At 41.3% G+C, this 123,227-nt stretch overlaps 3 protein-coding genes and 1 long non-coding RNA gene across 7 annotated transcripts in view; 3 read left to right on the top strand and 1 right to left on the bottom strand.

The window, feature by feature from the left end:
* The window catches only part of DOCK8 (dedicator of cytokinesis 8), a 201,974-nt gene extending 196,440 nt beyond the window's left edge, over nucleotides 1-5,534 (bottom strand). For both annotated transcript variants that reach the window (XM_059411918.1, XM_059411919.1), the window contains exon 1: nucleotides 5,436-5,534. In XM_059411918.1, coding sequence (XP_059267901.1) covers nucleotides 5,436-5,488 — 53 coding nt within the window. In that variant the 5' untranslated portion in view covers nucleotides 5,489-5,534. The remainder of the gene's footprint in view (nucleotides 1-5,435) is intronic.
* Nucleotides 5,535-10,788: 5,254 nt separating this feature from the next.
* Nucleotides 10,789-13,222, top strand: LOC132025186 (uncharacterized). Of its 2 annotated transcripts, XR_009406455.1 has the most exons (3): nucleotides 10,808-11,143; nucleotides 11,239-11,848; nucleotides 11,942-13,222. It is a non-coding gene; the product is annotated as an uncharacterized LOC132025186 (long non-coding RNA). The 2 variants fall into 2 exon arrangements; XR_009406456.1 differs by having other exon boundaries at nucleotides 10,789-11,848.
* A 21,360-nt stretch (nucleotides 13,223-34,582) lies between these two features.
* On the top strand, nucleotides 34,583-95,766 carry LOC132024840 (zinc-regulated GTPase metalloprotein activator 1A). 2 transcript variants are annotated; one of them, XM_059411917.1, is made up of 16 exons: nucleotides 34,886-34,968; nucleotides 35,438-35,549; nucleotides 38,999-39,085; nucleotides 41,170-41,266; nucleotides 42,692-42,783; nucleotides 64,075-64,134; nucleotides 65,685-65,722; nucleotides 71,044-71,090; nucleotides 73,262-73,348; nucleotides 76,243-76,287; nucleotides 82,198-82,254; nucleotides 85,877-85,928; nucleotides 91,554-91,622; nucleotides 91,724-91,789; nucleotides 94,981-95,110; nucleotides 95,471-95,766. In XM_059411917.1, exons 5-16 carry the CDS (start codon nucleotides 42,723-42,725, stop codon nucleotides 95,575-95,577), a joined length of 819 nt encoding a protein of 272 aa, XP_059267900.1. In that variant the 5' UTR covers nucleotides 34,886-34,968; nucleotides 35,438-35,549; nucleotides 38,999-39,085; nucleotides 41,170-41,266; nucleotides 42,692-42,722; the 3' UTR covers nucleotides 95,578-95,766. The 2 variants fall into 2 exon arrangements, with proteins under 2 accessions (XP_059267899.1, XP_059267900.1); XM_059411916.1 differs by lacking the exons at nucleotides 34,886-34,968; nucleotides 35,438-35,549 and adding an exon at nucleotides 34,583-34,848.
* A 10,151-nt stretch (nucleotides 95,767-105,917) lies between these two features.
* LOC132025185 (forkhead box protein D4-like 6) lies at nucleotides 105,918-107,109 on the top strand. The gene is given in 2 exon segments (XM_059412327.1): nucleotides 105,918-106,817; nucleotides 106,819-107,109. Coding segments are annotated over 2 exon segments (1,167 nt in total). The 3' UTR covers nucleotides 107,086-107,109.
* Nucleotides 107,110-123,227: the final 16,118 nt, after the last annotated feature.

The raw sequence follows: 123,227 nt of genomic DNA, 5'->3' as shown, positions 1-123,227 counted from the left end.
AAAAAAAAAAAAAAAAAAAAAAAAAAAAAATGGGAGGATATACATGCAAAGGTTAGCAGCTGTGATTTATGGGTGGTCGACATTTTTGCTTACTTGTTTCCTATTTCTGATGTTGAACATGGATGAAAAGAACAGAGGGCAGGGGAAGCTCTGTTTCTGCCACCCCTAATCCTGCTTTTTTGGTCCTGTGTCTGATCTGAATGCACTAAGACACAACATCCTATGCCAACTTTATCAATTTGTTTGATTTCACCAAACACAGGCGTACAGATGCCTTTATATGTACTTTCAGAAATTTCAGCCTGTTTTTAGTCTGTGTGTCCCCAAGTTGTCCAAACAGCCAACTGTACCACTACAGAGCAAACTCCAGAAGCAGAAGGACCACACTTGCCACAACTGTATAAACGTGTGCATTTCCCTAGACCCTAGAGAACACTCGTGGCTGCCGGTTACTAATAAATTAGACTAGACACTTGTGGGAACCAGCAAAGTACATTCTGTTGCAAAACATAATAAGCTCCTGATCGTTTGCTACTGAAAAGAACTAAGGGCTCCCATTTCTTAGCCTTCTTTGGCAAGAAGTCTGAGCATCACATCCCTGCCTCCTCGCAATCCCTGTTAAACAAGAGGACAGGAAGACGGGGAGCTCGTCACGTGTCCCCATTCCAGCACTAGCTCTGTCTGGGGCACTGAGATGGGAGACCCGGGTCCCTGGAGCTCTACCTCTTCCCCCAGGTGATGCAATTATATTTGCTTTCCACAGGTAACCACATGATGTAATTATACATCTATGTTCCATGGAGAAGTAAACGGTTGCTCGGCAAATGCATGTGAACTGTCAGAACTAAGAGAACTCCAAAGGAAGGACATGTCACCCTGGCAGAAGGTTCTTTCATTTGCCCTTGACGCCCAAAGTTCAAGGAGCTGTCCCAAGAATGGAAGAAAGCAATTCGGAAAATGAGGACCAGAATCCTGAGTTTGATTGCCTAAAGCCTCGTGTGTTGGCCATTGGTCTAGAACGTGTCTGACAAATCAAGCAGTTCCAGAAAACACCAAGACCCCCACTCTGTCCTCATTACTAACGAACAGCACTGCTTCCCTGTTGATGTGCATTTAAACATAGATTTCTACGCCTAGGCTATCTTCACAGACGAAAAGGCCTACATATAATTCTCAGGGAGATCTCTATACCTTCATCTTGTTCTGGTCCTTATGCCCAAAATCACTGGGATTCTTGAATGCAATGTTTTCCCGGTTCCTTGTTTTTATCTTCCATTAAATAATGGCAATTATTTTGTCCCTTTTCTACAACAGTGCAATGTAGATGGATGAAGTTATTAGCACAATGCTTGGCACATAGCAAGCAGTGAGTAAACATTTCTTATTCTATTATTATCTTACAATAAAATGGAGATGACAGCATGGGATAGAGATTAAAGGAGAGGATTTTGAAGCCAGGCTGCTGCATTTGAGCCCCAGCTCTGCCCTTCATTAGCTATTTTGTGACTTTGGACAATTTTTAGGACTTCTCTGTACTCAGTTTCTCCGTGCGTAAAATGGAGGTAAGAATTATTCACAATTCATGGGGTCAATGAATCATAACGTGCCAAGATTTAAGTTGCCATACAGTAGCCATGTCGTAAGTATAAGCTGTTATTATTTCATCCTTTCCATCCCGAGTGTCCAGGAGATCCTTTATGTTAAGGATTTTATTTATTTATTTGACAGACAGAGGTCACGAGTAGGCAGAGAGGCAGGCAGAGAGAGAGAAGGAAGCAGGCTCTCCTTGGAGCAGAGAGCCCGATGCGGGGCTCGATCCCAGGACCCTGGGATCATGACCTGAGCTGAAGGCAGAGGCTTTAACCCACTGAGCCACCCAGGTGCCCCTTATTTTGCTTTAATACATGCCAGATTCTATTATCTCTTCTGTGTGTGAAAGAAAACCAGATTTCACTTAATGAATTTTCAAAATATTCATAATAATTTTTATAATCTATGGAAGCACTAAATGCCAGGAAAGAAGAAGGGTAGTTGATAAGACTTGGTGCTCATACATGGACTGTATTATGACATTTAAGGCAGCAGTGTTTGAAATCCCAAATACAAACATTACCGTGAATTTCTTAACTCAACCGAGTCCTTCTTTTGGGCACAGGAATTTAGCCACAATTATATAGAAAGGAAGATGAGCATGTGACACTTATGCAAAATTAAATTTTACTTCCCCAGCTCAGATCTTTTCCCTGTATCTCCCTGAGACACGGGTTCTAGAGAAACGTTTAACTGTAACGAGTTATACGATTGCATCATACAATTTTACTCTGTACTCAAAACAAAACAGAAAGACCTATAGGATGGGACTCTCTACTAACATGTGGATTTCCAAAATATGGGAATTTAGGCTTCATCAGAGCCTGGGAGAGCCACAGCAATCGTGGTGATTGGGGACTAGTGGGCGTTCCCAGGTTCCTACTTTGCTTTGGCCCTGCCCCTAAACTGAGCAATGTAGCTTACAGGAAACCACAGAATTTGGGAGCAGTGGGGGACACTCGTTTCCCACTGGGAGTTAGTCTGCTCACTCTTTCCTGAGGTTGGTGCAGGCAAAACTGAGCTCTTTACAGATAAAAATTTTAATACATCAGATTTGAATATTTCCATAACAAGGAGCATGCTGATTTTATTCCCCTCCCCAACAAACATTTTTCAAGGGATAGTTCATCTCATTCTGAATAGAAAGGTGAAAAAATAGGGACTTCTAATAGGAACCCATGCTAAATGTAGTGAGGGCCATATTTCAACACTGAGGAGGCATGCAAGCGAAAACATTCTCTTTTCCAACTGCAAAATTGCAAAATGTCACATTGGTGGTTTAAAAAACCGATCAGAGCACAGAAAAGTTTGTCAGGGCTGCTAACGAGATGCCAGTTATTTTAAAAAAGTAATTCCCTGCTTGGTTTTATGGGGAATTATCACGGCTCATGCATCCAGATAGCACATGTGCCCGATTAAGAGCACAGTTTCTGGAGTAGTTGGTAATCTCTACTACTGTTGCCTGGGTGGCCTTGACCAAGTCACATGGCTTTTTGCAAACTGCCTCTCCAGGCTTCATTGTCCTCCTATATGAGCTTTCATGTGCATCTCCCAGAATTTTTGTAAGGATTTAGTGGCATAATCCATGAAGCACATCACAGTGTCTGGGACAGAGTAAGGGATCAATAAAGGGAGAGTTTTTATATGATACTAATACTAGGTATGTCCTTACCAACCCTCTCCTTTGCACAATACTTTCTGCTAAGCTCCTTAGTATAACTCACCTGATACTCAAATGCTTCAAAAGGCAAAGCAGACCCTCCCCACCCCCCAAGGAATATCCAATTCTTTTCCTTGCCTGAGGATTAGGGAACCTTCTCTACTTCACTTGAATGGGGCTCTTCTTGTTCAAATTGTATCACACACCCTGTTCCACTGGGTGTGTCCGGTGAGCTCAGCACCGGGATGGAAGTCATATGAGGGAAAACACCCACCCCAGCAGCTCCAACCTGTCACTGGCAACGGCAGACCCAGCCCAAAGTGCTCTCCAACGCCAGCTTCCTCTCCTACCCTTCTCCCCTCGGCTTTCAAAAATGACAATGTTAGAGACATTGATGAAGTTGATGACAATGTCAATGGTGACAACTGACATTTAACACTTACTCTGAGCCACGCACTACAGACACTGTGTAGACATTATTTCACTCAACCTTCCCAACGGTCATAAGAAGTAGGTCCTATGATTATCCCCTTTGACATATAAAGAAACCAAAGTTTAGACACATTAAATAACGGGCCCAGGGTCACACGGTGTATAGCAGGAGGCAACTCTGCAAGCAGGCCTGAGACGAGCTGAGACCTTTATTCTTAACCCCGAGGCCATGTCCAACCCCATGGCTGCATTCAAGTGTGTATAGCATTAGCGCAGGCCCTGCTGTTCCGCCCAGATCAGCTCCACCAAACCCCACAGTTTCCAACATCTTTCTGTTCCAGCCACGCCTCCCGACCTAAAATTCACAGGACAGAGGAGCTACAGCTGTGCAAGTGGGCCACCCATTACTAACTACTTGGGTTTCCATACTCACCAAATGAATTCATCGCCCTTTGTGGTTTGCAACAGCCATGAACCGTAATGCAAAAACAAAACAAAACAAAAACAAACAAACAAACAAACATCCCCATAGGCAGAGATTCCTGAGGACTTCATGCCTCTTAACTAGTACCTTTAGTACTCTAACATTAATATACGAGGCACATTAATAATTAAATTCATTTTAAAGATGAAGAAATATGCACCAAGAATGCTTTGCCCACAGCCACCCAGCAGGTGGACATCCACCAGCAATGAAGCCCAATGGGCCCTGGGGAGGTCCTTACTGCCTATTGGGGGCGTCTAATGCCTTGTGGCTGCAACTTCCCCACACGCACTTCTTAAACACGTACTGTCCAACTACCCTCTCGCCGGCTCAGCTAAAAGAGGAATAACAAGTCCTAGAGCCCTCAGGGCACCGTACAATAATAAGTTGACCCTTCAGGTCCTTGGTTCATGTTATCTTTTCACCGGACAGTCTCAATTTCTCAGGGCAAGACAAAAAGGTCCCCCAATACTTGTCAGCAGTTCTCAGCTGAGGGACTGCAGCTGCGCCACCTCGGCGAGAACTTGGAGCTGCAAACGTGCTCGCATTGAGTGGCGCGACTTGGATTATGCCTCGGACGCGGAGCGGATTCACTGTCCTTCGCTCTTTGCCAGAGTGCTGGAAATGCACAAAATGCCAGCCACAGGCCATTCCTTTTTGTTTATTTAAATGGAGAATTTTAAAAAAATCACTTTTTTCCACTTCACGGCTCCTTTGGACCAGGGCATAAAAATAGCGAAGTCAACAGGAGCCAAACTTCTTCGGGGCGGGGGGGGGGGGGGGGGGGGGGGCGGGGGTGGTGGTGAAAAGCCCGGCTGAGAACAGCCGAAGTCCTCCAGCCGCTGCCTGGAAACTCAACTCTCATTGCAACCGCTTCTCCACTTGCCCCATCTCCCAGCGGCCTCCAAGGCCGGCGCAGTTGAACAGCGCCGAGCCCAGCAACAGCTCACCCCGCGCCCTTCACCCTGCCCGGAGCGGCCACCTGTGCGAGGCGGGGTCGGCGAGGGAGGTGGCCCCGAGGGCTCGCTCAGGGAAGGGACGCTGGTGGCCGGGACACCCGGGAGGGCTGGAATCGTCCGGGAGGCGCGCGGGCGGGGGGCGGCGCGCGCGGAGACTGTCGCGCGCTCAGCGGCCCCAGCGCGGCCGCCTCGCCGGGGGGACAGGGGGCGCTCCGGGGGGTCTCAGGTGCAGCCCACCTTAGCGTCCCCGGGACTCGGTCCCCGCTCGGTCCGCCGGGGCGGCGCGGCGGCGCAGCGGGGCGCGTCTTACCTGTTGATCTTGAGCGCGAACGCGCGCCGCTCTGCGCCCGGCAGCGTGGCCATGGCCCGCGCGCGGCTGGTCGGCCTCTAGGGGCGCGGGGCGCGGACGGCGGGGGCCCGGCGCGCCGCGGAGCCGCTGCAGCGCACGCCGAGCGGGACGCGAGCCTCATCTGTCAGTCGGCGCTGGAAACTTCCGCATTTCCACCTTCGGCGCTGCGGTCACCGCGGGGGGGAGGGCCCAGCCTCGGAGCGGCGGCCGCGAGCCCGGCCAGCCCCCCGGCGCCCGGCCCGGCACGCAACGAGCGGCGGGCGAGAGGGTGTGGACACGCCGCGGGACTGCCCTCCGGATGCTCCGACCGACGACGGCGCGCTCCGGCCGGGGCCCTGACCTCGGGCAGAAGCGAGCGCGGGCGGAGGGCCCCGCGACCCCGGGCCAGGCCGGAAACTCCACCTGCCCGGAGCCGCCGGACCGCCAGCGCGGGTGGGCACGAGGGGCAACATGCTGGGCGCCCGCCCCGCGCCCTCGGCCCGGCTGCCGGCTCGGGAGGCCAGCTCTGCGCGTCTCGGGGCTGGGCCTTCGGAAGGGTCCGCTCCAAGCCTGGGGGGCGCGGGGGGGGGGGTCGGGGCTGGGGGAAGAGGCAGATTCGAAAACAAAAACCAACCAACCAACCAGCCTACAAATCAACTTCTCCAAAAGATGGGTCCCGCAACCTTCCTGGGGCACTTGATGTAAATATAATGAATCCAGCCAAGGAATAAACATTTTAAGTCATTCCCTAACACCCCCTTCAATTTTTTTTTCTTTTTTCTTTCTTTCTTCTTTTTTTCTTATCTTTTTCTTCTTCTTCTTCTTCTTTTTTTTTTTCCCCCAACAGAAGGATAAATGCCTTTCTCTGGGAAAACCCTGCACGCCTCTTTCCTGTGGTTCAAGAATATGCTGCGGCCCTGTTTATTCCGCTTTCAGACTGAGAAGTCTGCTAAGAGGCCAGACCCAACGCAAGAAAAATCAGAAAAGTCCCAGTGCTCACCAGAGTGGGAAAGTACATGTTTATTTCAAGTTACTGGTTTGCTATAATAGAGCACTCTCTAAATTCTGCCTCTGTTTGGCAACTTGCCCTTTTTAAAAAATACTAAAGCAAGATATTTTTGGTTCAGAGCTACACTGCTGCCCAGGGTGACTGGTGACCATTGGAACAGATGGTTCGTCTGAATTCAGGTGTACTATGTAAAATGCACGTCAGATTTTGAAGACAGTGTAGAAAAAATAATGCAAAAATATCCTGTTAGTGATTTTTTTTACATTAATTGAATGTTCAAATAATAGTTTTGATATTAGGCAAACAAAATATTAAAATTATTTTCACCTGTTTGTTTTTCCTTCTTTAAAATGTGGCTTGCATGAAAGAATGTTTAAATTACACGTGTAGCTCACATATGACAGTCACACGTATGTGTGTGGTTGTCGTTGGCAACCTAATATATTAGTAAAACACCTGAGGACTGAATTGAGTCTCTTCTTGATCACCTTCCTTTTCTCCAGTTTTGGATGACTCTGATAGATTAGTAATTCCTCAGAGCAGGTCAGGTGACATTTCCCTGTAAATATCAATGCCTGTGGGGCACCTGGGTGGCTCAGTCAGTGATGTAAGCATCTGCCTTGGGATCAGGTCCTGATCTCAGGGTCCTGGGATCAAGCCGGGCATCAGGCTCCCTGCTCAGTGGAGAGCCTGCTTCTCCCTCCCCCTGCCACTCTGCCTACTTGTGCTCTCCCTCTCTCTCTTTTCTCTGTCAAATAAATAAAATCTTTTTAAAATGTTTAAAAAAAATAAATGCCTTTAAGCACATAAGACAGAGTTCTTCAGTCCCATGTTATTATATAGGCTATGAAAAAAGATCCAAAGAAAAGAAAGCTTTTTGTAATGTGGAGTTTCTGGCTTTCAAAAATTCTGAGCTTATTTACTGCACTGGGAGCTGTAAGCCAACATTTAGATCTAGAGATGCTGAGAGAACAATTCTGTGATGACTTCTCCAACTGGGAGCAAATGGGTGGCCAATTCTTCACACCAGAATCTTGAGTCTGCTGTGTACCAGGTTGGCCTTTCATATGGTTTCTCGGAGTTTCTAAATGTTCGTGACACAGGCGTGCCTACACAGCCAAAATATTCTGGTTTCCACATAAACACAAATAAAATGTAATGAGAGTATCTCAAGTTTTCAGAATTTGCAATCAAGGAAAACTTTTTCTGGAGGGGGTAGGTAGGTAAGGGGGAAGGAACCATAAAACCTTCCACCTTACACGCATCAGACTCCATACAACTTGGGATTGGATACCTAATTAGGTTAGGCCAGGGGCGCCTGGCTGGCTCAGTGGGTTAAAGCCTCTGCCGTTGGCTCAGGTCCCTTGCTCTCTCTCTCTGCCTGCCTCTCTGCCTACTTGTGATCTCTGTCTATCAAATAAGTAAAATCTTTAAAAAAAAAAAAAGAAGAAAGAAAGAAAAAGAAAGAAAGATAGATCAGGCCAGCATTACACTCCATGCTGTCCATTCTCGGATGGTTAGAAATGACTCCAAATTTCCTCAATAGCCTTTTAACAATTCACTGTGAGTATGTTTTCCACTAATTTAGTCAGATGCCTATTTTAACAATGTATCTGCTCTGGGATACATTCACAGATCACAGATCACTAGCTAAAGCCCTGGCTTCTCACTATTTCTTTAGTTCCCTGTCGTTGGGTGTCTCTCTTGGCATCCCCCTGTCCAAAATGCACTCCAGAAAGCCGCCTTCTTTCCACAAGTAGGACCTCTCATGGCCTTCCTCTTCCTCTGCATCTCTATGTCATCGCTTTTGTTTTCATCTTCATAAAATTCCTCCCTTGACATTTTTTTTTTTTTTTTTAAGAGAGAAAGAGAGCGAGCTCTGGGTGGGAAGGCACAGAGGGTGAAGAAGAGAAAGAATCTTAAGAAGACTCACACCCAGCACAGAGCTGATTCAGGCTCCATCTCACCACCCTGAGATCATGACCTAAGCTGAAATCCAAAGCTGAATGCTTAACCAACTGAGCCAGCCAGGCATCTACCTCCCTTGACTATACCAGATGTAATGTCCATCACGGTAAATTCTCCTCTCGCTTTCCCTATGTCTTCTTCTTACCTCTCCAGAAAGCCAACCTCTTTCTTGGGCATCTTGCATATTTTATTTAACAAACAAATAAGATTTACCTTGTACGAGAGCCTGTTGTGAGCCCTTATAAATACTAATTAATTAATTAGTTAATTACAAGCATTAAGTGAGAACATTATGCCTACTTTGCAACCAGGAGAACTGAAGCTCAGAGAGGTTAAGTGATTTGCCCAAGATCACAAACTAGTAAGGGACTGAGTCATTTCCAATCCTAAATTGATGCCTTTCTCCCAAATACGTCCACTTAACTATCCTAAAACTAACCCTCTCCATCTCCTCTACCCGTTTATTTGTAACCTGGCTATTTCTTTGTGATCACTCATTTCTGCTGATGGCCCTCTTTCTCCATTTGCCAGTTCGAGAAGTTTGGAGTCATCTAGGGTGGGAAAAGCAGGAAACCTGCATTCTGGCTTCAGCTTTTCACAAACCGTGTGACCCAGAGCCAGTCACCCCCCGCTGGGCTGACGCCATCTGCTTGCCTCCCTCTGAACTCTGAACGCGTCAGCTCGAACTCCTTCCTCTTCTTTACCCTTTGGGTCTCATCATCCACCAAGCCCTGTTATTTATACTTCAGAAACCTCATTCCTACTTACTGTTCCTGTCATTCCTCCTTCCCCTTTGGCCTCAGCAATCAACGTCCGGTAACAGCACAAAGAAAAATTTTTAATCGCCTCCCTGCCTGTTGCTTCTTTTTATTCTGATTGAAGCAAACTCTACCGTTGTATGAATTTTACTAAGACACTTGTTTCATCATCTTCTTTCCCTGCTTAGTTAACTTTAGTGACTTCCCATAGCGCTACAACCAAGTGGGTTCTCTGCAACTGGTTTGTGTATAGGCCCACCCTATGTAACTAATTCTGACCCTCACCTCTCTGTAGAAGCAAAGAAGATCTGGCCTGGGGCCTTCCTTGCTGGTGTCATTTTTCCTGTCTTCCTCATGGCTGAAGTCCTAGCCAGTCTCTCCTGATCCTTCAAAGTTTGAATGGAGTTTATACCTCCGCCTCTACCTGAAGGAGCCTGTCTTTCAATGCGACAGCACCTTGAACTAGCTAGAAAGGGTAGGTCATCGCCAAAGAACACACCCTAGTGGAATTTAAGGTCCACAGGACTGCAGAGCAAAGTGTGATCATTTGCACAACTCCTTCTTTATTCCCTGAGCCTTTTAAGATTGTGTTCATCTGTCACCTTCTGAGAGCATCTGTTTAACACTGGAATGCCCCTTTCTCAGCTCTGATACTTCTAACTCCATCTCCAATTTTGTTTTTCTCTATAGGACTTTCTCACTATCTGACATACTCTAAGACTTATTAATTTATGTTTATTATCCCTCATGCTTCTAGAATATGATTCCATAAGTGCAGAGAATTTTGTTTTACCCACTGCTCTACCTCCATTGCCGAGAACAATGCTTGACACATAGTAAGTGTTTGACAAGTACTCATTGAATAAATAAATGCACACTTGACTCAGTATTGAGCACAGACCACACACTCAGTATTTGTTAAAGTGAACTTGGATGGGAGTGATCGAGTTTCCTGTGTCTTTCGGAAGAAAGTAAGACTCTTTTCTTATTCTCTTGAGTTTTTCAGCTGTGCCTTTGTCTGAAATCTCTGTATTTCTCTCTTGGGTGGAGAAATGAAACCAGCAGGTAGATTATTACAAGAAAGTATATATTTGTATTACTGTTTTGTCATTGACAACAGATACAGAGAGATTCGCGTGCTGGCATTTAAATCCAGCCATAACTCAAACATGAGAATTGGAATTTCTATTTTTCTCCACTTTATTCCTTGTACTGTCACAAGAAATCTGTAAGTATGAAAAGAATATAGAATAAGAAACTTTCCCTTAATGATCATGGTGATAAACACACATGTATGAGCATAATGTATATATTTTATATGTACACTTTTTATATTATTTTTTAATTTAGGATTTAGCCCATATTCCAATGTGCAACGTTATTTCAATAGTAATATTCGTCCCATAGCATTTTATAACTAGAAAGACCTTGGATTAATTCACTAATTCATTAACTCACTATTTTATTATCATCTGTATGCTTTTTCTTCATTCCCCAGACATTACTGAGTGGTGACCATGCATGTGTCAGGCTCTGTGCTAAGGGATACTACGGGCAAAACAATGAACAATACTTGCTCCCGGACTTCGCAGAACTCAGGGTCTAGGAACGCAAAAGCGTTACAAAGGAAAGAAGCAGCTTGGGTTCCTGTGACAAGGCAGGGAAGTTTTGTTTCCCAAAACTCTGGTGAATGCGGAAACACAGAGGGGAAGTGATTTATTCTAGTGGAAAGGGTGTTGGCAGAGGGTCGGACGCTGAGGAAGAGTGACTTAACTCACGCAGTGACACGGGGACTGGGTCTTAAACAACAAGGAAGCATTCGCCGGGCAGAGAAGGGCGTTCAGACGTCGCAGGCACAAGGAGCACTGCGTGCCAAAGCGGAGGGACCCAGACCCGCCATGGTCCATACCAGGAATGAAAAGTACAAGAGGAGCTGCCCGGCACAGAGGCAAGCGGTGAGAAAGGAGGTGGGCGGGGCCTGAATAGGACCATCCTGTCGAAGAGTTGAGACTTTCTTCTACCAGGTGGTGGTTGCTGTTTCTGTATCTAGGTCATCGTCTCCTGGGGGTTGATGCCTCTTGCTACCTGGAGGTGCGTGGTGGGGACCATCCAGTAGAGGACAGACCCAGCGTGGTGAGGATGAGGCCTCCTAGATCCGGCGCTGTCACCCCCATCTTTCGCACCCTGCGCACACGCACTGGACACGAATGAAGACCTACACAGTTCTCTACAGAAGGATTTAGGCAGGTTTCCAAGAGTCACATCGGATAGGGAGAGAAGTCAGGCGTGGTGCTCTGGTCTGGTTCCTTCCGCCTCTTACTGGAGTGCCTCACTGGGGTACAGTCATTGCCTCATTCCTGACCTCAGCTCTCTCACTGACTTCCCTTAGGCCACCCCCACTGATCCACTTCCCCATCAGTCTGTTTTCTTCTCCCTAAAGAAAAAAATCATACCTGGAGACGAGTGGGTGATCGTGGTTGGCTTAGAAGAGCTCCGACTCATTCTCCTGAGCTACCGAAGGAGAAGAGGGACAAAGGGGAGGGTAGCTGGTGTAGACAGTGAAGACAACCCACCATATTCACACTGTTGAGAAGTTGAGTAAGATGATGCCCATGAAGGACAGAGCATACTGCTGGACAGTCGCTATCGTCTCAGGGCATGTGAGCTGTGATTTTATTATTATTCAACATTTGTGCTTCTTGAAAGCCATATAAACTGTCTTTTACATGTTTACTATTATTTTCTCCTTGCAGATTCCGAGAACTGGAATTTATTGGGTCAAAAATTATAGACTCCTGCCAAAAAATGCATAAATCTAATCATGAGGAGACAGTAGAAGAACTTAAATTAAGGACATTCTACTAACAGGGCAGTCTCTAAAAAATGTCAGCGTCATGAAAGACAAGGAAAGTCTGAGGAACAGGTTCAGATGCAAAGAGACTACAGAGGGGCACCTGGGTGGCACAGTCGGTTAAGCATCGGGCTCTTGATTTCGGCTCAGGTCATGATCTCAGGGTGGCGAGATCAAACCCCATGTCCAGCCGCACGTTGGGCCCCACGCTCAGTGGGGAGTCTGCTTGAGATTCTCTCCCTCTGGCCCCACCCCCTCCAATAAATAAATAAATCTTAAAACAAAAAAGAGAGAGAGAGAGTGCAGAGACAGAGCAAGTAAAGGCAATGAGGGATGATGCTAGATTGGACCTCAAATCAAGAAAAATAATTACCCTAACGAATATCACTGGGGAGGGGGAGATGAACCGTGAGAGACTGTGGACTCTGAGAAACAAACTGAAGGTTTTGGAGGGGAAGGGGATGAGGGGATGGGTGAGCCTGGTGGTGGGTATTAAGGAGGGCACGTATTGCATGGAACACTGGGTGTGGTGCATAAACAGTGAATCTTGGAACACTGAAAAAACAAAATAAAATTTTTAAAAAATCAGGAAAAAAAGAATATCACTGGGGCAATTGGCAAAATCTGCATATTGACTATGTATTTGATAACAAAATATTATATCAAAGTTATATTTTCTAAATTTGATACTTATACTGTGGTTGCATAAGAGACTATCCTTATTCATAGGGGATACATACTCGAGTTTTTAGGATAAAACAGCAGAAAGGTATAATGTCTGCAATGTATGTTCAGATGCTCACCCTTGATGATGACGATAACGATGATATTGATAACATTAAGAGTATTTTTTTTAAGATTTTATTTACTTATTTGACAGACAGAGATCACAGGTAGGCAGAGAGGCAGGCAGAGAGAGAGGAGGAAGCAGGCTCCTGGCTGAGCAGAGAGCCGGATGCGGGGCTCAATCCCAGGACCCTGAGATCATGACCTGAGCCAAAGGCAGAGGCTTAACCCACTGAGCCACCCAGGTGCCCCTGATATTGATAACATTAAAATAAGATAATAAACAACACAAATAAAGCAGTTGGCCAACCTAGCTGAAGATTATGTAAAAGTTCCTGCTCTATACATTTGAAAAATTTTCAAAAGATAAAAAATAAAATTGACTTTTGCTAGCTCATGCCAATTTCTAATCCATGTTTAAAATAAAAGACTTTCATTTTACCCTCATTTATGCTAGCATTTATCTGCAGTTTTGCAAGTTGACTAGCCTAAAAATACATTTGGAAGTGTTTTAATTAGGCACATATTGGTTAGATGAGCTGACTATTTTTCCACATTATCTTAGGACATGGTTGTGTTTTGTGGGGATGTGTCCATTTATGTTTTGTCCCACTTGTCCATTAAAATCTTAGCATTTTTCTTATTAATTGTATTTGCCCTTTAACTAATACATTAACAATGTGGAGTATTTCTCTTTGAATAACTATGATCTTCCTAAATGTCTTGAGCCATTTGGGGAAGGACTACCCAGACAGGTTTAAAGAATCTTTAGGAATTTTGGTGGCCCGTGCTGAGTGTCAGCGTAGGACCAAAGTTTATATGAAATTTTTATATGAAATTTCTCCCATTTCAGTATTCTCCAATATATTCCCAGTCATTTCACTCTAAACTGTGCCCTCCTCCCAAATCCCATATTGCCATAACCATTTAGGTACCATGACAAGCCCTGGGACATCTTCAGAAGAGGGGAAAGCAAGCTGTGTGGTGGTTCTTTGGACAGATTTGCTTGACTCAGGCTTCTTGAGCCCTACACACTACTGCTCGCACAAAGTCGCAGGCAGTATCACGGCACAATTTGATTGCGTGATCACTGCAATTCTTAAAACAGCGTAATTACATGGTACTAAGACTTAGAAAGTGGATGTTAGATCCAGGTGACATGACTGTCATGTCTACAAACCTATGTCCCATTCAGGAGCAAGCTGTGTCTTTAAGACAGAAGTTCTCATACTTTGCAAGTGTGGGAATTACCTAGAGAGCTAATAGTAAACAGAGTCCCAGACTCATTGAAGTAGGATGGAGAAAGCAGAGACCCCTCTACATCGGTCAATTTCTCCAAGTGATTCTGTTACATATCATTGTTAGAGAACCATTGTTTGAGAGCTGCCAAATAAAATGAAACTATTCCTAAAAGCGTAAGGTTAAAAACGTTTATCTGCCGGAGGTTTAGCTTAGATGAAGAATTGAGAGGGACCACTGGAAGCAATGACCGATAAAATAGATAATCTATACGGGCAGGTGTATTTGGAATTTAGGATCCTGAAATGATTCTCTTTCTAGAACTAACTCATGGTTCAGCTTCTTTTTCTTTTTTAAAGATTTTATTTATTCATTTGACAAAAAGAGAGGGAAAGAAAGCACAAACAGGGGGAGCATCAGGCAGAGGGAGAAGGAGAGGGAGAATCAGGTTCCCAGCCAAATAAGGAGCCCAACGACACGGGGCTCAATCCCAGGGTCCTAGGATCAAGACCCAAGCAGAAGGCAGATGCTTATCATCTGAGCCACCCAGGTGCCCCCACCAATCAGCCGCTTAAAAAACACTTAAGTAAAACCCATGTAACACATAAGGTGAATGTATGACTTATTGATGGAACCAAAACACATCTTTTCTTATGGGTACACACTGCATTCAGTGGGGATAATCCTTGACAATCCCATATGGGAATGTGGGCGGGTCTCATGACTTTTCCCTTACTCTAGGGTACAATTTAGCTGCAAATATAGCTTGAGGTCTGAGATCAGAAAAAAAACTCCACCTTATCTTTAATGACAGATTTCCCTCCAGCTGGCTGCCGCTGCAAAGAAGGGGAAGGATGCATGGCTGGCTCCTCTCTTCACTTTGCGCCACACCTCTTTTCTTCTTTCACTCCGACTGGCTAGCCAGTTTCTGACCTCTTGAGGTTGAATGAATGGTGAGATATAAGAAAGCTCCAGTAATTCCACTACTGAGTATTTACCCAAAGAAAACAAAAACACTAACTGGAAAAGATACGCATATTCTTTTGTTTACTGCAGTATTATTTACCAATACTATTTACAAAAATATAGAAGCAAACCAAGTGTCCATCCAGAGATCAAGAAGATAGGATATAAGCTCTCTGTATGCGTGACGCACGTACAATGGAATATTACTCAACCATAAAAAGAATGAGATCTTGTCATTTGTGACAGCATGGATAGACCTAGAATGTACAATGCTAAGTGAATTAAGTCAGACAGAGAAAGAAAAATATCCTGATTTCACTTATATGTGGAATGTAAAAAAAGAATAAAACAAATGAACAAAGAATCCAACGGACTCTTAGACGTAGACTCTTAAACAATGGCAGCCAGAGGGAAGATGGACAGGGGATGGCCAGAACAGATAAAGGGGATTAAGAGATACAAACTTCGAATTAAAAAAGACTGAGTCACAGAGATGAAAAGTACAGCATAGGGAACACAGTTAGCAATAGGGTAATAATGTTGCATGGTGACAGACGGTGACTACACTGATGGCCCTGAGCATTGAGTAATGTACAGAATTGCCAGATCCATATGCTGTGCACCTGAAATGAATATAACATTGTATGTCAACTATGCCAATAAGTTTTTGGGAAGAAAGAACTCTAGAACTGATACCGCTATGAGCTAGCTTCGAATTTTCTGTGCCTGATAGATATGCAAAGCTGAGTCCTTACTTTCTTAGGTCTTTTGGAAGACTGCTTTCCTGGAGATTTCTCTCTGGTAGGTTATTTCACTTATCTCATGCACCTGTGCTCATAGTGTTCACTGGTTCTTTTACAGCTACTTCCGGTTTCCTACAGCTACGGTCCTCTGCTTTCTAAGGGATCCTACTTGACAAGACCCCAAATGACCCTTAGTTGAATCTCACCCCTGTGGTCCTGACCCACTGAAAAGGCTCATGAAAAGTCCTGCTTGATCCTAACACAGCCTCTACCTTGGTGCCCCAGGCTGCTTGAACATCCGTGGTCCGGAGTCGGGCTACCTCTTTGCATCTCCCAGCTCAGGAGAATTGTCATTTCCAATTCTCGGAACGGTGTTCTGCAAGCCATGGAAGGAAGGGGTAGCCCTTCCTCATTTACCACCCCCTTTCCCCAAAATGGAAGCTCTCCTTGGAAATATCTTCTCCAAAAAAAAAAAATCTCTTCAAAAGTCCTGTGAGATTGAAGAGTCATGGAAATAGTTCTCAGTTCCCTTGGTAAATGTTGCCTGTGTAACCTAGTTTTGAAATATCTGTATTTGTTGTATTTGATTATCCTAGTGAAAATTACATTTTGATTTTACATCATTGTAGTGTTAGGTGCCCTACCATACCATTAAGCCACATTTAGGGGGGCCATACTTCAGGGCAATTTTTTCCCTAGGTTTGAAGTTCTTGGAGACAGAAATAGATTACTAGAAAATGATATAGTTAAGGTTTTACTTTAGTAGAAATTATTTTGCCATGTAAAATACACATGGAGATGAGTATACAGTCTCATCAGATGAGTAAGCATACAGCTAGATGAACTTAACAAAGTAAACACACCCATGTCATGGGCACTGAGACCAAGACAGAGAACATCACCAACTTCCAGAAGTCCCCACGATACCCTTTCTCCGTTGGGTTCCCCAGGGTAATTAATATCATGACTATTAACACTATAGGTCCATTTTCCCCCTGATATTTTTTAAAGATTTTATTTATTTATTTGACAGAGATCACAAGTAGGCGGAGAAGCAGGCAGAGAGAGAGGAGGAAGCAGGCTCCCCGCTGAGCAGGGAGCCCGATGTGGAGCTCGATCCCAGGACCCTGAGATCATGACCTGAGCGGAAGGCAGAGGCTTAACCTTCTGAGGCACCCAGGGGCCCCTTTCCCCCTGAGTCATCCATATTTCCACACTTAGCAGGAGATGATTCACCTCATTTCTGTGTGCCCAAGGTACGAATACACCAAAACAGTTACTATCTGATTAGTAACTCTCTTTGTGAAGGGTAGCGGACCCTTGGCTTGGGCTCCCCTGACCTTCTCTGATTCCAACTTGAATTCACAGAAGGACTCTCAAGTCACTTTAATGACCTGCCGTGGGTTTCAGGAAGAGCAATTAAAAAAAAAAAAAAAAAAAAAAAAACCTAAAAAATAAAAAATTTAAAAAAAAAAAAAAACCTCCCATGATTAAAAAAAAAACTATGTTCAATGTTAGGCTCCTTCAGGAAGAAGTCTATTATTTCTCCCTATTCTTTTTATTTTATCCCATCAATCTGCTCTTTTAGTTTGGCTTATTTAGAATCATAGAATGTTTGAGCCGGAAAAAAAAACAACACATCTCCTGGGAAACATTTTGCATAAATTCTGATAAGTAATATGAGTTCCTATTTCCTTAGGAATTATGATAAGAAGTTTTATCACATAGCCCCAAGAAAAACTGCAACAGCCTATTCACAATCACAAGTGAAGACCAGAAATACTTCTCTGAATATTTCTTGCATTGTACTTTGTAATTATGTGGTAGACGTTATTTCGATTAAAATGAAAGGCTTCAGGGAATGATAGATTTTTATCAAGAGTAAGATGGCTTTTTAGTTTATTTCAATAACATTCACATTTTAAAATTTCCACAGTGAAATTCAATATGTGTTTTGAAAACTTATCAGAGTTTACTTTATAGATTAACAGCAACACCTCAGTTTAAAAATGTTGACATTAAAATAGGATCTACACTCTTATTAATAAGTGAAAAGCACTAAAGACTTGGGTTTTCATGAAATTCTGTTTAACAAACATTAGAGTATCATTAGAACATCATTTTATTTTAGTTTAGTTTATTATGTTAAAGATTTTTTGAGATTATTAGAGAGAGGGAGAGAGAGAAGCAAGTGGTGGGCAGGGAGGGGAGAAGAATATTCCTCACTCAACAGGGAGCCTGATTTGGGGCTCGAACCCAGGACCCCGGGATGGCGACCTGAAATGAAGGCAGATTCTTAACTAACTGAGCCACCTAGGCACCCATAGAACACCATTTCAAATTAGAAAATCTTTTCATGGGGTGCGTGGGTGGCTCAGTGGGTTAAAGCCTCTGCCTTCAGCTCAGGTCATGATCCCAGGGTCCTGGGATGGAGCCCCGTGTTGGGCTCTCTGCTCAGCAGGGAGCCTGCTTCCTCCTCTCTCTCTGCCTGCTTCTCTGCCTACTTATGAGCTCTGTCTGTCAAATAAATAAAATCTTTTTAAAAAGAGATTAAAAAAAGAAAATCTTTTCATTCAAACTGAGATATATATATATACATATATGTTATAATATATACATATATATAAATAAATTCATTTATCATTCATTCAACAAAGTATTTGAGGAGCATCCGCTTTGCACCAGGCATTGCATTAGGCTAGAGACAAGTCGCATGAATTTGGTTAATATTGTTGTTGTCCTCAGGAACCTATAGTTTAGCATAGTTGAGAGATAAATACGTAAAGAGATAGTTTCTAGACAGGATAATCACTGCTTCTATATGTGCTGTAGGATTCTGCGTATGTTATAGGAGCACATAAAAGGCACCGAAAGCATCCTAGGATGGCCATGGACTCTTTCCCCAAGCAAGTGATACCTCAGGTGGGTGGCCAAATATAGGTTAGGCAGGAGAGTGGTGTAGACATTCACAAAGGCTAAAGCAACTGGATGCCATCACCAGACATAGGGCATATAGTATAAAAGCTGGATTGGAAAAGAAGAGGAGAACATAATTAAATGAGCTGGGGACCTAAAAATAAAGACTCAAAAAGCTCAGAAAGAAATAATCTGTAAGACAGGTTAGTAGAGTAAACGTGGGTCAGGAGTTGAGCCAACTTCGATTCAAACCTTAGCTTCACCATCTGACAGATGTGTGAGATTAAACAGATCCTTTAACTTTAACTTTCAGAGCCTCAGTTTCCCCACTGTATAAAAAGGGGACAACAACGTGGACATTATAGGGGTGTAGGGAAGACTGCAAGATTCAGTGGGATAATGCATATAAAAGTGCCTAGTCCTTACTGAAAGCTCAAAAATTGGAGGCTTTGTTATTTTGGAAGAAAATCAGGAGTGAGGGTTGGGGGGGAGGATGAGTATTCAAAGACCAAAGCCAGGGACGCCTGGGTGGCTCAGTTAGTTAAGTGATTGCCTTCGGCTCAGGTCATGATCCTGGAGTCCCAGAATGGAGTCCCACATAGGGCTCCCTGGTTAGAGGGGAGTCCGCTTCTCCCTCTGACCCTCCCCCTTCTCATGTTCTTTCTCTCATATTCTCTCTCTCTCTCTCTCTCTCTCTCTCATAAATAAATAAATAAATCTTTAAAAAACAAAAAACAAACCCAGGAAGATAAAAAGAGTTTTACAAGATGCCTTTGGCTAGAGTTAAAGCTACTAGCAATTAGCTTCCTTTGCAATTGACAAGTGAACCATAAAAGTGAATGAACTTGTGGTTACTCAGATAAAAGCACCAGTCAGAGTAATAATTTATGTTCGGGGGACCTAGTTGTTTACCGGACATGCCCAGGGAAGGGATGGCCAGCAGCAGAATTATAAAGCAGATCTGTTTGTTTTCAAACACTCCTGAGCTAGATTTTAGTTCCCTTGTGAAAATTCAAAATGGACTTCTGGGTAGGGTGATCGATTGGATATTTGCATTTACTTCGGTTTTCTTCTGAAACCTAGTGTAATGATAGTAAAGGAATTATTATTTTAAGGCAGAAACCCACAGTGCAGATGAGATTAGGAGGGAAAATAAAACAAACTTTAGAAAATTAGAAGCCATCTTATTTATTAGATCTGAGAAAGGTGATCCCGAAACTTGCCTCCAGAAGGCTAGGGAAGGCCTGATTGCATCGCCGACCTCCCTAAAGTTGTGGGAATGTCAGTACTTCTGGAAATGGGGACCAAGTGGGGCTAAACAGAGGAGTATTGTTTCGTAAGTCTGTTTAAGAAGCAATGAGATCTCTTTAGATACCCTAGCTAACATAGAGCCAGATTACTGCCCTCTCCCAGCCTGGCAGAGGCTGAATAAGATAAATAGAGAGCATCACATTCTGGAGAACGTTTGGCACATTTGGGGATGGATTCAATGCAGTGAACAGAGGGAGGTGGTTTCCGTGAACACTTACGGAAACATTTGTAACCAAATAAAAGCCAAGGTCTTTTACGTCCATTCTGATTCCAGACCTGGAGATTGGAATGTCTGGGGTGTTTGACCAAGTGGAGAGGAAGGACATAAAGATATTGACATCATGAGTGCCCCAATTATTTCTTCTAGGGGAAGAGAGGGGAAAATAAAATAAGATGAAATCAGAGAGGGATATAAACCATGAGAGGCTCTTAAGCATAAGAAACAAACTGAGGGTTGCTGAGGGGAGGTGGGAGGGGCGATGGGGTAACGGGGTGATGGGAGTTAAGGAGGGCACGTAATGTGATGAGAACTGGGTGTTGTATGCAACGATGAATCACTGAACTCTACCTCTGAAACTCATAATGCACTATATGTTAATTAGTTGACTTTAAATAAAATAAAGAAATTTTTAAAAAGAATGTCCCAATTCAGTGGCCCAGCCAGAGTACCAGAAACTGAAGCCATCAGTTCATGAGACTCCCAGCACCCTCCCCCGCACCCCCACCCCCACGCCCGTGGGACCAGAATTTCCCAGAGGCTTTTTTAGTACTTCCCTCCTAAACTCCCTAGGTAACCACAAATTATCAGACATTTAAGGAAAAGCACCAACATGAAAGTGTTGACGTAAACCAATCTTTTAGAATCTCTAACAAGAGGGGCGCCTGGGTGGCTCAGTGGGTTAAGCCGCTGCCTTCGGCTCAGGTCATGATCTCAGGGTCCTGGGATCGAGTCCCGCATCGGGCTCTCTGCTCAGCAGGGAGCTTGCTTCCCTCTCTCTCTCTCTACCTGCCTCTCCATCTACTTGTGATCTCTCTCTGTCAAATAAATAAATAAAATCTTAAAAAAAAAAAAAAAAAAGAATCTCTAACAAGAAACAAAGTTTCACATGAGACCAAGTTAGGACAACTGCTCTGGAAACATGCTCTTCATAGGGAAGAAAGTAGTACGAGAGTGAATGAGATTGAAAGGTTTTACAGGGTTAGACACATTTTTACATTTTGTAAAATGCTCAAAAGATTGTAGGCAGGAATCACAAGTATTAACATCAAGGAATACAGAGATTACTGCTTGATATCTCAAGAACAAGAAGCTTTTTCCCCTGGGCTTCTCCTCTGTAAGGTAGACCTACCAGGTAACCATGGAGTACCCTAGACCAGGCTTTTGGTTCAAACCAAGTTTATGTACAGTCCTACTAACTCAGAAAGAAATCTAAAATGCCTTCCCCCTTTTTTTTTTTTTTTTAAGATTTTATTTATTTTGACAGATAGAAATCACAGGGAGGCAGAGAGGCAGAGAGGCAGAGAGAGAGGAAAGGAAGCAGGCTCCCTGCTGAGCAGAGAGCCCCATGCGGGGCTCGATTCCTGGACCCCGGGATCATGACCTGAGCCGAAGGCAGAGGCTTTAACCCACTGAGCCACCCAGGTGCCCCTGCCTTCCCTTTTATATCAGACCTTTAGAGAGGTTTTTTTTTTTTTTTTCCTGTCTCTCTTATCAAAAGGTAGACACCAAACAAACAAAAAAAGCAACTCGCAAGAAAACAAAACTATAATGGGATCAGAAAACTATTATTAATATGTACAGAAGGATCAGAGGTGATATCATACGCACAAATTAGAATATTATGTAATTTTAAAATATTATTCAAGGAATTAAGGGGGCTTTGGGAAATTAAAAAGATATATGATAACAGAATAAAAAATTCAGAGAAAGGGCACATCATCGAGTTGAGCAAATCTCCCAGAAAATAAATCAAAAAGAAAGAAGGAAAATAGTTGAAAAAAAGAAAAGACAATTAGAGGACCAAAATAGGAAGTTTAATAGCTGCTTAAGAGGAACTTCATAAAGAGAGACAGACAAAACCAAAGGAAGGAAATCACCAACAAAATGATTCCAGAAAATTCAAGGAAAGGACATGAGTTTGCAGATTGGAAGAGCTACTGAGTGTCCAGATACTAGATGAAATTAGACCCACTCCAAGACACGTCATTGTGCAATTTCCAAACACTATGCTATGTTTGCTAGGGCTGGTATACGAAATAACACAGAGTGCATGGTTTAAATAACAGAAATCCATCATCTTGGTTTTAAAGCCTGGAAGTTCACGATCAAGGTGTTATAGACCCCAAAATAGAATTTTTTTTTTTTTTTGAGGATGTAAAACTAAAGGAACACCTAACCCATTTGAATGTATGAAAAGGACATTTCAGACAAGTGTGTAAGAGTTTAAGGTGAATTAGTGATAAGTACACAATAGTAAATAAGCAAAACTAGAAACACAAAAACAAGAAAAACATTAATGTCAGGGAAAATAACAATTGAGTAGGAAACAAATGTAGGCTCAAGTGTAAATATAATTTTCACAGTCCCAGTAATGTTCAAATAAATATTAATATCACCAAGACAAACACACACGTGGGGAGTGTGGGGAGACAGAGTGGTGGGTACCGGGTGTACGTGTAGGTGAGAAATGAGAGAGAGAGTTACATTTTCCTATGTACAAATCTGTGGTTACATTAAAAAAATCATTCATCTGCACACTTAGGATTGGTAAGCTTTATCTATTGTTTATGGTTCAATTAAAATAAAAAAACACCAACTATTGCTCAGGTTTCAACTTAGGATCGCAAACACAAATGCCCAGTGGGGCTGGGCAAGGAGCTTGACCAGGTGAAGCAATCTTGATAAAATGGGATGGGGAGGGGCGCCTGGGTGGCTCAGTGGGTTAAAGCCTCTGCCTTTGGCTCAGGTCATGATCTCAGGGCCCTGGGCTCGAGCCCAACATCAGGCTCTCTGCTCAGCGGGGAGCCTGCTAACCCACCCCCCTCTGCCTGCCTCTCTGCCTGCTTGTGATTTGTCAAATAAATAAATAAAATCTTAAAAAAATATATATGGGAAGGGGTATCGGTATGGACACAATAAACCAAAGAAGACGTGCTCTGTTCCTCAAGTGGGCTGTCCCTATTTAGCTGCAGTTTTAAAAACATGTATCACAAAATTTAAGGACTTTTTGAGAGAAGACATATCTGTAAGTTTTTACAAATGAAAAATGTCCTGATTTTTAAACCATTGCTTTATGAAAAAAACATAGCTGGGGGAGAGAGTTGGCCCATAATCTACCAGTTAAAGCAATGAAGCTTTGTCATCCTCTCCTGGATGTGGGGGAGACCTAATATCTCTGAAATTATATTGCATTGGGTTAGTGAAGTTGGCTGTGGATGAAAGTAATTTTAAACAGCAAACCAAGGAGCAATGACCTATAAAACTAACAAGCCAGAGCAAAACAAAACAAAGAAACAAAAACCTCTGGACCAGAACATTTTTCCAAGGCGTGCTGATGTGATAAAATCGGAATTGCTTAATGCTTATAAAATATCAAAGATTATGCCTTTGACTTCCCCATATTCAGAGAGAGAATTTAATTGGGATAACGTCTACAAATTAACTGAAGATCTAAAGCAAGAGAATCACTGAGATCCTGCTAATCTATAGACTATCCGAAGTCCATTTTTAGTCTGAGGTCAAAGTCTGAATGACTCAACATTTCTCTTGACTTCAGGCTTATCAGTGTCCTGTGTCAAATAGCAAACAATGTGTTAGATTTAAGTCTTCTCATTCCTGAAGTGTCTATGTCTGTTATTGTGCACATGAACAAGGGTGAAAAGTAAAGGAAACAAATGAGAAAAATTACAGTATTGTATAAATAAAGATAGAAAGTAGATCAATGTTTGCCTGGGACCCAGGGTAGAGAGAAGACTGTCCACAGACAGTTTTGGAGGATGATGGAAGTGTATGAAAATTAGATTGTAATCACTGCTGCACAACTGTATAAATGAATTAAAACTCTTGAATTGTACACTTAAAATTGGTGAATTTTATGCTAGGTCAATTACACTTTAATAAAGCTGTAACTTTACTTTTATTTCTTTTTAAGGGTTTATTTATTTATTTCAGGGAGAGAGCAAGAGAGAGAGCACTGGCTGGGGGAGGATGAGAGGGAGAGAGAGAAGCAGACTCCCCACGGAGCAGGGAGCCCTATGTGGGACTTGATCCTAGGACCCTGGGATCATGACCTGAGCATAAGGAGATGCTTAACCAACAGAGCCACCCAGGAACCACAACTGTAATTTAAAAAAAAAAAAAGAATAATGGATGATAAAATTAGTGGGCTAAAATGTGATAAGAAATAAGATATTTACATAGTCTCAGATTATCTCCTCCTTAGATATTTATTAACTATAATAGGGAGGCTGCCTGGGTGGCTCAGTCACTTAAGCATCTGCCTTCTGCTCAGGTCATGATCCCTGGGTCATAGAATCGAGTCCCAGATCAGGCTCCCTGCTTGGCAAGAAGTCTACTTCTCCCTCTAATCCTCCCCTTCTCATGCTCTCTCTCTCTAATAAATAAATTAAATCTTAAAAAAAACCCTATAATGGGGAAAATAGTGACTTTATGGTGGAGAAACCTAGCAGATACCATTTTAACCAAGTGATCACAGGTAATGTCACCAGTAAAGGGATGTATGGACATCATGTACCCTCTGAAGTGATGCACAGAGATATAACATCAACTTGTGAATTCCAGCCCAAAATGCACAACCTGAATTTAATCCTGAGTAAGCATAGAATAAACCTGAGTTGAGGGACAGTCCACGAAATAACTGACCAAGTACTATTTCAAAGTATGAAAGAGATTGAACAATGCCCCAGAATAAATAGATTAAAGAGATTTGGTAACTAAGTGTAATGTAAGATCCTCTATTGGATCCTGGCCCAGAAAATGGATGTTAGTGGGACAATCAGCAACATTTGCAAGATGTCTGCAGATTGGTTAATAGTATTGTGTTCATGTTAATCTCCTGCTTTTGCTAATTGCACTATGATTGTGTGAGATATTAAAATTAGGGGAGGCAGAATTAAGAGTATGTAAGAATCTCTGTGTTATTTCTGTAACTCTTTTTTAAAGCTTTATCTATTTATCTGAGAGAGAGATAGCTTAAGAGAACATGCGTGAAGGGGGGAGGGACAGAAGGCGAGGGAAAAGCAGACTTGCACTGAGCAGGGAGCCTGACGCAGGGCTTAATCCCGGGACCCAGGGATCAGGACCCGAGCTGAAGGCAGGTGCTTAACCAACTAAGCCACCCAGGTAGCCCTATTTCTGTAACTTCTGTAAGCTATTTAGAAATAGTTTTAAATGAAATATTAAAAAGTTAAAATGATAAAATGGATGTGGAGAAAGGGGAACCCTATTACACTGTTGGTGGGAATGCAAGTTGGTGCAGCCTCTTTGGAGAACAGTGTGGAGATTCCTCAAGAAATTAAAAATAGAGCTTCCCTATGACCCTGCCATTGCACTCCTGGGTATTTACCCCAAAGATACAGATGTCGTGAAAAGAAGGGCCATCTCTACCCCAATGTTTATAGCAGCAATGGCCACGGTCGCCAGACTATGGAAAGAACCAAGATGCCCTTCAACAGACTAATGGATAATGATGATGTGGTCCATATACACTGTGGAGTATTATGCCTCCATCAGAAAGGATGAATACCCAACTTTTGTAGCAACATGGACAGGACTGGAAGAGATTATGCTGAGTGAAATAAGTCAAGCAAAGAGAGTCAATTATCATATGGTTTCACTTATTTGTGGAGCATAACAAATAGCATGGAGGACAGGGGGTGTTAGAGAGGAGAAGGGAGTTGGGGTAAATTGGATGGGGAGGTGAACCATGAGAGACTATGGACTCTGAAAAACAATCTGAGGGGTTTGAAGGGGCGGGGGGGGGGAGGTTGGGGTACCAGGTGGTGGGTATTATAGAGGGCACAGATTGCATGGAGCACTGGGTGTGGTGAAAAAAATAATGAATACTGTTTTTCTGAAAATAAATAAACTAATTTAATAATAAAAAAAAGTTAAAATAAAGTTTTACTTTTCAGCTTGGAAAATGGCAGTGGATTGATAAGAAATGAATGGTGAAGTGATCAGCCAAATTCTACCAAATTCTAATGTTAAGAAAGCAATAACTAAGAAAATAAGTCAATGCAGAGATGTTCTTAAATGAAGTACTAAAAATAAATATTATATTAACAATTCTTTCCTTCTTATTCCTCCCCTCCCTAAAGAGCCCTACTATACACAGTATTCTGCATTTTTTTTCTGTTTAACAATATATCCTTTTAGTGACTCTCGCATTAGTCAAAGAAAGCATTATTTTTTTAATTTTAAAATCTTTAAAACCCGAAATCATGACCTGAGCCTAAGTCAGGTGCTTAACTAACTGAGCCACCCAGGCGCCCCTGAAAGTTAAAGTTCTTAAAGTAAATAAGATACATATCAACAACCATTTTATGAAAGACAAATTATAAATATATATCGAAATATTAATTGCAGAGGCGTCTGGGTGGCTCAGTGGATTAAGCTGCTGCCTTCGGCTTGGATCATGGTCTCGGGATCCTGGGATGGAGCCCCGCTTTGGGCTCTCTGCTCGGCGGGGAGCCTGCTTCCCCCTGACTCTCTGCCTACTTGTGGTCTCTCTCTCTGTCAAATAAATAAGTAAACTCTTTAAAAAAATATTAATTGCATATACCTTTTTTTTTTTTTAGCATATGCTTTTTGACCTAGAATTTCTATAGAAAGCAATTGTTCTAAAGGGAAGATGTTGGAAACGCCCTAACTACCCGCCCGTAGGGGTATTGCTAAATGAATTTGGTCCATTCATATGTTGGAATAATATGGTCGGGTAAGGCTTTACATTTTATTTACATATTAAACTGCTAGAAGCACCTTTATTTTGAACGGCCTCCAAGAAAAAGTTGGACAAAGAAGGGTGAAAGGAGCATTCTGATTAATAAGAGACACTCCACTAAAATGTTGGTAGAGGGGCGCCTGGGTGGCTCAGTGGGTTAAAGCCTCTGCCTTTGGCTCAGGTCATGATCCCAGCGTCCTGGGATCGAGCCCCACATTGAGCCCTGCATCGGGCTCTCTGCTCTGCGGGGAGCCTGCTTCCTCCTCTCTCTCTGCCTGCCTCTCTGCCTAATTGTGATCTCTGTCTGTCAAATAAATAAAAAAAAAAAATCTTTAAAAAAAATAAAATAAAATGATGGTAGATTTTTTTTTATTAATCACAAGTGGGGTAAATTCATATGCAGCTTCATTGAAAACATTGAATTCCCTGTAATACCCATATCCTATAGATTAACTATCCCATAAATTAAACAATTGTGATTTCCTTCAACAACCATGTTGATGAGGTCATGACATGCTTTAAAGTTAAAGGTTACATTCCAGGAGATTAAGTAACTTCCAAGTTAACAATCAACTCACCTGGAGAGCTACTTGCTCTTTCCCTGTACACATTGATGAAAAAATTAATACAACAGCAACAGAGCACAAGTATGATAAATATATCATAACAGCAACAGCCATACTCAGACCTTTGCCCTACCAATGCTCTTTTGCCTTGGGCTTCTGTGGTCATCAGAATGTAAACATTCGCTTTATTAGCTTTACTGAGCAACATAATAACTAGCACAGTACTTTCACTTCTAAAACCTCTGGGGTGGATAAGATTCTGCCTTGCCAAGTTTTGCATGAAATATCGTTGTGACCCATAACCTGTCTTTTATATTAAGTAAAGCAGAATCACGATTTTAGGTTTAAAATACTTTATTTGAGGGGCACCTGGGTGGCTCAGTTTGTAAAGCGTCTGTCTTTGGCTCAGGTCATGATCCCAGGGGCCTGGGATTGAGCCCCGCTTCGGGCTCTCCCCTCAGCAAGGAGCCTGCTTCTCCCTCTGCCTGCTGCTCCCCCTGCTTGTGCTCTCTCTCTCTCTGTGTCAAATAAATAAAATTTTTTAAAAAAAATCGGGATCCTGCTATTATTAAAACAGGGGATGGGGAGGGTATTGGGTAATACACATACTTAATTCAGGGAAGTTCAGATTATTCTACACATAAATTTGGAGGGGTCACTAAAATTCAGGTAGACTGTAGAGGTATTAAGTGCACTGGAAAATGCTGACCCACTATGTGGTTGAGATGGAATGGCTCAGTGGCTTGAGGAGAGGGGTTGCCATGTACTTGGAGTAGTTGACTCTGGGACCCCAGGCCAGAACAGACACAGGAAAATCATAAGAGGAAAATAAATCCGTCTGAAAAGGATTCATGAATCTTTCCTCCTAGTGAAAGCATGGTGCTCACGGAGAGACAGAGCTACGGGACTCAGAAGACACTCGCTTGAAACTGGGAAGACCTGGTTTTCCTGATCGCACAATATTTTTGTAGTAAGTGCAACTAAACACTCTTCAAGAGAATTTGAAGGACTAGGAAGAAGAAGGAAGAATGAAGGCATTTTGTTTTTGTTTCTGTGTCTTTTACTTACATTGAAGAAATCATGCGTAGGTGCCCGTGGATTTTGCCACTTCTCTAAAAGTATAAAAGTTAGAAAGTAAAACTTAAAGCCACAAATGTCACTTGTAAATATTCCCTCACAAGAGAAGAGGATGTTACTTAGACAGTCTCCTAAACTATTACAACAAGATCATTGCACAACTTTCTTTTTTTTAGTTTTGCTCAATGTCCAGTCCTTGCCTGATAGTGTATTTTGGAGACAACAATGCACCACTCAGATGGTCAGCTTACAAGCTTTTAATGGTGTTTTCTGTTGTGTGTGTGGTGGGGGTGGGGTGGGCGGTGGTGAAACTGATCTAGGAGTGACTGCACTGTAAGTTAAGCCTAATTAACAGAATGCTTTAATAGCCCGAGACTATGAATTAGCATACTACTACTTAGAGCCTTTGAAATGAAAGTCACACTCTCCAAAAACACTGAAATGTACCTATTTCACCTGCCAGCCACCATCAGAATTCAGGGGAGTGGGGTGGAGAATATTATTTCATGTCCTTACAGTGGCTTTACATCATAACAAAGGGCATATGATATTTGAATATTGATATTCTATCCTGATGGAAGTGATCACAAAAAGCCTTTGGCTTCCACCTTTCAGGGATGTTCCTATTAAGTTCATGGGCTCCTAGTGAAAAGCAGCAAATAAATGGATAAATATCGAGGGTTTAAGAGATGCTGTGTTTGTTTTTTGTTTACTGACCACAGCTAGGTAAGAGGAACTGGGTTAATTCTGAAACCCTCAGTTTCCTTTCCTCTAAACCAGGAGCCACTGCAGGCCACTAATATGTTCTTTCCTTTGTAGGAAGTTGCAAAATGAGAGAAGAAAAAACACACTGAAACAAAAAAAGCAAAACCAAACTGGCAGTATCTTTAGCTTTCCTCTGATTTGGATATAGCTGGAGTCCTGACTTTCTCCCCTGGCAGCCCATGTCATATGTGTCCAAAGGAGTAAAATGAGGCAAAGGGGAGGAGGCAGGGAATTGTGCCAAAGGACTTAGGGCAAGATTGTTGTCTTGAAGCTGGGCTGCAGGAATCCAGACAACCAGAGTGCTTTTCTGCTGGGCTCCAGTGCAGGGAAGCTCCTCCCATTAGGAAGACTCAGATGCAGCCTAAATCGGGTCCCTTGAAGACCAGGTATCAGTGTTCTTGGAGAAATAGTTTAGTTGTCTTTAGTTGTTTCCTTTGATCTGCAGAAGCTTTCTATCTTGATGAAGTCCCAAAAGTTCATTTTCGCTTTTGTTTCCCTTGCCTCTGGAGACATGTCTTGAAAGAAGTTGCTGTGGCCGATGTTGAAGAGATTGCTGCCTATGTTCTCCTCTAGGATTGTGATAGATTTCGGTCTCCCTTTGAGATCTTTCATTCATTTAGAGTTTATCTTTGTGTGTGGTATAAGCGAAGGGTCAAGTTTCATTCTTCTGTATATAGCTGTCCAATTTTCCCAGCACCATTTCTTGAAGAGACTATCTTTTTTTCCATTGGATATTTTTTCCTGCTTTGTCAAAGATTAGTTGACCATAGAGTTGAGGGTCCATCAGAAAGTATTCATCCCTTCTGCATTGACATGGGTGGGACTGGAGGAGATTATGCTGAGTGAAACAAGTCAGGCAGAGAGAGTCAATTATCGTACAGTTTCACTTATATGTGGAACATAAGGAACAGCATGGAGGACATTTAGAGAAAAAAGGGGGAAATGAAGGGGAGGGAATCAGAAGGGGAGACAAACCATGAAAGACTACGGACTATGGGAAACAAACTGAGGGTCTCAGAGGGAAGGGGGTTTGGGGGCTGGTGTGAGCCTGGTGATGGGTATTAAGGAGGACCTGTATTGCATGGAGCGCTGGGTGATATACGAAAACCATGAATCATGGAGCACTACATCAATAACTAATGACAGACTCTATGGTACTAACATAACATTAAAAAAAATAGCTTAAGCTTCTCAGCTTCAGACCTTCCTCTGAATATTTATATGGTGGTAACTGTGGTGCCTAACCTTTGGAGGCCAAGGGGTTGTTGCAAGGGTGAAGGATTTACAAACTAAGCTTAAAATAGCAAGGATGCTACCGAAAAAAAAATAATAGTAGTAAATAAACAAAAAATAGCAAAGATGATCTATTTTTGCAAAATTTCATTTAATACAGCATAACAAGGCAGAGCATGTTAGCTTAGATCTGCAGCTTGTGGGCTGTGGCTTATCACCTCTACTGCCTGCAAGCTAAGAATGAAAAGAACAATATTTCATGACAGATGAAAATCACATCAAATCCAATTTCAAAATTTGCAGAAATTTGTTCTCTCTTAGGTTGTAGGTACCTACATAATATCCTTGAATTTGGCTGTTGACCTGTGAAACATAAAAAAAATTTACTACCTGACCCTTTACAGAAAAAGTTTTTTTTTTTTTTTTAAGATTTTATTTATTTATTTGATAGAGAGTGAGAGAGAAAATGACAGGGGAGAGGGTCAGAGGGAGAAGCAGACTCCTCATGGAGCTCGGAGCCCGATGTGGGACTCGATCCCTGGGATTGTGACCTGAGCTGAAGGCAGTCGCTTAACCAACTGAGCCACCCAGGTGCTCCAGAAAAAGTTTAAAGATCCCTGGTTGAAAAGAGCATGGGATCCTGTCAGGTAAATCTGGAATGAGCTCCAGGGCTGCCATTTGCTAACTGTATGACCTTGAGCAAGCTATTTACCTTCTCAAGGTTTAGTTTCTCTGTCTATAAAATGGGCATACGAATAATATTTATCTTGCCAGTTCAATAAGATAATGCATTTGATGTGCTTAACACAAGGCCTATCAGATGGCAAGGGGTCCACACATTATCATTATTGTTGTGGTGGTTGTTTTGCCCCAAAGCTACTGAAACTAAACAAAATGTCAAAACTGAGGGAATTTTAGTTACCTTAGAAAACGCAATAGAGGGACACCTGGGTGGCTTAGTGGGTTAAAGCCTCTGCCTTTGGCTCAGGTCAAGATCCCGGTGTCGTGGGATCGAGCCCCATATCCTGTTCTCTGCTCAGCGGGGAGCCTGCTTCTTCCTCTCTCTCTCTCTGCCTGCCTCTCTGCCTACTTGTGATCTCTGTCAAATAAATAAATAAAAAAGAAAAAAAGAAAATGCAATAGATTTTGCAATATATGATTATGATTCTTTTTACTTATTTAAAATGACATTTGGGATTAAACAACAACAACAAAACCTTCCTCAAAATAGGATGGATAGAAGTGGTAAGTCCTGTGTTAAGATAGAAGTGAAAACAGTCACACAAGTAGGGAGAGACGAGATCGCAAGCCATTTATCTGAATATATCAAAAACCTCTCCTCTTTAGACACACAGATGTTAAATTTTGGGGGGAAAAGTTAATACACGTCAGAAAAGAAAATGGCAAAACACAGAATTCATGGATAGATACATTACTGAAGAGTCTTACAGAAATAGACAAGAGACATTTATGAAGCAGCAATCTTTGTAGCCATGCCTACGTGTGGCTGAGCTGAAGAATCACTGCAGATAGGTTCAGACTTACCTGCTCAGAAGGCCAGGGCTTGAAAGGGCTGGGAGAAGACCTTGAAGGCAGTGTTTCTCTGCCGATGCACATGGGTACCCCCCACGTTTTAACACACAGTGCAACGTTTAACACTTTTGAAAAATAGCAGCTCTGACTGGGTGTGGTGCATAAACAATGAATCTTGGAACACTGAAAAAATAAAATTAAATTTAAAAAAAAATAGCAGCTCTGAGGGTACCTGGGTGGCTCAGTGGGTTAAGCTTCTGCCTTCAGCTCAGGCCATGATCTCAGGGTCCGGGGATTGAGCCGCATGTCGGGCTTTCTGTTCAGTGGGGAGCCCGCTTCTCCCTCTCCCACTACCCTGTTTGTGTTCCCTCTCTCACTGTCCCACTGTCTTACTGTCTCTCTCTCTGTCTCTGTTAAACAAACAAACAAACAAACAAAACCTGGAGTGTCTGACTCTGGGTTTCAGTTCAGGTCATGATCTCATGGGCCATGAAATTGAGCCCTGCGTGGCAAGGCGGGTGGGGTGTCATCTGCACTCAACAAGGATTCTGCTTGAAGATCCTTTCCCTCTGCTCCTCCCCCATGCTCTCTTTCTCTCAGATAAATAAATAAATCTTTAAAAAAATATACATTTCCGTGGTTTTTTGTATTTTCACACAGTTGCACTACTATCAACACAATCACTTTTAGAATATTTTTATCACCCCCAAAATGCACAGGTGATCAGTCACGCCTTTCAACGCCCCGTCTCTGGTGACAACTGATCTACTTTCTGTTTCATTGGATTTGCCTACAGTGCACATTTCATGTAAATGGAACCATACAACATGTGTTTCACGTAAATGGAATCATACAACGTGTGGTGTTTTGTGAATGCCTCCTTTCCCTTCATAATGCTTTTGAGGGCCAGTCATGTTACAGCAGCTACTTCATTCCTGTTTGTTGTGAGATAATTTTTCATTGTATGGATGTACCACATTTTGTTTATTCCTTCATTGGGTGGTGAACGTTTGGAGTGCCTTTAACTTTTGACCACTGCGGTGTGTAAAAACTCTTTTTGCTCTGACCAAGGCTATATACTGTTACAACAATATTTGTCAGTCACCTTGACTGAGCTGGCCTTTTGGGCACAGGTTGCTCTCAGTGAGATAAGAGATGTTTGTGTAACATTCTGTCAGAGACATGTAAGGGAATCTGCAAGAATGTGTCTGAGAATTGTGTAAGGGAATGTGGTCTGGGCTGTCACAGCTTCTGCTCGGGCAGTAATTTGGTGCTGAAGGGTCACTGAATGCTGTCCATGAAGCAAAACTGGGAAATAATTGACAGGAAATGAGTGAAGAAATTGCTGTACAGTCACACAGCAGAACAGAATACAACAGAGGAGCTGAAAATGTAGATAACCCCAGAAGATTACATACTGTGTGATACTCTTTTTATGAAGTTCAAAGACAAGCAAAATTAAACAACATGTTGTCTATTCACATATATATTTGATAACACTAAAAAGAAAGGAGCGCGGGTGCCTGGGTGGCTCAGTGGGTTAAGCATCTGCCTGCAGCCGGGTTGTAATCCCGGAGTCATGGGATCCAGCCCCACACTGGGCTCTCTGCTCTGCGGGGAGCCTGCTTCCTCCTCTCTCTCTCTCTCTCTGCCTGCCTCTCTGCCTACTTGTGATCTCTGTCTGTCAAATAAATAAAATTAAAAAAAAAAAAAAAAAGCAAATGAGCAGTCACCTGAAATCAATTCAGGATAATGGTTACTATGTTAGGGGAGAGGCAGAGGCAGAAGGTTGGAACAGGGTACTGGCTCCACACAGATAGGTATAGCTTATTGGTAATGTCTGTGGGCAAGGAATGAGGTCAAAGGAGTTTATTATAAACATAAATATAAAGGAGGGCTTTCCATGATTAACGATGAAAGTGTCATGAACCAAAGAATATGATAAATGAACACAGGTTACCTGAGTCCGAATAAATGAGAAAGAAAAATAAATAAGAGTAATTCATATACATTGTAAAAATTTGGATATACATGTAAAATATACAGTTATTAGAAAGAAAAAAGTTTCGCTGGTTATTCCTTCAGGGATAAAAAATACAATTAACATAGTAGTGTTACAGCTTCCCATTCTTCCCCCTATGAATTAAAAAAAGTTTTTTAATGATACTAAAAAAAATGTCAGATTGATGGAGTCTGTTCTCTACCGGGACTGTTGAGGTCAGGCTACCCGTTCCAGGATCCCACCACCCGGGTCTCAGTTGGTGCACACACGGACAGCACGGAGGCTGGCACCGTAAGAACTCCGCCCAGCTCCGCTCAGGTTTAGAGAACACGCCCCGGGGGTGTGGTCAACTTCTCTGGGGGCGTGGCTAAGAGGCGAGGCGGTTCTCCGCCGGAGCCCAGGTAATCCGGGCGGGACCGGGAGGTGCCGCGCGTCGCGGCGTGATGACGTCAAGAACGCGCCCGGCGTGGCGCTTGCGGCGTGCGCAGCTGCGCCTCGGCGTTTTGGTTGTGTCGGCTGAGGGGAGGTGGAGGCGTAGTGTGTGCACTTGGCCGGGATGTTCCCGGCTGTGGGTGTTGTGGGCGAGGAAGAGGAACTGGCGGAAGAGGACTGTCCTGAATTGGTCCCCATTGAGACGAAGCTGAGAGAGGAGGAGGAGAAGGCTGGTCCCGACGCTAAGATCCCAGTCACAATTATCACCGGGTATTTAGGTAACTAACCATCCCGGTCAGAAAATGCCGTGAACGCTGGTATCCTGGGATTTTGGGGGCTGCCGGCGCCTCTTTACCTCAGGCATCCGGCCCTTCTGGCCGACAGCACGTGTCTCTGAGGTAGGGGCTGGGTCCCTCCCTCCCCGTTGGGGTTGCTCCTCATCTCGTGGCTCGAGGACGCCCCGATCCCTTTGCGTTACCTGCCCGTTGATCAAGGGAACCAGTTAACCTCGCATTTTGAAAAACGAGTTCTGGCTTTGCCCCTAGAGGCTTGGGCCCGCCCCCTCGTGACCCACGTGGCCGCTCGCCGGTCGTGCTCCGTGCCTGAAGCTCGCGAACCTGACTGGAGAGCGGAAGTAATCTGGGTCACCCGTTTGGGTTTGCTTTCTTACCTGCTCGTCGGGGCAGGAAGCACCCAGCCTTATGTCTGTCACCTTTACAGGGTGCCCTGTCTGTGCCCGACCCACGAGGGGGGGCGGGTCTTTGGTAGCTTCCCCTTCCCCCACGGGCCAGCCCCTTCCAGCTGTTCGGGGAGAGGATTCCTTGCAAAGGTGGGTTTTTGTTTGTTTGTTTGTTTTTTGTTTTTGAGGTTTGTTGGCAGAGCGCCCTAGGAGAAAGTAAGGATCAAATCTCTCCCCTCCCAGATGCTCTTTCTCACGCCGGCGACGTTCAGGAGTGCACACGGGCACTTGAACTCGTAGGTGTGTAACCGTGCAGTTCCCTGAAGGCCAGTGTGGGGGCTTGCGCGGGAGGAGCTCGGACGACTCTGAGGAGCAGGAGTCTAAAGCCTTACAGTTCACGGGAAGGGCTCGAAGCAATGCAGGACCGCATTGCGAGCCGGCGGGAAGTTAAGAAATGTAAATAAAGTGAGAGGATTTGGGGTCGGTGATACCATTCCTACATGGTGCCGGAGACAGCCACAAACTTGGTGCAAAAATAGGAGTTAAATCTCTGGTGGTGTCTTTTTTTAGCTGCTGCTTCTCCTTTTTCTTCTGGACTAATTTTATAAGGGGATTTCTTTTTGATGTGTCCCCACTGTTATGCAGAGGCTGCTCCACTAAGCAGTTGAGCAGATTCCTTGTCTGAGACACAGTGGCTCAGCCTCGCCCCTCTGGCCTTGACCATTTTTCTCATTCCTCGGTCACTAGAGCATTGGAGGTAACGGTCTAAAGCTCAGGAAGAGGACTTTTGCCGACCACCTTGTTGCTGATTATAGGGGATCTAGTTTCACTACTTATTCTTGGCTATTTTCTCTTTTTTGAAATATTGTTGTATCAGCTTCCATCACATTTTTCTTATGAAATTTCCACGTACTTCTCTGGCTTTTGTTTTGTTTTTTGTTTTTTGTTTTTATTTTCTCCCACCTCTGTTCATCCTTTTCACTTCACACTCAGATAGTTTCTATTTTGATGTCTCACAGACATCTCCAACGTAGCAGGTCCAAAACTTCATGTTATTTTATGGTCCAGTTCTCCTGCTCCCCTGATTCCAACAACCTGGAATATTCTAAAATTTTTCTAACTAGCTTTGTGTCATGTTTCCCTTTAATATATTCTCTGTATTTTAGCCTTAATGATCTTCGTAAATGTCAACTGTGTCGCACCCTTCAGGGATTTCCATTTGGGTTGCTGTTCAAATTCCTAAACATGAATCGACTGGTTCTGTATGATCTGGCTCTTGACGGTCTTTCTAGCCGACCAAACTGTGGTCCAGGCACATTGGAGCTTTTACTTTTAAACAATGCCAAGTATTTTAACCCCTGGAATCTTTTTCTTTTTTGTTACTCCTCTGCCTAGACCTCCCTTTTAGGTGCTGCCTAACATCTTGTCTATCTCCTGTCCACTCTATAATTCCGTGGCATCCTTGCCTGTCTGTCCGTCTGAACTACCTTCCATTTCCCACTTTCTTAGCCTTTCTAAGCATTGTAAAAGTAGAGGCAGGTTGTCTCTGTTCTGTGCACTTGCCACCAAGGCCCAGCATGAGATCTGCCCCATAGTAGACTTTTGAATGAATAAACTGTGCCTCAAGTCTTCTGCTTCATAATGTGGTTAATTATTAAGTCCTAGTAATTTTCTTAGAAGGTCTCCGATATCCACCTCTGTTTTCCCATTTTCACTGCCACTGCCTAGTGCTGCCCTCATGTTCAGGGTCTCTGTCTCACATTTGGACTGGTTCTAAGAATTTCCTCATTGCCCTGTCTCCTTAAGCTCTGTCCCTTTCATTCTATACCTCACACTTACATGATGTTGAGGTTTTTAAAGCTCTCTAAACATAAACTTTTAATCCCTTCAACAGCTTTTAAAGGAATAAGACTTAAAAATGTGAAGATATTAATACCCTAATGATCATTAAATCCCTTCTAGTTAGAGGCTAAAAGTCTCCTAAATGTACTTCAGAAGTTGTGTACAGGCTTACATGTAATAGTTCTTAGCAGCACTGTTTGGGAAAATAAAACACTGGAGATAACCCAAATATCCACCAACAGAAAAGTAAATGAATGATACACTCATACAACTGAACTACACTACTATAAAGTTTTTTTTTTTCTTTGAACTTTGGTGTGTATAGTTTTTCACAAGGTAAATGTTTTTCTTTTTCTTGAGCTGAACATACTAGGTTTAACATGCCACCTACTGGATAAAGTTAGTGTAGCTTTATGAATTTTTCTAAGTACTGAATATTCTGTATATTGTTAACATTTTTTACATCATTTCTCCCATTTTTTGTGTGTGTTTTATAGAAAGGTAGTCAGATACAGTTGACCCTTGAACAGTGTGGGGGCTAGGGGTGCTGACTTCCTGCATGGTAATTTTGTACTGCCCCAAAACCCAGGTAATAGTCTACTGTTGACCAGAATCTTTACTGGTGATATAAACAGTTGATTAGCACATATTTTGTATGTTATATATATTAAATATTGTACTCTTTTTTTTTTTTAAAGATTTTATTTATTTATTTGACAGACAGAGATCACGAGTAGGCAGAGAGGCAGGCAGAGAGAGAGAGAGGAGGAAGCAGACTCCCTGCTGAGCAGAGAGCCCGATGCGGGACTCGATCCCAAGACCCTGAGATCATGACCTGAGCCGAAGGCAGCGGCTTAACCTACTGAGCCACCCAGGCGCCCCTAAATATTGTACTCTTAACAATAAAGTAAGCTAGAGAAAAGGAAATGTTATGAATAAAATCATAAGGGGGAAAAATACAGTAATGTACTATATTTACAGAAAAAAAGCCATGTTAAGTGGACCTACAACCCACACAGTTGTTTGAGTGTCAGCTGTATATATACACATATTTTCTTATAGGTTACTTTAAGCACTAAAAGTAGCCCTATAGTCTGTTTGAATTTGTGTGGTTAATGATGGATATTGAAATAAAAGATAGGCTTTATATGTAAATTTTTGGGAAGTAAAGCATACATTCTTGGCTAAGAAACATTGTCATCATGTGAAGGTGTCTAAATATTTTAAATAAAGTACATTAGTAATTTAAAGTTTAAATTTTAAACTTAAATTTAAACTTAAATGTAAAGTAAATTTAATTTACATTTAAATACAGTAAATTAAGTACATGAGTACTTTATTCGCTGGAAGCCATTATTTCAATAATTCCTTACTTAATAGAAATTTTAGATGTCTTTATATTAATTATATTATAAATTGTATAGAAGGCATATTTTTGTTGTATGAGGTTGAAGAAAACTGTGATCCAAGTTGAAGGCATATTTATAAATATTTACAAAGTTTCATTTCTACATAAAGCTTTTTTAATAGTTTGCAAAGGATACTCTAATCTTTCCTTTAGAATCTTCTATGCCATAGTTAAATAATATTTTAAAAATAGCACACAAATTTTAAAAACATTGGGACTCTATTTTTGTGTCTATGCCTTTAAAATTAGCCTTTGAATGTTTTTAAAACAAGTATTTTTTTTTTTTAAGATTTTATTTTTTATTTTTTTTGACAGAGAGAGACACAGCAAGAGAGGGAACAGAAGCAGGGGGAGTGGGAGAGGGAGAAGCAGGCCTCCCACCGAGCAGGGAGCCCGATGCGGGCCTCGATCCCAGGACCCTGGGATCATGACCTGAGCCGAAGGCAGACGCCTAACGACTGAGCTACCCAGGCACCTCTAAGACAAGTATGTTTTACAGGTGCTGGGAAGACGACACTTCTGAACTATATTTTGACAGAGCAACATAGTAAAAGAGTAGCAGTTATTTTAAACGAATTTGGGGAAGGTAAGTAAAGTTCAGTGAATGTGATGCTATAAGAATTTATAGGTAGCTTATGGTAAATTTTGATATTCCATACATAGAAATGAAAATACAAGGTATCGTAATGTGAATACATTGATGCAGATAGTTTTGGGAAAATTAATTTCAGTTCGGCTTTCTTTTGTACAGATTTGAGGTACTGAAATTAGATCGTTTTTATAAAATTTTATAAAACTTCAGAATTCATAATAACAGAATTAAATTAAGTTTTTATATGAAATAACTCCAGAAGTAAAAAGCTAAACATAATGAAAGAAAGTTCTTTAAGGCTTTTCTATGTACTTTTATACTGACTGTATTGTTCACTTGTAACTTTTGAAAAATTCTTTAAAATGTTCCAGTTTTCATAAGTTTATGTTGTTGGGTGTTTATTGTTTACAAAGCATTTAAAAAATAAGTTAAATATATGGTTTCTATCTCAAAATCTGCAGTTGTCTGTGGAAATATATGCACTTAAAATTCCATTTTTTAATTTTAATATTGAACTGTGCTTTTAAAAATACATATACAGCAGTGTTAGACACAATTTTTTGATTCCTTGTAGAAGTTTTTCTTCTTAAGTGTGAATTTTAATTATAGCTCACTTTTAGCCAAAAAATGTATCTTATGTTGAGCTATTTCTTAAAGTATACTATTTTCTCTGTTGTAAATGAATAAAGGAGCTAGGTTTTATGAACAAGAAGGGAGAACTGTTAAACTTGATTTCTCATTTTTTTTTTTTAAAGATTTTATTTATTTGACAGAGACACAGCTAGAGAGGGAACACAAGCAGGGAGCGTGGGAGAGGGAAAAGCAGGCTTCCTGCTGAGCAAGGAGCCTGATGCGGGGCTCTATCCTAGGACCCTGGGTCATGACCTGAGCCCACGGTAGACTTTCAGCTATTGAGCCACCCAGGCGCCTCTTGATTTCTCATTTTTTTTTTTGATTTCTCATTTTAATAAGCTATTATAAGACTAGTAGACTTAATAAGCTATTATAAGACTAGCTTCTTAACTGATCTGTTGGACACTGATCATTACATTTATTATTGTTACTATTTTTCTTTATTCCTTCTGGATTGTTTATATAATTTTATATAAACTATTTATTTGCAATACTTTCCTTTGCATTTTATTCATATCCCCTATACCTTGAATTCTGTAGCAGTCCCTTTCAAAGCTCGTTATCCTTGCCTAACTAAAATATAAACAAAAAATATATGCATAAAAAATTACTGAATTTTCTTTTGTGGCCATTCACTTTACTGGATATTTAGAACTCTTCCTTGGCTTTGGTATATTTCTTTATTGGAGGAAAAGTAAGATATTTAAAATCATTCTTGTATGGTAACAAGCATCTCAGAATTTCACATATATATTACTCTTTCTTAAGTAAGCATTGCTAGGAAATTGAGTTTAAAATTTTAATTTTTAAATGGGCCAAGCAAACTTCCTCAAAAAGAACTAGGGTTTTTACTCCTACCGGGAATATTGGGTAGTCTGTCTAATAGAAACAAAAACAATTTTTAGAAGAGGAATGGGAAGAAAAAAAGATAAGGCAGTCTTTTTTTAAAAAATTAAATTAATTTATTTATTTTCAGAAAAACAGTATTCATTATTTTTTCACCACACCCAGTGCTCCATGCAATCCGTGCCCTCTCTAATACCCACCACCTGGTACCCCAACCTCCCACCAAGGCAGTCTTTAAAGAGGGGTAAGGGCATATAAAAACCACTATATTAAACATACTGGTTGGCCATGGCCAAGGAGTACTTTTGAAATAGCTGCTTTATTAGGATATAGGAGTGGGCAAGTGAGAGGACCAAAGAAGTAGGTATGAGTCAATTTTGGATTTGTCTTGTTAGGGACTTAAATCCTCTTTAAAAAGTAAAAGCCTAAATAATCTAGAGTAGTATAGTTTAAAACATTGAGGCTACATAAGCAATGAAAGAATGAAAGTTATAAAAGATGTTTGTATCAAATGATTTGAAATCTGTGTTATTGATATCCTCATCTTTGCTTTTGCTAGTGAACATAATCTAAAGAGTGCTTCTTGTTAATTATTCCAGGAAGTGCAGTGGAGAAATCCTTAGCTGTCAGCCAAGGTGGAGAGCTTTATGAAGAATGGCTGGAACTTAGAAACGGTTGCCTCTGCTGTTCAGTAAAGTGAGGAATGTGTTTATTGTGTGCTTGTTGGTTTGTTACAAATGTTTATTGATTATCTTTCCAGCTTTGGTTTTCTCGTGTAATGTAACAGACTTATGTAGTCTACTTCATTGTATTTCCATATAGAAAATAACTTATTAGGATGTATTTTCTTAAAGTGTTTCTTGCTATCCTATTTATTTTTTTGTCTGCTCTAATGCATTGAGTTTCTTTTTATTGTCTTTTGATGTCAGTGTTTAATTATTAATTTCTGTTTTACATGAAAGTCACATTTCATGTGTAAAAATTATTATTTTACATTAAATGAGTCATTGGTCCTATTTCCAAGGATTTACCTTCTATAAACAAAATAAATGACCATCAAAGGTGAAAAAGCTCACATTGTGTTCCACTAGTGGTAGTTGCTTCCAAGGACAGTATCTGGGTTTGTTTTTTGGGTTTTTTCTTTTGTTTTTTTAAGATTTTATTTATGTATTTGACAGAGAGACAGTGAGAAAGGGACCACAGGCAGGGGGAGTGGGAGAGAGAGAGAAGCAGGCTTCCCACTGAGCAGGGAGCCCGATGTGGGGCTCTATTTCAGGACCCTAAGATCATGACCCAAGTCTAAGGGAGATGCCCAACAACTGAGCCACCCAGGTGCCCCGACAGTATCTATTTTTTTCACTAATAGACCATAGATCTTAGAAAAGGACCTGACATACCTATTCACTCAAATATTTTGTTGAGTGAATAAGGAAAATTAATACCTGTACTGTTGACTTTGTATATTCTAGTGAACTAAATTTTTTCTACATTGTTTTGCCAAGAATTTCGTGCTCCGTGCAGCAAGTCAGAGTAGGGAGGGGTTTCATAGGTCTGGTGTCTTAGGTATTTGACTTTGAGTCAAATATATTAACAAATCTAAAATCCTGACATTTTCTTGAAAACCATAATGAAATCCAGTAAATATTTTCTTGGGCTGTGGATGTTCTAAGAGAAAAGGGAAATTAAAGTCTGGTACCCTTACTCAGAACAGAATTGAAAAGTAGTGATTGTGTCCCTTTAGATGTTATATTAAACCATGGTAATTCATAGATTTTATCATTGTTTTGGATGTTGAGTTTTTTCTTTCGTGATGCTATAAAAATAGCAGATTTTAACTTATCGGGGTTATTAAAGTTTCCTCTCCTTTTAATTTTAATAAAGTTAAAATATTAACTCCTCATGTATCTGATTTATTTCACTTATCAGTATATATGCCTCTGTTTTTCTCCACCATTTGTAAATATTGATGGATGTTGTATTAGCAGTTTGGGAATGAGTTAAATTTTTACATGCCTAAAGGTATTTTTGTCTCAGGTTGCTAAATATATTTTAAAATGTTTATAATGATCACTTTAAAATATTGAGATAATCAACTATATTTTATATTTTGGTATTCTCCAGGGACAATGGCCTTAGAGCTATTGAGAATTTGATGGAGAAGAAGGGGAAATTTGATTACATACTATTAGAGACAACTGGGTTAGCAGATCCTGGTAAGAAATGACGTTATTAATAACCGGAATATAGTTCTTAAACATTTTTAAGGTATTGAGAAATATGTAAAGTAAGCATTAAACCTGTATTCTAGACTAAAAATACTGGATTGTCATGTTTCTTTTGCAGATAAATCATAATCAAAGTACTTGGTACTTTTAACTTGATAATAGGATTGAAGTTCAATTGATTGATTTAAGACTACTGGTAGGAACAGGAGGTGTTAAAAGTATGGAAATTGGGGAAAAATAAAGACATTCCACTTCTGCGTTTTACTTTTATATCTGATTGATTATACTCTACAGAGATCTCACTTCTGATTACTTTTTTTTTTTTTTAAGATTTTATTTATTTATTTCACAGACAGAGATCACAAGTAGGCAGAGAAGCAGGCAGAGAGAGAGGAGGTAGCAGGCTCCCTGCTGAGCAGAGTCCGATTCGGGGCTTTAACCCCTCCGATGGAGGCTTTAACCCACTGAGCCACCCAGGTGCCCCCTGATTACTTTCTAATCCAGCTGTCTTGGAGGTCATTTAAAGATACTTAAGGACTTTTAGACTCTAATCTCATTATTACTTAATTGTCTTTCAGTTAATTATTAGCAGTTTGTTTTTCTGCTGAAGTTGAAATAATTTTATTTGTAAATACTGTCCTTAGGTACAGAGTTAAAATAAGGCTAATGGACCTTTTTCCTGGTGTGGAATTAATGATTACCCATGAAATTTTTATCTCTAAATAGAATTACATGTAAATTTCTCTTTTGAAAGCTACACAAAGTTGAACTATTTTAACAGTTTCTCTTTCCTTCTTACCAAACATTTTTTAGGTAACACCTTTATTCCTAGTTTGCAGAACATTTTGTGTTCATTGTATAAGTCTGACCATACCTTTTTCTTTTTTTTTAATTTGAGTTAATGGTATTGGGCCATAAAGCAATATAAAAGACTATATAAAAGTACTGTTTAGGAATAATTTATTAGGGGTCGTAACTGTTTAAAACAGATACTGAAGTATGCTGAAGGGCCAAATGTAAACAGCAGTTATTGTACTTACAATTGTTGCATAATAACATTGTCCTTCTGTTTTAAAATTAGTGTTGAGTTGGGCTGTTTTGGTTCTGTAGTAAACCATACTATGTGTATTTTCATACATTTCCAGTAGATTTGACTGATGATAGAACTTGGACTATTATATTGATACTAAATATTAAACCTGGTAAGATGGGAAAATATATGCCTTCTTTTTGAAATTGCAAATATCAATTTCTTTCATGGTAGCCACTTCGTAGAGAAGAAACTCTTCTCTATGAGAAACTCTTGTAACTTTGATTTGAGAGTAGGTGAGTTTTAAAACATGGTTCAGCTTTTCAGAGGGAGAAGGAAGGTTAAATAATGATCTCAGAGAAGGCTTTTGTACAAATTGTAGGTATAAATAGGTTAATGTTTGTAGCTTCTACCTTTCTTTAGAATGAAGATTTTATTGTTTGAGTAAAAATGGAACATTTGTTATAAAAAAAAATTTACCCGATATCTAAGAAAATGCAAAGAAGAAAATTAAATCACACTGTATCTCACTACCATGAAATGCAAGTAGATACGTTTTATTCCAGGGATTTTTCTGTGACAATGCTACTTGCTGAATGACAGCATCAGTGTCTGAAACTTGTGAAAAATGCAGATTCTTGGGCCCCATCCCAGATCTACTAAATCGGAATCTACTGGGTGAGCCCAGCAGTCTATTTTAATAAGCCCTCCAGTGGATTCTTATACATTTCATGAATTTGGGAAGCCCTGTCCTATGTGCTTCTGAAAGCTGTATAACAGACAGTTTTTAAAAATGTGATTGCATTCTTTGTGCTGGTCTTAGTAATTATTAATTTAGTTTTACTTGAATCTAAAAGGAGAGAACTTGAAGGCAGTTCAAGATGGCAGCTTAGGAACACCTTGAACTCTCTCTTTCTGTAGACACACTAGATCTGCAGTTACTTATGGAATAATTCCTGCTCAGAAAGAACTGAAAACTAGTAGAACAGCTCTTTCTACAACAAGGAAATCAGGGCCACATTGAAATGGATAGGAGAGGTGGAGACATAGTTTTGCCAAGAATTTCGTGCTCCGTGCAGCAAGTCAGAGTAGGGAGGGGTTTCATAGGTCTGGTGTCTTTACCTGAGGAGGGATGGGTTTATAACCCACTTAGGGTATGCCAACCCTTGGAACCTGCACTGGAAAGATGAGGCTCCCCAAATGGATTTGGAAACCAAGGGGGCTTGTGTATAGTGAACCTGAGGGGCTGAGGGGAATCTGAGATACTCCTTTTGAGGGGCTTACGCACAAGCACACTCATCTTGGGACCCAGTGCAAAGGCAGCAATTTGAAAGTGTCTGAATTATATGGGAAGGAGATTCATTTGCTAATTCTAAAGTGTTTGCTGGAGTAGCTGGGACCAGTTGGTATTTTCTTTGGGTCCAGAGGTGCTTGTGAGTGCCATTTTTGCATTCTCCTTTCACTTGGCTAGTGCAGTCAGTCGCCATGGACACAGACAGCTCCCTAAAGCCATGCGTGTGCCTTGTCCCAGCCATCTCCGTGCCTCACTAAAGCCTTGGGTATATCCTGCCCACGTTGTTCTCCTGCATCCCTAAAGACATGGATGTGCTCCACCCTCAGTACTCCTGCAACCTTGCTGAAGTCTGCCTTTAAGTGCGGTCCACAGAGGGAATGTCTGTTGATCACTTGTCCCTGGTGGCTGGAAAAGCTTGAATTTCTGCACCCTATGGGATTATAATAGGAAGGTAGTTTGGGGAGGGCTACCATACCCAAGGTACTGCATAGACAGCCTGCTGAAACACACTACTAGTCTGCCTATGAGGAAGGCCCATCCACTTGTCCTGGAGCCAGCCTAAGGGACAGGCTTCAAAGATCCTCTCAAAATGTAGCCAGGGAGACACCACCTTTGATCTCTCCTTCGGCCTCAGTGTAGCTTGGTGGTGCCTTCGGAAAGTTTGTGTGCTTGTCTGAAGCCCTGATTTTTGCAGGTTGAGTTCAGGAGACACCTCCAGATCTCTTGGGCTGGAGGTTAGCTGGGTTTACAGTTGTAGTGCCACAGGGCTGTATATTTGTATACTCCAAAAGCCCCTTCCTGTGGGTCTTTTTTCCAATGGATCTATCTTCCAGTCAGTCTGAAACCAGGTACTGAGATCATTCCTTTTGGAACACTGGCAGGTCTTGACACACTCTCAACAATGTGGGATCTACCAAGAATAATTCAAGCTAATTAGTTAACATAAAGCTTCAGAGAGATAGCCAAAAGCTAGAGCAACGTTGAATTATAAGGTTTATCTCCTATACAAGGCCACTCCTTCAAGACTGGGAGAAGTAACTGTTTTGCTTAATAATTAGAAACAGAGAGTCAAGCAAAATGAGGAGACAGGAATATTTTCCAAACAAAAGAAGGACACAAAACCTCAGAAAAAAGACCTTAATGAAGTGGTGATGACTAACCAACCCGATAAAAAGTTCAAGGTAATGGTTAGAAAGATGTTTACCAGAGTTAGAAGAATGGTTTAGATTGCAACAAAGTAAGGTAGAAAATACGAGGAAGTACCAAATGCAAGTCACGGAGCTGAAGAGTACAGTAACTGAACCGAAAAATATACTAGAAGGTTTCAGCATCAGAAAAAGTGAAGAATGGATCAGTGACCTGGAAGACAGGGCAGTGGAACTCAGCCAAACAAAGCTACAACAACAACAAAATTAATGAAGATAGCTTCAGAAACCAATGGGACAATATCAAGTGAAATAACATTCATATTATAGGGATCTCAGAAGGAAAAGAGAGAATGAAAGAGACAGAAAACTTCCCTAACCCAGGGAAGGAGACAGACATCCAGGTCCCAGAAGCACAGAGAGTGCCAAATAAGATGAACTCAAAGACATCCACATCAAGAGACATCATAATTACAATGTCAAAAATTAAAGAGAGGGTCTTAAAAGCAACAAGAGAAAAACAACTTGTTAAGTACAAGGGAATTCCCAAAACCCCATCAGCTGATATTTCAAATGAACCTTTGCAGGACAGAAGGGAGTGGCATGATAGATTCCAAGTGCTGAAAGGAAAAAATTTTCAGCCAAGAATATTCTACCTGCCACAATTGCCATTCACAGTTGGAGGAGAGTTTTCTAAATGAACAAAACTTAAAGGAGTTCACCACTAAATTAGTCTTATAAGACATGTTAAAGGGACTTCTTTAAGCCAAAAAGGAAAGGTACTACTAACGAGAAAACATGGGAAAGTAAAAATCTCTCTTGTATGTGCAAATATGTAGTAAAGGTTGTAAATTAACCATTTATAAAACTACTATGTGGGTTAAAAGACAAAAGTGAACTTAAGTATAACTATAAAAATTAAGAGATACACAAAGAAGATGTAAAATATGACATCAAAAACAAATGTGGAGGGAAGAGCAGAAATTAGAGTTTTTATAATACATTCAAATTTATGGTACTTTCAACTTGAAATAGGCTTTTATTTATATATAAGTATATGTAAATATAAAATCTATAAGCATATGAGACAAACAAGTATATAAACAAATATGTATATATATAAGCTGCATGTATATATAAGCATATTTTGTATGTATATGTAGTCTGCAAGGGAAGTGAATGAGAGAAAAAACAGGAACTACAGAAATAGCCAGAAAATAATTGAGAAAATGGCAAGAAGTACATATCTATCAATAATTACTTAAAATGTAAATGGACATACTCTCCATGTATGTATGTAAATGGATATACTCTTTTAAAATAATTTTTATTTTTTTATTTTTTATTTTGTACATCTTCAAAGATGTCTATTAGTTGAACAGATTAAAAATAGACTCATCTCATCTATATATTGCCTATAAGAGATCCCCTTCAGATCTAATGATGCACAGACTGAAAGTGAAGGGGTGGAAAAGATATTCCATGCAAATGTAAATGAAAGAAAGCTGATGTGGCTCTACTTATATCAAACCAAATAGACTTTACAACAAAGTCTGTGATACAAGATAAAGGGCATTGCACAATGACAAAGCGTCAAGCCAACAAGAAGATATAACGTTTGAAAATTTTTATTCACTCAACATAGGAATTCCTAAATATATAAAGCAAATGTTAACAGACTTAAGGGAGAAATGGACAGCAATACTATTAGAAGACTATAGTACTCCATTTACATCAATGGATAGGTTATCCAGACAGAAAGCCAATAAGAAAATAACAGCCTTAACATATGAAATTAGATGGACTTAATAGTGTACAGTTAACCCTTGAACAACATGGGTTTGACCTGGATAGGTCCACTTACAATGCAGATTTTTTACAGTACGATACTGTAAATGTATTTTCTGTTTCATATGATTTTCTCAATAATATTTTCTTTTTTCTTGTAAAAATATACAAGATTGTATCATATTTGTAATATCTTACATAATTGTAAGAATATGATAGTAAGAATTGTAAGAATATGATACAAAGTACAACCTATAAAATATGTACTGATTATTTATACTATCATATGATAGTATAAGTAATATATACTATCATATGATATGATATGTAAGAATTGTAAGAATATGATACAAAATACAACCTACAAAATATGTACTAACCGATTATTTATACTATCAGTAAGGCTGTAGGCTATTAGTAGTTAAGTTTTTAGGGAATCAGAAGTTATATTTGGGCCATCTGGGTGGCTCAGTCAGTTAAGCCTCTGCCTTTGGCTCAGGTCATGATCCCAGGGTCCTAGGATCAAGCCTGTCATTGGGCTCCCTGCTCATCGGGGAGCTTGGTTCTCCCTCTTCCCCTCCCCCTGATTGTGTGCATTTGTGCACTCTTCTGTCCCTCTCTGTCAAATAAATAAATCTTTTTAAAAAAGTTATACGTGGATTTTTGACTGCATAGGAGGTCAGCGTCCCAACTCCATTGTTCAGGTGTTAATTGTATACAATTCATATCATCCAAAAGCAGCAGAATATACATTCTTCTCTGCATATGGAACATTCTCCTATTAGATCACATACTAGACTACAGAACAAGTCTCAGTCAATTTAAGAAGATTGAAGTCGTGTCCGATATCTTCTTCAATGATAGTGGTATGAGACAAAGGCAATTATAAAAAGAAAACTGGAAAAATCATAAATATGTGGAAATTAAGTAGCATGCAACTGTTATAATCAATGGGTCAATGAAGAAGTCAGGAGAAATAAAAAATACCTCGACACATGAAAATGGAAAGACAACAATCTAAAATCTATAGGATGCAGCAAAAGCAGTTCTGAGAGCAAGGTTCATAAAGACAATTCTACCTAAAGGAACTAGAAAAAGAACAAATGAATCCCATAGGTAATAGAAGGAAAGAAATAATAAAGATTCAGAGAAGAAATAAATGACATAGAGACTAAAAAAAAAAAAAAAAAAAGAAAAGAAAAAGAACAATGAAAGTAACCTGTTTTTTGAAAAAGATAAAATCAGAAATGAAAGAGAAGTTACCATACCACAGAAATCGAGGATCAAAAGAGACTACTGTGATAATGAAATGGGTTAATTCCTAGTAACACATAATCTCTCAAGACTTCCAGACTTCCATGAAGAAATAGAAAATCTGAATAGATGCATTGCTAGTAAGAAGATTGAATCTGTAATAAAAAAAAACGTAGCAAGCAAGTTCAGGACCAGATGTTTTCATTGGAGAATTCTACCAAAAATATAAAAAAGATGTAATATCTATTCTCAAACTCTTCCAAACTATTGAAGAGAAGGGAAAGCTTCTAAACTCATTATAAGGTCAACATTACCCTGATATCAAATAAGAAGGACACCACCAAAAAAATAAAATAAAATAAAAATTATAGGGAGTGCCTGAGGTGGCTCAGTGGGTTGAGCCTCTGTCTTCGGTTCAGGTCATGATCTCACGTCCTGGGATCGAGCCCCGCATCATGCTCTCTGCTTGGCGGGGAGCCTGCTTCCCCCTCTCTCTCTGCCTGTCTCTCTTCCTACTTGTGATCCCTCTCTGTCTGTGTCAAATAAATAAATAAAATCTTTTAAAGAAAAATTTATAGGCTCATACCCATAATGAACATAGATGTAAAAATCCTCAACAAAATATTAGCAAACGGAATTCAACAATATATTTAAAGGATCATACACCACGATCAATGGAATTTATTCCAGGAATGCAAGGATGCTTTAACATCTGCAAATCTGTCAGTGATACACCACTTAACGAAGTGTGACAATCATGTGCTCATCTCAGTAAATGGAGAGGAAATCTTTGATAAATTTCAGTGTCCATTAATGATAAAAAACTCTTAAGGTGGGTATAGAGGGAATGTACTTAAATATAATAAAGGCCATACATGACAAACTATACTCAATGGTGTAAAGCTGAAGGCTTTTCCTCAGCTTGGGAACAAAATAAGGATGCCCATTCTTGCCTGTTTTATTTGATATAGTATTGGAAGTCCTACCCACAACAATAACACAAGAAAAAGAGATAAAAGCATCCAAATTGGAAAGAAAGAAAACAATCACTTTTTGCAGATGACATAATTCTATATATAGAACACCCTAAAGACTCTACCAAAAAACCAAAATAAGTGAACTTAGTAATTTGCTGTATACAAAATCAGTATATACTTATCTGTTGTGTTTCTATGTAATGAACTGTCAGAGAAATGAAGGAAACAATCCTTGCAACAAGCCTAACAAAACAATTTGCATCAAAAAGAAAATACCTAGGAATAAACATAACTAAGGAAGTGAAAGATCTGTACGTGGAAAACTGTAGGACATTGATGAAAGAAATTAACTCACAAAAATAGAAAGTTACTCCATGCTCTTTTTTTAAAGACCTAATACTGTTAAATGTCCATACTACCCAAAGCAATATATTCGTTGTCAACTCTTTCAGAATTTTAATGCCATTTCTCACAAAGCTATAAAAATATTTTAAGTAATCTCTACACACACACCCCAACATAGGGCTTGAATGCATAACTGTGAGCTCAAGAGTTGTGTGCTCAACTGACTGAAGCTGCCAGGTGCCCCACAACAAATAATTCTAAGGTTTGTGGGGAATCACAGAAGACCCTGAATAGCCAAAGCAGCTTTTTTTTTTTTTTTAAAGATTTTATTTATTTATTTGACAGAGCACAACCTGGAGGGAGGGAGCTGTAGGCAGAGGGAAAGGGTGAAGTAGGCTCCCCACTGAGAAGAGGACAAGATACAGGGCTTAATCCCCAGACCTGGGATCATGATCTGACCCGAAGGCAGATGCTTAACCACCTGAGCCACCCAGGTGCCCCATAGCCAAAGCAGGCTTGAGAAAGAAGAGCAAATGGGGGGCACCTGGGTGGCTCAGTGGGTTAAGCCGCTGCCTTCGGCTCAGGTCATGGTCTCGGGGTCCCGGGATCGAGTCCCGCATCGGGCTCTCTGCTCAGCGGGGAGCCTGCTTCCTCCTCTCTCTCTCTCTCTCTGCCTGCCTCTCTGCCTACTTGTGATCTCTCTCTGTCAAATAAATAAATGAGATCTTTTTTAAAAAAAAAAAAAGAGAGAGAAAGAAGAGCAAATGGGAAATGTCACAGTCCCAGACTTCAAACTGTACTTCAAAGCTGTAATATGAAAACAGTATGGTATTGACATAAAAACAGATCAATGAAACAATAGAGAACCCATATATAAACCCATGCTTTTCTGGCCAATTAAACTATGACAAAGGAGGCAAGAATATACAATGAGCAGAAAAGATTCTTCAATAAATGGTGATGGAAAAACTGGACAGCTACATGAATGAAACTAGACTACTGTCTTACATGATAAAAAAGTTAACTCAATGGAGGGAAGACTTGAATATAAAACCTGAAACCGTAAAACTCCTAGAAGGAAACAGATATTTAGCTCCTTGACATCCATCTTGGTGTTGAATTTTTGGATCTAACTAAAAGCAAAGGCAACAAAACAAAAATCAGTAATTGGGACTATATAAAATTAAAAGTCATTTGGACAGCAAAGGAAGCCATCCATAAAATGAAAAAACAGGAGAAAATATTTGCAAATCATGTATTTGATAAGGTTAATATCCAAAATGTGTAAAGACTCAGTAGCAAAAACAAAACAAAAAACAACTGAAAAGAATGCAGAGGATCCAAATAGACATTTTTCCAAAGAACATATGGAGGTGCCCAACAGGCACATGAAAAGATGCTCAGATTCACTAATTACCAGGGAAATGCAAATCAAAACCACAGTGTGATACCACCGGACACCTATTATATTCAAATCGGCAAGAAATAAGTGGTGAGGATGCAGAGGAAAGGGAACCCTCATGCACTGTTGGTGGGAACGCAGACTGGTGCCGCTACTGCAGAAAGTGGTGGTTTTCCATTTGCATACACTTTCATTACTATGGTGATTCCTCGAAACATTAAATATAGAACTATCATGTAATCAGCTATTTTATTGTATGTACTTTTCTGAAGAAAACGAAAACTAATTTGAAAAGATATTTGCACCCCTATGTTCATTACATCATTATTTACAGTAGCCAAGATATGGAAGCAACTTAAGAGTTTGTTGATGGATGAATGGAGAAAGATGTGCTATATATATATACAGTGGCCTTGCTATTTGTGACAACGGGAATGGACCTTGAGGGTATCAAACTCTGGGAAATAAGTTAGATTTCATCAATCTGTGGAACCTAATAAAAGAAAAAACAAAACTCAGATACAGGGAACAGATTGATGGTTATCAGAGGGGAAAGGGTTTAGAGGACTGAAATGGATGAAGGGGGTCAATTATGTGTTTTGGATGGTAACTAGATTTCCTATGATGATCACTTTGTAATGTACACAAATATGGAATCATTATACAATACACCTGAAACTAATATAAGGTCAAATACCATTTTACTCAATTAAAAATATGTATATTATATATGTAAACCACCTAAAGTTAGCCAACATGTGTTAGATACTCCACTAATCACCTATTAATGTCATTAAAATGAATTTAATAAATTGCTCAATAAAAGGTGGGTAGAAGCAAAAAAATTACTACGTAATTGAACAAAGAACTTGAAAGAATGAAGGAATCCTAAATTATCAGAAAAATGCTTTTCCACTGGAAGGGATATGAGTTAAGGGGATAAAAAGGTTATAAAGAGCATATACAGGGGTGCCTGGGTGGCTCAGTTGTTAAGCTTCTGCCTTCCGCTCAGATCATGATCCCAGGGTCCCAGGATCGAGTCCCACATTGGGCTCTCTGTTCAGCAGGAAGCCTGCTTCTCCCTATCCTACTCTCCCCTGCTTGTGTTCCCTCTCTTGCTGTCTCGTTATCTGTCAAATGAATACATAAAATCTTAAAAATAAAACCATAAACAAATGGGATGAGTTAGTTTTAACTATATGTGTCAGTTCAGAGTATTTCTTGACTCCCTGACATAAAGGAGTAGGGAATGAACACTATCACTTAGTGTGGTTGATTTATTGTATGTGGTGGTGTTAAGATTTCTAACATCTACATTCTCTCATACTTTGTTTAGTTCTATGTTAAACAGTTTTAGTCCTCATTAGCTCAGTACTGTGGCTTCTCCATTCCTGAGTTGATGAATCTCTTGATTGGACTGATTTTCATGGTCAGGTAATCCTTTAAAGCTACAGATGCTGTGTTCCTTCACCTTTTTTTTTTTTTTTTTTTAAGATTTAAAAAAAAAAGATTTAAAGAATTTATTAGAGAGGGAGAGAGAGTTGGGAGCAGGGACAGAGGGGAAGGGAGAGAAAAGTCCCAAGAGGACTTCATGCTGAGCGCAGAGCCCGACGTGGGGTGCAGTCTCATGACACAGATCACGACCTGAGCTGAAACCCAGAGTCAGACGCTCGACTGACTGAACCACCCAGGTTCCCCCCTTCTTGAGGTCTTGCATACTTCCTTGAGAATGCTTGTCCTTTGTTTTTATAACTGAAGGATTGACTAGGTAGAAAATTTCCAGATCACAATTAACTTCCCTCAGAACTTAGCAAATATTACTTCTTGATCTCTCGGTAATTTTTGGTTGGCTGGATTTCCTTTTTTATTTTATCAGAAAGGATTTATGAGTGATGTATTTTTGAGTTTTAATGCTTTTGTTTCCTTTAATGTATTGTGTGTATCTATCTGGTGTTTTCATTGTTGAAAAACAACTTGGCAGGAGATAATATCTTTAGGGAACACTTTCATTAGAACTTTATGGTCATTATCTTATTATATCAGGGCAATGACTGTTACTATAGAAAAGTCTAATATTTTTTTTCTGCCTCCTGGAAAGTGACTTGCTTTTTCATCCAAAATGCCTGACAATTGTTTCCTTTGTTTTTGAAGGTCAGTAATATAACCAAAGTACATCTACATGTCCTCTGTAATCATTTTTTCTTGGATTACAGTATGCTCTTTTGTCTGTAAGTTTATGTATTCATTTAGGAGCATTTTCCTTATTTATTACCATAAGGATCTTTTTTTTGGTCCAATTATTGGGTCCTCTACTTTATGACACCAATTTCCCCTATATTGAATTTTCTTTTGTTCTCCCTATCTTTTATCTTCGAATTGTCTTTTGCTTCTGTATTTAATCATCTCACATGTTCCTTTTTGTCAGTAATTCTGTTTCCACCAGTGTCTATTCCAACCTTGATCTTTTAAAAGAATTCGTTAAGTAATGATATGTTTATTGGGTATATACATTTATTTCTTTCACAAAGTACCATTTCATATTACTCTGCTTTCTCTTGCCTTTAAGAGTTTGTTTTTAATTGATTATGTTGTTTTTTAAGTTCTCTATTATGAATAGACCTTTCAGAATTTTCTTTGATTATGTTTCTTTGGTTATGTTTCCTCCCAGAATGGGTTCTATGCCATTTATATGCCTTATTCATTTCTTTAACTTTTTTCTTTCTTTCATCTTTTTTGTTTTCTTCTAAGCTGTAATATTTGTGCATTGGTTTTTTCAGCATGTTGGTGATTGGCGTAGAGAACATTGGTCTACTTACATATGGTGTTGAATTACTTTTAATATCTTACCCATCTTACCTAAACGTGTTTTTCTCCTAGGCCTCAATTTGAATGTTGGGTATTGCTGGGAGCAGGGAAGGGGAAGCAAAGGAAAAAGGGTGACTGAGAGATCCAGTCAGATCTCTCAGATGGGCAAGCAGACTTTCAGGCTCAGCTCTCTTTAAAGTACCCAAGTGTTCCTCTCTTGAATTTCCTCCAGCTACTCATGAATATATATTCCATATCTTGTGTGGGTATATCCTCGAGCCTCAGACCTTTCGATTCATTTTGCTCTGAGCCCTAGAAGGTGACCCCCTCCTCCAAAAATGTAGAAATGGTGAATGCCTGGGTGGCTCAGTTGGTTATGCGACTGCCTTTGGCTCAGGTCATGATCCCGGAGTCCAGGATCAAGTCCTGCATCGGGCTCCCAACTCCATGGGGAGTCTGCTTCTCCCTCTGACCTTCTCCCCTCTAATGCTCTCTCATTTGTCTCTCTCTCAAATAAAATCTTTTTTTTTTTTTTTTTTTTTTTTTTATAAACATATATTTTTATCCCCAGGGGTACAGGTCTGTGAATCACCAGGTTTACACACTTCACAGCACTCACCAAATCACATACCCTCCCCAATGTCCATAATCCCACCCCCTTCTCCCAAACCCCCTCCCCCCGGCAATCCTCAGTTTGTTTTGTGAGATTAAGAGTCACTTATGGTTTGTCTCCCTCCCAATCCCATCTTGTTTCATTTATTCTTCTACCCACTTAAGCCTCCATGTTGCATCACCACTTCCTCATATCAGAGAGATCATATGATAGTTGTCTTTCTCTGCTTGACTTATTTCGCTAAGCATGATACGCTCTAGTTCCATCCACGTTGTTGCAAATGGCAAGATTTCATTTCTTTTGATGGCTGCATAGTATTCCATTGTGTATATATACCACATCTTCTTGATCCATTCATCTCTTGATGGACATCTAGGTTCTTTCCATAGTTTGGCTATTGTGGACATTGCTGCTATAAACATTCGGGTGCATGTGTCCCTTTGGATCACTACATTTGTATCTTTAGGGTAAATACCCAATAGTGCAATTGCTGGGTCATAGGGCAGTTCTATTTTCAACATTTTGAGGAACCTCCATGCTGTTTTCCAGAGTGGCTGCACCAGCTTGCATTCCCACCAACAGTGTAGGAGGGTTCCCCTTTCTCCGCATCCTCGCCAGCATCTGTCATTTCCTGACTTGTTGATTTTAGCCATTCTGACTGGTGTGAGGTGATATCTCATTGTGGTTTTGATTTGTATTTCCCTGATGCCGAGTGATATGGAGCACTTTTTCATGTGTCTGTTGGCCATCTGGATGTCTTCTTTGCAGAAATGTCTGTTCATGTCCTCTGCCCATTTCTTGATTGGATTATTTGTTCTTTGGGTGTTGAGTTTGCTAAGTTCTTTATAGATTCTGGACACTAGTCCTTTATCTGATATGTCGTTGGCAAATATCTTCTCCCATTCTGTCAGTTGTCTTTTGATTTTGTTAACTGTTTCCTTTGCTGTGCAAAAGCTTTTGATCTTGATGAAATCCCAGTAGTTCATTTTTGCCCTTGCTTCCCTTGCCTTTTGCGTTGTTCCTAGGAAGATGTTGCTGCGGCAGAGGTCGAAGAGGTTGCTGCCTGTGTTCTCCTCAAGGATTTTGATGGATTCCTTTCGTACATTGAGGTCCTTCATCCATTTTGAGTCTATTTTTGTGTGTGGTGTAAGGAAATGGTCCAATTTCATTTTTCTGCATGTGGCTGTCCAATTTTCCCAGCACCATTTATTGAAAAGGCTGTCTTTTTTCCATTGGACATTCTTTCCTGCTTTGTCGAAGATTAGTTGACCATAGATTTGAGGGTCTATTTCTGGGCTCTCTATTCTGTTCCATTGATCTATGTGTCTGTTTTTGTGCCAGTACCATGCTGTCTTGATGATGACAGCTTTGTAATAGAGCTTGAAGTCCGGAATTGTGATGCCACCAACGTTGGCTTTCTTTTTCAATATCCCTTTGGCTATTCGAGGTCTTTTCTGGTTCCATATAAATTTTAGAATTATTTGTTCCATTTCTTTGAAAAAGATGGATGGTACTTTGATAGGAATTGCATTAAATGTGTAGATTGCTTTAGGTAGCATAGACATTTTCACAATATTTATTCTTCCAATCCAGGAGCATGGAACATTTTTCCATTTCTTTGTGTCTTCCTCAATTTCTTTCATGAGTACTTTATAGTTTTCTGAGTATAGATTCTGTGTCTCTTTGGTTAGGTTTATTCCTAGGTATCTTATGGTTTTGGATGCAATTGTAAATGGGATTGACTCCTTAATATCTCTTTCTTCTGTCTTGCTGTTGGTGTAGAGAAATGCAACTGATTTCTGTGCATTGATTTTATATCCTGACACTTTACTGAATTCCTGTATAAGTTCTAGCAGTTTTGGAGTGGACTCTTTTGGGTTTTCCACATATAGTATCATATCATCTGCGAAGAGTGATAATTTGACTTCTTCTTTGCCGATTTGGATGCCTTTAATTTCCTTTTGTTGTCTGATTGCTGAGGCTAGGACCTCTAGTACGATGTTGAATAGCAGTGGTGATAATGGACATCCCTGCCGTGTTCCTGACCTTAGCGGAAAAGCTTTCAGTTTTTCTCCATTGAGAATGATATTTGCGGTGGGTTTTTCATAGATGGCTTTGATGATATTGAGGTATGTGCCCTCTATCCCTACACTTTGAAGAGTTTTGATCAGGAAGGGATGTTGTACTTTGTCAAATGCTTTTTCAGCATCTATTGAGAGTATCATATGGTTCTTGTTCTTTCTTTTATTGATGTGTTGTATCACATTGACTGATTTGCGGATGTTGAACCAACCTTGCAGCCCTGGAATAAATCCCACTTGGTCGTGGTGAATAATCTTTTTAATGTACTGTTGAATCCTATTGGCTAGTATTTTGTTGAGTATTTTCGCATCTGTGTTCATCAAGGATATCGGTCTATAGCTCTCTTTTTTGGTGGGATCCTTGTCTGGTTTTGGGATCAAGGTGATGCTGGCCTCATAAAATGAGTTTGGAAGTTTTCCTTCCATTTCTATTTTTTGGAACAGTTTCAGGAGAATAGGAATTAGTTCTTCTTTAAATGTTTGGTAGAATTCCCCCGGGAAGCCGTCTGGCCCTGGGCTTTTGTTTGTTTGGAGATTTTTAATGACTGTTTCAATCTCCTTACTGGTTATGGGTCTGTTCAGGCTTTCTATTTCTTCCTGGTTCAGTTGTGGTAGTTTATATGTTTCTAGGAATGCATCCATTTCTTCCAGATTGTCAAATTTATTGCCGTAGAGTTGCTCATAGTATGTTCTTATAATAGTTTGTATTTCTTTGGTGTTAGTTGTGATCTCTCCTCTTTCATTCATGATTTTATTTATTTGGGTCCTTTCTCTTTTCTTTTTGATAAGTCGGGCCAGGGGTTTATCAATTTTATTAATTCTTTCAAAGAACCAGCTCCTAGTTTCGTTGATTTGTTCTATTGTTTTTTTGGTTTCTATTTCATTGATTTCTGCTCTGATCTTTATGATTTCTCTTCTCCTGCTGGGCTTAGGGTTTCTTTCTTGTTCTTTCTCCAGCTCCTTTAGGTGTAGGGTTAGGTTGTGTACCTGAGACCTTTCTTGTTTCTTGAGAAAGGCTTGTACCGCTATATATTTTCCTCTCAGGACTGCCTTTGTTGTGTCCCACAGATTTTGAACCGTTGTATTTTCATTATCATTTGTTTCCATGATTTTTTTCAATTCTTCTTTAATTTCCCGGTTGACCCATTCATTCTTTAGAAGGATACTGTTTAGTCTCCATGTATTTGGGTTCTTTCCAAACTTCCTTTTGTGGTTGAGTTCTAGCTTTAGAGCATTGTGGTCTGAAAATATGCAGGGAATGATCCCAATCTTTTGATACCGGTTGAGTCCTGATTTAGGACCGAGGATGTGATCTATTCTGGAGAATGTTCCATGTGCACTAGAGAAGAATGTGTATTCTGTTGCTTTGGGATGAAATATTCTGAATATATCTGTGATGTCCATCTGGTCCAGTGTGTCATTTAAGGCCTTTATATCCTTGCTGATCTTTTGCTTGGATGACCTGTCCATTTCAGTGAGGGGAGTGTTAAAGTCCCCTACTATCATTGTATTATTGTGGATGTGTTTCTTTGATTTTGTTATTAATTGGTTGATATAGTTGGCTGCTCCCACATTGGGGGCATAGATATTTAAAATTGTTAAATCTTCTTGTTGGACAGACCCTTTGAGTATGATATAGTGTCCTTCCTCATCTCTTATTATAGTCTTTGGCTTAAAATCTAATTGATCTGATATAAGGATTGCCACTCCTGCTTTCTTCTGATGTCCATTAGCATGGTAAATTCTTTTCCACCCCCTCACTTTAAATCTGGAGGTGTCTTCGGGCTTAAAATGTGTTTCTTGGAGGCAACATATAGATGGGTTTTGTTTTTTTATCCATTCTGATACCCTGTGTCTTTTGACAGGGGCATTTAGCCCATTCACATTCAGGGTAACTATTGAGAGATATGAATTTAGTGTCATTGTATTGCCTGTAAGGTGACTGTTACTGTATATGGTCTCTGTTCCTTTCTGATCTACCACTTGTAGGCTCTCTCTTTGCTTAGAGGACCCCTTTCAATATTTCCTGTAGAGCTGGTTTGGTATTTGCAAATTCTTTCAGTTGTTGTTTGTCCTGGAAGCTTTTAATCTCTCCTTCTATTTTCAATGATAGCCTAGCTGGATATAGTATTCTTGGCTGCATGTTTTTCTCGTTTAGTGCTCTGAAAATATCATGCCAGCTCTTTCTGGCCTGCCAGGTCTCTGTGGATAAGTCAGCTGCCAATCTAATATTTTTACCATTGTATGTTACAGACTTCTTTTCCCGGGCTGCTTTCAGGATTTTCTCTTTGTCATTGAGACTTGTAAATTTTACTATTAGGTGACGGGGTGTGGGCCTATTCTTATTGATTTTGAGGGGCATTCTCTGAACCTCCTGAATTTTGATGCTCGTTCCCTTTGCCATATTGGGGAAATTCTCCCCAATAATTCTCTCCAGTATACCTTCTGCTCCCCTCTCACTTTCTTCTTCTTCTGGAATCCCAATTATTCTAATGTTGTTTCGTCTTATGGTGTCACTTATCTCTCGAATTCTCCCCTCGTGGTCCAGTAGCTGTTTGTCCCTCTTTTGATCAGCTTCTTTATTCTCTGTCATTTGGTCTTCTATATCACTAATTCTTTCTTCTGCCTCATTTATCCTAGCAGTGAGAGCCTCCATTTTTGATTGCACCTCATTAATAGCTTTTTTGATTTCACCTTGGTTAGATTTTAGTTCTTTTATTTCTCCAGAAAGGGCTTTTATATCTCTCGAGAGGGTTTCTCTAATATCTTCCATGCCTTTTTCGAGCCCGGCTAGAACCTTGAGAATTGTCATTCTGAACTCTAGATCTGACATATTACCGATGTCTGTATTGATTAGGTCCCTAGCCTTCGGTACTGCCTCTTGTTCTTTTTTTTGTGTTGAATTTTTACGTCTTGTCATTTTGTCCAGATAAGAGTAAATGAAGGGGCAAGTAAAATACTAAAAGGGTGGCAACAACCCCAGGAAAATATGCTTTAACCAAATTAGAAGAGATCCAAAATCGTGAGTGGGGAGAAAGGGGATAAAAAGAGGTTCAAAAAGGAAGAGAGAAAAAAGAAAAAAAAAAAGAAAAGAATTTAAAAAAAAAGAAAACACCTAAGAAAAATGTAAAAATATATATATATATATTAGATAAACTAGTAAAAAATCGTTAGAAAAGAAAAAGGTAACAGTTAAAAAAAAAAATTTTACCCGAAGGTGAGAAAAAAAAAGAAAAAAAAATGAAAAAGAAAAAATTAAATTAACTGCAAGACTAAAAAAAATCACAGGAAAAAAGCCATGAGTTCCGTGCTTGGCTTTCTCCTCCTCTGGAATTCTGCTGCTCTCCTTGGTATTGAAACCGCACTCCTTGGTAGGTGAACTTGGTCTCGGCTGGATTTCTTGTTGATCTTCTGGGGGAGGGGCCTGTTGTAGTGATTCTCAAGTGTCTTTGCCCCAGGCGGAATTACACCGCCCTTACCCGGGGCCGGGGTGAGTAATCCGCTCGGGTTTGCTTTCAGGAGCTTTTGTTCCCTGAGCGCTTTCCGTAGAGTTCCAGAGGACGGGAATACAAATGGCGGCCTCCTGGTCTCCGGCCCGGAGGAGCCGAGAGCCCAGGGCCCCACTCCTCAGTGCGCCCTCAGAGAACAGCGCCCAGTTACTCCCGTCTGCCTGACCTCCGGCCGCGCTCCGAGCTCACCGAGCCTGCGACCGGTTCAAGGTAACACGGAGCTGCGAGCTTACTGTCAGCTCTGTCTCTGTAGCCGGCTTTCCCGTTCCAATACCCGCAAGCTCTGCGACACTCAGACACCCCCGATCCTTCTGTGACCCTGCGGGACCTGAGGCCACGCTGACCCCGCGTCGGCTTCGCCCCGGTTTAGCCTCTGGAGCGATGTCCCTCAGCGGAACAGACTTTTAAAAGTCCTGATTTTGTGCGCGGTTGCTCCGCCGCTTGCCGGGAGCCGGCCCCTCCCCCCGGGGTCTATCTTCCCGTCGCTTTGGATTCACTTCTCCGCCGGTCCTACCTTTCAGAAAGTGGTTGATTTTCTGTTTCCAGAATTGCTGTTCTTCTTCTCTTCGATCTGCCGATGGATTTTCAGGTGTTTGCAATCTTTAGATAAGCTATCTAGCTGATCTCCGGCTAGCTGAAGCAGTCTCAGCTTGCTACTTCTCCGCCATCTTGAGTTGGCCCACCATCAAATAAAATCTTTTTAAAAAAATACAGAAATGGTTAGAAAATTTACCCTTGGTTGACTTTTTCCTGTATTACTTACTTCTTGTTCAGTTCCCCATACCATTTTGAAAGCTGTTTCTGATAAGTATTTGGATTCTGTAAACTCTTCCCCTACAACCATTTATTGATGGGCGTAGAATGAAGAATTATCAGAAGTCACATAGGACTTTGTTTCTTTCTTTTTTTTTTTTTTTAAAGATTTTATTTATTTATTTGACAGAGAGAGATCACAAGTAGGCAGAGAGGCAGGCAGAGAGAGAGAGAGAGAGGAGGAAGCAGGCTCCCTGCTGAGCAGAGAGCCTGATGCGGGACTCGATCCCAGGACCCTGAGATCATGACCTGAGCCGAAGGCAGAGGCTTTAACCCACTGAGCCACCCAGGCGCCCAGGACTTTGTTTCTTATTTAGACTATCACTCTTCAGTATTCATCGTAGGAGGTTATATATTTTGTTATTGCTGATAAAAATTTGGCTTTTAAATTTTATTTTAAATTTTTGTTGTAATTGGTTTTGAATAAGGGAGATTCTATAATCTAGCTAAGGGTTTCTTAACACTGGCACAACTTAAATATTTTGGATTGGATAGTTCCTTTTTGTAGGGGATTGTCTTATGGATTGTGGGATGTTTTTGTTTCTTTGTTTTGTTTTGTTCTGTTTTTTGCCTTGTGGGATGTTTAACAGCATCCCTGGCTTCTACCCACTAAATATCAGCACCATTTCCCTAGTTGAAATGATTAAAAATATCTTTAGACGTTGACAAATACCCCCTGGGGAGAAAAATCAGCCTGGGTTTGGAACTACTGATCAACTTACTCTCTCATCTTTATTCCTCTTGCTAAACACACCTGCATCTGAGTTTCAGATAGTTGCTTCTTGGGTAGCCTGATATTACCAAAGATGCACATCAGATTTAGAAAAAAAAGCTCCAATACCCTCTTGTAATTCAACTTAATACAACATGAATGTTAACTGTGTGGGACTTGTAAGCTATTTGAATAGTAATCCATGAATTTAAAAAAAGGTTTATGAGCAAGGTGGAATTTTATTGAGTGAAAAAAAATTAAGTCTCTTTTATGACTTACTGTTTGGAGTAAATGATGCTCATAGTAGATTTCCTTTTTTCCCCCTCATTAATTAAAATCATGTTGTTAGCCAAGTAAGTGAAGAAAATTCTTATTGGCAATTCAGTTGTTTCCCGTTTAGGAGACTGACACTCTCCAGTTCTAAGCTAAATAATTGTCATGGTAAAGTAATTTCCTTGAAAAGAACAGGCATTGATTCTCTCCTGTTACTCACAAATCCTATTTCAGTCAAATTGGAAAACTATTAAGTTTTTGGGAAAAAATCAATAGGTATCAGGAAACCATTAGATCTTGTGGCCCTTGCTATATCTTGCATGAGTAATCACTGTAAACAGCTGACAGGTATTTCACTGTTGACACAGAGTGATGCTTGGGGGACCACATCTCCTCGGGCTAGGTGGACAGCTTCAGACATGGGAATGAGTTCAGTTATCCTTGTTTTTCCCGAGTACTCATTCTTTTAGACAGCCCTGTCACTAACTGGACCTGTGATGCTTTGAAAAATCACATACTTTCTTTACGGCCAGTTTCCCTTTTCTTGCGTAGTGGCATACTGATCAGGGCGTGTGCTTTGCTACTGAACCAGTGTGCGTCAAAAACAAGTTTCAATTTCTTATTTAGAAATTATTTTTCCTCAGACCCACATTTTATATCAGTATTAAATAAACAGTATAAGGTTTTACTGGTAATGCCATAGAGTATACAATTTTGCCTCTGGTCTTTTTTCTTCTCTAAAACTTACAAGTTTTTCTCTTTTTCGGTCAAGTGGCTTCCGAATTACCTATGTTGTGTTTTGCTTCCCTTTAGAGAGATAACTGATTATTTATGAACTGCGTGATTATTAAATTAGGGACAGAAAACATAAAAATAATTCCCATGTGCACATATCCATAGTGCCCAAATTATTTGGTAGTATCTATTGGCAGATTATTATGGCATCGGCAGAAGCTTGGTGTTGGGTTTGTATGTGATAAGAGCTAATCTGTTTTTCTTTTCCTTTCTTTCCTTTTTTTCAGAGTTGGGGGCAAAAAGGGAGAGGGGAAGAAATGAGTACAAATAGCAAAAGATTCTGTCATTGTAATTCCCATAAAGAAATTTGGAAAGCCATACATCATTTGTATATGTGTTTGCCTGCTAATTCTGTTAGGACATGTTAAAACAGCCTAGTTAGAATAGTGTTTCTCAGTTTGAGTAAATATTTTTGTTTGATGAATATTTTATATATTTTTCAGGTGCTGTAGCTTCTATGTTTTGGGTTGATGCTGAATTAGGGGTTGATATTTATCTTGATGGTAAGTTGAAAAGCAAATATTCTTTTGTTTTCAAGTAGAATGTTACGGTTAGATTTTTTGTTGTTGTTCACATTATAATTTTAATCTTCGCATTTTTACTCTTTTTAAATTTGTTTAGTTTGATAATGAAGTAAGATTCCAAAGCCCCATTCAGTGGTAGAACTAGATGTAAGGTCTCAGTGTCAGCTCCCAATTTAGTGCTTCCGCTAAGGTTTTCCTTTTAAAATGCTATGTCAGTTTCTTATATCCTATATTTGATTTATTCTACTTTATTTAAAATATGCAGTATGAGGATTCTATTTTTGCTTTCATTTTCCCTTGAAGATAAGAATTAAAGTCCCCACCCACCCCTTACTTCTTTGCCTTAACACTTTTGGGCAGTTTTATTCATAGACTTCATTTAAGATATAAGGAAACTTTCTGAATGAAGTAACTATGACCTGCCTACCCTTTACCTTTCTTTGAACCAGGTCTTCCATAGACTCAAGAGTGAAATTTAAGACTGTGCCTAATCATTTGGCTCTAGTGTATGTAGTGTGTAGCTGGTTGAATTCCCTAGGCATCATCAGACTCATTCTCTTACCATTTGAAAAAATTACTCGACGTACAAATTCAGAGGTTGCCAAACTAATTGACCGTTGGAAACTTAGGTACGTGTTATGGAAAATACTTGTGTGAGTTAGATTTGATGCAAATTACTAGGAATAAGATATCTTAAGGTATCTCAGATTTATTAAGCAGTAAATTAAATGTTAAGAAAAGTCTTGATTTTGGGGCACCTGGGTGGCTCAGTGGGTTAAAGCCTCTGCCTTCGGCTCAGGTCATGATCCCAGGGTCCTGGGATCGAGCCCCACGTCGGGCTCTCTGCTTAGCAGGGAGCCTGCTTCCTCCTCTCTCTCTGCCTGCCTCTCTGCCTACTTGTGATCTCTCTCTCTCTCTCTGTCGAATAAATAAATAAAATCTTTAAAAAAAAAAAAAAAGAGAAGTTTTGATTTTGATAATATGAATATAAACTGGAAATAACCTGTCTTGATGGTTTATCACATCCCAGTTTATATTATGGAATTTGTCTCATCATATTTTGGATTGTAAGCTTTTTTTTTTTTAATGTTACGAATATTCTCTCACTTTTCCTATTTTTTTTAAATTTTTTATTTTTTATAAACATATATTTTTATCCCCAGGGGTACAGGTTTGTGAATCACCAGGTTTACACACTTCACAGCACTCACCAAAGCACATACCCTCCCCAATGTCCATAATCCCACCCTGGATTGTAAGCTTTTTTAAGGCCAAAGAAATCTTATTTTCTTATTTACTTCTTTGTTTATTCAATTAAAAAAGTATTTTATAGCCTCTCTAATGCTTTAAAATGGTGCTAGGCACTCAGTACACATTTGAAATGTATCTGCTTGTTCATAGAATTGAATTAAATATCAGCTTTGGCACAACAACAAAAAAATATTTACTGAGTAAAATTTGTGAACTTAAATAGGTTGTGATTTTCATTCTTAAACATAAAGGTGACTAAAAGATGTATTCTTTTGTAGGTATCATAACTGTTGTGGATTCAAAATATGGATTAAAAGTAAGTTGAGGGGCGCCTGGGTGGCTCAGTGGGTTAAGCCGCTGCCTTCGGCTCAGGTTATGATCTCAGGGTCCTGGGATCGAGTCCCGCATCGGGCTCTCTGCTCAGCGGGGAGCCTGCTTCCCTTCCTCTCTCTCTCTGCCTGCCTCTCTGCCTACTTGTGATCTCTCCCTCTCTCTCTCTGTCAAATAAATAAATAAATCTTTTAAAAAAAAAAGTAAGTTGAAAGATTGCTGTGAGTTGCTAATAATTTGTTAAAAGCTAGGTATCTGGGAATTGATTATATTATTTTTTCTACATTTTTGTTTGAATATTTTAACAAAAAGTTTTAACTTCATCTGTTGCTCATATCATAAGCAATAGATGAAACTTCTGTGTCTTTTAATTATTGTTTTAAAATTAAATATTTATTTTTTATTACTCTGGCTTAATGTGATAGAAGTTGGAAGTGTAATATTTTGTAAAGATGATATTACAGCATAAAGTTTGGGTATGTGTAACTCCTTATTGGGACTCAGCCTCAATGTTGATGTATTTTTCCATTTGGTAGAAGCAATTGAGATTGATAAAGCATATGAGAACTTTTTTCTCGTGCTAAAGTTCTATCAGACACAGACTGGAAACCACTGCATTAAAAAATAATTGCTTTACCTTATTTTGAAGAAATCAGGATTTATACATATGTGTATTGAGGATAAACTCTCCCTTAAAAGGCAGCCTCCTGTGAATGTTTTCGTAACTACCAAGTTCTTCAAATGCATTTAAATGAACTTAAATTCATAAAATGCACTTAGTAAGATTTTTAGAAACATGTTGCATAAAATAAAACAGTATTTTTCAGCTTTCCAAGTGAAATATTACTAAAGGGAAAAGAGAATGAAATTATCCTCCATCTCCCCGACTCAATCTAGGATGTGGATAGCCTTCTAAATAATCATTTGTCAGAAGTTTAAATTTAATATTTAAAAATACACATTCGGGGCACCTGGGTGGCTCAGTAGGTTAAGCCTCTCCCTTTGGCTCAGATCATGATCTGAGGGTCCTGGGATCGAGCCCCACATCGGGCTCTCTGCTCAGTGGGAAGCCTGCTTCCCCCTCTCTCTCTGCCTGCCTCTCTGCCTGCTTGAGATCTCTCTCTGTCTCTGTCAAATAAATATATAAATAAAATTAAAATACACTTCAGTTTTGTATTCTACTCCATCGTATATCTGAATTTGTTAATTTGAAAACGTTTTCCTACTGGGGCACCTGGCTGGTTCAGTTGGTAGAGCATGCGACTCTTGATCTCAGGGCTGTGAGTTCGAGCCTCATGTCAGGTGTAGAGATTACTTAAGAAAATAAAATCTTAAAAGTGTTTTCCTTCCAAACCTTCAATAAAGTTATGCTCTCAGAATACAGCAGGCTTATTAAGTGGCTCGCAATATCCCTTCACTAGCCCTTTAGTTCCCTCAGGAATAGGGCACCTAATTTGACCTGTTTGGAAAATTATAATTATTTCTTTGTAGATTTTAAGTCCAAATTTATTAGTCATCTTAAGAATCAAAGAAAAGAAAGAAAGAAAAAAAGAATCAAAGCAAGATTCCCAGTATTATAGATTTACTCAGAAAAATTCTGACTTTTCTGAAATCATGATATTTCTAATAAAATATTCATGGAGGAATCCAAATAAATCAAGTTGTTAGTTCTGTATGTTTACTATGGGCATGTTTGAACTCCTCTCTTATATACATTTATTACCAAATTTGGGATACCCATGGGAGAGGTAGCAGTTAAGGTATTTTATTTGTTTTCTTGGTAGACTTAACATATCACACCCAGAGTTGAATAATTTTATGTGTTTATTTGGATATGCAGAGGAGTTAAATAGAATCTATTATCAGTGTAATTGGGGCCAAATAAACAAAGCAACATTCTGAATAATGCAAACACAGTAAACGTTTAACCTCCTGCCACCTTGATAAAACCTCTTAAATTATTAAATCAATATACCTACACAAAACTGACATACTGTCAGGATAATGGAAACTTTAGATTTTCTAAGTCAGATGCCAGATAAATAACTTTTCCTTTATATGAAGGATTTGCCCACTTGTCCAATTCCTCTGGTTGCACAGCTTGACCCCAGTAGCTGCTTGTGATTCAGAGCATTCTGAGGCAGTGCGAGTAATGACACTTGGATGATGGGCAGCAATTTAAGGATGTCATGCTTCACAGAGCCAGCCCATCACAAGGAAAGCTGAGAAATGGTACCCTGTGGCCGGGCAGCCAAATTGAAACTGAAGTGGTAATTGATATCATGGGCTATCACTCTAATGGGATTGCCACCCATTGATCTGAAATATTCATTTTTTAATCACGGGCAAAGAATTGGACAACTTCAAATGACAGCTCTCTATTCTCAGGACTTGACACCCAGGCTACCAACATTGTTCTTTTCAGTTCTACAAACGTGACAGCATTGAATGCAATAGAATCAATGGATGAAGTTACACAGGAAAGGTCAAGTGAGAGGTTTCTCTCCGGCTTCTCTGTTATATTGCACTAGCTGTTGAAACAATTCAGTCAGAAAACAGTTGGGCTTGGAAAAGACTGGAAAAATAAATAGATTGACATTATGCAACAATCGTTTTCTAACAGCTGAAATAGCGTCAGATCTATAACCAGTCCTTGGAGAAGAGAGAGCTTCTGATGCTTTTTTTAAAATGTCATCTGACATCTCTGACACTAGATTTCTTTCCATTTGGGTCAAAAACAGTGACCCAAATGGAAAGAAATGAAATAAGTCCAGCTTATTTCTGTTTCTGCGGGAAAGGGGTCTACAGTGGTGTTATTTCAGAGGGCTTCTTTCTTTCTTACGTGTGCTGAGTTGGAGGGTTGAACCTTGATTTTTGGGACGTGTTGTGTTCATTAGTACCAAAATCATTTTTGTCTTTTTTAATATATAAGCAAAAGCCATGGTCTCTCAGCAGAGATGAGGAATCCTTTGGGTATATGTATACATTCTCACACACACACACACACACACTCTAAAATTTTTGGAAAAAAAATTTGCAGGTGTTTTCCTTCCTTGCTTGTACAGGTAGAACAGAATCTCAAAATTCCCACTTTTTAACTTTATAAAGGGAAGTTGTCCAACTGAGTCATGAATATTGGAGAATGTCCCTTTGAATAACAGACACTGATTTTAGTCTTTTTGCAGAGTTTGGCTTGGGGAAATAGGAAGTTGCGTAAGGGAAGTAAATATCGGGCTAATACCTGGAGAAAATAAATGCTAGTGTGCATTTATTATTTCTTTATGTTTGTATGGCCTTCAGAAGTGTATAGAATGGGGATTTTGTCTCCTTTTGTATAATTATGTGTGATAATTATGTGCTTTATCCATAATAGAATTGTACACATTGGTCATTTTTATTTTGGGGAGTTTAACGTGTTTTTTTTTATATTTGGTACTTCTTGACAGCTTGAAGGTAGTAAAATGTGTTTTTTCCCAGTTAGCTTTACATATAGATTTCTAATCTTCTGGAGAAGTAAATGTGTTAAAAACATGGGTAACTTTGTGAAACTACTATTAGTTCCATTTAGGTATGGAAATTCAAAAACAAAAAATCTAATTTTCCTGCCATGCCTTTTTTTATACACCACCAACTCACAGCCAGATAGCCCCAAATTCATATGTAAATAAGGTTCCCAAAAGGTCAGTGATAAAATATTTTGAAAAATGTTTCAAATTTTCAAATCTGGAATATCCCGGGATATTTCAGAAATAGGTACCTTGCTAAAAATACATCTTTATTAAATAGATGAACTGCTGAATAGAAGGGGATTTGTTGCTGCACATTATATAGAATATTTCAAATAACAACATCCACTCATCTTTGTCAACAAATAGGAGTGTTAACTAGAATTCATTCAACAGATATTTTTTGAGCCTGGTGCCAGTTAACTATTTCCAGGATGGTAACAGCCTTATTCTCTACAGGACATAGTAATAGGATTTGCAGTGGCCACAGGCTAAGAATAATTAACAAAAATAGTAAACTCGTCTTTTGGCAAGGAACAGTTTTTGATTCAATACTGTAATAATAGTGGAATAATGAATGCAATTTTTAGGTAATCTCTATGAGTATACTCTTACATGATTGTTAACACTTATGTAACATCTGCATCCAAGATTGATTTTATGTGACATAAAAAGCTTTCATTCACAAGGTTTTAAAATTATGATCATTTTACTTATATTGAGTATGATTTCAGTTTTTGAAAAATACCCCTGTATAAAAAAAGAGTATCCTATAATACTATTATGATACTATTGTGACAGTATTAGATTTAGTTTCTTCTTTTATAAAATGAGAATAGCCATTTCCTCTAATCCTTTGAAGGCTAAATGAGATAATGTATGTAAAATGATTTAAGAATTTGTGAAGTTTGATTTCAAATACAAAGAATATTAATATAATCAAATTGCCTCTGACCTCACAAGGCAGCTTTTTCTTGTGACAGGGAGCAAGTATTGAAGGTTAAAGTAACGAAGGTGGAATGTTTTGCAGGATGAACCTTATGGGCATTGATGCCTTTAGGGGTTTAAAGAGAATTATGGAAAAGTAATAACTGCTTCTAGGGAGATGAAAGCTAGCTTGTGGGTCCCTGGGTCAGTGTCACATTTTTTTTTTTGGAGCTGGCTTGACTCCGGAGAGGTCAGCGAGGTAAACAGTTACACTGAGGGGCCAGGTCAGTCAGGTGTGGGTTTCTCTAAATGATCAGCTGTTCTTAGGCTAGAATTGGGGCTGAGGCCTTCCCACAGCTTGTTTCAAGGGAGTAGGAATCTGTATTGTGTGTGATGCTGGGGTGCAAAGTGAGGTATGGGACTGGGATGGATGGAAGTGTATTAGATTTTAAGAAAGTTTATTTCAGTGGTTACCTCTTTTATATGTAAGTAATAATGAATATTTAGAACAAAAACAGTTTTGTGAAAAGGAAGAGGCCTATAATTTGAACTGTAATGCTCTTTGTTTTTATTGACATTATTTAAATCTGGAAGGTTTTCCTTTTAAGAAAAAGGAGATGTCAGGGGGACAGAATTTAAGTCCTGCCCCCTCCCCCAAAAATCTCCCACAGGTTCACTGTGGGAAAATAATTACAAATGGGGAATAAAATTATTTCATTAGAAAAATTAGCTCTGCATTTGTGTATTCAGTAATAGAATTTGTTGAAATCTATATTAGAAGCAAGAAAGGTGTGTCAAAAGTAAAATTCTTTGTGTTGAAATTAGCATTTGTGTTTTCCCACAGTAACTTTTTTAAAACTTTGTTTTTGTTTAGCATTTAGAAGAAGAAAAACCAGATGGCCTTATCAATGAAGCTTCTAGGTATTCATATTCAAAGTATATATTGATTACTGGCTAATTGAAAAGAGAAAATTATTCTGAAAACCAAAGTGAGAAATACAGAAACAGAGTAAAGGAAAATTTGTTATCTTTTTTTCCTGAAATTGAATTGCCGTTTATAATGGTCTGATAACTAAAAAAAATTGTTTTAAAGATTTTATTTATTTATTTGACAGAGAGATCACAAGCAGGCAGAGAGGCAGGCAGAGAGAGAGGGGGAAGCAGGCTCCCCACCGAGTAGAGAGGTCCATGCTGGCCTCGATCCCAGGACCCTGAGATCACAACCTGAGCCGAAGGCAAAGGCTTAACTCACTGAGCCACCCAGGTGCCCTGATAACTAAAATTTTATTTAAAACTTTTATATACAGCTTAAAATGAGTGTTGTTGGGCATAGCAGTTCTTTGAGAGGAGCTTGGGAATGGTGAACATTTAAAACTGTTTTTTTGTTCTTACATAGTTTCATTGGGATTCAAGAGGATTATAAAGAAAAGAGTTGGTTCACTTACTACCTTCTTCAGCAGTAATTCATTTCATTTACGTATTCACTGTTATTCAGAACAAAAGAGGAAGAAATATGAAAAAAGTTTTAATTGGTATTTAGAACATTTTTTTGTTTAGTACCTTCGTCCTAACTGGGTTGTCTTAAGACTTAGAAATATTTAAATCAGTTTGCCTACCCTAAGCATATTCTTCCTAACGGGGGAAGAAGGCTTTGGGATAATCCACTGTTGCTAAGTGCGCTGCTGAGGTTGGAGGGGGGTCTCCCTGAGATTTGCTAAGAATGACCCAGACAAATAATAGAAGGCAGGCAAGCACCTGGCTCCCTCTCATTCTGCGGTATGGTGCTCTGTGATGCTGTAATCCTGCCTGAATTCTGCAGTGCGTAGGTAGGTATGATTCAGGTTAGACTGAACTTAAACACTTTTGTAATTTTCTTCCTTATTAAAGTATATTTATTATGGAAAATATAAATAAGCCAAATAGAAAATAGCAAAGTGTCATAAAAGCAACAATGAAAGTGGGGCACTTGGGTAGCTTGTTCAGTTAAGCGACTTGATTTTGGCTTAGGTCATGTTCTGTGGGTGTGAGATCCAGCCCAGAGTCAGGCTTTGTGCTCAGCAGGGAGTCTGCCTCTCTCTCTCTCTCACCCTGTCTCTCTGCCCCTTCCTCCCACTTCTTTTCTCTCTCTCAAATAAATACATCTTTAAAAAGCAATAAATAAAGTTAAATATAGAAGGGCTGCAATTTAGAGATAGTAACTGTTTATATTTGATGATGTCCACATTAAATCTTTATTCATAGAAGACTTAAACAGAAATGAGATTATGATGCAATGTACATACTGTTGAAACTTGCTTTTTCAGTAAATCAAAGTTAACTTATTTTTAAGAATTTGCCTATCTCCTTTGAAATAAATGGCTTTATCTTCAGGTAGCATAAAACTAGAATTAGGAATAAATAGTCTAGGGATTAGAATTTCTTGAAGAATTGAGGAAAATTTAAAGAATCCTCAGCTCTGCTACTCCTGTTAACAGAAAATAGAACTTCTATTTATAGTAAGCTATTTTGTTATCTAGCATTCTATCAATGGGACAGAATGGCATTCTTTAACTTGAATGTCTTTGTTTCAGTTTTACAGATACATGTACACAGATAAATTTCTAGTGATGATTAAGAAGATATTCGTTTACGATCCTGATGTATCTTCTGTAGTTTTAAAAAACATTGTTTAGTATTAGTGTTAATTTGTTTTATTTCTCTGAAAATTCCATGTGATAGCATGGAATATTTTAGTCAGTAGACTGTCCATATTTTTACCATACTGAATATCTGAATTATATGCATTTCATTACAAAGAAATTATGAGTTGAAAATGATTTTTGATTGTAAACTTTTGGGGTTTATCTTTTCAGTTTCAGAGTAGCAAGTGAGACCACTTAGTAAATATTTTTTGAATGACTATATGTGAAAATTGAATTTATATAGTGATAGATGGAATTTATTCCTACTATTTGAAGAATGATAAGTAGGAGTTAAAACAATTACCATATAGAATACTATATAGTCCTTAATGCTATTTGATCTGAAGATGTTTCTATTTTTAATTTCTTAACATTTCTCTTTTGACATCTGTTCTTTGTTTTCTAATATAGACAAGTTGCTTTGGCAGATATCGTCATCATTAATAAAACAGACTTGGTTTCAGAAGAGGATTTAAGCAAATTAAGAACAGCTATTAGGTATGAAGTTTTATGTGTTAACTACCTACAAATCCAAACTGCACCATACAAAATATTTTTCCAATGTTACCCTATAGAAACTTGAGGTTCAAGGTTGACGTGCTTCAAATACCGTTCTGGAATCACTTATTGTTGATGCCTAATTGACTCTTATGTAAATAGTAATATATAAAATCATTCCCCATTTCTTACAGAATATAGTTAGAATTCATAGACTGATAGTCATGGTTTTCTGACTCCATCCTCTTTTTCCTGTCCTCTCTTTGACTCTTTCCCTGTAAAGAAGTTCTCCAGCTTAACTAAGGACGACTTACTTTCCCAAGGATGTGTCTTGCCATCTCCTTTCTTTACTCTTACATGTTCTCACTCTCACTCTGCAGTCCTTGAATTCCTTCGTTGTCTCTGTTTTCTTTGCCCCCTTTTTTTTTTTAAAAACAATTTTATCCATTCTGTAGAGTCCTCCCAGCATCTTCTTTTCTCCTTTGGGCCCCTGTGAAATCTGTCTTGAAGGTGGTCTCCTTTCCCTGAACCCTCACTGACCTGTCTTCCTTGACTGTCAACTAAATGTGTCTGTTTTCCAGCTTGCTTTAATGTCTTCAGAGTCCATGGCCAAGGTTGGTCAACATAGGACAATATGAATGGTGGTCAAATCTATGCTAAATGACCCAACAGTCATTTGGACTTTTCAAACGAGATAAGAGTTCAGAGACTTTGAATTATCTTTTAAGACCTAAATTAAGAAATGCCATCTACAAAGAGACATTCAATAGCTTTTATTATTAGTCATCTTTAATGGATGTAATCTGCTGACATCGCATTTTGATTCTGTCAGTACCAGGTTACATAGTATGTTATAAATTGAATCAGTAAAGGTAAGGCTCATGAGGAGATTGACTGCAGTGATTAATGATTAAAGAAGAAAGAAATTCCTATTTTTCTGCATATTTTGTTTTATTTTAATGTTAATATCCTTTGAGTCTTTACTACAGAAAACTAATACTGTCTGCATGTGGAGGGCAGGTAGTGCTGCATAGTGTTTAAGATGATGGACTTTGGAATGTGGTTGGGTTTTACTCCTTGGTCTGTTTCTTGGTGTGCTCTTTTAAATTCTCCTCTCTAAAATAGGAAATAATGACTACTTCATTAAGTTCGGTAAAAGCGTTCATGACAGTGTTGGTAAACTTAGCACTGTGCCTGACACAATAGCAAGTGCTCTGTTAGCTACTGTTATTGTTAGAGTGTTGATTTTGTTTCCTGGTTTACATAGTAATTTCAAGCTACAGTGTATAAAAGAAATAGAAAAATGGTTGATATTTTTGAAAAGTCTAGAAAGATGAAAGCAGTGAATGGAGATTAGTTCTTTTACCCCTTTTGACACTGGTCTCCTAAATTTTGTTTCTCTTTTTAAAATCCTCTACATCATTGTGATTTCTGGAAAGGAAAACAAATCCATGTAGCAAACATTTTTGTCACAAAAGGAAGGATTGTTGCTACAGTGCTTTCTGTCCGCCTGCTGACTGTTTAAGCTCAGGGTCTCTAACATTAGCACTGTTGACTGGTAGCCACTCGTTGCCGGCCTGCTCTGTACAGCAGTATCAGGAAAGAATTTGGACACAGTGCTTCGATAAATTATAAACCCTTTGGGTATTGACCCTCCATTTTACATCAGACTTGAAAGTGAACATATCTGAGAGGAAGTGGCCATCAGGTTATACAGTATATTCAGTAGAAAAGATTAAGAACCATGTGGAGTGGTAGAGAGACTTGACTTAGAATCATCGTAGATGGGAAGCCTTACCCATGAGAATAAGCTTGAAAAAAGGCACATATATTAAGCAAGTAATGCTAAAGGCAATGGAATTGTTGGTCTAAAGAGAAATAGATGAGGTGTATAGTATGTTGAAAAGAATTTAATAAGTATTTTGGTGCCATTACAGAAGAAGTCCTCTTTCCTTATCTTAGTAGTATCAGAAAGGGAAGGATGGGGCAGACTGGGTATGGATTCTAGTTAAAGAACAAAGATGTTATTCTGTGGAAAAACCTGAATGCCTGACTTACTGTGAAAACTGAGGACAGGCTGGGGTCAAAACCACCTAACTAGGTTTTTATTTCTAGCCTGTGTATAGCCATTTCCACAATGTGTGCTTGTGGATAATTGAGTTTCAGTAAAGATAAGTCTTGATTTATCTTCTCATTTTGAGAACATTAGAATTACTGGATGTTTATGAATCATTTTTTCTTTTTTTTTAAAGATTTTATTTATTTCACAGACAGAGATTACAAGTCAGACAGAGATCACAAATAGGCAGAGAGGCAGGCAGAGAGAGAGAAGCAGGCTCCCTGCTGAGCAGAGAGCCTCATGCTGGGCTCGATCCCAGGACCCTGGGATCATGACCTGAGCTGAAGGCAGAGGCTTAACCCACTGAGCCACCCAGGCGCCCTGAATCATTTTTTCTAAAGTGAAGGTCTCTTTATAATTCACAAAGTAGCCCCTAATTTGTCAGTTATGCTGTCATGTTTTAATACTGAAATGGAATATACCTGATTTATGATTAGATAAAAAATGATAAGCTATAAAAAAATGTAAGTTTTGGGGCACCTGGGTGGCTCAGTGGGTTAAAGCTTCTGCCTTCAGCTCAGGTCATGATCCCAGGTCCTGGGATCAAGCCCCGCATCGGACTCTCTGCTGCCTGCCTCTCTGCCTACTTGTGATCTCTGTCTGTTAAATAAGTAAATAAAATCTTAAAAAAAATGTAAGTTTTGTTTTTCTGTTTTTTTTCCTCTGGGTGTATTTGTATATGCTTATTTTCTATTTTAGAAATAATATGCTTTTTGATCTTTAAAAAGTTTAACATTTAACTTTTTACCCTTCTCCATTTTTATGTTTATTTCAGATCAATAAACGGACTGGGAAAAATTTTAGAAACACAAAGATCAAGGTACTTTAAAAATCCATTCCCAATATTGACAGTAAATAATTTTAGTTAATAATTATTAAGTATTAATAATTAATATTAATCGATAAATAAGTTTGATTCTGTTATAAGAAAGATAAAAAAAATAGATACATGTGCCTTTTTAAAAAATGGGGCCCCAAAATGTTTTGAATGTTCTTTATAAATTAGTTTGTCATATTTGATTAGTATGTTTGCTTCTTATAGCTAAGACTAAGAGCCATGGTAAGACTGGGTAACTGTGCTTTTGTTTCATGAGGAAAAAAAACATGGGACTTTTCATCCACTCATAAAAGTAACTAGTATAGAAATCTGTAAGAGTATATTATATTACTAAGAATCTCTGGGGCGCCTGGGTGGCTCAGTCGTTAAGTGTCTGTCTTCAGCTCAGGTCATCATCACGAGTGCTGGGATCGAGCCCCACATCGGGCTCCCTGCTCAGCGGGAAACCTGCTTCTCCCTCTCAAACTCCCTCTGCTTGTGTTCCCTCTCTGGCTGTCTCTCTCTGTCAAATAAATAAATATATATTATATATATATATATAAATAACTAGGAAGCTCAGCTTGAGGTACTTAAATTGCATTCTAATATTTTTTTAAAACTTCTTAGTTTTTTGTATAGCTGCAAAAATAATCTGTCATGTAAAAATAGATGGAACCTTTATCTTTAAGTTCCTAACACATTCTTTTTTACATTTTTATTTCCGTTTCCTATAGGTTCTTCTGTCTTTTTATTCTGTTCATACAGATGTGCATTAGTTTATAAAATAGATACAGTCTTGAAACATCTGTGAAATGTATTTGTTTGGATTGAATTCGGTTTTCCAGTGAATGCTATTATGATTTCAGAAAATTTCTTACAGGGCTATGTCATTAAGCTCATTTTTTAGCAGGAATGGTTGAGCAGCTGATAGGCCCAGCAGCATGCAGCCAGCAGCTCTGGGGCTCACAGCTGGCAGTCTAGCGCCAACCCAGTCCTTAATTCAAAGATTCTTTCCTTGGAAGTGCAGCAGAGGTCTTAGCTGAGAGGCTTGTCTGCTATGGCAGAGATTAGAGGTGCTGACAGACTACCCTCAGCATTAGGCATGACGGAGGCAGCTGCTTGTGTGCATGTGAAGAGCCGGGGAATGAATTTGGTATGCGTTCTCGGAAGCCACTCTGTTAGCAGCGGTGTGGCAGAAGAATGCCCTTAGTGTAAGTCTTCTCCAGGCACACACCAAATGTGCTCCCTGCATTTCAGATTCCAGTGTAGAAAATCTCTCATCATCTAACCCGTACTAGAGCCATTCCTCAGTTATCTGTCTTCTTTCTATTGCATTTTTACCATTTTCTTTTTCCTTAAATTTTCTCTTCATTACAAAGTGACACACAGACGACCACATAAAGCTGAAAAAAGTTTTTTAAAAACCATATCCATAAATAGCTGTGGTTCTAGTGTAGTAGCATTTATTTGGTTCACATTCACAAATATCTCAGGGTTTTTTTTTATTAATTAATTTATTTTCAGCATAACAGTATTCATTATTTTTGCACCACACCCAGTGCTCCATGCAATCCATGCCCTCTATAATACCCACCACCTGGTTCCCCCAATCTCCCCCCACCACCCCGCCACTTCAAAACCCTCAGATTGTTTTTCAGAGTCCATAGTCTCTCATGATTCACCTCCCCTTCCAATTTCCCCCAACTCCCTTCTCCTCTCTAACATTCCTTGTCCTCCATGATAACAAATATCTCGGTTTTTACAGGCCCCTGGATTTACGTTGCTTAATATTTTTTCTGTTTGTTTTCATTTTAGACCTTTATGCCCTGCATAAAGGTTTTATCTTGAAAAGATTATTATGAAACAATTTGATGTTTATATGACATTTCTAATAGTTGTTCTGTTATGTTATAGAACAGTAAACATGCAGTTATATATATAATATATATATCATATAATACATATAATATAGTTACTTCATTCAAGTGGGTGAATAAAATCTTTTTTCCTTTTTTTTTCTTTCTTCAGTGTCTTGTGTTTGACATTCTATCTGAGAATGTAGGGAATTTCTGAAATAGTACTTCCTTGCCATGAGGACTGAAGTTGGATTAGGATCTTTTTCAGTGAAGATCAGACCTCCATGGTAGAATTCTTACAATGGTCACGAATCTTACATTAAATATTTTCTCCAATTCCTTGAGGCACAGCAATTTGAGCTTTCCAGTTTAGAAAGGAAAGATCTGGTTTTTAACAAAATGGTTGAAATAATGGATGGAGGTTTTGTCCTACTGTGTTTGTTTTTTTGTTTTAAATTTTAATGCCTCAAGCATTTTGTGGCTGACAAACGCTGATAGTAGTAAAACTGACAATAATAAGACTGCTGTAAACTTACGTAGAAAAGGCTTACCTTGAATATTTAAGTTGAGGAATAAGAATCAGGTGTGGCATTGTCTTACTAATAGTAAGACTTAAGTTGACTTTGAGACAAATGGAAGTTCTAATAGGCCATATAGACTTCAGAAGTAGGGGTGGGAGATCAGAAGAAGAGCCATTCTTATCTCTCCCTGACTCCTTTTTAATCTTAGAGATTTCAGAGGATGGAACAGGAAAACCAAAATCCAGTTGTTCAGTAATAAGTTAGTCGGTTCAACAAACTGTTGGGCATTCTATTAGCTGCCAGACATTTCTTGGCTTGCTGAGGATTTAAGCAATGGATAAGGCAAAAACTCTGCCTTTGTGGTAGGTGATGAGTCATTTGGGGGAGCCAGAACTAAACAAACAAAACCCAATGTATTAACTATTATTAATATAATAGGAGTATTATTTGTGTTGGGTCCTATAAGAACAGGGATATAGAGGAACAACTGCTCAGCTCTTCTTGATGAAGATTCAGGAAATTTTGACTGAGAAGGTGACTACTGACCTCTTAAAGAATGAATAGGATTTTTCCAGATGAGCAAGAGTAGCAGTGGCTTTTTAGGCATAGGAAGATTTGTACTCCAGGGACCTGTAAGTATTTTAGAACAGCTAGAGTACATGGTGTGTGGCAGAGAGAAAAAGAGGTGTGACTGAGGAGATGGAGAACTTTCCTCAAAGGATAACTTTCCACAAAGGATCTTGACTGCCATGACATATACTTTGGATTTTTTTTCTGTGGGCAACGAGGAGTCAGTGAAAGGTTTTAAAAGCAGTATGAGTCCTGGGAGAAGGAATGAATATGGTGCAGTTCTCCATGGAAGGAAATACCAGAAGGAGGAACAATTTCCGGGTGAGGTAGTGGTAGCAGGGGTTTGGTAAAAGGTGTTGAGTTTTGGAGATACTGAGTTTGAGGTACGACTGGGGAAGGCCTTCAGAAATCTGGTTCTGAAGTTCAGGAGTTAACTTAACTATTGGATGGATTTGATGGTTCGTAGATCTGGGATTGGCGGGTGGCCCCTGTTTAGGAGACTTACTGAACTTTGGAAAAGTAACTAGCAGCCACTAACCCTGGGGTAGCAGCTAAACTCTGCTCCCCACTATGTAAAAACTGATGGAGGTAGTCTTTTAATTTTTTTATTTTTTGTATTACTGTTTTGAAATATTTGATGTTCTTATTTTTAAAGGAGGACACTTAATATATTTTATGCCATTGAAATTAGTTTTCTAATTGGATGAGTGAAGGAATTTATTTTCCGTGGTGGTACTAGATTTGGTCAGGTCCATGTTAACTCTAATCTGGAACCTTAAACTTTTCCTCTTTAATTCTCCATTGAGAATTTGGTGAGATGTAGTGAGAGGCTAGTGTTACTTTAGTCTCTGTAGAATTTTTTTTTCCCCTTCCCTTTCAACACCGCTGTAGCGTCCTCCAACCCCCAATGGTTCCTGCAGCAGAGAGCCCCAGTCTGGGTAGGAGACTCCCCAGAGCTTCCCTAGCCCTATTCCAGTCCCCTCCCCACATGTACAGAAAAGAGAGGCATGTACCTGGCACCTCCAGCATCCCCAGCTCTGCCACAGGAGCAAGGGCAGTGGCTTGGTTGTGGCAGCCTCCATGAGGACTCTATTCTCTATAGATTTTAACCTCTGCAGATTTAGTGTTGATACTGTGTGTTTTGGAAATATCAAAAGATTCTGGGTATCAAGCAGAATTATTTCTAAATGTGTGATGTGGATTCTTAAGAACACTGTCAGAGTGAAACTATTTATTTTAAAAGCTTGTGTTTCAAAACTGACTTCTGGTATTCATACAGTTGGCCTGAATTTGATATTCAGACGATTGTCAGGTGTAGTTTTAAAACTAGCTATTTCCTAAGGTAAAGACGATAAACTTGTGGGGCACCTGGGTGGCTCAGTAAGTTAAGCCTCTGCCTTTGGCTCAGATCATGATCTCAGGATCCTGGGATTGAGCCCTTTGTCGGTCTCTTTGCTCAGCGGGGAGCCTGCTTCCCCTCTCTTTCTGCCTGCCTTTCTGCCTACTTGTGATCTCTCTGTCAAATAAATAAATAAAATCTTTTTAAAAAAAAGATGATAAACTTGAGGGAGAAGTTCATTCATCTGTCACATATCAGTACAAATATTTACTCTGTTGTCATGGTGAAGATGGAAATATGTTTAATATTAAGGGTTTGATCTCTTATGTTAAGTTGTTATTTTAAAATTTTCTTTATGGAATATTTACTTCTTTGATGATTTTCCTGATTCTTTTCATCTAGGATGTCCAGAATGTGAAGTGTTGATATAGTTTATTAACATAGAACTTTGGAGTCTTACTCTTTTCGTAAGATAAGAATTTGTCTGCCTTGTGCCAGGATAAGTACTCCTAATCAAACAGTATTGTTGCCACAGGCACGAATATTTGGCTGACTGTTGGGAATCAACAAAACAGCCAGAGCCGGTTACTCCTAAGTTAGAAGAGGTGGTTTGGCTTACACATTGGCGTGTTTTTAAAAATCTTGAATTTGACTAAGTTTTGTTTTCCTTTTAAAAGAACTTACATGTTTGGCAAATTCCTGGAGTCTGATTTTGAAATTCATACTGTTGTGATTTTCTTGAAACTTTCCTTCATCGTAGCTTTGATTATAGAGAAATCACTGTCCTCTACTCTTTTACAAGCTCATGTAAGAATTGGAACTCACTAGTCTTTATGTATTTCAACCAAAACGAATGCTCTTTGATGTGATACTCTCTTTTTATTTCAATCACTGCTTTCCTAATAAGCCACAATTACCTCTAAATAATTCCCATGGAAATAATGTTTATTCACATAGCACTAACTGGGATGTTTCAGTCAATGCAATCCTGATCTGAAGGAAATAAACCACATTCTTTGACTGTAGATTAGTGTCCTAGAGTGAACATTTATACCTTAGTTGTTTGACTCCTCATATTCTTAAAATATTACCTGTTATATCATGGTGGGGGTGGGGGGGAGTGAAGTAAAAGAAATCCAGACCTTCTGAAGGTAAGGTACTGTACTGTGCTAGTCTCTTTGCTTCTCTTCTTGCATTTCATCTTTTGAGTAATAAACTGCTGCTTTGTAAGGTTCTAGTTCTATAACTGATGTGTTTTTTGTTTTTGTTTTTTTGGCTGTAAAAATGTATTTGAAGTCAAGCTCATAAATATCCAGAATTAAAAAACAATTGAAGGTATAAATAAAAATATATGTAGTTTATTGAAGCAATAATCAAGTAATTTTCTGCCTTGAATTTATACTATTCACCATTTTTTGAATTTTATGAAGAAAATTATTTAAAAGATTTACAACAAGCTTTTTGTTCTTTGCTTGTCATTTTTATGTGTTTCCCAAATGGTATGATATGTTGATTAAACTTTACATCTACATTTTTGGCAAAAGATTCATAGAGATTTTTTTTCCTTGATTAATTGAACATATTTCACAGAATTGCCCACTGTTTACACTGGATTTCTTCCTTTTAGAGTTGATCTTTCTAATGTATTAGATCTTCATGCCTTTGACAGTCTTTCTGGAATAAGGTATGTATTCTGTATTTTGTTCACTTTTTTTGTAATGTACTTTTTATTCCATGATTGTAGAAGTTACAGGAATGATTTATACAGATGTGCACTTGTTTTAAGTTTCTGATCATTTCCATGGTTTACAAGATCATTCCTAATGTTTAGATTCTTAAAATGTTATTAATTTGTTGTTTGGAAATCACAGTACATTTTCCTAAAGAAATTTTAGTATAAAAGGTAGTTAACTTTAAGGATCCATTTTTAATATTTCTACACCAACCACTGTGCGTAATACTTTCTATGAGAAAAATGGATGAAATACAAAAAAAATTTTAGCTTGAGATATTCCTACACACTTCTCCTTTCTCTTAAGTGATGGATCACATTCCTGTTTCTTTCCCTAGGGAATCTTTTTTTTTTTTTTTAAAGATTTTATTTATTTATCTGACAGAGAGAGAGATCACAAGTAGGCAGAGAGACAGGCAGAGAGAGAGGAGGAAGCAGGCTCTCCGTTGAGCAGAGAGCCCAATTTGGGGCTCAATCCCAGGATCCTGGGATCATGACCTGAGCGGAAGGCGGAGGCTTAACCCACTGAGCCACCCAGGTGCCCCTGGAGGTAATCTTTTGATAAGGGAAAGGAACATATCTTTCTTCCCTGGACATCAGTATCTTTTTTTTTTATTTTAAATAATCTTAATCGTTTATAAATGTATAGTTCAGTAGTGTTAAGTATATTCACATTGTTGCGCAATAGATTTTACAGGACTTTCTCATCTTGCAGAACTGAAACTCTGTTGAATGACAGCTTGCCATGGTCCCCTCCCCACAGCGTCTGGCAACCACCATTTTGTTATCTGTTCTTAAGAATTTGCCTACTCTATGGGCACCTGGGTGGCTCAGTCACTTAAGCGTCTGCCTTTAGCTCAGGTCATGATCTCTGTGTTCTGGGATCAAATCCCGCATCTGGCTCCCCACTCAGTGGGGCGTCTGCTTCTCCCTCTCCCTCTCCCTCTGCCTGTCCCCACCATTTGTGCTCATGCTCTCTTTCTCTCTCTCTCTCTCTCAAATAAGACAAATCTTTAAAAAAAATAATAATAATTTGACTACTTTAGATTCCTTATACCAGTGGAAATATATGGCATTTGTCTTACTGTAACTGGCTTATTCACTTAGTCCTCAAGGTTCATCCATGTTGTAGCATGTGACAGTTCTTTCCTTTTCATGCTAAATACTACCCCATCATATGCCTGTGTTACATTGTGTTTATCCAGTCATCCAGTGATGGGCATTTGGCTTGATTCCACTTCTTGGCTGTTGTGAACAATGCTGCTATGACATGGGTATGCAAATGTCTCTTCACAACTCCTGCTTTCACTTCCTTGTAATATTTTGAGGCACATTATACCGTTTTCCACAGCAGCTGCACCATTTCAACTTCCACCAGCACTGCACAGGGTTTGCTTTCTCCATGGACTTGCCAACACTCGGTATTTCCAGTTGGTTTTGGTAGTAGCCGTGCTCATGGGTGTGAGGTGGCAGCACCCTGTGGTTGTGCTCTGCATTTCCCTCACGGTTAGAGATCGTGACCATCTTCTCATGTACTTAGTGGCCATTTGTCGATGATCTTTGGAGAGATGTCTATTCAAATACTTGGTCCATTTTTTAACCCCATGGTTTGTTGCTGTTGTTTATGGCTGAGCTGGAGGAGCTTTTTATGTATTCTAGGTGTTACCCACTCATCAGATATGTGATTTGGAAATATTTTCTCCCATTTCCTCCGAAGTAGTTGAGTCATATAAGCCCTGTGTGAGAGGTACCCGCCCACTGCCCAGAGGAAGGGAGCATCCTTTCTCTGCAGACTAAGGCGCACACAGAGGAATCTGAAGAAACCGGCCTGAGTATCACCCAGTTACTGCACTTGCTTTGTACTTTGTCCCATTTTATCTTTCCACAACCTTCCACTCTTCATCAAACAGCATAAAAATACTCAGGTTTAACCATTTTTTTGGTTCTTCATTTCTTTATGAAGGCTTCTGTGTTACATAAAACTTACATTAATGGGGTGTCTGACTGGCTTAGTTGCATAAGCATCTAACTCTTGGTTTCTGCTCAGGTCATGATCTCAGGGTCCTGAGATCAAGCCCTGTGTTAGGCTCTGCGCTTTGTAGAGAATTTGCTTGGGATTCTTTCTCCCTCTCCCTCTTCCCCTTCCCTGCTGCACACTCTTTCTTTCTTTCTCTGTAATAAATTTGTACCATTTTCTCCCGCTAATCTCTGTTTGTCAATCTAATTTTCACACCCAGCCGGACACCTTAGAGGGTTGAGGAAAACCTTTTCCTTCCTTGTGGAAGTTGTTGGCAGTTATTTTGAACAACATTAAATATTGAACCTAAGGAAAGAATGTGTGATTTTTCAAACATTTTCTAAGGTAATCTCACTCCACACTTGCTTAAGAACAGTGATAATGCATTAGTGACACTTAAAGAATTAACTATTTAATGTGAGCCCATTCTGTGACTTAAGCCTGTGCATAACTTTCATTGTGCTCAGTTGCCACAATGGAGAACCCTTTCCTGAGCAACCAGCTGGGAAGGATTTAATTCGACACTTTCTCTACCAGGACCCCCTCCCTTGAGGCTCATTTCCCTCCAGCAGTTCCTACAATACTTTTCTCTTTTCTAAACTCCCTGTTACTAATTTACCCCTCACTGTTGTGCAAAGCAAAACATTTGCAAGGTTTTAAGTCTTTTTCCTCCTCCCAGCCTACCCCCATCAGTGTCCAAGTATATGCTACACTTGTTAAGGTTGTCACTGGTTGTGCCATATTGATCTTCTTACTCTTTTTCATATGAGAACCATACATTTTTAAGATTCTGTCATTGGCAAGTAACTATATAGTTACTCTCTCAGTCATTGGCAAGTAACTATATAGAAGGCGTATATTTATGGATGTTACTTATTTCTTAATAAGTAGATAGGTTTAAGGGAAAACACTGATAAAGGAAAAAAATAGACCGTTCTGACTTTGTTTAGGTACTAGCCTTGTTTTGACATTAGGAAGCCTAAGACGAGTTGAAATTTGGAGCAGGAGTAAAATGCTCCTGTGTCTTTTTCTAGGCTGGTAATAGATCTGTTGGAATTAAAAAGAAATCTGCTGATATATTTAACCACACAGAGTAGTGTCACTAAAGATTAATTTTTTTCTATATTGTGTGTATATGTATGCATGTGAATGTGTGTACATTTTTTTTATTGAAGTGTAACATACAGTGTTTTATTATTTTTAGGTGTATAGCATATTGAGTTGAGAATTCTTTTTCTTAACTCAGTGCTCGCCTTGATAAGTGTGGTCACCATGAATCACTGTACAATGTTACTACAGTATTAGTGACTACATTCTCTGTGCTGTACTTTTCATCTTTGACTTATTTATTTTGTAACTGGATGTTTCTAGTTAGAAAAAAATCTTTAAACGTTTTGCTAGCTTTTCTCTATTAGAATGTGTAAATAGTATGTAAAACTGGAACCATGTAATAGAGTGAATTGTAGAAACTCCCTTCTTAGCTCTGCATCTCTAAGTAACATATAAGGTTAAATTGAAAGTATATTAATCTTTTAATTTATAATCAGTTTTTTTTAGTTTGCAGAAAAAACTTCAGCATGTGCCAACAACACAGCCTCACCTTGATCAGGTAAAACTCTCTTTAAAAAATTTTTTTAAGCATTAAAAAAAAAATAAATTGTTTCTGTTAGGACTGTTTTATTTGAGTCTTGCTTTAAAAAAAAGTATTTTTGAAGTTTGTTGATAATTTTCAGAATTTGGATGCTTTTGAGGTAATCTCATCTAGCTTCTTAATACATATTAGGAATTCATTAAACCAGAGTTATTTAGAATCTCAAGAAGTCATGCTTTCTAGCTTCTCTATTCAACAGGTCACTCAGCGTATTTTGATCAGTTCTTCTTATGGGAATCACTCCTTAAAAGCAGCCTGGGGTTCTATAAGCAGCCTATTTTAGCTATGTTGAACCAACAGATTAATGGGAAGTCTGGTAAAAACCTGTGGCTTATTTAAATGAAAATTGACTGGGAGTTTCACCTGGAGATAGCACTGTAAATTTGAACTCCCTAAGTTGTCCTTCATTTAGGTGGTCTAAAGCTCTTAATATTTAGGTACCTTAAATTAAAATTTAGGTGTTCTAAAGCTCTTTCTGGTAATTTCTTTGTTCCACTGAAACACAAAGGGGGCATGTGAGTGAGCCGTATACCGTCTTCCCTCCTCTGTCTAGAAACCGGCACTCACTCTTTGAAGCATTACTGGTTGTGATGGGGCTACTTGTTTGTCTATCTTCATTTTGCCTCATATTTATGGGGATCCATATTACTGTGTTCCTGGCACTTTTCCTCTGGGAAGCTTAATAAAATATTCATCTTTGCATGTCTTTAAAATGAGTGAGTAAAGGGCACCTGGGTGGCTCAGTCGGTTAAGTGGCTGCCTTCGGCTCAGGTCATGATCCCAGGGTCCTGGGATCGAGCCCCACATCAGGCTCCCTGCTCAGCAGGGAGTCTACTTCTCCCTCACTCTCTGCCTGCCACTCTGCCTGCTTATGCTATCTCTCTGTCAAATAAATAAATAAAATCTTTAAAAATAAAATAAAATAAAATAAAATGAGTGAGTGAGAGAAATACAGTTCTCTGGCAGTAGAATTTTTTGAAAAACCCAACTGTTTACAATACTCAGTCATAATGATGAACCGGAATCATGTTCTTACTTTCTAAGTGAGGGACATCATCCTAGGAGTCATGTAAAAGATGAAGAATGTAGTAGTCTCTTCCAAGAACCTTTATAATGGCCAATATCTCTACGTACAGTATCTTGCGTATATCCCTCTCGTGGCATTTATAATGCCCTGCAGTTTGGGTTGAAATGCTTTTTCCTTGTAGTAGTCTGTATGCTCCTTAAGTGTGGAGTCCTCAGTGCTCTGCACAGGGTATGTGGCTGCTCAGTGAATATTTGTTACGAAAATGAAAAGCTGTTTCTCAAATGGGAAACATCAGAGTTACCTGTGGAACTTCTTAAAAAATATTGAGTGTTCAGTAGTCCCCCACCTCGTATCTCTGGGAGTGGGGTTTGGGTGTGTGCAAATTAATGTGTATGTACATTTTTAACATTTTATTGAAATTTCTGAAGACACACAAAAGTACAGAGAATAGCAATAGGAACTCAGTTGCAAAGGTTGTAAACATTTTGCTGATTTTATTGCCTCTGTCTTCCCAGTATTTCTTTTGCTGGAGTATTTTTTAAACAGAAAATTTCAAAAATACATAAAAGTAGGATGGTATAATAAAACTGCAAGTGCCTGTTACCTTTGCTGGAGTGTATTAAATCCAATCCCAGACAGTGTGTCATTATTTCATCAGTAAATAGGGTATATCTTTTTTTTTTTTTTTTTTTTTTTTTTTTAAGGCTCTACAGGAGATTCTGAGGCACGTCCCTGCTTTAGGCATATAAAAAAGGGCAGAATGTACTATTGCATACAAAGGCTCTGGGATTCAGGGGAATGGTGGTCTCCTATGGTTTAGTGGATCTGAGGCTTCATAAAAGATACTTTTTTTTTTTTAATGTACAGTAAAGCATACAGGCTTTTAGCATAGAAGTCCATGTGTCTTTACATATATTTGTGCTTGTGTATCAGTCCATCTGCACACATGGACACATATCTCTGTAATCCTCTCTTAGATCCAGATACAGAAGATTTCCAAAATCGTTAAGAGAGTTCCTTGGCATCTCTTTCCAATTAGCAACATTCTTTGCAAAGATGCAGCTGCTGTTCTGAGTATGACATCAGAATGTAGCCTTAAACTAGGTTTTTGTTTGACTGGAAGAAGTAAGGGAAAGAGCAATCCAGGTGTTTAAAAGTAGGAAAGTGAGAATACTCTAGAAGAGGAGGACTGTAGCATGAAGTGTTGGTGGGATGCTTGGTATTTTAATCCTGAGCTAAGGTGTTGGGCTTCCATGTGTGGGGGCAAGCAGAACTCACACTGGGCTGGAGCTGATGGCAGGAGACCAAGCAGGAACATACCCTGTGACAAGGGCCTAGACTGTGTGGGTGGTGGGGGAAATGGAAATGGGTTAAATGGAGGCCTGATTCCCAGGTAGTAGATTTGCCGGAGTAGCCTCACTGACTGATGCGGGGACAGTAAGATGGGGAAAGTGATGGGAAACAGGCCTGATTGACTGGAGGGACTTAGGCTTAGAGAAACCTGGAAGGCACATTGATTTGGAGAAGGATGTATGCCAGACGTTCAGCTTCATACTTGGTGGCAGGATATCCCATAGAGATGACTCAGGAAGAGCTTCATGTTTGGTTTGAGCATGTTTTAATGGGCTCAGTTTCCCAGATGAAAACATGCAGAAGTTATTGCATATTAGATACTGTTTGCCAAAGATTGGGACACCAAGGTAAATAACCTGCGAGGTGGAAGAAAAAATAGACCAGAAAACTAAAATTTTGGAGTTATTCCTACATTTTATTCTAGTGGCAGTACCTTATTTTACTTTTGTTTTCTGAATAATTGCTTTGGTTTTTCTGCTTCTTTCTGTGTCTGGGAAAAGAAGAGTTAATTTTAGATTCAAAACAAAAACTGGGAGAAAAGTCTGAACTAGGTAATACTTGGTACATTGTAGTTATGTTATTAAAGTTTTATCCCTGAATCATCTGTAATGCAGCTATCTTTCATGGATTCCTTGTTCCCTCCCTATAAAGAGGGCCCAGGGTTGGAGGGTGAGAAGGTGAGAAAACCCAAATGGCAGTCTGTGCATAGTTTATTAAATTAGGAATTATGAGTTGTGACTCTCATCCTCTGCAGTGGGAATTGGATGATTTAATCTTTAAGATTTGTCTACTGCAGGATGCCCAGGTATCTCAGTTGTTAAGCATCTGCCTTTGGCTCAGGTCATGATCACAGGGTCTTGGGATCGAGTCCCACATCAGGCTCCCTGCTCAGTAGAGAGTCTGCTTCTACCTCTCCTATTGCCCCTGCTTGTGTTCCCTCTCTGGCCGTGACTCCTATCTCTGTCAAATTAATAAATAAAATCTTAAAAAAAAAAAAATTTGTCTACTGTAAGGAGAGTTTATTGAGTACAGAAAAACCTCTAGTTCTAAAATGTGTATCTCATTCCTTGAGCCCCCTGATGCATTGTTGTAATTTTTAAAACCCTTTTTATCTCATACTGGAGTTTATTGTACCCCTTAGAAATATCTTCATATTGCTAACCTGCCAGAAACAATAGTCATTCCCAGTAAAAATTCTTTTAGCTAGAATAAAGCAGTATTGAGTTCCATATTGGGACCTTTCCAATATTAAAAGCCAAGTTATCCAACTTGAATAAAATTCATTTTAAGCAATTTTGAAGGTTGAATTGCTACTGTCTTTTGAAAATGACAAATTATGTTTCATTTAGCAACCTTTTTGCTATGTATTTTGAAATATTATATGGTTTTCTATGCATTTTGGTATGGATTTTTAGGTATTGCAGTGATTGCTTTAAGGGGAAAAGAAAACTTTAAGTGCAGGATACTATTAAACTTACAAAACAAATAGTTTAAAAGCATGGTGTGTTTATTTAGACTTAAAAATAACTATTTTTAAAAAATTATGATAAACCCATGTGATCTACCCTCTTGACAGTGTTTTTAAGTATATAGCGCAGTATCACTAGCTAATACTGTCTGTGTACTGTTGTAGAGCAGATCTCTAGCCCTTTTCCATGTTGCATGACTGAAACTATATTCACTGAACCGCAGTCCCCCATTTCCCTCACCTCCCAGCCAGGCAGCCGCCATTCTGTCTTCTACTTCTGTAAGTTTGACCACTTAGAGACCTCGGATAAGTGGAATCACGTAGTATTTGTCCCTCTTTGGCTTATTTCACTTAGCCTGTTGTCCTCAAGGCTCATCCCTGTTGGGGCATGTGGCAGCATTTCCTTTTCTTTAAAGGTGAATAATGGTTCATTTACATCCCACATTTTTATACTGTGCTATTATACTATGTTTTCTTTGTTCATTTAGTTTGTTGGTGTTATATTGTTTCATCTCTTGGCAGTTGTGACAGAACAAGTACTTCTAAAAATCTGACATTTCTAGTTTCATTTTAGTTGACTTTCGTGTCTCACATTTAGCAAGAAAGTGCTTTTTGCTTTTCCTATTACCAGCAACAATGGAGACTAAATTTAATCAGTTTATTTTGTCCTTAGATTGATCTTTAGTACTTACCTTTAGCAGTCCTCCATGTTTGGATAAAAAGCAATTGGGTCTTTCCATATTTTCTGCTCTAAGCCTGTGTGCTTTTCTGTTGGTGAATAAAATTGCTCTTAATATGTGCAGTTGTAGGAAATGATGCAAGGCCGTGCTTTACTATGTTTTTTCTTCCTGTTTTAAAGCTTGGCTTGAGCATATTCTAATTATCCAAGGTGGGGTTTGTGTTTTCATCATCTTATGCTTAGCCCTTGTGTATTTTCATCTCTAAGTTGAAATTTTGGTTACAGGAACAAATGGAGCTTTGGATTTTAGTTATGTGACCAGCTACAGGTGATCTTGAGCTTCTGGTTCCTTAGAGTGGATAGTGAGAGTGAGAGATTTTATCTAGAGCAGGAGGAAAAATAAATATGAGAGTTAACATTCTAAATGATGCCAGCCTTCTCAAACCAAAAATGACATTGTGCCATCATTCTCATCTCCACATACTCTTCTCCTTTGGCACATACTTGGTCAGAGATAAACTGAATTTTCTTTTACATTTTTCCCAGAGAACAGAATTACACTTTTGCATTTGAGTTTTACTCCTGGCTCTGAGTAGTTTATTTTTTCTGAGCGTTATTTTTTTCAATTTATAAAAGGGAAATAATTCTCTCTATTCCACAGGATTGTTGTTCCCCAAGTAAATGAAAACACGTAATGAAGTGGCCCAGGCAGGAGCAGCTGGCTCAGTACATAGTCGGTGCCCTGGCACGTTACCTTCCCGCTCAGCGCTGCGCGTCCTGGACAGAATGAATGAAACTATGAGTGTCCTTTCCTGAAATACTAACCCACTGATCACCCCTGCAGAGTACAGAAAATGGAATTGCTGCTACCAGAACTCAGCAAGATAGTGAAAACCATAGACCCCTGTACTTGTCAGGCAGCATGCATGTTCATGAACGTGTTCCTTTTTGTCTTCAAATATTCCGACATCACTATAAAATAATACTGATGTTCTAAAAAGTACACCAATATTACTATAAAGAAAATCATGATTGGTTATCTGTCTTGATTTATAGAGCATTATTACCGTGACATTTGAAGTACGAGGAAATGCAAAGGAAGAAAGTCTGAATGTATTTATTCAGGTGAACGCAGTATTTAATTGATAATGATTTACCACGTGTTGTGTTACATGGTTGTTGCTGGCAGCAGTGGTTGATCTTATTAAATATGTCACTTGATACAGAATCTTCTGTGGGAGAAGAACGTGAGGAACAAGGACGAGGACTGCATGGAGGTCATACGGCTAAAGGTGCAGAGTCCGTTCTACACTTTTGTACTTCGGGGCAAAGGCCTTTTCCTCTCTCGACTGTTACATAAAACTGTAGTTGGTTTTAAACACCAGCACTGGTCTTAGTACAAATAATCTTTACTTATTTCCTTTTTTTCTCATTTCCATTGCTGAACAGAAGCTTTGGAAATCACTGCGTAAAACGTAATTTATTTGCATAGCTTCATTTAGTGTTGCAGCTAAAACAACTCAGGCGCCTTGAAGCATCACCCCTCTTTCTCTCCTCCCAAGTGTTCCGAGCAGTTACCTGGCTGATGAGCTTGACTCACTGGAACTCTCCTTTCCTCGGCACGTGGTTTGGTTGGTTAGGGAAAACTGAATGAATGTCCTTTTTTTTTTAACGGAATGGTGGGGTTGAGGGAGAAGGAGACATAGAACCTTAAGCAGGCTCTGTGCCCGCTACAATCTCATAACCCTGAGCTTGTGACCTAAGCTGAAATTAAGAGTCAGACACTTAGGGGCACCTGGATGGCTCAGAGGGTTAAGCCTCTGCCTTCGGCTCAGGTCATAATCTCAGGGTCCTGGGATTGAGTCCCACATCAGGCTCTCTGCTCAGCAGGGAGCCTGCTTGCCCCTCTCTCTGCCTGCCTGCTTTTGATCTCTCTCTCTCTCTCTCTGTCAAGTAAATAAATAAAATCTATTAAAAAAAAAAAAAAGAGTCGGACACTTAACCGATTGAGCCACCCAGGTGCCTCCGAACACCTTTTTGTGTTTGATTTTCCAGGTGAGCTTCATTAACAGAGAAAGCACATTAGAAATCTTGCTGCAAGGGCACCTGGGTGGCTGTCGGTTAGGCGTTTGCCTTCGGCTTAGGTCATGATCCCAGGGTCCTGGGATGGAGCCCCGCATAGGGCTCCCAGCTCAGCGGGGCACCCGCTTGTCCCTCTGCCTCTGCCTGCTGCCCTCCTGCTTGTGCTCTCTCCCTCTGTCCAATGAATAAATAAAATCTTTTAAAAAAAAGAGAGAGATCTTGCTGCAGCTGAACCTGTGTTGCTTGGTGCATTTAGCAGACCCTGAACGGTTGTCATAAACAGAGATACAGAACATCAGAGAAGAATTCTTCCTCTGTATTTGGAAACCCATTCATGTTATTTGGCATTTTGGTATTTATGTCATGGAACGTTTTTCCTAGGGAGCAGTGCTTCTAGTTGTGTGCTTACCCAATCAGCAGTCATTTGTCTGCTGCTCTGTTTCCAGAATTGTGCATAAACATTTTATTATTACTATTGGTTATTATCACTGTTAGTAACTAAATTTTCCTGTGAGCTTAGCTGCTGACTTCCTGGGGTCACTAAAATGACAAAGGTAGAGACAATCAAGAAACCATTTGGGTTTAGATTTCTTTACTCCCTGTGCTGCCTCTACCTGGGATCGGCTTCAGAGCACCACGTCTGACTGTTCGCAAATCATTTCCACGCGGAGGAGCTGAGCATGGTCCTGCCACTGCTGTCCTGACCGCAGCACCGTCTGCATTCCACAGTCCCACCTGGCAGATTGTGTTTCATTCTGTAACTGCTTTTATCCCCTGCTTCTGAAGGGGGGGTGGGGACTACAAAGCAGCCCTTGGGGCACGTATACTAGTGCTGCCCCCAACACCTGCACACACGGTTCAGTGGCTCTTCCTGTGCCATCCCAGCGTGGATTTTGTCCTTAGGTGTGTAACAGTTTTTTTGCAGTTGTTTGTCCTTTTGGTTCTTCCCTTCCCCTTCGTCTCATCACAACAACACTGTGAGAACTGGGGCAACACAGCCTTCACCTTCACAAATGTCCTCCTTTTCTGGCTACAAAAATGTTAGTTTGATAATGATGAACATGTTTAAAATGTTCCCTCAGGGAGGCACCTGGGTGGCTCAGTCAGTTATGTGTCTGCCTTTGGCTCAGGTCATGATCCCAGGAGATCTCAGGGTGCTGGAATGGAGCCCCACTCTCTGCTCAGCCGGGAGCCTGCTTCTCCCTTGCCCTCTGCCTGCCATCCTCACCACCTGCCCCTTCCCACCGAGCTTGTGCTCTCTCTCTCTGTTAAATAAATAAATAAAATCTTTAAGATAAAATGAAATCTTCACTCAGCAGCTAGCACTTCAAAGTCTTTAAACAAGTAACAGAAAATTGATGTTTAGATAATTCTTTCCAAGGAGTTTATATGTATTAAAATTAAATTTAAAGAGCAGAAATCAAATCATATTATACACCTTAAACTAATAAAGTTCTGTATGTCAATTTTATTAGTAAAACTAGAAAATAAAAAGCAGAAAACAGAAATAGTCAAAGGAAAACAGGAAGAACATACACCTAAAATACACAAATACACCAAAAAAACACAAAGCTTTTATGGCAAGAGTGACGATGAGTGGTGTGTTTCTTACTGTTCTGCAATACATGTATTAACTTTATAATAAGTTTAACAAACATTATTTCAGAGAAATTATTTCATGCCCAGAGGGACCAGTTTATCATTTCTATAAGTCAATAAAAAACGAACTTAATCCAGACAGTGTTTCCTTTCCTTTAGTCCATCATTCCCTGCACCATTCATTGCAGCCCCGTCAGAATTAGCGCCCAAGTCCTTTAGCTCCTCATATTTTCCCACTAAAACTATGGAACAGGTGTAAAATCCTTGAAGTAGAAACATCAGTAGAATTTGATGCATGTTTTGTCTTTTGGTTGTTTAAATTTGGGGTTGTCATAACACTGAAAGCACATCCCAGTACATATATTAATTTTATTGTTCGAGGGATTATTTTACAAAACATTGTGCACATAAACTTTTTTTTAAAAAATTGGAGGCTATGGGGCACCTGGGTGGCTCAGTCATTAAGCCTCTGCCTTTGCTCAGATCGTGATCTCAGGGTCCTAGGATCAAGCCCCACATCAGGCTCCCTACTCAGCGGGAAGCCTGCTCCTCCCTCTCCCACTCCTCCCTCTCCCTCTCTCACTGTGTCTTTCTCTGTCAAATAAATAAAATCTTTTTAAAAAATTGGAGGCTTTAGAAAGCTATTTCTAGAATGTACAGATAACTGGATTTAAGTAATTTTTAACAGCATCTTCTTCATGGGTGTGTATTTAAAATGAAATAAGAACAATTCATTAAGATTGATGCACAGCTTCTGCTTTAAATTCGAACTGCGGCTGATTGAACCATCTCATCTGAGCAGGGGTTGGTGTCGATCAAAGACAAACCAAAACAGGTGATTGTCCAGGGTGTCCACGAACTCTACGATCTGGAGGAGACACCACTGAGCTGGAATGATGACACCGAGAGAACAAATCGACTGGTTTTCATCGGTAAGTGACAGTTAAATTTCTAAAATATATATTTGAAAGTGATAAAATAATGCTACTTAACCAGTATTAACGAATCTCAATACTTTTTGTCAGCCTAAGCTTGTGGTTAATGTATTTGTCTTCATGACGTGATAACATTCAGAACTTGTTAGGCATTCTATTCCCCTTCACATGTAGAAAAGTAATTAAAATGCCAATTTGATTTTGAGGGAAATAGAAATAGGTAGTTAACAGAGGGGATCACTGATTACTTAGTTTTTGTAAATTTCTGAAGATTATCAAGTTAATGATTTAGAATTGGTAGGCAAACTCATTTTAATAAGTATCATATAATTACATCATACTTTATTCTGTTTGCAGGCAGGAATTTAGATAAGGAGATCCTCAGACAACTATTTATAGCTACTGTGATGGAAACAGAAAAACGGTGGACAACACGTTTCAAAGAAGATCAAGTTTGTCCATAACAGTAAAAGCATTTCTTACCAGAGGGACTGGGTGACCAATCGGGAGTAAGTTTCCTACTGGGTGTATTTCAAGCATCTGTTCTTTGCATTACTTCTGTCGTGAATTCCAGTGTACTTTAAAATAGTGTTTATTTTATGGAACACATAAAATGTAGTAAATAAATACTTGAAACATACAATAACATACAATGTTCTCTGAAGTATTTGTTTTTTGTTTTGTTTTTTTGAGAGCGAGTGCCTGAGAGGTATGTGTGGGGGGAGGGGCAGAAGGAGAGGGAGAGAGAGAATCGTAAGCAGGCTCTCCGCTTAGCATGGAGCCCGACATGAAGCTTGATCCTAGGACCCTGACATCATGACCGGAGCTGAGATCATGAGTGGAGCCAAAGTCAAGAGTTGGGCACTACCTGGGTCGTCTGGGTGGCTCAGTGTGTTAAACCTCTGTCTTCAGCTCAGGTCATGATCTCAGAGTCCTGGGATCGAGCCCCACATCGGGCTTTCTGCTCAGCAGGGAGCCTGCTTCCCCCTCTCTCTGCCTGCCTCTGCCTACTTGTGATCTGTCTGTCAAATAAATAAAATCTTAAAAAAAAAAAAAAAAGAGTTGGGCACTACCAACTGAGCCACCCAGGTTTTGTTTGTTTGTTTGTTTGTTTTTAATAGACGGTTCACAAAAGTACCTGTCAGAATTGGCTTTGAAATTTTCATATGTTGAACTTTTTACCCGTGGAAGTTATTTATAATCCTAATGATAAAACTTACTTTCATGTTGTCTTTTTCCCTTAGAACTGCACTGACTGCACAGATACAATTTTATTGTTATTAACAAAAATTATTTAAAAACAGTATCACCATTTTTATTAAATGGAAGTCTTGTTGCAGCTAGAGACTTATGAGTGGAAGAAATCTGAGTCAAAAAATTAAAGCCATCTCTTAGTCAATTCTAAGCTTTCCTGTAGAGTAATGGAACTTCCATTTACTTCATAATATATTTAGATGATTCCAATTTTAGAGCTTTTAATTTTTTTTTTAAGATTTTATTTATTTATTACAGAGATCACAAGTAGGCAGAGGCAGACAGAGAGAGAGGAAGGGAAGCAGGCCCCCCGCTGAGCAGAGAGCCTGACTTGGGACTAGATCCCAGGACCCTGAGACCATGACCCGAGCTGAAGGCAGCAGCCTAACCCACTGAGCCACCCAGGCGCCCCTAGTGCTTTTAATTTTAAGTAGAATTTACTATTGCTATTAAATTCATCGTGATTTCTTTGAACTTCTTTAATTTTCAATATAAGCAAAAAAGTAACAAGGTGCAAAACTTCAGACATAACTGGCAGACAATGTAGAAAATTTAGCCATCTTTATATTAGTGGTTGATGTGTAAATGTACAGTGGCTTACTTATCTCCTATTCCTACTAAAGGCCAGGTCTGCATAACTATTCAGATTGTAAGAGAAAAGCATTAGATGGAATTTAAAGAAGAGCTTTCCCAAACTAATGACAAGGTATCAGAAGGCTATCAAAATACCTTTTGGAATTTTGTTTTCCCAGAATTTTATTTTATTTTATTTCTTGAACAATTTTGTTTATTTGACAGACAGAAATCACAAGTAGGCAGAGAGGCAGGCAGAGACAGTGGGGGAAGCAAGCTCCCCGCTGAGCAGAGAGCCCAACTCGGGACTTGATCCCAGGACCCTGGGACCATGACCTGAGTTGAAGGCAGAGGCTTTAACCCACTGAGTCACCCAGGAGCCCCCCCCCCCCCCTTTTTCCCCAGAATTTTAAATAGAAGAGTTACATCTCTGTGTCTTGAATGATTCTAGTGTTTGGAGGCAGGCTTCTTGACTAGCCTATCTGTCTCTCAGGGCACCTGGCTGGCTTAGTTAAATGTCTGCCTTCGGCTCAGGTCATGATTGCAGGGACCTGGGATCAAGCCCTACATCAGGCTCCCTGCTCAGCGGAGCCTGCTTCTCCCTCTCCTGCTCCTTCTGCCCTCCCCCCCACCCCCCCGCCCATGCTCTCTCTCAATGTATATATTTATAGATTATATTTAATCTTTAAAAAAATAAAAAGACTGTCTCTCCTCGCCTACATTCTGTCTATTTTTTTTTATTTTTTTAAAGATTTTATTTATTTATTTGACAGAGAGATCACAAGTAGACAGAGAGGCAGGCAGAGAGAGAGAGAGGGAAGCAGGCTCCCTGCTGAGCAGAGAGCCCGATGCGGGACCCGATCCCAGGACCCTGAGATCATGACCTGAGCCGAAGGCAGCGGCCCAACCCACTGAGCCACCCAGGCGCCCCTCTGTCTCTTTTTAAATAAAAGTTCTCTGTATTTATCCATTTGCCTTCTGAATCCATTCTCTTAAATCCGTGGTTGAGAGAGTAAGCTTACTTGGTGGTGGTAGATTGCCCAATAGAAACTCATTTGATTTTTGTGTCTGATCTGGGCTGTGATTCCACTTCTTTTCCTTCTTGGCTGTGTAATCTTTGGCAGACTATTTTCTCAAGATTGGTTTCCGTATTTATAAAGTGGACGGTGATGATATCAATCATTCAGTGTTTTTGTGGGGATCGAATAGATTTCTTTTTTTTTTTCATTATTTTTTTTTTAGTTTTTTTATTTTTTATAAACATTTATTTTTATCCCCAGGGGTACAGGTCTGTGAATCACCAGGTTTACACACTTCACTCACCAAAGCACATACCCTCCCCAATGTCCATAATCCCACCCCCTTCTCCCAAACTCCCTCCCCCCAGCAACCCTCACTTTGTTTTGTGAGATTAAGAGTCACTTATGGTTTGTCTTCGAATAGGTTTCTAATGCACCCAACGCAGCTCCTGGCACACAGCAGAACCTGGATAAATTTTTTCTTCTTCCTAACAACTTAAATTGATTTATTTTATAGTTAATGTTGACACAATAATACCCCATAATGTTCTTTGACAAACAATTAGTATCTTGATTCATCTGTTCTAGAAATATGAGAGGGCGCTTACCTTAATTGTCCTGTTGCAGGAGAAGTGTTTGAAGTAATATCAATCAATACTCTTAAAAGTCTGTCTTTATCAAACTCACAAATATTTGTTTTTTCTTTAAAAGGTATTAATCTCTAAATATTTTTTATCACACAAGTATTTATATTGTAAAAAATGCAAGCGTTGCAGATGAAGTCAGCCTCCCCTGACCTTTCTCCTTCTGTCACTGTCACTCTTTGGAGGTAAGCGAAGTTGTCAGCTTCCTGTCTGCCCTTTTCCATGTTTCTTTTCGCTCACACACATGGCTTGCGTTGTTGCCTAAAGTGAATTGTTTTTCAGTGATTAGAACCATAATTGATGCTGCTTCCTCAGGATATTTAGAAGCTTGTTATAAATATCCTTAAGGAAAGGTTTTATTTTTATGTGTGTGTTTTAAATAAAATAATTGTATATTGTAATACAACTTGCTTTTAAATTTTTATTTATTTATTTAAGAGAGAGGGAGAGAGCGTGCACCTGGTGCGGGGGTGTTGCAGGGGAGCAGAGGGACAAGCGGACTCCAAGCTCAGCATGGAGTCAATGTGACACCAATCCTACCACCCGGAGATCATGACCTGAGTCCAAATCAAGAGCTGGCCATGCAACTTGCTTTTTTCTTTTTTTTTTTTTTTTTAAACTCAACTATTAGTCTTAGATCTTTCCATGGTCATATTGCTGCATAGAAGTTCATAGCATAGCATAGACTACATTCATTTAAAAAATCATTTATTGAGAGCTTCCAGTCTGTCCCTGCGTGAGCACTGGACTGAAGCTGCAAAGGATGGGTAAGGGCCAGGATCTTACTGTGTACATTTTGGTGGAGGGACATAAATTAGAAAATTCAAGGGAAATAAGAAAGCTGATAAAAGTACTGGGTGGGCCCGAGAAGCGTCCCTGAGGAGAGGTGGTGTCTACGTTGAGAATGAAGCTGAAAGGTCATGCACTGGAGTAGGGAAGAGAAGCAGCTTCCACAGAGAGGGAGTAAGCAGTAGAACAAGGCTTTTAAGTGGAGCCCGCACAGTGCCAGGCAAGAGCAGGCAGGAGGCCGGGGGGGGGGGGGGGGGGAGGGGATAGAAAACCAGGGTATGGAGAGGGACTGGGGCTGTGTGCTGGGGCCAGGCTGGCTGCTCCTCCAGCCTCGGAGCAGACCACATGTGGTTTATGCTGAATGCCTAGGGTTTTAGCTGGGGTCCTATTGTGGTTTGTGATCCCTGGGGCAGATGAACCAGTCCTTTGCTATCTTTGGAACTGCAAACAGTGCTGCTGTGACCAGCCTCCTGCAGCAGCATCTCTGTTCTCATGCGACAGTGTTTCTCTAGAATGGAGAGGTAAGGGTGGAATCACTGGCCTCGGGCATGTGCACATGTGAAATGTTTAATAGAGCTGATAAACTGCTCCTCCAAATGGCTGTAACTTTATACAGGAGAGTATGAAAGTACCCATTTTTCCAAACCTGGTTAACACACTCGAACCTTCTCAGGTCTGTGTGGAATGGCGTCTCACTGTTTTAATTAATTAATTGATTGATTAAACATTTTATTTATCTGACAGTGTGCATGCACGTGAGGTGGGAGGAGGAGAGGGAGAGGCAGACTCCTCCCTGAGCAGGGAGACCAAGACAGGACTCGATCCCAGGACCCCAGCATCATGACCTGAGCCCAGGCAGATGCTTAACCGACTAACCCACCCAGGCGCCACTTCACTGTTTTAAGTTTTGCACTGTATTTTTATGTTGCTTATATGCCCCTTTAAAGATGTGTTGTTCCGGTCTTCCTTCTTATTTTTCCCCAAATGAAATATTTCCCCATGATCATAATTGTTATTGGTTTAACCTACACTTCAGAGGACTTGGGAACTTGCCCTAGATATCCTGGAAAGAATAATTTTTTAAATAATGCAAATCACTGAATAATGTGGGCTGTTACTCTGCTAGCTATAGAAAATTTGAAGGGTCTTGATGAGGAGGGTCAAGGTTTAGGCATAGTCCATCTAAAACTCTCTTGTTTACCAAGTAATATAGGATAGATTACTAAATCTCTCTGAGCCTTTGCCTCCTTATTTCGTAAGATGGAGATAAAATGCAAATCTCTCTCCATTGTTCTAGGGGTGAAATTTAAAGCACCCTCAATACAGAGTCTCAGTAAATGCAAATTCTCTTTTTATAGCAAGATTTGATTTTTTAAAAATTCAAACTTTCTGAATACCTTCCTAAAGCAGAAGTTCTTTTCTAGGCTTTTCCCAGCTTTTAGTGTAAGGGGCTTGAACATTGGTTCTGAGTGCAAGAAACCTGTAGGAAGAGATCAGCACAGGGTGTGAGGGAAGACCAGGTGACTGAAAGGGTCTATAATTATGACATTTGAAGGAAGTTATCCACAAAATAACGCTAAGAAGCTTTTAAGCACTTAGGAGGTTGGTTGCTTGCTAAATTGATTAATAGTCTCCTTTAGATTTACTAGTGTAGGTGGGAAAACTATTTTTAGATTGCTTTGAAAAGACTATTCCAGTGTTAGAAATGCCATACATTGTGGAAGTGAAAGAAGTTGTTGAAAGAAGTAAATTCTGCCTTCATGGACTAGCAACTTGCCCTACCTACTTCTATGAGAAACAAAGATACGCTAGATTTTTTCCCCAATTAGTCTTAATATGAGAATCGACGTTAACCATTGATGACTACATTGCATTTAATTTTCAGAGTGAAATGGAGAGAAATCAAACATCATCATCCTTTTTGTAGATTAGTTTAGAACGTTTGGTTTTTCACACTGAGATGGCATTTTGTGAGCTCGATAAGTTTGTTCAGAAAAAAAAACTATTGTTAGGAAAGAAGTAATCACCAATTATTACAGAGTGCCCACCGTGCACTAGGCCACATGTTAACTATTGCAGGGGCTGCAAAGGAAGTTTTCTGATTCTTTTTTTTTTTTTTTAAAGATTTTATTTATTTATTTGACAGAGAAAACAAGTAGGCAGAGAAGCAGGCAGAAAGAGAGAGAGGAGGAAGCAGGCTCTCCGCTGAGCAGAGAGCTGGATGCGGGGCTCGATTTCAGGACCCTGGGATCATGACCCAAGCTGAAGGTAGAGGCTTTAACCCACTGAGCCACCCAGGCGCCCTGAAGTTTTCTGATTCTTATGGCAATACTGAAACTGAAAGGATGGGACAGTAAGAGTTCCTTTCCTGCTTCTCTTTTTTTCCTTAGAGTGACTTGGCATAATGGGATCTTTCCAAAACACTCAGTCTTCATTGATAAATCTCTTTGTTTTTACACTGACATATTTTGTTTAACGGTTTTGTTTAGTTACAATTCAGGTACAGTAAACTTCACCTTTTTGAAATGTACAGTTCATGGTTTTAGTATATCCACAGGTAGTAGCAAGATTCCAGAACATTTGCATCTCTCTCCAAAGAAACTGTCCATCAGCAGTTACCCTCGCTTCCCCTGCTCCACGCCCCCAGCAGCCGCTGGTCTACCGTCTGGGTCTATAACTGGTGTATTCCGGACTCCTTTCACATCCCATAATGTTTTCGAGATTCACCCATGTTGTAGCATGTATTGGTGATTTATTTTTATTGCTGAACAAAAAGTCTGTACCACATTTTATGTATCCACTCATCAGCTGATGGGCATTTGAGTTTCCTTCTGGCCATTAGGCCTTTTCCCCCATATTTAATTTTTTAAACTAATAGAATGTAATTTTCAGAACAGTTTTAGGTTTACAGGAAAATTGAGCAGATAGTACAAGATAGAGATACAGATAGTAGATGTTCCCATATCCCCTCCCCAGTCAGTGAATGTCTTACAATAGTATGGCACATTGTTATAATTAGTGAACCAATATTGATACATTATTATTAATCAAAGTCCATAGTTATTCAAGTATCCTTGGGTTGTTTTGTGGGGGTTTTTTTGAAGGTTTTATTTATTGAATAAAATGAGTGAGAGAGGGAACACAAGCAGGGGGAGTGGGAGAGGGAGAAGCAGGCTTCCCACTGCGCAGGGATCCCAATGGGGGCTCAGTCCCAGGACCCTGCAATCATGACCTGAGCTGAAGGCAGGTGCTTAATGACTGAGCCACCCCAGCGCCCCCAAACAGCCTTAGTTTTTACCTAGTCTCCTTTTTCTGTCCCAGGATGTCACCCAAGGTGTTAGTTGTCATGTCTCTGTAGACTCCTCTTGGCTGTGACTGTTTCTTAGACTTTCCTTGTTTTGGTGACCTTGATAGTTTTGAGTATGGTCTTTTTTTTTTTATCTATTTGAGAGAGAGAGCAGGTGCGCGCCTGTCCACACAAGCTGGGGGGAGGGGCTGGGGGAGAGGGAGGAGCAGGCTCCACAGAGAGCCACCCAGGCGCCTGAGGATGGTTTTGATTAGGTACATAAAATGCTCCTCTCTTGGAACTTGTCTGTTTTTCTCCTGACTTCATGGGTTTTGGGGAGCGAGATCACAGAGTGCTATTTTTATCACATACAAAGGGTATATACTATTCACATGGTTTATGACTACTGATGTTAACATTTACCCCCCCCCCCCATGACCCAGCTGAAGTGTTTGTCAGGCTTCTTCACTTGTAAGATTATTCATCGGCTCCCCTTGCCCCCACACCAGTCTGGAAGGAAGCCACTCAGCGTGCCCACCACGGTAAGGAGTAAGTGTACGCCACCTCCTCAAGGGTGCAGTATCTATGTTACTGGGAATTCTTCTGCATGGGAGACTTCCTTCTTTTCCCTCATTTATTTTTGGGGGTCTTGTTTTGTTTTAAAGCAAGCCTTATGCCCAGTGTGGGGCTTGAACTCAGGACCCTGAAATCAGGAGTCACATGCTTTACTGACTGAGCCAGCCAGGTGCCCCTCCCTACCCCCATTTATTAATTTACTTGATTGTTAATTTTTATCAGTATGGATGCTTGAATATTTACTTTATACTTTGGGTTGTAACCTAATCTTTCCTCAAATTGTTCCACCCCCACCAGAGTGGCTGGGGGTGGGGGTGGGAGGGGGGCTCTTTCATTTGTCCCCTTCACCCTCTCTGACTAACCTCCCAAGAATGGAGGTTGTTTCAGTTGTTTTGGTTTTGCATGCCTTTCCTTTTCTTCTTTCATTTTTAAATCACCCAAATCCCCATAGAAGTTGACTCTAGGAAAACCAACAATACTCCCTTTCCAGGTCGTCTGGATTCCTCTGCTCCGGGCAGAAAGGTCCTTTACCTGCAGGGGGTTGAAGGGAAGGCAGCTGGGCGCCTGAGTTTGAATAAGACACCTGTTGCAGCCCTCCTGGAGCTTAGTTTAGTAGATCACACAAGTAATAATTGGTGACTCTGGGATTCAAACACAAATCGGTTAGGCTCAAAAGTTCTGTCATTTGTCCTTCAACCTACATCTGACTAAGAAGCCTAAGAAGGTGAGAACCTCAGGAGTAATGGATAAGCTTTTAAAAGACAGGAGAGAAAACAGTTTTCAAAAATTTTATCCTGAAAGGACTAGCTGGTTTGAGCTTTTTCTTTTTTTCTTTTTTCTTTTTTTTTAGCTATTTTGTTTCATTTTGTTGTTATATTTTGCCCTTGTAGCTGGCTTCTGATTTTTTCCTGAAAATTCATTAGCATGAATCCAGGGTAGAAGTTTCATTCTGTGACAAGCAATGCCATAATACAACGTTTTCCTGCTGCATTTTTCTTAGATGCCTTCTCAAATTCTTTTCACTAGTGGGTGGGTATTAAATTATGAATATATACTGTTGTTCAGCATTTCAGCATAAGATCCCCTTATATAAGACACAATATATTCCACTGCACTGCTGCTGTCATCTCTGAGCAGATTGGAATAAAGCCCATCTAAAAATCCTCTTCAAGGACGTCAAGTGAGTTCATCGGCTTCTCCGCTGGGTCGCTCCTCCAGTGTAGGGAATGCAACCTAGTCATTCGATAAAGTGCTGAAATTGCAGTTCTTCCTTTGCCTTATTTAAGTTTCAACTTTAGTATTATTATAGTAAAGGTGCTTAATGTTGGCTTTAAAAAGGGGAAGAGGATAGAGCACATCGGGAGCGACTGACTCTCACACTGGTGTATCTTTTGGTGTTTTGAGGCTATTTTTCAGAAAACAGGATTTTTCACACTGGCTCTCTACTAGTTAGTCTGTGGCAAAATCAGTCGTTGGTCATGGCCATTTTTTTTTTTAAGATTTTATTTATTTATTTGACAGAGATCACAAGTAGGCAGAGAGGCAGGCAGAGGAGAGGAGGAAGCAGGCTCCCTGCTGAGCAGAGAGCCCGATGTGGGGCTTGATCCCAGGACCCTGAGATAATGACCTGAGCGAATTCAGAGGCTTTAACCCACTGGGCCACCCAGGCGCCCCGGTCATGGCCATTAAAAAAAAAAAAAAAAAAAAAAAAACACACAAAAAAAAAACAGTGATCACTTGTTTCATGAAACCCAATTTAGTTACGGAAATCTATCTATCCAAGATCATGACATGAAATGTATTTCATGCTGCAGTTCAGTGTTCAAAGAAGTTCAAGAATCCGTGATGCAAGGGGACTTCTCTTTAACTCTCCTGCTTTCTTTCCACCCTGAACTTCCATAACTTAATGCCAAGGACATTTCAGCCTTTTCTGGAAAGCTGAGCCGGGAAGAACATTTTGTGGAGCTAAGGTGCGGAGTAGAAGGGAACATGCAAGCTTTCCTCACACCCCCCTGAGTTCACGGATGTACTTATTAGGACATTAAGAATGTTTCAGTGCATCATTGTGGATGAGGACCCATGAAAATGGGTGAATCACCAGCTATGAAACACGAAAACATACTTTTACTGTTACACATTGTTTTACAGTCAAGCACCAGACACTTACTGTCCCCCCACCTTTTCTGTCCTCCAGGGGAGAGGCCTGAGTGGAAGTAGCCCTAGATGGTTGGGTACCATACTTTCCTGCCTCTTCTTTATGTGCACGTTTCCGAAGGGCTTTAACAAGCACATCTTTGCTGGCGGGTGGCTGTAGGTAGGAGGAGGCTGAAGGTTCTTGCCCTGTCGGGAACGTGCAGAGGACCCTCATCATTGGACTGCGTCGGGAGGGAGTGGAAGCTCTCAGAGGTAGGGGAAGAAGGGGTATAAAGGAGAGGGGGAGCCAACCACACAGGGACTCCAAGAAGCCTTAATAAAAGGCAAAGCGCATCTTTGCTGGACGGTGTTGGAAACGAGGAGAAACCAACAGAAAAGGACACCACCAAAAGGGCAACGGCAAGGGTTTCTGCTTTTTGGAACATTCTTAACCCAGAGCTCCAGGCCAGTCCCCCACGAGCCAGGTGAGCCGCCGCCACCTCCCCGGCGTCTGCGGGACCTGCTCCTCCATGAACTTGCCAAAACCGGAGCGCCTGCGCCCCGCACCGCAGCGCAGCCTCCCAAGCTCCGACGGGGAAGACGGTGAGATCGACATCTTGGGAGAGGAGGAAGATGAAGACGAGGAGGAGGAAGAGGAAGACGGAGAGACGGAGGAGAGCCAGCGGCTCCTAGGGGAGCTGCAACCGCCGGGGACGCAGGAGGCGCGGCGGGGCGCGGGCGCGCTTCCCCGAGAGCCCCCCGAGAGCGGCGGCGCCCCGAGCGACTCCTCCAAGTTCAGGGCATCGAGCGGCCCTGCGGCGGCCTCTGGGGACGGCCCGCAGCCGGCGAAGCCCCCCTACTCGTACATCGCGCTCATCACCATGGCCATCCTGCAGAGCCCGCACAAGCGCCTCACGCTCAGCGGCATCTGCGCCTTCATCAGCGGCCGCTTCCCCTACTACCGCCGCAAGTTCCCCGCCTGGCAGAACAGCATCCGCCACAACCTCTCGCTCAACGACTGCTTCGTCAAGATCCCCCGCGAGCCCGGCCACCCCGGCAAGGGCAACTACTGGAGCCTGGACCCCGCCTCCCAGGACATGTTTGACAACGGCAGCTTCCTCCGCCGCAGGAAGCGCTTCAAGCGCCACCACCCGCCCCCGGGAGTCCACCTGCACCACCCCTTGGCCCTGCCCGCCGCGCCCGCCGCCCTGCACGGCCCTTACCCGGGCCTGCTGCTCGGGGCGCCCGCCCCGCCGCAGCCAGTCCCCGGGCCCTACCCCGTCGCCGCCGCCGCCGCCGCCGCGAGCCGCCCGTGCGCGCTCCTGCACCCTCACCCGCTTCGCTACCTGCTGCTGTCGGCCCCGGCCCGCGCCGAGACGCCCAAGAAAGCGCAAGGCGCCGACCTGGCCACCCCAGGCGCGCTCTCTGCCCTGCAGCCCTCTCTGCGCTCGCAGCCTCGGGAGGAGGAAAAGGCGCCGGCGGCGCGTCTGGGAGACGGATGCTCACCCTTCAGTATCGAGAGTCTCATGCACGGGGTCCGGGGAGGGGGCACCAGGGCCGCGCAGAGTCCGCCCCCGACCCCGTGGGGCTACTGCCATCTGCTGCAGCGCCCGTCGTGCCTGTGGCACCACCGGGCCGCTAACCCCTTGCTGCACGTGTCCGCTGCGGCCGCCGCGGCCGCTGCCCGAACGATTTTAGGGCAACAGCAGCCGCTGCCGCAGCCCCAGCAGCAGGAATGCACCCGCGGCTGCACTCCCAGCGAGGGCGCTCCGCTGGGCCAACACCTGTCCGCCCCCGCGGCGCTGCTGGGGTGTCAGCCTGGAGCAGAAGGCTCTCGGCTGACCACGGTGGCCAGCCTTTCCGGCAGAGAGGGTATCTTGCCAGCTTTTTGAGTAGCATCCACACTTTGTCCTGGCGCTGACTCCGCCGGGCGCACCTGCAGCCAAGGCATAGCGCAGAGCGAAGAGGGGTCCCGCTCTTTTGGTCTTCGGCTCTCATCCTCACCACCCTGCAAGGCAGGGACAACGCGGATGCATCTGAATCCCACAGCCGAACAACCACTAACTGAACCATACAGTTAGGGTCGCTGCAAAGTATGTACAAAGCTCAAGTTGGATGCTGTTCAGACAACCGGGACATAAACTTCGGCCGGAGGCAACACTTGCCCTTTCTTTTCCAGCCTTCAGTTGTGGCTTCCGGGGCTCTTCCGGTTACACATTTCCAGAGGAAGTTCGAACGTGAGTGGGACATTTTGTTCTGGTAAAAAAAGAAAGAAAGAAAAAGAAAATATAAATGTCCAATGCACAACTTGTTTCCCCTTGTTCACTCCCTAGAAATTGTAAATACCACCAATGCAAAATACTTATGTTCTTTATGAAATGGATGTGTAACATGGAATTTTAATTTTGACACATTTGTTTCTGCTCTGTGTGTCTGATGTGTCACCTTCTGCGGAAAGATGTTAAAATCAAAAGCTAGCTATATAGACTAAATAAAATGCGAAATCATTACACTACGTCGTTTATTTCATATTATGTCTCAAAAATTGCTTTCCAGATGGAACTTCTTTCAAAACTTAGTTCTTGGGGCGCCTGGCAGGGCTCAGTCAGTTAAGCATCTGCCTTCTGCTGGGGTCATGATCTCAGGGTCCTGGGATCAAGCCGGAGGTCAGGCTCCCTGCTTAGCAAGGATCCTGCTCCCTCTGCCCCTCCCCCTGCTTGTTCTCTCTCTCTCTCTCTCTCTCTCTCTCTCTCACACACACACACACACACTTTCTCTCAAATAAATAAAGTCTTCCAAAAAATAAAAATAGGGGCGCCTGGGTGGCTCAGTGGATTAAGCCTCTGCCTTCAGCTCAGGTCATGATCTTGGGGTCCTGGGATCAAGCTCCGCATTGGGCTCTCTGCCTGCTTCCCCCTCTCTCTCTGCCTGCCTACTTGTGATCTCTCTCTCTCCTGTCAAATGAATAATTTTAAAAAAATCTTTAAAAAAAAGTTATTTCCTCCCAGTTAAACAATTCAGTTTTATAATCTGTATTCATTATAGGTATCAGAAACAATTTTCAAAATGGCTTTCAAAACTTAAATAGTTGAAGTTGAAAAGGTCCTGAGTTTTAAAATAATGGGATTCAGTACTTATGAAACTGATAGAAGAGAAAAAATGGGAGGAAACTAAATATATTCTCCGTTTGTTTTTCTTTTTTCTAGAGACATTGATTTTTCATCTGAATAAAGTGGGGCACCATTTGAGATCAATACAGAATGTAGTGGCCAACATTTGCTAAGGAAAAATAAAAGGCAATTTTAAAAAGCATTAGAATTTTCAAAAGCAGGGTGGGGGAGGGTGGAGGGTGGTTGTTCAAGTATCAAATGAAGCAATTGGAATTTGGACATTTATAATTAAAACAATTTTCTCCCTAGATGGATGACTTCTAAGGGCTTATAGTCCATTTCTTTAGAACAGAAAGAACTTTGTTGTTTCTAATAGAATTTCTGAAAGAACTTTGCAACCAGAAAGGTTTCACTGTCATTTGGCTCCAGGTGACCCGGTGGGAGGGAAGCCAGAGGAAGATGCGCATCAGGAAATACTCTCCAGAGAAAGCAAGTTTCTAGAGACCCTGCGGCTCTCCCGGTCTGGAGGAGGGGTCCTTTGCAGAATTGCATTCCTGGCGCTTTAGGAGAATTCACTTGGTAAGTGTGAGAAGGTCCTTCCCCTTCATCTACTCCGCTGTTGCAGCTGTGAATTTCTAGGGAAGACAAATTTTTACAGCTCTTTAATTGGTCCACTTTTACCCCAGTTTCTTATCTCCTCCCCAGCACTTAGAAATTCTTCGCAAGTCCTGCCTGCTCTCACCTACTCCACGCTTGCAGTAGGGCAGTTCTGGGGGGCGTTCTGGAAAGCTCTCAAACCAAACCCCCGGTAGCAGCTGAGACTCGAACTTCCATTCTCCGTCTGCCCTGCACGTGCTGTGCAGCCTTAGTCCTCGCTGCCAGTACCGCCCCCCCAACCCTGCCCCAGCCACTTTACGTTTTCAGGTTTTGCCCCGTCTTGTCAGACCCTCTGCACCCGGGCTTTAAGATCCGATCATCGTATTCGGCAAGTCTGGGGTTACCTGTGTTTGACAACAAGCCATAGTAAAGAGAGCTTATTTCCTGCCAAGAACAATCCCGTTCAACCACCTCCCCGACCCCCACCGCTTTCGATTGAGTGCAAAACCCTCTCCAGGCCTATATGCGCTCATTTATTCGGTCAGCAAACTTTGGGAGGGATGGGTAGAGCCCCCGCCAAGCCTAGTCTACTCTCCGATCTGACGCCGCTTTCTGCCTTCCCTTTGCCCCAGGCGGGACCAGCACCGTCACCAACACGGGTGTCTGAGGGTCAGAACCCGGCCCAAGCCGGCCCCCCCGCTCCTACTAATGAAACCATATCGAACATGACATTTCGAGAAAAACGTCGATTCGGTGGAAGAGCAGATTAAACGTTGTTCTCCAGTTGAACTTGGCGACTGCGTGGACAGGTCCGGCCTCGCGGGGGGCCCACGAGCTGCCCCACCCGACCCCCCAACCACGGCCAGCGCCAGCCCGGCTGTGAGGACGAGCCTGGGCGGAGGCCTCACTGCAGGCGAGGCGGCGTGGGGGTGCAGGTGGGTCTGCGCAAGGGAGTCCGCGCGCCTCCGGGGGTCCCCGCGGCTCAGGGCCACAGCGCAGGTCCGCTGTCAACGCCGGCGCTCACAGCACAGAGCTTCGCAGTTGCGCAGAGGGATGCGGAGGTGGGGTTGCCCTCGACCTTCGGGCTCGTCTTCTGGAGACCGGGCTGACTGGACACTTCCAGAGCTGGGGGAGCGGAGTTTACCGGCTGGGAGGCGCAGAGAGGCTGGGGCGAGGGCTGGAAGGAAAGCGACTCCCGCTGGGGTCCCACCGGCTAATAACAGCACTAATAACTAATAACAGTAAGGGAAGCGGCGGACCGTTCTCCTGGGCTGGGCTCCTTGTCTGTCTGCCAGGCACTGGGCTCCCTGGAACCCTCCCGGCACTCAGTGGAGAAGACACGCTGGAAGCCCCATCACACAGATAAGTTTGCGACTTAGAGAAACTGAGAAACTCGCACCCGGCCCTGTTTGGTTTCTGAACCACTAACCCTCACGGCGCCCACGACTTTCTCCTGCTGGGTCTCGGATGGGTCGCGGAGACCGAGGCCTAAACGGACCCAAGTTCCCGGCTTCCTGCCCCAGACCAGGCGTGCCGGGAAGCGCATTTGTCCCCCCATGACCTCAGCCGCCCCAAGCCCGCGCCGTCGCCTCCCCAGCCCAGCGCCGTGCGCTCTGCTCCGCGTTCCTCTAGGAAGCGCTTGGGCGGAGAGATGTTCGGGAAGGTCACGGCCGGGACTGCACCTGGCTGCGCCCGGGTCCGCGCTGAGCTACCACACTCGACCCAAGGTAGCCAGCCAGGAGGCAGAGGAGTCGTGAGGATGCGTTCTTCCTCCACAGTGGGATTTGCGTCCTCTTGCCGCTGGTGGGTCCCAAGAATGCACGCGTGCCTGGACGTAGTTGTCCGCGGTGCTGCAACCCCCAGTCCGCCTCCGGGCCCGCAGCCGCCTCCCCCTCCCTGCCGCCAGCCCTCTGCAGTGGAGTTAGGCGGATGGCTGCGCGGTGCTGCCCCGCCAGGCCACGGATCCTCCCGGGAACCTTGACTCTGCACTCCATTTCGCGCCCGGCGCCAGGCCCTGGTTCTGGACTGCGCGGGAGGGGTCGTGATGTGGCCAGGGAGCTGGGCCGCACCTGCCTGGAGAGAGCTAGGGACGGGTGGCGACGCTGGGCTGGGAGAGGGCCAGCCCTGCAGTTCACCCTGGGGTCCGAAGGTCCGGGCCCAATGCACGCGAGCGAAGGTGAAGGCGCCTGCGGGCAAGGAGAGAGGCTGCCTGGGAATCAGGAGACTGAGCTGGCAGAAGACAGCGAACCTCGGTGCCGCTGGGCGGCAGGTGCGGTGTGGCGCGGCGGTAACGCTCTCCGCGTCCTGCTCCTGCATACTTCGGGTGTCCCGAGTGTTTGAAAAATATTCATGGGAATGTAGCTAATGTAGCTCTCATCTCCAGGCTGCTGAAACCAGACGCCCCCGCTCCTCTCGTTTGGCTTTCTCGTTATGCCTTAGAAGCCATAAGGGCAGAAAATCCAGAGAAACTACAGAAACTACGAGAAAAGGGGGTAAGGTCAGAACGGCAGTAAGAACTACAGGGCTGGGAGAGAGATGAAGCGATTTTCGGCTTTTGAGTTTTTGCACGGATCCTTCTCCACATTTCACTGGAAGTCTGAGGGGACTGGGCTCTCATCCCCCCTTGGCATTTAGGAAGAATGTTCAGAAATGTCTTCCTTCGTGAATATCTGATTCCAGTCTCAACCGTAGTCTGACTGCTAATGTCCCCTCCCTGTAATTTCTGCAAAAATGGTTTCAGCTTAATGGCTGTTTTTTCACACCACCACTGAAATTATTTAAGTGTTTCAAGTATTCATTGATTCCATATACATCACTTGGTTCAAGGAACTTACATAGATGGTAGCTAATAATACCAAAATCTGCCCCACCCCCAAGAAAACACACCGCTTCGGAAAAATAGGTGTAGGAAAAGTAAGAGTTTGAGAGTCCAGTGTGAAATTCAGTTCCACACCAGTTCCCTGTTGCTCAGCTATTTAATATAATCAAGGCTTATATGTCAAAAATGGATGCTTGTAAAGAAAATACCTAGATATAAACTTCATTTCCTTTTAATTAATTAATTAATTAATTGGACAAATCACAAGTAGGCAGAGAGGCAGGCAGAGAGAGAGGTGGGGGGAAGCAGGCCCCCTGCCAAGCAGAGAGCCAAACAGGGGGCTCCATCCCAGGACCCTGGGAATCATGACCTGAGCCAAGGCAGAAGCTTTAACCCCCTGAGCGACCCAGGCTCCCCTAAGTTCATTTTCTTATTTGTTCTGGGAATGCAGGTGTATGTTTATTGAAATCATTAATTAAGAACATTTGGGGGGTAGTTAATGATTTATTCAGCTCATGAATCGGTTTCTATTCCTATATTTGGGCAAAGAGAACAATGAAATTAAATTAAGTGTAAGAGGGGTGCCTGGGTAGCTCAGTTGGTTAAGCCACTGTCTTTGGCTCAGGTCATGATCCCAGAGTCCCAGGATTGAGTCCCCCTTTGGGCTCCCAGCTCCATGGGGAGTCTGCTTCTCTGAACTTCTACCCTCTCATTCTCTCTCTCTCTCTCTCAAATAAATGAATAAAATCTTTTAAAAAAATAAATTAAGTGTAAGAGATTTCCTTCTGTCAGGTAATTTTGCTATGAATAGTTATGTCTATACTTAAAGCCATATTTATGACCGATAGATCTTTTTTTTTTTTAAGATTTTATTTATTTATTTGGCAGAGAGAGATCACAACTAGACAGAGAGGCAGGTAGAGAGAGAGAGGGAGAGAGGGGAGCAGGCTCCCTGCTGAGTAGGACTCAATCCCAGGACCCTGAGATCATGACCTGAGCCAAAGGCAGCGGCTTAACCCACTGAGCCGTCCAGGCGCCCCTGACTGGTAGTTCTTAAAGTTAACATGAATATTATGGTGTAACCTGAAGTATCTCTTGTATAAGAGATATTGTGCCATATTTCAAGCAGCATCTACTTTTCTCTTAAGTTTTAAGTCTTTTTGAAATATATATAATAGAAACTTCCAAGCGTGATCAAAGTTAGAGGGATTAGTATAATTAATCTCGATGTACCGCCCCCCACCCAGGCCAGACTGGTTTCATCTTTACCCTCCAACAGCCCTCTTCCCACTGGATTATTTTGAATCAAATCCCAGATATCCTGTCATTTCACCCATAAATATTTTTTTTATTTTTTATAGATTTTATTTATTTATTTGACAGACAGAGATCACAAGTAGGCAGAGAGGCAGGCAGAGAGAGAGGAGGAAGCAGGCTCCCCGCTGAGCAGAGAGCCCGACGTGGGGCTCGATCCCAGGACTTGGGGATCATGACCTGAGCCGAAGGCAGAGGCTTCAACCCACTGAGCCACCCAGGCGCCCCACCCATAAATATTTTTTGATCATTTCTCTAAAAGATTAGAATTCTGTATCATGGTACATAACCGCCCTACCATTAGCACACCTGAATAACTCACGCATAGCATCAACTTCTCTGGGCAATATTTACATATTGTAAATCCTCTCAAAACTTTTTGTTTAGTTGGTTGGTTTGAATTAGAACACACACAAGGGCCACATGTACATGGTTGATGCTATCTCGTCTGTGTCCACGAAGATTCTTCCATCCCCTTTATTGTACTGCATTTTTGTTGTTGCAGAAACTGGACTATTTGTCTTAAAGAATTTGACATTCTGGATCTTGTGGTTGCTGGCAGCATCTTTCTGGTAAGATACTCTCAAGCATAAGGTTATTTACTTACTTACTTACTTACTTAAAGATTTGTCTATTTATTTGTTTATTTGAGAGAGTGCACAAGTAGAGAGAGTGGCAGACGGGCAGGCAGAGGAAGAGGCAGAAGCAGGCAACCCACTGAGCAGGGAGCCCCATGCAAAGTTCAATCCCAGAACCCTGGGATCACAACCCTAGCCAAAGGCAGACTCCCAACCCACTGAGCCACCCAGGTACCCCAGCTTAAGATTATTTATTTAGACTTTTGAATATTAGCAGATAGTAGTACTGTTTGTAGAGGGGCAAGGAATAGCCAAGATACCTTGAAGTGTCAACTGTTGAGAGGGTACGGAAGGATGGAAAGGCTTATATGAAATTTTCCTAAACGTATAATTTTTAAAAAGAGATTATTTTCTGAGATGCCTAGATGGTTCGGTCAATAGAGCACAAGTAGGGGAGTTTGTTTGAAATTGTCTCCCCAAATAAGTAAATACATCTTTTTTTTTTTTTTTTTTTAAGGAAAGTGACCAACTGTTTTGGGTTCCCATTAGTTTACTAAGTATATACACTAAATAAAATTCCCATTTCCATTCTTCCATTGTATACTGGACTTTCTTTATCTCATTTGTCTCATTCTGCAGGATTTGCAGACGTTTTTATGTTATACACTCTCTGGAATCCCTGTGAGTCTTACTGATCTTTATATCTCAAATGACAAAGAGCACATTGTCAAAAACACAGGTGAAATTAATTTCAATCAGTCACATCTATAATATTGATAAGTGTTTAAAAGTGTGTTCATATATTGGGCTCCTATTTGAGCTTGGGTGGATCTAAATATTCAAATTACCAATTTGAAAATTATTATTCATCTAGAATAGACAGAGATTTTAGGTAAGGCTGGATCTGTATAATACCTTAGCTAATAGGTCACATTTCCTGACCATTAAATACCTGTTTGGTAAGCAGTCGATGCTCTATATAACGCTTTTGGGTAGTTTCTGTTTGCTTGAATTTCCTGATTCACTGCATTCAGCACTTAATATGATATAATAAATCTGTATATTATATGTCATCTCTGTGTATCTTCTATGTCTATTATGTGTGTATATTTGGCATTCAATAGCTTTGGAATTTTAATCCTGGAATAGACTTCAGTGTTTACTAAAACTGTTTAAATACCCATTGCAAGGAAAAATCTTTTATTTGTTAAAAAACAAAAACGGAAACAAAACCCCAGGCTCCTGTTTTCTCGGGGACGAGCCGAGGATAGATGGCAGCGAGATCTGGGGGTCTCTGGATGAAACGCATGTTGGTTTGCACTTCCGTTCTGCCTCCTACTAGCCTTGTGATCTTGGGCAAACCACCTCACCTCTCAAAGCCTCAGTGTCTCCATCTATGCGGTGGTGATAAGGACAGATTTGATGGTGAGGGTTACCTGGAATAATGCATGTGGAGTTCTTGGCACGGAGTTCTAGGAAAGCCAGCTGTTGCTTAGTGATGATAATAACTACGATGTGTCCTCAAAGTACTGCTGGAGTTTTACTTGGCATTTTCTTTGTGCAACGTGTAATCTGCCGTTGATCCCATCCAGGGTGTTTCTCATCTGACACATTATAATGTTTGTTTCTACAAGTGCGTTTTGGTCTTTTTGTCTGTCTTCCATGCCTCCAGTAAGAACGCTCTATCTTTAGCTTCTGGAATGTGTGGGATACAGTTTACGTAACTGCTCAGATGTACTTGTACCCTAACTCTATCATTTATGTCATTTCTGGGTTGGTCCGGATTGATTTTTATCCTCGTTCTGTGTCCTACTTTCTTTCCTCTTCACACCTCTGATAATTTTTGACCGGGTGACAAGTTTCACTCTGTCGGGTGCTTGATAATTTTGTACTTCTCTAACTAGTCCTGAACTTTGTTCCATCACACTGTTCAGCTACTTGGAAATGGTTTGATCTTTTCAGATTTTACTTTATTAGTCATTAAGAATCGCACTTGAGAGGCTCCTGGGTGGCTCAGTCAGTTAAGCATCTGCTTTCGGCTCAGGTCGTGATCCTGGGGTCCTGGGATCGAGCCCCGCACTGGGCTCCCTGCTCGGTGGGGAGTCTACTTCTCCCTCTCCTCTGACCCTGCTCATGCTCTCACTCTCAAATAAATAAAAAAAGATCTTAAAAAAAGAAAGAAAGAAAGGAAAAGAAAAAAAAAACAGTACTTGGTCTAAGGCTGTTTTGCCCCAAACACTGAGGCAGAACCCAAAACCTTATCAGTTGAGGCTTTCCACTCTTGCTAACAGCACCAGACACTAACCCTTTCTGATGGGAGCACCGTGTGCTGTTCCTTTTAATCCTGGGGGATGGTTCTTTCTCCCGTCTCGGGCATGCTCTCACATGCGTGCTCTGACCAGTGCTCTGCAGGATACTCGAGGGGGATGAGTATTCACAGCCTCTCCGTGCAGCGCAGCCCTCCCCAGTACTCCACTCTGCGTCCTCCAGCCACCTTGGCCTTCCTGGACTCTCAGCTCTGTCTTCTCAAGTCAGGGAGACCTCTGAGCTCTGTCTACACCTGCTCCCTGGGCGGTGGCCAGGAAAGCCCCAGGAGACAGGAAGCTGGGCCAGGGGGAGCGCTCCCCTCACTTATTTCCCATCTCTAGGGGACCCCTGTCCTTTGTGTCTTCGTATGTGTCGTCTCGTTTTCTCCTGTCTCAGGTGGGAGGGTAGCTTTGGTCTCTGTGGCTCCATCTCAGCCAGAAGAAGTCATTTGCCCAAGCACTTCAAAATCAAAAGACGTATCATTTTACATTAAGTTTCTTCTTTTCCCTTTAAATCTCCTTTACCTTCTATCGATTATTTGCAATTCCTTTCTGTTCAGGTCATACTCCATTTTGTTGATGCAGTGTGTGAGGCATTCCAGAACAGCCGTGACACTAAGGGACATTGAGTCTGATGGGATGAGAACGGCAACCTTCGTACCCACAGAGACCTTACAGTTCGCTCCGCATACGGAGACAGTCTTGAAAGTGAAAGGGTGTGCTCTTTTTATTTTTTTTTTAAAGATTTTATTTATTTATTTGACAGAGATCACAAGTAGGCAGAGAGAGAGGAGGAAGCAAGTTCCCTGGTGAGCAGAGAGCCAGATGTGGGGCTTGATCCCAGGACCCCGAGATCCTGACCTGAGCTGAAGGCAGAGGCTTTAACTCACTGGCCACCCAGGCACCCCAAAAGGGTGTACTCTTAATAGTTACATCAGGACCGTGGTCCCGGCCAGATGTCCCAGGCAGCCTGGGACACATTTGCGCCCCAAGCCTACTCTGTGTCCTTTTGCATCATTACTTCATTCTACAGCCTCAGCTGAGCCGGCTCTGTGCCCGGGGCTGGCATCGCCAAGATGAAGAAGGCCATGTCCTGCCTGAAGGAGCGGACACACAGAGAGAGAGGAAGCACTTTGCACGATCCGGTGTGATCTGTTCTCTGAAACAGCCCAGGGATCTGATGAAGGCCCAATGAAGGGCGCATCTAACTGCAGTGCAGGGGTGGGGAGGGCAGCTTCCCAGAGGAGCTGAGTCTTGACATCTGTTCACTGGGTACTCAGGACGAGAGGTTGGGGGTAAACGGTATTCTGCTGTGTTGGGGCCAAGAACCAGAGGAACAGAGTGTAATTAGAGGTTCATTCTGGTCGGCGGGAGAACAGTGTGCGTACCATGTGGATTTGAGAGGACAGGAGAGCAGAAAGCAGTACTTCTAGAAACAGAGCGACTATTTACTGCTTGTCCCCGGCTGGATGCCGTTCCAGGCACTTCTGACACTTAATCGTTACAAGGACCCAGTGAGGAAGCTATTATTATTATTGTCCTCATTTTACAGACAGGAATCTAATCTGAGGCGCAGAGAGGGTAAGTCCCTTGTCGAGGGCCACACAGCAAGGATGTGTTAGATCCTGGAATCGAGTCCGGAGTCCCTTCACTCTCAGCCCCTGAGAGCCAGAAGCTACGAAGCCTCACTCTTCTGAGCCGGGCTGTGCTAAGTGCCCTGCAGGCACCCAGGAGCCTCTAAAGCACTTGAAGCCGAAGTGATGTGTCTCGGGACAGTATGAGAAGGCTTCTCCCCCAGAGAAACATTAACATGGGCCTTCTTAGGGGTTTCTACCAGGGCAAGAGGAAGTGAGAGTTGGAGCTAAAGCAGCAGCAGCGGGGATGGACAGGAGGGGATGTACTTACCTGCTGGGTGGTGTCCCTTTGGCGTGGTGAGCACAGTGTAGGGATGGTTGGAGGCTGGGGAGGCACTAGGCATCGGACTTGGGCCCCTGTGGGCACAGGGTTATAGCAGGAGAAGCAGGTGTGTTCGGGAAGAAGATTCCAGATGAAGACTTCTGCCTCCGCCATGAAGTATTTGAGTGCTCGTACCAGTGTCAAGTGGATGTCCAGGAGGCAGGAGGAGATGGAAAACTGGAGCTCAGGAGAGTGGTTTGGGCAGGGGTGTGGGGAGCCGTCAGCATGGGCGTGGCAGGAGAGCTGGTGTTAGGTGAGGCTTGGGAGTAAAGGAGGAGACTGGTAGGGACGAACGCGGGACACCCCTGTTCGTGAGGGGGCGGAGTAGGCGGGGGAACTTGGGGGAATGGGGCTGAGAAGATGCCGAGGCGAGCGAGGGGCCAGTCACGTGTCAGACGCAGAGGAGCAAGAAGGAATAAACAGAGCGGGAGCCCAGAGAGGTCAGATAGAATGAACACTAGATTTGGCACTAGCAGATCACATGCAGAAGGATCTTGGAGCCCCAGAAGGAAAATCATGGTGACTTACAGGATTCTTAGTTTTAGGGTTTAGGTTTAGAACCACGGGGCTTCGAACAGCAGCATTTACCCTCTCCGGGTCCTGGAGGCCGAAAGTCTAAAGTCACAGTGTCAGAAGGGCCCTGCTCTCTCTGAAGGCTCTAAGAAAGGTCTGTTCTGTGCCTTTCTCTTAGTTTCTGGTCCTGCCGGCACCCCTGGGGTTCCTTGGCTTGTAGACAAAATGCCCCAGTCTGTGGCGTTCTCCCTGAACGAGGTTCGTGTCTCCTCGCCTCTTCTGAGAAAGACATGGGCCCCACGTATCTTTATTATTTTACTAACTTCACTAATTTGATCTGCAAAACCCTATTTTCAAATAAGGTCACCCTCTGAGATTCCCGGGAAAAACATACATTTTTGGGGGCACTGATCACCCCACTACAGGGGTAGGTAAGTATCAAGGAAGAGTGTGGACTTTGCTTTAAGCAGCTGGAGAGAGAGATGGGAATGAAGAGACGCTTGTTCTCCCCCCGCGCTCCCCAACCAGGAGAGTCTTTTTTTTTTTTTTTTTAATTTTACTTATTTATTTGACACAGAGAGAAAGCACGCACAAGTCGGCAGAGAGGCAGGCAGAGAGGGAGGGGGAAGCAGGCTCCCTGCTGAGCAGAGAGCCCGATGTGGGGCTCGATCCCAGGACCCTGAGATCATGACCTGAGCTGAAGGCAGAGGCTTTAACCCCCTGAGCCACCCAGGTGTCCCAAAACAGAAGAGTCTTAACATGTTCCTCTGTTGGATACATGAAGGAGCCCAAGGGATGGCGAGGTTAAGGATTCTGGGCTGAGAGGGAGTGATTCATGGTCCACGCCCCCGAGGGGCTGGGGGCTGCAGCCCAGGTGCTGGGTCTACCGTGGGCAGGCAGAAAGTGGGGGCAGGAGGGGCAAGGTGAGGCGGGTCCCGCAGACAGACAGGGATGTGTCTAAGGGCGGAGGGGACACCCGGAGCTCCGTGCGTGTTGGAGGTGCTCCGTTCAGCAAACCAAGAGCAGATGTCGGCGTGAGCAGCTGAAACAACAGCTTGAGAAACTAGTTCTTCTTGGTGGGGAGAAGATTAGTTAAGGACTCTGGCCGTGGGAACCCAGAAGAGGAGGTGGTCTGTTCGTGCCTGTTACAGAGGTTTGGGGAGCAGTTTCAGTGTTGGTGGGAGAATGTTCGTGAAGGCCAGAAGGAGAAGCCCTGTCATCAGGAGAGCCAGCCCCTGTCTTGGAGACAGGTGCACACCCAGTGCTGTTGTTGCCCTCTACATCGTAATGGTCCTCGATATGGCCATCTGGAGGAGTCCTCATGGCAAAGAATGGAGGGGGGAGCACGAAGCTCCAGTGTTGGGATAAAAAAATAACTCAGGTAGGGAGGGGCTGGCGGAAGAGGGTATAGGAAGCTGGGTCCTGTTTCCAGGTCAGTCTGGCATTCGGTCACGGGAGAGCAGGGCCATCCCCAGCCTTGGGCGGCAGGCTTGGGAAGTACTCCCTAAGAGGCACTTAGGGCGCGAAAATCACCAGTGCTGGAGTGCCTGGGTGGCTCAGTGGGTTAAGCCTCTGCCTTTGGCTCAGGTCATGATCTCAGTGGTCCTAGGATCGAACCCCGCATCGGGCTCTCTGCTCAGTAGGGAGCCTGCCTCCCCATCTCTCTCTGCCTGCCTCTCTGCCTACTTGTGATCTGTCTGTCCAATAAATAAATAAAACCTTAAAAAAAAAATAAGAAAGAAAGAAAATCACCAACGCTTGTCAAATGCTGGGGAGCCCCTCCGGTCTCTCTTCTGCTCCAAGCGCCCCCTCCGCCCCTTAATCACAGACAGTCTATGAGAGCAACCAGGAGGTTTGAGGAAGAATTAATCCAGAGGAAATCCCTAGTGTATTCTGTTAATCACATGCAGGGAAAAACACAGAACGATGTTAAGAGTTTTCACAGAGTTTATTTCCATCCCATCAGTGCTGGATCCACAGGCAGGAGCCTTTTCTGGATCAAACTATTTAATTGTTGTGGAGGGCCTGGCCTAAAATCCGAGCAGATGAAAACCATTTTAGGAGAGCTGAAATTCTAACCCTTGATGGGGCAAAGCAGCTGAGCCCCAGCCCTGCGTTTTTCACACATCTATTTCAGTGAGCTACCCCCACCGCTGGGACCGTGGTTCCCAATTTTGTCCCCCAGAGGCTATTTGGCAATGTCTGGAGACTTTCTGTCCCTTCTATTTTTAAAAATCGTGGCAAAATACACAGAACATAAAATTTAGTGTTTTGACCATTTCTTAGTGGATGGTTCTGTGGCATTAGGCACGTTCACACTGTTAGGCATCTGTCTCCACCGTCCACCTCCAGACCTCTTTTCATCTTTTTTTTTTTTTATATAGATTTTATTTATTTATTTGTCAGAGAGAGAGAGAGTGAGCGAGCACAGGCAGACAGAATGGCAGGCAGAGTCAGAGGGAGAAGCAGGCTCCCCGCCGAGCAAGGAGCCCGATGTGGGACTCGATCCCAGGACGCTGGGATCATGACCTGAGCCGAAGGCAGCTGCCCAACCGAGCCACCCAGGCGTCCCCTCTTTTCATCTTTTATTTTATTTAAAAAAAAGTATTTTATGTATTTATTAGAGAGAGGGAGAGGGAGAGAACACAAGCAGGGGAAGTGTCAGGCAGAGGGAGAAGCAGGCTCCCTGCTGAGCAGAGAGCTGGATGCGGGGCTTGATCCTGGGACTCTGGGACCATGACCCAAGCCATGACCACAGCTCAGCATCGCCCAACCCCAAGCGTCCTTCTTACTGAGTCTGAGAAACCCTGAGATCAAACAGGTCCATTCACAATCTTAAGTTATCGCGTGTCCATCAGCAGACACCAGGGGTGCCACAGAAATAAACCATCTCCAGATCCGTGATTTAACACAAACGAGTTTAATTTTTGCTCTGACATGAGGCATCGTTCGTCCACGACCAGGGCATGGTGAAGTGTGTGACGGCTTTGAAAGCTTCCATGGGAAGCGGTCACATCCCTTTAGTCCACATTTTATTGGCCCCATCAAAATCATACGCCCATATGCCTCACTTCAGAGAAGTAAGGACAGGTATTTTTTTAAAAATATTATTTATTTATTTATTTGACACAGAGAGAGAAAGAGCACAAGCAGGGGAGAGGCAGGCAGAGGGAGAGGGAGAAGCAGACTCCCTGCTGAATAAAGAGCACCAAGGGGGATTCAATCCTGGGACCCCGGGATCATGACCCCAGCTGAAGGCAGAATCTCAACCAGCTGAGCCACCCAGGTGCCCTGAGAAAGGTTTTTTTTTTTTTTTTTTTACCTTGTTGTTATTTTCTTAAGACATATATATTTTCTACTTTTAGCTTATTAAACTTTTTTTCATCAAGGTACTCTTGATGTAACATTGTATTATTTTCAGGTATACAATGTAATGATTCGATATTTGCATATATTGTGAAATGATCACCACAATATATCCTGTTAACATCCACCACCATATGTAGTTAACATTTTTTTCCTTGGGAGAACAACTTTTGATTCTTCCTTTTTTAAACTGATTTATTTGAGAGAGGGTAAGCAAAGGCGTGTGTATGAGAAGAGGGAGGAGCAGAGGGCAAGGGAGTGACAATCTCAAGTCCGACTCCCCCTGAGCAGGGAGCCTAATGCTGGGCTTGATCTCATGACCCTGAGATCATGATCTGAGCCGAAACTGATTGCTGGTTGCTCAAACTAACCCAACCACCCAGGAGACCCATAACTTTCGACTCTTTTTTTTTTTTTTTTTTTAAGATTTCATTTATTTACTTGACAGAAAGAGATCACAAGTAGGCAGAGAGGCAGACAGAGACAGAGGGGGAAGCAGGCTCCCCACTGAGCAGAGAGCCCAACATAGGACTTGATCCCAGGACTCCGAGATCCTGACCTGAGCCGAAGGCAGAGGCTTTAACCCACGGAGCCACCCAGGCGCCCCATAACTTTCGATTCTTGACACAGGTGTGCAAGGGCGGTACTTTTTAGCCCCTGTGCTCTGCAGCCAAGGAAACTATAGCCCAGGAGGCTACGCAAGATCACACAGGTTGTAATTTGCAGACTTGGGCTTCAAAGCCCTATCCAGAAACACAAAAAACTCTTTGTTCTTTTTATTATATCATGAAGCCTGAACTTGGGGCAATTCAACACAATTTGGAGTCAAAGCTTTCCCACCAAAATCTCAGTTCCAATGTTTGCATTTCTGAGTATAATGTTCATGGCTCCCTGTTGACTCAGCACAGCACTTCCAGAAGCATTTGGGGCCCTCTGACAGCCATCAAACAGGCAGCCACCCTGCTCCTGAGACAGACTGTCTGATAGATATATTAACTTTCCAGGCTCCCAGCTTCCCTAAACCTGGTCTATGCTGTGATCGCCTCAGAAGGCAATCTCTGATGAAGTTATTTCAGATCTAACTCTAGAAGAGCTTTCACAAGTATCAGTGTTACTATTATGCCCTCCACTTGTATTCAGAGCAAGCCCCAAACAGTATCACCAGGGGTTCTTCCCGTGGCAAATACCACAAAGAGCTGAGACGGGGGGGGGGGGGGGCGGCGCCCGCCCCACGCGCTTTTCGAAATCCACGCCCCCGAGACGACCCCCCTGCCCCCGCCCC

This window comes from Mustela nigripes, chromosome 9 (assembly GCF_022355385.1).
Source record: "Mustela nigripes isolate SB6536 chromosome 9, MUSNIG.SB6536, whole genome shotgun sequence".
Lineage (NCBI taxonomy): Eukaryota > Metazoa > Chordata > Mammalia > Carnivora > Mustelidae > Mustela > Mustela nigripes.
Note: the sequence above shows the minus strand (reverse complement) of the source record. Positions and strands in the feature narration are given on the sequence as shown.

Coding starts and splice junctions, on each gene's coding strand:
- LOC132024840 (XM_059411916.1), top strand. CDS start 34,695: ATGTTCCCGGCTGTGGGTGTTGTGGGCGAGGAAGAGGAACTGGCGGAA. Junction 34,849..38,998: donor AATTATCACCGGGTATTTAG/GTAACTAACCAT, acceptor TATGTTTTACAG/GTGCTGGGAAGACGACACTT. Junction 42,784..64,074: donor AACTGGGTTAGCAGATCCTG/GTAAGAAATGAC, acceptor TATATTTTTCAG/GTGCTGTAGCTTCTATGTTT.